Consider the following 144,179-nt stretch of genomic DNA (forward strand, 5'->3'; position numbering starts at 1 on the left):
GTGGTTGTATATTAGCATCAGGTTCAGGTAGGGTCTTGTGTTTTGATCACTGATTAATTACACAATTTTCCTTTCTTGTCTTCTTTGTGCCTGTGGCTTATAAATTTGAATTCTCTATGATGAACACTTAAACATTTCAATATTGTAAATTATTAAATGCTTGCCACCCTTTGTTCAAAATCTTTTTCTATTTGATTTCATTTGTAAATTTGGATTGAAAAACTATTTAGAAAACCTCGTTCTACAATTGAAATAAATTAGAATTTGATTCGGGAAGGGTTTGATATAAAAAGAAAATTTTAAATTAGAAATTCGATTGGTTAAGTATATTTCTCCTATCAGGTTAGGATTGCAAACATTTATTAAAATGTGTGTGTGTGTGTGTGTGTGTGTGTGTGTGTGAAGTATGAGGGGCTGGATTGTTTATTTATTTAAAAAGAATCTTTCTATAAAAAATAATATATAATTATTATCACTGTTGGAGGGTAGTCGTTATAAAAGTTTTAAAATTAAAAAATTATAATATATGTGTGTGGGGAGGGGGTTTTACCCACCCCCCTTGCCTTGCCTTTTGTGTAGGTGGCTGCTATGACTGCCGTCACAGAATGACTGAAACAACAGTCGTGCATTAGCGGCCTATGATTATATATATCACATGGTTATTTTTTTATAAAAAAATTCATTTTTTATTATATTTTTATAAAGTTTTAAATATATAAAATTTAGTTTATAAAAATTATTTACTAATATATTAATTAATTAATGTATATTTAATGTGTATTAAATAATATTTAATATATATTAAATATTAAAGAGTTTTTAAATTATAAAATGTTAATAAATAAGTATTAGATATTATTTTATAGTTGTTGAGTATTAATTTAGATTATATTTTAATAAACAATTATTTAATGATTTTAATTGACTTAAATTTTAGTAGCATTTAATTAAGTCTCAATTGAGTTATTATTATTCTAATGTTTTCGGATTGTAAAAATTGTGAGGTATGTAATTCATTAGTTAACTTAATTGAATATGATTTAATTAAGATTATTTTATAAGGCAAGTTGCTTAATTAAGTCTTAAATTTATTAAATTATTATAATACTAATTTTAATAAAATCATAGATTATTTTATTGAAAATCAATGATTATTATTTTAATGAATTAAAAATAGATTACCCTTAGTTTAAAAAATTGACTCTAACTAATAGGAGAAATTTTGTTTATTCTTTGAATATTAAAATGGGTTAATTGTTTGTGGGGGGGGCGGGGGGGGGGTTTGTGGGGTAAACTCAAAAATTGTTCATCTACCTAGAACATGCATCAAAACAAACATTGAAATGCAAATTGAAACTTAAACTTTATTGTTCTACTCAACTTTGTGTTTTCAAATCTAACCCAACCATGTGATTCAAATGAACTAAAACATGTACTTGCATTATGTGTACTATGTATTGTCTATGCTTTTGGGTTTTGGGGTTGGCCTACCATTAACTAGTTTAGGTTATTACCAAAGGCTCAAGATTTTTGTGAATGTGATGTTTTGTTGGTTTATTCTCAATCTTTTTAAATCCAACCATGGTGATGTGTTGATATGCTCTATGATGGATGTATTTACTATTTGTTATTGCTTTCCAATCTTCTTGTGTGAAGCTAAGGTGTATGTTTATGAGATAGCTAACTTAACCATATTTGAGTCATCGATGAACTATATTTGATTTACTTTCTAGTCACTTTGAGAAACTGAGGTATTTTGAATGATTAATTCTTGATGATGTCATGTTGTGACATGTTTGACTTGACCATTTTGGAGTCTTCAATCAATATTATTTTGGGATGCTTTCTGGTTGCTCGTTGAGAACCAATGGATATTGTGATTTACTTTGGGATACTATCTAGTTTCTCATTGAGAACTAATGGATATTATGACTTATCATTTGATGCTTTTTAGTTGCTCATTGAGAACTATTGTGATTATTATGATGATCTTTTGGTACTTTCCAGTTGCTCATGGAGAACTGGTGTGATTATTGTGGATTATCTTTGGATGCTTTTTAGTCACTTGTATAGGGCTGAGGTGATTTTTATATGATTATTGATTGTGCTTCTATTGAGCCTAGGGTAGGTAATCTATATGCAGTGTTGAGAAGTGGCTTGCAATGAGGGATGGGGCCCTAAGTGGCTACCAAGGGAACTCATTGTAAGTTGTTTTAATAAGTGAAAATATTACACTAAATGAGAGTAAGATGAACCTAATAAGATAATTGTATGTTCTCACCAATGCCTCAAGTGCTAGTACAGACTAGGATGGGAGTAATTTAGAGAACAATTGGTTATGACCTTGCATTTCGTAGTATGCCTCGTCAGTATGAGAGGATACTAGTGGCCGCATAGGGATCACTAAGGACCCTAGAGTCCTAAGCTAACTACTAGGGTAACTCCTACATGATTCATGTGATGACACTTTCCTACTTACATAGTAGGTTTCCTACATGTCTTGTGTGCCTCTAGGTCTAGATGTCAATATATGTGTTAGAACCTTTGAGATAGAATACTTTTAGAAATTCTTGGACTTAGAGAGTATTTGTGTTATGTGATTTGATATCTTGTTTGAGACTTGAGACTATCTCCTCAGCATGGTGGGAGTGGGCCATTTAGGTTCCATGCAATCGGGTGGTAGTGCTTGTTCACTCTTACCATTGAGATCTGTCTATAGTCACCATGGCTAGAGTTTCTTGGGATGCTATTTATCATGTTTAGGTGATGTTATTTACTGATGCATTTATTTGTATTGATGATTAGCATGTTAGATTTCTTTATGCATATGTTGTAGCATGTTTTAGTAGTGACATACCTATTACTATAGTACCAATGATCTTATCAGTGACTTGAGATGTTATGCATGAGGGATGGCTAGGGAACACGATGGTCTTATGATGCTATTGATAGTTGGAGGAACCATGCATTTAGTTAGTTGTGTTTTATGATGCATAGTTGTATTTCATTTTGGATGTTTATATCATTTATGATCGATGGATGTATCATGTATGGTGGTCGGTTTCATTTATTTTATTGTACTTGTGTCATGGATCCGAGGAGGATGTTGTATTTATATTTCTTCATATGTATATTGTGTTAGCCTTTCATACCCTATAACATGTACAATGGATGATTGAGCATTCTGAATTAATTTGCCAAGAGGCATTCAGAACAAATGTATATTATGGACTTTGGACTTTTGATTATTCTTTCATGTGGATGTGGTAGTGTTAGACTTAGTATTAGATTAGTTTTAAATGTGATTCAACGTCATGGGGTCCTTAAGGAATGTAACCTATCATGTATGCTTTTAGTTGATTGTATGTTATTGCTTCTGCTACTATGTGTTTGATGTGCATGTTATACTTTCTTACTTTAAAAAAAAATGCTTGGAAAACTTATTAAAACTTTAGGTTAATTATTTTGCATTCCTTGGTAGGGCTTTACAAGATTTATTAGCATAAAAGGGAAACTCATAATTAGATTTATAACTTCCAACCTTTTCCTTTTCAACATATGAATAGTTAAAACTTATTGCAGCATTATCGGCATGACAAGAATCTGAAACAGTACTAAATTTACCTTCAATAACATCCACCACATCTAACAAGTTGTCATGTGCATAGACATTTGAGGTACTATCATATACACCTCCAAAGCTTGACAAAGATGATTCTTCTTCTATATCTCTTTCCACATCAAACTTTGGGGAAGTGACTTCATTAAATGAAAAAACATCATAAGGGAAAATATGAGCATCCTTAGAAACACTTATATACCTTTCAAAATCATGAGCTGACAAAGCTGAAATTTCATTAGGGTTCAAAAAGACTTCCTCAAAAATCTTCTCCTCTTGGCTATAATTTTTATCTGAATGACATGAAGAACTTAAAACAATAGAAACATTTGTAGTAAAATCTGAAAAATTAGAAGCCTCACTACACTCATTTTCATCATAATAAGAATTCCTCTACTACTATTATACATTTCTTCACTCTCATATACACTATCACATGATTCTTTTTTAGTTATGTATCCATCTTCCTCATGCTGACTGTAATGATCTGATTTAGTAAAATTTGAATCCTTCTCTTCACACTTAGAAGACAAATTATCATTATCTATGGATTCACTACATTCACTTCTATTATCAAAGGATCTAGTACAGAATTGATTACTACTTAAATCACTCTCAAATTTCTTGAAAAGACCTTCAACATGCAAAATATTCTGTAATCTCAAATGTGTTGGCCAATTAACTGAATCAAGCATAAAGACATCTAGGAAAGCAATGGGTAACAAATATTCCTTAGGTCTTAAATAAAAATGTAACTTTGTGAGTGCTGATTTGAACTTTATATAAACTTGATCATCTCTTAGACCTTGAATAATTCCTACCATATTTCTTATGAATCTAACAATCTAATTGTGGAGTTATTTTTTTATCTCTACAATATCTTCAAGCACACTTTCATTACTTGGTAAACTAACTTTAAATCCAAGATCTAATTCCATTTAGAAACAAAATTTCTACCTCTTTCTCCTAGTGTTGATAATTCACTAAATAGAGGCACTAATTTCAAACACTTGACTTTCATGGAAAGAGAGCAAATGAAAATCAAAATACCATAAGTGTTGATGATGAACTTCGATCTATTAATTTGGCATGGGTGTAAATCTCAACTTCTTCAAACCATTTATCAAAACCATGTAGAGTAGCCATGTCCTTGTAGAGGACAAATAAATCATTGTTGTGATTCACTTTTTAGCATTCAATTTCTTACAACTATGGATGCATACAACACTTAAAAATCTCAATCAAGAACTTATAAATTGTTTTCAAAGAATTATTATCAAAATCTTCAGATGTACCCATACAAGTTGAAAGTCCTTCAAAATTTATAGTATGAAATCAACTAGGAAAACTAGTACATAGATTTGGAGTCAACATTCACACTTGCGAGAAAATATTTGAAAAATAATTTGTCACTTGACAAATCTAAACCAAACTTTTTGTTTCTAGGAAAAACATAAAAAAATATCAAACCACTTGTTGGTTTCCAAAACCATAGATTGGAATCTTACAAGCCTTGCCTACTCAATGCTGGGATATCCAACTAGTTAAGGCTAACTTGACAGGATTGATTGATGCAATCCAAATCCCTTGCACTTCTGGCTCTACAAAACCAAGGTGGGTTTACCTAATCTTGGACAAAACACTTAAATACAAGATGCTTATAGAAGATTGATTGGAATGTAAATGTATTGAAAGCTTCCAAAATGGCAAGAATTATCAAAAACTTCAAAATTGAAATTTATGAATTAAAAATAAAAGCAAATGATTGTATGAATGTGATAATATTTTTAAAAAAGATGAATGCAATAAATGAATATATTAATTCCTCAATGGAAAGAAATGAAACAGTTGCCAGCATATGGATTATGAATCAAGAGTAAAAGACTAGTGCTTAATTAAATGGGCAATCAGAGTCAATATTATAAGTTGACATGTACAACTTTATAAAGTTTAATGTATTTAAACTATAAATAATTTTAACAATTTAAACGTGATGGATCAATTATATAAATGCAATTTAAACTAGTCTAGAATGCACTTCAATTCCTGTGATATGGAGACAAACTAGACATAAATATGGAAATAATTAAATATTTCACAATATCTATGTATATCAAATTTAAAATGCAATAATGACCCAATCCACTTATCTAAATTTTAAAATGTTTATAGAAAATAAACAATTTTTTTATAAATGATAGAACTTAATAATAATTTAAAACTCCAATGCAAATAAAAATAGTTACACTTACTGGGAATAAAAATTACACATAGAGACACTCCTTACAAATGATCCATCTATTGCAAATGTATCCAAATCACACAAAATCCACCCAATAATTCAAATCCAAGGGTTTTGTTCAAGAATTCATTCCTTCACCAATGGAAGAATAAAATATGTCATAGAGCATGTATATGTAATTTTTTATAATATGAATTGTGTATTATCTATCTATTGTAAGATTTTACATCTTATATTTATAATGGATAGAGAGGTATGTCCTCAACCATAGCATCCCTTCAAAAAAAAACTAATCCCAACTTAATAACTGTAACTGCACTAGTTACTATTACTTAGATTTTGTATTTGTTTTAAAGCAATAACTCCTAGGATTATTAGGAGACTTAAATTATTATAGAACAAATGCCAAACCCCTTATATATTTCTTTTGACATTCTGGAGGGAGTCTTTATCAATTTGATTCATCTGCAAATGGTAATTTTCCATTATCTCTGCACTCTAGTGGTACAAAAGGAAATCTGAGTTCATGCTAAGTCGTGATATGACTTCTTCAAAGATTATAAGGATTTAGACTTGCAAATACAATTGTAGTTAAAGTGAAATTGTTGCTACTAATTTTGATGGAAAGGACATCATTTGCACATAGCCTCCAATCATTTTTAATGTGAAATGATGGATAGTTCCCTCAAATTCTCAGAAACTTCATCAAAAAATTTGCAAATAACAGGAGCATGATTCCCAAGAATAACATGATGTTGTGTGATGGTGTTTTTTTTTTTTATAACCACACATATTCCTTACTAAAACCAACCACAGGCCCTCATATCTTCCTTTGGATTCAACACTTCTTGGTGCTATGAAGTCACCATCAAGCCTCATATAAATAATTTTTAGTGTGAACCTTCATACCTATAAAAAATACAAAAATAAACTGTATTAAATTATACAAAAATGATTAGCAATATATATATCCTTGACATATGAAGCCCTGCGAGATGATAAGTGATAAAGTTCTCAATATTGTGAATGCTTTTTAGAATGGTACTTCTCACGAGCTTAACACATTTCAGGATTCTCCAAAAATAGGGTCCTTTTTTCTCTCCAAACCTATGATAGAACATCATTGGACAAAGATAGAAACATGGTAATCCTGTGACTGAATCATTTGATAAATAATTTCATATACTTGACAAAATTCCACAAGTTGAGATGCTTATTCTAATCACAAACTTCTAGGAAGATATCATGGGGAAGAAATCTGATGACTTCAATTCTATGTCAAATTTGTATAATTCATTCATATTTCAATACCCTTCATTACTGCATCAATCTTAAACATATCATCAAATAATGCTTTATGCTACAAACAAATGTGAACGTGTATCTTTTACAATTGAATTCATTTTCCAAAATTTAGAACAATATACAAATCCTCATTAATCAAGTAATGCCCAACCTATCTAAACTCTTTATATGTTCTATTTTTGATGTTGAATATGCTAGTTCATCTGTATGACCTATTCCAAGGTTTGTGCAGTTTCCACCCAGACTCTTGAGGTAAATCTACAAATACTAAAATGTTCTTATTCTTTGTATGTCACTATATAGTTTAGATTATACCCTCAACACTATATATCTTACATATAATTGTGCGCACTATCCAATTTGATTGAGTGAAAGATCGGGTAAAATGTTGTAAATGGAAACTATAATGTGCAAAAATTTCAAGACTCCATCACCACTTTCAAACATTTACAAACTTTAAAAAGAGAAAAAACCCTTTCATTTATTCTTGACTCTAAAATTTACAAACAACACTTTGAAATAATATCCAGCTAAATTGATTGATGATGAATTCACTAGTAACAATGCAATTTACATTCAACTTTCAAAGGTAGTTTTGTAAATGAATAAAGTATTACTGGGAGACATGAATCTTTAGCAAGGAAATGGAAAACACTTTAAAACCTTACTTCTATAGAAAATTATTCACATGTCTTTCTTCTGATCATATTGAATCTCTTTTCAAATTCTTAAGGTTTATCTGCTAGAGAGATTAAATACTTTCCCAATAGAGATTTCATTTTGTTGGCATTTTAAAACTACAAGTTTCAAAAACCCAATGATTAGAACAAAATACATCTAGGGGAAGCTAATTACCATGTTCAACATACCCATATAGACATTGGGGCCAACTATAAGACTATACTCCTTTTACTTCAGGCTTTGCAAAACCTAGGCAAGTGAACCTCAGATACTTTCATATGGTGCCAATTCCTAAAACATATATTTGAATTTGGATAAAGCAGATTGAAACCCCAATTCTTGTAGTGCTCATTGAAACAACATAGACATGAAATAGCTAATGATATCACATATGAATTTGATAAGTTAAGTGAGGGTAAATCCTTTCAGCTCTTTCAACATAAAAAGGAAAACACTTTGATTAATGTGTTGATTATCAACAAAACCAAGGTATGAACAAAAAACATATAGATCCTGTAGCTGATCAGTGCCTTATCTATTGGTAAATTCTACAAATCACTAATATGCATCCTTGGATATCATTGATACATATCATATATTAAGACTCTAGATCTATCCTATCACTTTGTGAATCAAACATCTACATCAAAACTGAACCTCATACTCAACCTATCCTTCTATGAAATCTACAACCCTATCAAATATATCAAGTATTTATTTGGCTCTTTGTTCCAATAGCAAAATATATTAAGATATACAAATTTAAGGAGTTGCAATTGGGTTCAAGCTCTTTCTTCAAAAACCACAAAAAATTATAGACAACACAAATAGGAAACAAGAATTAGATGGAAGATAAACTTGAATTGTTGCATTTTATTTATTTCCTTGAAAAAAATTCATGACAATGCATGAAATTAACTATGAAACAACTAAATAGACTAGAACTATCTATAAAACTTCATTAATGTTGTTCAAATGCAAATATAAATGTTGGGCATGAATAGTGGGATCAAAGGTAAAGCTCTTCTCAATAGTCTAGAAATAGCCAACCATCAACAACCTAGTGGAATCATAGAAATGGAAAAACTTTCCAATAAACTGGAACCAACCAAATGGTATCACAATAACAAAACTAGAACCCTTACTCCACATCTTGTAAATCCTTTTATAGAGAAGGATTGCAACAAGCTTTAGAAGGGAGGACACATGTCAAAATATTGCTAGAAAAATGAGTGGCTAGATATTTCTATAATGTTGCATTTAAAACATTCTTTACATTTGAACAAAAATAGGAAAGTAGTTGCAAAATTGATAGATGAGAATTACTGCAAGAGTCTTTAATTTAATTTTGTTTGTCTTCTACTACCCTTAATCATGTAAATCTTCAACTACTTCCCATCGACAGAGCCTTAATTTCTCTAACTATTTCCAAAACATTTATTTTTTACTTGGGTGGCCATTCAATGAATCTAATTTCATCTAAATCTGATCTTGTTTCTCCTAAAAATTGGATCACAATCATTGTTATATAGATTGAGCATTAATTTTCATCCTTCTTAGCTTTGTTTCCTCCTACTCGAGCTCTACAATCTTAGCCTTAAACCCAACATTTTCTACCACCTCAATCAAATCTCCAGCTAACTACCCAACAAGAGCCACGTGTCACAATCTGATAGGCTAAATTCATCACCTTGTTACCCTCTTTCCTTGTTGATCATGTTTACCTACAAGGCAATAGACTATTTCATTCAAGCCATTATTCCAACCTCGTAGCTACTCATTATTCCTTTTTACTAATTACAATGAAGTATTAATGACTGTACAATAACCATGATTTCTCCTTCACTATAGTTTATACTTTTTCTTTATCCCTAGCTACAACCATGCAAAATAGGTTACCTTAAGCTATTTCACAACTTTGCTACCACTTTTCTTTATTGACTACTTGGGCTTGCGAAACTGTGATCTCTCCACTCTATGTTATATCACTACTTCACATCTATCCACCATTTTAATTTACTAATTACTATAACTGAGTGATTACCATTAGTTTTACCACTTTGCATCATCATAGTGGTTTAGAAATTAACACTTCTTATACTTGTGATGTTGCACTGAGCCTTTTTGATTAACTATTACTTCACTTCACAACAACATAGCTCACAAATATTTTAACTATCTTTAAAACCTTTTGATGTTGCACTAGCCTTTTAACCCTGATATTTTCTTTATTTCATAGTCTCGCAACCCTAAAATTTAACCACATCTTTAACCCCATGAAGATGTGATCAAAGCATTTCACAACTTTGTATCTTTGATCTTAGGTTAACCTTAACTCCATGTGACACTACGAATGCTTAAGCCTTAACTTTCATGATCATTTTATGCATCTTTGCAACTTAATATTTTAGTGTAGCTCAAACACTCATGATGGTGCGACGATCATTTCCTTTAACTATCAAACACTCCTCATAGTTTTGCAACTTGAAATATTAACTCTTAGCTTAACCCTTCAACCTTATGACAAGTGTTTGAAGCTAACTATTTCATTTCATCCAAACTTCACAACTTGAATTTTTAACTCAATACTTAACCCTACGAAGCTATGATGACAAGCTTTCATTGCTTCACCACCTTAACCCCAGGTTATCTTTAACCACTTTCAATGATGTGAAAACTGCTTAACTTAACTACTACTGATGACTAGAAAAAGACCGCAACATACAATGTAATGGGCCCACTGGGACATGTGTCCAATTCTCACATTCTCTCTTTGGCTATTCTTCATGCATCTTTGAAAAAACAAAGCGAGAGATGTTGATCTTCTAAGATTTGACAACAATTGAAAAATAAATATATTTCCTTGTGTGTTATATTTACAGCAAATTGAAACTTGCCACCTAGAGCCTTGTACAGTTAACATCCCTTTGGAATCTTATAGCATGGGCCAATCCTACCACTTCCATGTGTTGTTACCTCACTTTCTCTCTTTGGCTAATCTTCATGCAACTACATAAAGTGAGAAAGTGACAACCATTGATCTACATCTAATCAATGGTGATCCATAAACTAAAAGTCTTTTGTCTTAATCAACACCTTTGACCAAGAAGAACTCTCCATCCTGACAACTCATTCTGACATATTTCTTTTGGATCCTATAGTTGAGTTTGGTCCCACCATCTCCACATGTCAAGTGCTTGCATTCTCACTTTGGCTATCTTTCGTGCAACTTTATAAAGTGAAAGTACGATGAACATCAATATGCATTTGATCAATGGCTTAGAAAATGCACCATTTTATATTTCTTAGAAACAAAAGAGGGGCTCGTAGGGATATGTGTCATCATTCTAGAGAATTTCTCCAAAACTCTTTTGTCCTTTCACACTTAGGCCTGAAACACAATTATGGCCATTTGATCCTTGTCAATAGGTCCTCACCACATGTCACACTTTTGTGCCTTCGAGGCCTTGAGATCTAATTGTAATGTAATGCCTGTGATTCCTATCAAACTAACTTTCCTACATCTTCACAACTACAAACTCTAACATGTCTTTTAGCCAAACGATGTTGCAATAACCCTTTTGTTAACTATGCCCTTCCATTCAAACCATCACAATTTAAAATCCTTTAACTCATAACTAATCCATGATCATGCAATTGATAGTGAGTCACTCCTTCACAATATAAACTTGAATGCTAGCACTAGCCTCTACGCTACCATGATGACCATTGTGAAAACCACTTCGCTACTTCGTAGCCTCTTCAACATCTAAATCTCAAACTGGAGTGACAAGGCAATTGGAAAGATTTGCAACCATCACAACTTGAAACACTCATATAGATATTGACATACAATGTAAAAAATGGTTAAAAGACTTAGGGATATTAAAATAAAAGAATGTATAACAAAATTTTTTAAGTATCTCTTTTTATGCTTGCATGTCATTTTATGAATAATTCATCAGAACATGGGATACTACCCTTTTTAGGGTTTTCATGTGGAATGAAAAATCTTCAGAAACCCTAAGTAGAAAAAACACATTTTCTTCCTAATTTTCACAAGGTATTTCAAAATGTTTGGCTGGGTAAAAAATCAAGCTAACACACCTATTGCTAGATTTTCACTGAGATGGTCACTTTTTGAAGATATTTTATTCTTTTTAGGATTTTTTCGAGACCATATATCAATGTTTTTTGGATTTTTTTAGAATGATTTAGAGATTACTAGTTCTCAAGAAAGATTACATCATTTGTCCCAATGTCTAGCAAGATTTAGAATATGGAGTACAAAATAATTGGATAAGATGGATAAGAAAGAAAGAATGAAGCAAGTGAAAGTGATCCTTAAGGACTGACTCCTCAAGAGTACCCAAGCTAGGGACAGAGTAAAATATCCATATGAAGCACATTTGGGATAAGCCAAGAAAGCCATGAATGAAGATAGCATGTATGATAAGAGTGTAAAGAAAATAAGAGAGATAATATATGGGATAAAAAATGGAGGAAAATAAGCAATATAGCATGAAATCGTGTAATGCAAAAGAGTAGACATGTCAAGAGGCATATGAGAACCATATTTTTATTTGAGCGATCAATATTAAGGGGTCAACTATATAGGCTAGTGATGTGAAAGAGAAATAACAATGAAGCTAGATATGAAGGCAATGAATGAATGAGAAAGCACAATAGGGGAGCTGATGAATAATACAGCCAATACACAAGGATAGCTCACCATGGTCAAGATCAAAGATGATAGATGGAATGGATGGATGATGGAAGAATTACCCATGATTCCTATTTACCAAGTTTTCATCATGTTACTTATCCAAGGTAACACAAGAAGTGGTTTTAATCATAGGAAAAAATTATTTCTCTTAACTTTTTTCTACCAAGGTGCCTATTTACTAGGTTTCCAACAAGGAACTTTTTTTCTTTTTGGATTTTGAGAAATAGGTCAAACCTTTTCAAGTTAGATATTGCTCATATAGGAAAGATAAGTCATGATAAGTGAAAACCATAGATAAGTATGCTCAAAGATGCTGACAGGGTGAAGCAAGAGAGATTATAGTAGGAAGAGTATATGGAGGATAAGAGTGCATGCCTTGAAAGGATTGTAGGAGTATAAATAGTAGGTAAGTGTATCTTTTAAAGGATTGCATAAGGGTAGGTGAAAATTTGGGAAAAATCAACATTGACATGCACCTTTAAGAGTGATGGAATGACAAAGGAATCATGGATGAAATAGCTTTAGGTTTTCATATATGAAGTGGTAGAGTAATCCTGGAGGAAGATGGAGTGGGAGGCTTCGAAATAGTTTTAGGAAGATGTTTGGAAGAAGATGAAGTGGAAGTCATTGGAAGCTTGAATGTTAACTTTGATTTGTTTTCAATGTTGAAGTCTTTCAAAAGAGACTTGGGAATCCATATAGCTTTTGATTTTTAATTTCCTTTGAATTCGTTAGAATGCATTTCTTCAATGATGGACATATGAACCCTTATTTTCTTAGATTTACTTTTTTGGGTAGTAGACCTTTGTCATATATTGAATGTTTTTTCTTTCTTAGCATTCACATGTTGATTAGATGGGACATAGTGATCTTCATTTTTCAATAGATTATTATATTTATTATGTTGAAGATCCAAATTTATTCTAAAAGTCTTAGGAATTATGGATGGATAAGGCTGGTATGACTGGTTTAGCTGGCTGAGTGGATGGATATTTTTCAAGGATGAATGCATTGAAAATTGGCTAATGAAGATATGTAATTATTGTCATTTATGGAAACACATGATGTACATGCTTACAGGAAACCTTGAAAATAAAGATACATAGCTTTTGGTGCTCAAAAAAATTTCTAAGTATGAATTTGGTTTACAAAACTATATTATTTTGTATGTAACTTGTTACAAAAATCATATTATGACTAGCAAAGTTAGATGGAGATTTAATACATGTTTATGATGATGTGTATAACCTTAGAAGTCAGTATGAACTGTAAAAAAAAGTGATATTCATATTTTACCAGTGAAACAAGATAGCAAAATTAAAGGAAGGAATTATTTTGTTTACAAAATAATTACTTGACCAATTAGGGCTGACATCCTAGATGTTTACTCTAAGTTGAAAAAGTTTATTGTGGTCTTAGCTGACCTAGCAAAAAAATTTAAAAGTCATAGTATTTATGCAAATAACATCTTGCAAATTCAAAATGTGTAATGTACAAGTTGTGATATGTGAACTTTTTGTGAAAGTGATATATACGAAGCTTTAAGAAGCTATTTTTGTGATCTAAGGTCAAGCTAAAGATTAGATATTAGTCAAGGAAGAAGTTATGGTGTCTATATTCCAAAAGTCTAATTACTTGTTTGGGTAGTGAGCTCTTCTTATAATTGGAAGTGCATGTTTGGGAAGTGGGCTCATCTTGCACCTAGTGTACTACAACTCCTAATAGGGTTGGAATCTCCTAACAAGGATTCAAAGTCTCCTAACAATGAATCTCAATACTAAATTTTCTCATTGACTCTTAATAGGGTCCATCCTCTAACAAAGAACTTATATATCAGTCTATTATCTACTGGTTGTCATCCCCACTGGGTTTTCCCTTGGCTAGGGTTTCCCTAGTTAACAAACTATGGTGTTATGAGTTATCTTTGTGCATGGTTACTATTATTGTTTAGCATTACTTTATTACTTTGTTATGTATGGTTTAAAGTAATTAATAATATCTTGGTGGCAAATAAATTGTATATATTACTGATTCACCTCCCTCTTAGTAATTCCTATTTCTAACAATTGCTATTAGAGCACAATTACTTAGAAGAGGCTTAACAACTTGAGTAAGATCCTTATGGATATGGAATAGTAGATGAAGAACCTTGAAGAGGCACTTGAACAAATTGATCTCCTTACTAAAGAAAGAGATAAGCTGAAGGATAGATATGAGGACTCCAAAGTATACACTGGAAAATTGAAGGATAAGATTGAACATCTCAAATCCAAGCCTTAATCTACTGAATCTAAAACTATTGATGATGATTATTCAAAGCTAAAGATAGAGTACAAGATCTTGAAGCATCAATTGAAGATTACAAATCTAAAGTTGACTCTGAAGAGTGATCCTAGAAAACTTGAAACTAATTTGAAAACTGAGAATACAGATCTTAGAGAAAGTCTAGCAAAGAAGTCATTAGAATTTGAAACATTGAAAGAAGATCATGAAGAACTTCATAAGTACAACACTATTGTGAAAGGCAAGTTAACATAGTGCAAGCAACAACTTGAGAAACTTTATTCTAGTAGAGAAAAGCTTCATGATTCAATGTCAATATAGAGATGTACTTATGATAAGATTGGTCTTGGTTATGTATTTAACATGTCTACAAAGAAACCTGAGATTAGATGAGATCTGAAAGAAATAGATAAATCTGATGATAAGATTGAATCCAGTGAATCTTCTGATAAACCTAAAGAAGTTGGACAAGACAAGTTGAGATATTAGATGAACCAAAGAAAGTGGAATCTCCTAAAGAAACTAGGTATGAATTTAGAGGTAAGTGTTTTCACATAATGAAATAGGTCATATGAAAAGAGATTGTAAAGGTAAGCCATTTAATTATGTTGCATATTTTTATTGCCATAATTATCATGGTATGGGTCATAGAGAAAATGATTGTAGGAAACCTAAATATGATAATAATAGAAGGAATAGTAGAATTTCTAGAAATACTAATCCTACAAATAGAAGAAGATCTACTGAAAGGACATCAAGAGAAGGAAGACCTTATAAAGAAAGAAGACATATCATGTGTTATAAGTGTAACAACTTTGGAAACATAACTCAAAATTGTCATACATTTGATGATCAGAAAAATCCTAGAAGTATAACTCCAGTATGTTAGTTATATAACAACTTTAGACATAAAACAAAGTATTGTAGAATGGACAAAAACTTCAGAGATAAAAGGAAACAATGGAAGAAAATTCAAAAATAGAAGGAATAATGGAAGAAATGTCAAAAATGGTAAAAGGAACCATGAGAGGAACTCTGAAACAAAAAAAGTCATGAGGAACAAAGAAATGTAGTCAATGAAATTTGAGAAGAACTCAATCTGGTATTTGTAAAAGGATTAGACATCTCAAAAGAAAAGTTAGAAGATGATGAGACAGGAAGATCAAAGTCAGTAATAGAGTTTGATTCAATTAAGTTGAATTAAGCTTGTTCACAACACCATAATTCAACTTAATTGAATCAAACTCAGAGATTGAATGATGAGTAGTGAAGTTGGGAAAAGGTGTATTGAGATAAGTTTAGATGGTATCTAAGCTCACTTAAAATTTGGAGCTTATCTAAACTAGTTATGAAGGAATTAAGACATACTATTATTACAAAGAAAGTTAATTATGTAGTGTTGTGGTTCCACATTGCACTCCCCATTTCTAGAAAAAATGAGGACCCCCTACTTTATTTTTTAGTTAGTCAAAACCCTAGTCCTAGGTTTCAGTCCCTTTTTAGGGTTTATCTAGTGTTTTAGTTCACATCTAGGTCCCAACTGGAAAACCCAACTGACAAAAATATGATTTTTTGAGGAAATAGGCCTATTTTGTAGAAAAAGAGAGGTGCACCAATGCACCTCAATTAGTACACTAGTGCACCAAGTTGTATTGAGGAGAGATATTCACCCTTAGGTGATGCCCAGTGGCACACCTAGGCACATACATAGCACCCAAAGGTGCTTCAGCCTATAAAACCCCCCCCCACCCCTCTTCTCCTCCACACTTCTCATTACCTTCACTCTCGCTCCCTCAAACTATAGGTCTACACCAGATTGGGTGCACTTCCTCACATCTCCCCACGTATGCAAAGCACAAGTAAACACAAAAGTTAATAACACAAAAAAAGGATGCACATCAGTGTACCTACCTGGGTCTGTTGATGTGCACCCTTTTTTCTTCTGAAAACATATTAAAGCCCTAAAACCTTTATAAGAAAAAAAAAACACCTAATTAAGGTGCACATCAATGCACCTAACCAGGTGCCCTAATGCACACCTTAAAACTTTAAACACTAACCACCTAAGTAAATAACATGGGTTGCACATCAGTGCACCCCATGAGGTGCACTAAGGTGCAAGACATAATAAAATATGCAAACAAAAAATGGCACCTCAGTCACACCTATCAGGTATGACTATTGCACTCATTTTTTTGCAATTTAGGGTTAAATAGGGTTCTAAGGTGTTTTCAAGCAATCCAATTTTAGGGACTTCATTGTGTCATTATTAGGGTGTCATTAATTCATTTTTCCATCAATTTCAAACTAATGGACATAATTTTTTTTCAGATATTATGGCATCTTACTCATCTTCCCTTGGCAAGAAAATGGCACTGAAATGAGTAGTATTTAAGTTCCAAGCCATTCCAACAAAATCACACTTTCAAGATGACAACTCAAAATTTTGAGATACAAATTTGGGACATACAAATTTGGGAAAATTTTTGAAGATATGCAATAAACCCACTAAGAGGTCCCAAATGATCTCTACACTTATCTGATCAGTGCATGTCAATGCAGCATCACACCTAGTATAGGTGCAATCTTTAGAACATATTATGACACTTGCAAAATATTTTATCCCTGAGGAGAGGGTTGTAAAAATCATAATAGGAGAGATCATTCTAGATCTCCAACCCAAGAACATTGACAAAGCATTCCATCTCCCAAGGGCAAACCAATTCATCAGGCTAACCTATGAGCAAGCAGAGAGGTGGTACCAGGAACACATTGAAGAGGCTTCTGAGATCATTCAATCATCATAACTCATAGAGAAGACTCCTATGGAAAATAAAACTAGAAAAGTGGACATGACTAGAGGATACATGAAGGATGACATTAGGTACTCAATCATACTTGAGTAGAGTAATGGATTAGCCAGCACTCAGACACCTAAACATTTTCATGGTGCACTTTATTGAGATGGTAAAGAAAGCTGGGATGCCACTAGATTTGGCTTCTACTCTCAGCCAAAATGTGTGTGAGCAATTGGTGGTGGAAAAAAATAATAGAAAATTCTACATGACATCATACTTGCTGTACTTTTTAGTTGCAAGGGCTACAGATTATCCAAGGCTATACAAGAGGGGTACCATGCAAGATGTGAATGCATGGCCATATATTGTGTACCCTCAGTTGGTAAAGAAGAGGCTTTTAGAGAAAAGAAAAGAGTACAAAATTGTAAATGATGCCTTCATATTTGCCATAATCCAATTTATAGAAGGAGATTATAGAAAGAGAATGGTAGATGATGTAGTTGCACAAATAGAATTGGTTGGGGCTTATTACATCTAGTTCCATACATTTACATAGTTGAGGGTAGCTGGTACAACTATTAACTCTAAGAAGTTCCCTAGATATCCCATTGATAGACTCGTCCCCCTAGAGATCTTCCAAGCACTCTTGTCTGCATATGACAACGTTTAAAAGCAACATAAGATATGTTTGACATGGCCTATGACTATAGGACCTTTTCAGGTGGATCAGAGACAAGACATTTCATCATTTGAGTTTGAATGGGATCAATATCCCTTAGAAGAGTATAATTCTCCTTGGCCATATTTTGATAATATTGGGAGGGTGCAATACTTAGCAGGCAAAGCATTCCAACATGAAGAAGCTATTGAAGATCATTGGACGAATGCAACAAATGACTATGATGTCAATATCAGGGACCATTGTAGGATGACTTTTTATTTGCTAGAAAATGCCTTGAAGATAAATATTCCATTAAAGATACTACAATAATACTTAGAGGAGTTACTTGATCCTTTGTTCAATAGGGGCAAGATCTATGAATGACCTATTATGAATGTCAAGGTTGACAAAGAAGAAAACTTAGATATTAACCATAGGGTGAGGCACATCATCAAAATGATGTAGGATTGGATCAAGAAACTATTCAAAATTGATCCAATTCCTAAAACAATAATCTTCCATGCACAAGCCTGTCCAACCAAAGGTGGTGGGAAAAAGGTCACCATCCCTACATTTATAGCTCAATCACCCGTAAGAGTAGAGATGGTGCACCAACTTGATAGGCTAGTTGATTATTATAGAGCTCAAAAGGGTAAAGGTAAGGGTAAGAGGAAGAGGAATTCTCCTCAAAAAGCCAAACTTAAAGAGGGAGAAATATTGGCACCTCCACAGTAAGGAGAGGAAAACATACAAGGTTTGGAGAATGTAGAGGCCTCATAAGCCCTAGAGGATCCCCTAGTGATGCCAACTACATCAAGCCAAGAAGAAATAGAAATTGAGGTACAAGAGGTGTCCCTACCTCAACAAATAGAGCAAGCCTCCCCCTCCATGCCTAAAAGAAGGAAGATTAAGATTTTGGTGAAGAGGAGAGAAAAGGTGATCAAGAAAGTAATCCCTTTCCCATTAATCCCTAAACCTATTCAAAAAGTGGCACTAGAAGGAGGTCCCATTAACATTTGGATTAGAAAAAAATTTCCAAAACTTCAAAATTCTACACTTTTTACAAGTTCTAATTTTTTTTTGACTCTAAGATTTGGACATGCGCTAGTGTGCTAGGTGCACTACTGTGCCTAAGGTGTGGCTCATTTTGTGAGAAAGTGTACTTTTGCAGAGGTGCATTTTTTTCCAAAATTGATGCAAACTGGAAGAACCTGATCCAAAATCCCCATTTTAATGAGCACTAAGATCTTCACCAAGTGCACATGATTTCCTCGAGCTTAGCCATTTTTGTAAACCTCACAGTGACAAAGGAATTCCTCAAATTCTACAACTTCCATTTAACCTTTCACCATCTTCTTCAGCTCCACCTCCACAACAACCATCTAGTGGACCACCAAATATTCCAATAGTTCCACCTCCATAACAACAACCCCTAGGTCCACCAAATCCTCTAATGGCCTTTTTTGCAAATGTTGTAGACTTACCAATCAACTTGGAAGGTGTACTTAATGATCTTCTAAAAAATATTGAGAAGTTTTTCCCAAGGTTCATCTATGGAGAGACACAAACTACTAAAGATCATGTCAAGGAATTCAAGAAAATTGCTAACGAGAATGTGGTTCTTCACTTATTCTCTTACTTTTTGGGGGAAGGTTTTTTTAATTATTATGTTAATCTACCACCTAGATGTATTGGAGATTGGGATACCTTCAAAAAATTGTTCTTGAAACAATTCAAAACTTTCATCAATCCAATTGTGATACATCAACAATTCATATCAATCAAAAAGGATCCAATTGAGATAGTTTTGTACTTCAACCATTGCTTTCATATGGCATATAACAAGTTGGAAATGTCATACACTATACTAGTTGAAGTTGTGATTTAGATTTATCTGAATGCTATGGAACATCTCACTACTATTTTATTGAGAAGAATTCTAGTAGTGGATATTGACACATTGGATAAAGTCATCATAGAAGTGATTACCTTCACAAAATAAGCTGATCCTAATGGAGGACGATTGATGCTTCTAGCTCAAGCTATTACCACAATGGCAACATATCTTGTCAGAGCACCTATGATTCCTAGCCAGTTCATACCTATGAATCTAGTTCCATTACAGCAAGCACTCACTTCACAAAATCCATATTTATCATATCTAGGGTATGAACCTCCTAAAACTACTTTCTTCGAACAAAATGCAATAGTTTCAACTAAGGCAGATAATAGTTTTGCCTTTGAGTTTGATCAAATAAAAAAGACCATGTCACAAATGAATAATGAGTTGACTCACTTAAGATTGTTACAAGGATAGAATAACAACTTTCAAAGAAACAACACTGGTCCTTACAACAACAATAATTACAATAGGAATTTTAGTAGAAACAATAATGCAAGGAATAATGTTGGGGGAAAAACTTCAATCCTCCTAATCATAACAATGGTTTCCAAAGACAAAACCAATAGTGGAACACTCATCTGAATAATGGAAGCATTGATAAGTAGGAGATAATTTCCATAGTAAGTCAAATGGTGATATTGCTATCAAGATTTAATTGTGTGATTTGAGTCAAACTCATTAACCCATGTTTCATGAGTAGTGATTCAACATGAATCCATCTCTCATGAGAATAAATGGAACACTTAGCACTCATTGGATCTAGGTGATGCTCATAGTGGTGAAGCACCTGGACTTCCTGGGAGGTCACCCATCCTAGTACTACTCCAACCTGAGCACGCTTAACTACAGAGTTTCCTCCATAGTTAAACCCAAATCTTGCAATCCCATTTGCAAAACCTTCACCAAGTGTTGTGTCTTATGAACCATTCATTAGAAAGCCCCTTAAGCTCATCAGTTGATAAGTAAGAGATAATTTCCACAGTAAGTCAAATTGTGATATTGCTATCAGGATTTAACTGTGTGATTTTGAGTCAAACTCATTGACCCATGATTCATGAGTATTGATTCAACATGAATCCATATCTCATGAGAATAAATGTAACACTTAGCACTCAATAGATCTAGGTGATGCTCACAGGGGTGAAGCACTAGGACTTCCCGGGAGGTCACCCATCTCAATACTACTCCATCCTGAGCACACTTAACTACAGAATTTCTTTCATAGTTAAACCCAAAGCTTGCAACCCCATTTCCAAAACCTTCACCAAGTGTTGTGTCTTATGAACCATTCATTAGAAAGCCCCTTAAGCTCATCAGTTGATAAGTAGGAGATAATTTCCACATTAAGTCAAATTGTGATATTGCTATCAGGATTTAACTGTGTGATTTTGAGTCAAACTCATTGAACCATGTTTCATGAGTAGTGATTCAACATGAATACATCTCTCATGAGAATAAATGGAACACTTAGCACTCATTGGATCTAGGTGATGCTCATAGGGGTGAAGCACTGGGACTTCTTGGGAGGTCACCCATCCCAGTACTACTCCAGCCTGAGCGCGCTTAACCACAGAGTTTCATCCATAGTTAAACCCAAAGCTTGCAACCCCATTTGCAAAACCTTCACCAAGTGTTGTGCCTTATGAACCATTCATTAGAAATCCCCTTAAGGGCCCATTTGGTTGCAGGCATAGGAATTGAGTATTAGAATTGAAAATAAGAATGGGTATAGGAATGGAGAATGGGAATGGAAATTTTGTATTACTATCCTGTTTGGTTGGCCTGGAATTTGTTTGAGGATATGTTAATCCCTTGTTTGGTTATACAAAATCAGAATTGGAATGGGATTAAGTTTATATTTTTTTTCCCTGTAATTTTATTTGTTTTAGTTTTAATATTGTTTTCATTATTTTTTCAAAGAATGTATATTTATTTTTGTTTCATTCATTGAGAATTCAAATTATTTCAACTCACCAATATATATATATATATATATATATATATATATATATATATATATATATATATATATATATATATATATATATATATATATATATATATATATATATATATATAATCACAAATAAAATAGTATCCAAAGAATGTGTATTTATTTTTGTTTTATTCATTGAGCATTTAGATTATTTCAACTATTTTTTAAATAAATAGATAACATCATCCATATATATAAAATCACAAATAAAATAGTATCCACAATCATAATTAAGTTGAAAAAAACAAAAATGACATATCATTAATTTGTCTACCATCAGGTATACATAGTCATAATACACTTTACATCTCCAATTACATATCCAATATCTGTCTTTTAACCATATTTACAAATTTGGTCCCCAATCACCAATAACCAATACTGTGATTATAGCATTTAGAACACAAATAATACATCGTTGAAACATGAGTTCAACTTTTTCCATGGAAGCAATCTCCTTGACAGTAGTATCTTGAATGTTGCACAACTTGCAACCATTCCTTTCATCTTCTATATAGTTAGATGCAGTTGACGTAGATGGGTCATCCTTGACCCACTGAAAGAAATTGCAACCATTATCCCCTTGCATTTCAAATATACATAAGTGCTCACCACAAAAACTTTATACACAAAAATTACATATTAAAAAAATAATAACAACCTTTCGACTGTTTGGACAAGAAAAAAATTTACACCCAGGATTACGCTATGTGCGTGAGGTCCTCATTACTACAGTGCCAGTGCCACAATCACACAATGGAAAAGTATTCGAAGCCATGGGCCCTATATAAATAATTTAACAAATATAATGAGAGAAAATAAATAACAAACAAATTATAGAAAAAAAATTCCTACAGATCAATGTAAACATAACTCTAAAAAGTATGTTAAAAGCATGCAACAAGTAGATGTGATTTCACAATAAATTGCAAGCAATGTATATCGCAACAAAGACAATCTGAATTGTTGGGTACACCATATTATTTCATTCATAATCATAGTGAACAATTATACAATGAAATAACAATTAATAGCTAAATATAGCAATGTGTACAACAACATCATGATTTATTTTATACATACAACAATGCATATAGCAACATCATGATTTATTATGTACACACAGTAGTGCATACAATGACACATTACAATTAGCAGAATATAACTATTGCAAGTAATCCACAAAACATAATTCATTATAACTATAAATATTGTTCATATATTCTTGCTCAAGTAGAAAATAACCTCTATCTTGTAGCATGATTTGCACCAAACAGTAGTCCATACAGCAGTTCATACAATAGTACATAATTATAACTATAAATATTGTTCATATATTCTTGCTCAAATAGAAAAAAAATGTTTATTTAGCATATTTTGCGCCAAACAGTAGTCCATATAGCAATGCATACAATAGTACATACAACATTTATTCATTGGAAGTATAAATGATTATGTTGAAAAAATTGAAGGTAAATAAAATACATTCTTCATCCATTTCAAGAAAAATTGGAACCAAAAGAGTTGAAAATACTTTATATCCATCCGAGTGTGACAAAGATTGTATGTTCTGACATAGTCAAAAATAATAATAATAAGTTCATAAAGATTGTAATTTATCAAAAAACTCCTCCAAACTTATATCTAATGTATTCTTCCCTCTCCTCTATAGTCATCTCTAGGAATACCCAAGATTTTGTAGGTTCTAAAGAAAAGAAGTCATACACAACAATCAAAGTCCCCCTACTAACTCCAGGCATGGCCTTGAGGGTAGCAAATGCACTTGATATATCATGCTTGACTTCCCTCTTATCAACATTGACATTATGAGACTTACTCATGCCCCGATCAATATTCTGGATACTTTCACATATGATCTCCAAAGAGGAAGCCATGCTTGGCTTCTTCCTCTTTGACTTTCTTGCTGATGGTGGAGATGGATTTTGTCTAACAAATGTGGAATTGTTTGAATGATGGACTTCTTCCTCAAATTGAGGAGTATCATCCATTTGCATATCAAAAACCCCATCTTCGTCAAGATCAACAGCCTCTTCAAAGATATGTCCATATTGAACCTCTGGACCTATTGCTACTCCATTTCCATCAGCTATGTCGTTGCCAAAAATGGTTGCTAAGTCATTGAAATGGGTGAAGGGCTGCCTCTTGTAGACTCTTGCATTTTTGAAATCTTTTCTCTACATGATGGAAAAATTTAGGAATTAGATGACTTTCATTTCAATTGATAATTAGAATACTTTACTTAAATAAAAATATTGTGAGAAGATTACCTTCAGTAACTCTTCCCATACACTATCATTTGCATCCACACATTGAATACTCTCATTCCATGTGAAACCACTCATGTTTCGTAACTCTCTCATTATTCTATAACCTTGTTTCCATGTTTTGTACTTATTCTTAAAGTTATCCTTTCCAAGATTCATTTTCATTTCTTCATTGAACTTTCTTTGTATTGCAGTCCATGCTTCCTTTTTGAAGGCCCCTTCACCTTTTCTTCCTAACTGCATTTTCTCAAGGAGCAAATCTATCAATTTACGTTCCATCTCTTTTGACCACACCACTTTGGCATTTTTAGCTGAAGTAGCAACTGTACTCACATGTACCTCCTCATTCATGCTTGTTAAGAGATTGGTAAATGACATTTTCAGCTATCGATGGGTAGCTACAAAACTTGAAAAAAATTGTCAGCATGTCATGAAGATATCATAGTTGCATGAACAGCAATAACATTTATAGGAGCAGCAAAAACATATGGAATATGTTGATTTTTCTGAGTTACAAGGCATATCCATTTAACAAACAACAGTCACATCCATAGAAGCAAGACAATAAACAATAGATGGTTTTAATAAACATCAGTTCCATTACGAAAAAAGCTAGATTCTATGCTTGGACAATAGTATTTATTCATTAAAGAGTAGTTCACAAAGAGATAATGCATAAAAGTTGATGCTCTACACTACAAATCTCTACAAAAGCAAAAAAGCACAAATTTTCATCAGAAGATTGAAGGAGACTGTCTCTCTTATAAATATGGAAGGCTAATTCTGAAAATAATTCTCTTACAAGGATTAGCCCTACATAAATCCATTTTTGGAAAATATTCAAGCAAAAAGCTATGCTTTTTTTAATCTAAAAACACAAATAAAAGCCCTCTTGGAGCATTTTAGCAACTTATAACTCCTCTCAACTGTGAGAGGTGTTATAATCTCCTTATTTCTATCTATTTGCATGTTTTGGAGTTTGAAACTTGCTAACCGGTTATAAGACATGTAACCTATAATGTTAATACAAATTTAAATTGACTTGTTATAAGATATGTAACCTATAATGTTAATGCAGATTTCGTGATTAGGACCCTTTCTCTACCAGTTGATGCTCCCATTTCTCTATGATAGACACTTCTTAAAACTATTTTTTTGATCTTACAAAGATATGAACAAAAGGAAACAAACTCAACATAGATAACTATAAATCTATAACAAAGCTCTAAAACATAGCTATTGACTAAATGGAAAGACAAGAATTTAGCTTGTGATCAGGCCTGATATGAAAACTTTTGTATAGGTTGACCCAATTAAATTCTATTTGTCTGGACCTATTCCAATGTCTAGCTCCTGTATGTTTCTATTTTATCCATGCTAAAAGTGTATATCAGAAACAACATTGATTATAAAGTTGTAAGCATATAAATCAAGATTTGAAACAACATAAAACAATCAAGGAAAATAAGATTGAATGGCTAGTCAAATGTAAAGTACAACTTTAAAAATGCCCTCTTGGAACATTTCAATATATCCTTTCTTGACACATCTCCTGAAGGATGCATATAGCAGATAGTTTGGAATAGTGAAGTGTAAAATGATCCTTGAAAATACAAAGTACAATTCCTATTCACTAAAAAGTGCAAATAAATGTTCATATTTTGTGGTACAACTAAGTTTGAGAGTTGTAATCATCCCACATCCTTTGGGCTATTTCATCTTTGAATCTTCCCCAATCATCTCTATCTCATTGATTCATCCCATAAGTCTCAAGAATTGGCACATTTATCCCAACACGATCATCATCCTCTTCAACTTCCACTTCAAGTGGAAGACCATCCTCCATCATAATGAAGTTGTGTAGTATGCCACATGCCAAAACAATCTTTGTTTGGGTAGATATACTATAGGATGTTGCATGTTTCAGGATAGGAAAACATTGCTTGAAAATACCAAATGTCCGCTCTATCACATTCCTAAGAGAGGAGTGTTGGTGGTTGAATAACTCTTGAAGATTGCTGATCGGGTTTGCTCTGCAAAACTCTTTCAGGTGGTAAAGTGTACACCGATAAGGAGCGAGAAATCTTAGTACATTTGGGTACCCGGCATCAACTAAATAGAATTTTCCTACACAAATAGAATTAAAGTTATACTCAAAGTAGAGCATTAAAGTTTTGATTTAGTTTAATCAAAATATAATCATATTAAATATAAATTAATATACTAGGGGGAACCACAAGTGGATCTGCTCTAGATAGAGCTGAAGCAAGCACCCAACTATTTGCAATAGACCCTTCCCAACCAGCAAGAATGTATTGAAACTTGTGGTCAAATGAACATACACCCAAAAAATTTTGTGACAAATTACCCTTTCTATCACGATATTTTGCTTGCATGTCCACATCAATGGTAACTGGCATATGAGTTCCATCAATTGCACCAATACAATCCTATACAAATCAATATTACTATCAAATACAAATTATTATATGTAGTCTCTAGTAATGAAATACATGCCAATAGCATAGTTACCTTGAAATATGGATCAAAATGGTCCTTCCCAAAAATTTCTGTAGGAGTGGTTGCAACAGGGGGTAAAATATAATCATCATGAAGATCTATTATAGCCTTTAAGACCTTGTGGAAGTGTCAACTCGCTGTCTCTCCTGAGTGACCAAAGTTATGGCCAATCTTTCGATTCCTTATATTATGGACAAGGGTGTGGAGGAACATCACTAGATGTTCTTCCAGTGATATGTTTGTCATACCTTGAATGCTCCCTTTTTGTCTTAGAATTTTGGCCAAGTGAAAGAAGGCTACTCTACTCATACATATTTGGTCATGGCAATCTGTGTTAGTAGAATGGATAATGCACTTATAAAAAGGACATGGAGCTCTTCTTCGCTTATTCCTATCTCTTCTAGCCTCTCGGGAAGATGCCACTATTAGCACTGCAAGAATAGCAAGCAAAATAGCGAGTGTGCGCATAACCTTGATCTTCCTAACTATGGCTCCTTGGACTTCTATATCATCAATAAGATCCATTGAATGACCTATAATGGAAACACATCGATCTATTAGGTCACATGAATCATATTATTGTTAAGAGCTATATAAACAATATATAAACACCAATACTTAAAACTACTAAAATGTTGTCTAAAGGTACATAGACACATAGATGCATAGATCCATAGATATATATAACAAGTACAAAGAACATAACAAGTATCCTAGATTGCAATTCTATGAGGAGAATGTTGCCCATTTTCATAAAGAGTTGGGAATACAGTGAATGCCCCACTTCATATGCTTGCCTATGCTCCCAACAAGAAGTGGTATGTACCTAGATCTAGTTGAATGTTTCCTTGAATAAGATGACTGAGCTTTATTGAAAAAGGAAATGGGCTTAGTGTAATTAAGATTATTTAAGAGGTATTCTAGTCAATGATTCCTTCAAATAAGAAAAAGACAATTTGACTTATATATCATAGCAGAGCAGTGATTAATTATGAAGAATTACATCCTTTGCAAAGGCAAAGGAGATACTTTAAAGGTGTGTTTGATCCTCATTTGAGGTTATAAGAGGAAGGATAAATCACTTTGAAGGGGTATCTGGACTAGATTCAAAATAGAGACAAGAAAAAGAGGAGTATTCAAACATATTATAAAATGATATTCTCAAACCTAGCATTACATATATAAAAGATTGATGTTCTTGATGTAAACAATGAGCAATAGTAGCCCCACAAACTGTGCATAGGAAATACAAATAACCAACTAAGGCATAGCTAGTAGAAATGACAGAATCTAAAATAGAAGAATCGCAGTCAGCAAGATATAAGTCTAGTGAAAAGCATCAAGCAACACCAGAAGGCAAAAATAAAAATAGGAGACAGTGATTATCAAAGAAGAGAACAACAAGAAAAGTTAAGGACAATAATATAGCATTAGAAGCAATAATTAGGAAGTAAACATACAACACCATTACATTAATAATTAATATGATTCTATCCCTTAAACAAGGTGAATTAGGAGGGACCCAACTTTGCATAATAAAATGCTATAATGAAGAATAGAATTATGAAAGGAAGGGTTAATATGAAGTGATATGTCCTAACTAAAATGGTGACATGAACTAGCTTTGTTAATCCTCAATACTGCATCTTATTCCTTGTATGACATAAGAAGTTCTATTTACATCTTTTATTCTATTTTTGAACTTTATTTTGATTGATTTTTTCAATGATAGATGAAAAAAAATTTGGTTGTGACTTTTTCTTAGTATTGATAAACAAGGGCCAACAACAGGGCTTTCATGGTTAGAAACATTTTGACAAGCCAAATAATTAAGACCAAGTAAGAATTGAGACTTGGCTTAAGTTTGGTGAAAGGGGTTTTAGAAAATAAAAAATAAAAAAATATGATTAGGTCGTTTCTGCATAAAATTCCATTTATTATTATTTAAGGGTGTTTTTCAAGCTCAATTGTCTTTTCCTTTAATATTATTTTTTCGATAGATGAACATTACACTTACTCAAAAACTTCAATAAAATTATTAGTAATTTTGTTAGTTCTTATAAAGATCTATCAGTCATTTTTCACAATTCAAAAGTTCAGGGTCTCGATTCCATTGAGGTATGTATCAATGCATCTACCTCATGGGTGGTGTCATCTATTGATCTGCTCGCAACGAAGCTATCCAGTTGTTTAAATCATTTTAAAGATAAAATCTTATGTGTTTCTTGGAAATGATAAAACACGGATTGGAATTGTAGTAAGGATTAGATAATAATGAATGATTGCTGCAAGGATTGGAGAGGATGAAGCATTGAATGATTCCAAACAACCACATGCAAATGGTCTTAATAAGGTACAATTCATTCACCAACAGGTTTTAAATTTGCAGTCTCCTATGTATGAGTATAGCTTTTATTGGGTTTAATCTATTATTGTGAAGCTTTAAAAGCCCATGATATCCAATGCAAATACTCAATTTTGACTATAGTTCTAGAAAATTTAGATCTTGTTATCTTTAAGGGATACTAGATAGAAGGCAACAGGCATGAACAAGGCCTTCGAAAAAAGGCTTGGAATTGGATATTCAAGCCTAAAGTCTAGACATAGAAAGAAAAGAAAGTGTATTTTTGCCTACTAATGATTTTTTATTTATATATTGAAAAAAATAGGACTGTAAATGTAGGGCTTAGGTTTATATGAGAGGAAAATTCAAATGTTATCTAATGAACTGTGACGAAAAAAGTTCAAAGGTATTAATTAGAATAGCTCAAGTGAAAGTAAGGCATCACTAGCATTCTAAACTATCCAATCTATATAGTCTTAATAGAAGAAAAAGAGTTCATTTCTTAACAGGTTTTATCTTTCAATAAACATTAGTGCTCTCATAGCTTCTAGTGTTATTATTTGGATCTAGCTGAATATTGGGTGGGGAGTAGGGTTTGGAATTGTTGCTATGGCCATGGGAACAACAATCTATACTTTCTTAATAGGCACCCCTTTATATTGACATCAAAAACTAGGAGGAAGTCCCTTGATTTGAATAGCTCAGGTGATAGTTGCATCATTTAGAAAATGGAAGGAGAAGGAGTCTTTGCATATGAAGTTCAAGACAAAGAATTGGTCATTCAAGGGAGTAGGAAACTTGCTCATACAAATACATTCCTATAAGATTGCTAATTTTTCTCAATATCCTTTTGCTACAAGATGTATATTGGAATATAAATTAACTGACACTAAATTTCTACAGGGTCTTTGACAAAGCTGCAATAGAAACACCAAGTGATAAAAATTACTCTAGTCTCATCAATCCATGGCATCTCTGCACTGTGACCCAAGTTGAGTAGTTCAAGATAACTATTCACGTTTTGCCAATTTGGGCAACTGGGATCATATTTCATGCTATCTACAGACAGATTTCTTTTGTTAGGGTAGGTCATGGATGTTCAAATGAGACCTCATGTTGAAATTCCATCTGTAGCATTAGGCCTTTTTGATACATGTAGTGTCATATTTTGGGTTCCAATTTATGACCGTATAATAGTACCATTTGCATGTAAGTATATAGGCCATACAAGGGGCTTTACTCAACTACAATGTATGGGCATTGGCTTAGTCATCTCCATTTTTTCAATGGTGGTTGCTGCCATTGTTGAAATCAGGATGCATGAATTGGCAACAGAGCACAAGTTTTTAAAAGATGAAAAATAGAGGGTTGACATAAGCATCTTTTGGAAAATTCCTTGGTACTTCTTAATAGGTGCTACTAATTTTTTTACCTTAATTGGAAAAATTGATTTCTTCTATGACCAAGCACCTGATGCTATGCAGAGCTTATGCACTTCACTTTCACTTACAATTGTGGCCTTGGGGAATTACTTGAGTAGTCTGTTGGTAACTATTGTAGTTAGCGTTACAACTAGGCATGGAAAGAATGGATGGATGGATTCTTAACAATAACTTAAATAATGGTCTTGTAGATTACTTATTTTGGCTTCTGGCCATCCTTAGCTTTATCAACTTGCTGGCCTTTATTGTTATTGCAGAATGGTATACATACAAGAGGCTTACTAGAGAAGTCCACATAATCAAGTAATATGCAGATACAGGAAAAACTTATATCCATTTTACTCTAATGGGAAGAAAACTTAACTAACTTCACGAAGTCTTACCTTGGAACTAGAAAGCCTATTCCAAGTGCTCAAGTAAACATAATCTTAAAATTGTATTAGAAAGCAACTATCTAACTCTGCCTCTAATAAGGTAATGGGGAGAAAACTAACTCACCACTCTTCCATATCATTAATGTTTTGGTTCAACTTCTATAGATTGATATGAAATGCTTTAGTTTTTCGCTATTTGTTTCCTAATAAGATCAAGAAGTTTGCACTTGAATACCAAACATGGACATAAAAGTATGAATGATCACTCTGCAGTAAGTTTTTCCTCATTTGATAGAAATTCCAAATCCCAGATCCATAAAAAAAAACCTAAATATCCCTACATCATCCCTTTCTTAAAATTTACCTTTTAAAAATAGATTTCAGACTCTTCAAAATTGTATCCATTACTTGGTTCACATTTCATGAAATGATCTGAATTCATTTTGTTGTTTATTGTGAATTTATTACTTCCTAATTTGCTAAGTTTGTTCTCAAATACCCAAAAAGACACAAAATTCACTGAAAATTGACTGACTAATGATGGATTGTGGAAATTGTATGGCTAAAAATTGCTCCCGATTTAAAATTTTAGTTAAAAAGATATTAGTCCCCACCTAACTAATTTTGAGCTTCATTTATGATTTGTAAATTTGGTCAAAAAGATAACGGGGATGGTAAGTAAATCTTCCATAGCTTTCTTCAACACTCTATTTTTAGTTTGCAGTATATGAAGCTATCTCCTCATAAGAGTAGCAAATGCCCATGATATGAGCAAGCTCATTTGATTCCTCCCTTATTATAGGCAACATCAAACTTTCCAAGGTAGGTTGCAAATTGACAAACGGGCTTCCCTTTCTTGCACTTCTCATGTGTTCAACATTCTCAATACTAACCTTCTCCGAAAAGAGGCAAGGCAATTTAAGTGTTGAAAAGTCAGACCGATTGCCTACGTCCCATCCATTAAGCAAATCAAGAGGTAACTTGGCCCCCCATCTAACTTGAACAACAACATGCTTTCTCATGAGAAACCTACTATGTGCAGTCAGAGACAAACCCTCTAACAATTTTTTGCCGTCCACAGATTTTAGAGTTTCTCCAATCTAATACTTGTGGGATGATTCAGAGTGGTCTACAAAGGAGTTCTGATCAATGGCAAATAGATGGCAGTGAAAAAGCTAGATGTTTCATCCCAGAAAGGGGGAAGGGTATTTCTAAATAGTGATTACAAATAGGGATTAAAAATTATACCCCTTTCAAACAAAGGAGCAAATTTGAATAGGAAATAGTAGACTTTGCTTCAGGGCTCACAGGTTCATAGGATTGTTGGCATGCCTCTATGTTGGGATGTTTGAGATTGTAGAAGGCCAATCCTCCACTCTTCCACTAAGTTGATTCTCACACTAGTCTTTATTTGTAGAGAAAAGAAGTCTAATAAACTTGCACTAGAAACAACACATATACAATCTGAAATAATTATAGGATAAATGGAAAGCAAAGACATTATATCATACCCTTTTTACAAACCTAGCACCATAAAATGCAAGATTGCAATCCATAAAACACAGACCATACAAGAATCGCAGACAAAAAAAAACTAAAAACAATACTGATGAAAATGTTTTACACACCTTTGACAGAGTTGGTTGTAGAGTAGGAGGAAGAACCTCTAAAGATGAAGACAAATGCACATAAAAGCCAGCTAAACACCTTTGAAGATGAACAAGTGAAAATGTAGAGGAAAACCCACATAAACACCAAAATAATGAGAGTTTTTGGTCAATGAAAAAAAATAACAAGCAGGAGTTTCCAACCATGGACTAGACCCGACAGATTATCAATTTTGGATAAGTTGAATTTGGAATAGAATGGAAAAAAGCCAATTACAAGTATTTTTTAGAGTGGACAAAAGCTCATTTTGGGGCTAAAATAGGAATACATAACCCTATTCTCTATTCCTATTCCACAAACCAAACAAAGAAAAAAAATTATATTCTAATTATTAATTCCTATTCTAGTTGTATTCTAGCAACCAAATAGGCCCTAAGCTCATCATTTGATGAGTAGGAGATAATTTCCACAGTAAGTCAAATTGTGATATTGCTATCAAGATTTAATTGTGTGATTTTGAGTCAAACTCATTGACCCATGTTTCATGAGTAGTGATTCAACATGAATCCATCTCTCATGAGAATAAATGGAACACTCAGCACTCATTGGATCTAGGTGATGCTCACAGGGGTGAAGCACCGGGACTTCCCGGGAGGTCACCCATCCTAGTACTACTCCAGCTGAAGCGTGCTTAATTACAGAGTTTTCTCCATAGTTAAACCCAAAGCTTGTAACCCCATTTTCAAAACCTTCACCAAGTGTTGTGCCTTATGAACCATTCATTAGAAAGCCCCTTAAGCTCATTAGTTGATAAGTAGGAGATAAATCCTGATAGCAATATCACAATTTGACTTACTATGGAAATTATCTCCTACTTATCAACTGATGAGCTTAAGGGACTTTCTAATGAATGGTTCATAAGGCACAACACTTGGTGAAGGTTTTGCAAATGGGGTTGCAAGCTTTGGGTTTAACTATGGAGGAAACTCTCTAGTTAAGCACACTCATGCTAGAGTAGTATTGGGATGGGTGACCTCCCGAGAAGTCTCGGTGCTTCACCCCTGTGAGCATCACCTATATCCAATGAGTGCTAATTTTTCCATTTATTCTCATGAGATATGGATTCATGTTGAATCACTACTCATGAAACATGGGTCAATGAGTTTGACTCAAAATCACATAGTTAAATCCTGATAGCAATATCACAAGTTGACTTACTATGGAAATTATCCCCTACTTATCAACTGATGAGCTTAAGGAGCTTTCTAATGAATGGTTCATAAGGCACAACACTTGGTGAAGTTTTTTCAAATGGGGTTGCAAGCTTTGGGTTTAACTATGGAGGAAACTTTACAGTTAAGCACGCTTAGGCTGGAGTAGTACTGGGATGGGTGACCTCCTGGAAAGTCCCAGTGCTCACCCCTGTGAGCATCACCTAGATCCAATAAGTGCTAAGTGTTCCATTTATTCTCATGAGAGATGGATTCATGTTGAATCACTACTCATGAAACATGGGTCAAAGAGTTTGACTCAAAATCACATAGTTAGATCCTGATAGCAATATCACAATTTGACTTACTGTGGAAATTATCTCCTACTTATCAACTGATGAGCTTAATGGGATTTCTAATGAATGGTTCATAAGGCACAACACTTGGTGAAGGTTTTGCAAATGGGTTTGCAAGCTTTGGGTTTAACTATGGAGGAAACTCTATAGTTAAGCGTGCTCAGGCTGGAGTAGTACTAGGATGGGTGACCTCCTAGGAAGTCCCGGGGCTTCACCCTGTGAGCATCACCTAGATCCAATGAGTGCTAACTGTTCCATTTATTCTCATGAGATATGGATTCATGTCGAATCACTACTCATGAAACATGAGTCAATGAGTTTGACTCAAAATCACACAGTTAAATCCTGATAGCAATATCACAATTTGACTTACTGTGGAAATTATCTCCTACTTATCAACTGATGAGCTTAAGGGGCTTTCTAAAGAATTTTTCATAAGGCACAACACTTGGTGAAGGTTTTGCAAATGGGGTTGCAAGCTTTGGGTTTAACTATGGAGGAAACTTTGTAGTTAAGTGTGCTTAGGCTGGAGTAGTACTGGGACAGGTGACCTCCCGAGAAGTCCCAGTGCTTCAGTCATGTGAGCATCACCTAGATCCAATGAGTGCTAAGTGTTCCATTTATTCTCATGAGATATGGATTCATGTTGAATCACTACTCATGAAACATGGGTCAAAGAGTTTGACTCAAAATCACACAATTAAATCCTGATAGCAATATCACAATTTGACTTAATGTGGAAATTATCTCCTACTTATCAACTGATGAGCTTAAGGGGATTTCTAATGAATGGTTCATAAGGCACAACACTTGGTGAAGGATTTTCAAATGGGGTTGCAAGCTTTGGGTTTAACTATGGAGGAAACTCTGTAGTTAAGTGCACTCAGGCTGGAGTAGTACTGGGATGGGTGACCTCCTAGTAAGTCTTGGTGCTTCACCCTCACCTCATCAAGGACTACTAGCTTAATGACTAGGTTGAGAGTGGCAGGTAACTCCTCAAGTTCATCGGGATAAAAACTTTTTATTATGCCATAATATTGAGATGGGTAACTAGACCCTCCGGTGCCCGACGGGATGGGTCGGGCCCCTACCACTTGGCTAGGCCTAAAATTATATGGGGGTAGAGCCTATAAAAACAATAAAAACACTATTCATTATATTGATATCAATCAGTATGATGATGGTCAAAACACATCTAACAATGATGGTCTATACTACAATGGAAATCAAGACATGACTCAAAATTCACAAGAGAATGACAATGTCCCTTCTGTATAGTTTAATGTTATGCTACTAGAATCCTACAATTTTGCACAAAACAAACATGTAGAATAGCTAGCCAATGAAGAATTCTCATTTCCATGTAGCTAAGAACCAATTATCCAACCTAAAGAGATGTTTTCTTTTCACAATGATAATTGAAACACATACAATTTGCGGAGTTGAAAAGAACCTATGACAGACAGAATTCCTCTAGCACTACAACCAACTCCTCCTTATTTGAGAGTGAGTAATAATATGGCACCAATTAGACCCCCATATGGAGGACTATAGAATCAAAATCAAGCATATGTGCCAATAATCTTGAAAAATCTAGCTTGGTCTACTAAGAAATATAATGTGGTGGAAGATTTGAAATGAATTAAGGCCAACATGTCCATGTTTGACATGTTGCAAAACTATCCTCAACAACGAGAAGTACTAATGAAAAATTTGGACCATACAAAGATACCACATAATATGAATATTTTTCCTCAAAATATAGTATCTCAAGAAATCAATGCTTCAAAAGCAATGCCAACTATGTTCAAAGACAAGGTTGAGGTGCCTCTGTTTCTACTTAGCATTAGGATATATGGGAAGAATCTTCATAATTGCCTAATTGATTTAGGGGCCTCATGTAATGTAATACCACTATCAATTGCACAAAGGCTAGGAGTCATTTCCCATCCTTGCAATCGAATAGTAATACAATTGGTGTAAGAATTTTCCTTAGGGAAAAATTACCCAAGACCAAGAAGCACAATAACTAGCACAAAATAGACCAACAGAGTATGATTAGAATAACAATATGATATTTAATTGATTGTATAGTACACTAGAGTTGTGTATATATAAAGGACTCTAAGATGCATCTAGAATGTCTAGGAGTTAGCAATATGATAAGCCTCATAACTAATCACATGTCCACCAAGAGTGGGTTATCCTCCATTAAGCACAGGAGTTAGTGTGATGATGAGAGGATAAACCTACAAAGGTGTGTCATGTAAAATTATTTTGTAGACACCATGTGCTTAATTGTGTGAACAACTATTTTTTCAACATGACAACTTAGTTGATTATGCAAACTCTAGTGTTGTAGACACCATGTGCTAAATTAGAGTTTCTTACTCCTGTGTTGTCAACATGACAACTCATATGAGTATGCAAAATCCTAGGTGTCTAACCTAATAATTTATAGAATAATGTTTTATCCTAAGAAAACTTAAGTAAAGTGTAAATAATAATTATTTACAATAACAACCCCCCTTAAGTGTAACTTAGGGGAATGCACTTAAGCTCACAAAAGCTATGATGAAATGCATAATGGGTCCCAGAAACTAGGCCATGTTAGGTACCCAAGTACAACTTCAATGCTAAAATGTAATGAAATCTCTTTGCAAAAGGAGAAAGAGGGAAAACCACATGGGAAAAACCCTCCTCCAAAAAGAGAGATATGTACAATATAAAAGAGAAGGATCATGTGACCCCTTGGTGAAAAATCCCTCACCCCCAAGAGATCTCGCAAATGAATATACTTGACCTTTGTAAAGGGCTTGGTGAAGATGTTGGCTACCTACAACTTAGTAGGACAATATTGCAATGTGATGATCTACTCATGAATCATCTCTCTAATGTAGTGCATATGAACCTCAATATGTTTGGTGTGTTGATGTTGCACTGGATGTTTCGAGATTTCAATAACACTCTAGTTATCACAATGGATGACTATGGATCTAGGTAGATCAAAACCAAACTCCTTCAAAATCTATTGCAACCAAATAGCTTTTTTTGTCACATTAATAGCTCCTTGATACTCAACCTCAATCAATGAGAGAGCAGTGGTGTTCTATTTTTTACTTGACCAACAATTGGGGCGGAATCCAAGATGAAACATATATTTTGAAGTAGACTTGTGAGAATCAATATCTCCTGCATAATCTGAGTCTATATAACCCACTAATTGAATTCTTGTACCAACTGCATAGTGTATCCCATGTGTATGTGTACCCTAGATATAGTGAAAGATTCTTTTGGCTGCCTTCCAATGAAGTTCATGTGGCTCTTGCATGAAGCGAGAAACCATGCCAACTACAAATGAGATGTTCATGTGTGTATGTGTCAAGTAGATAAGGCTTCCAACCAATCGTCTATACAAAGTTGCATCAATAAGTGGAGTGGAACAATTGGTTTCTTACTTAACACCTGAAAGAAAGGGAGTAAGTGCAGTCTTGCAATCACTCATGTGAAACTAAGCAAGTAGATCAAGTGCATACTTGGGCTGTGATAAGGTGATTCTTGATGAAGATTGATGTATCTCGATACCAAAGAAATAATTTAGTAGACCCAAGTCTATCATCAAAAACCTATCCTAAAAAGTAGCCTTGACACTTTTAATAATAGATGTTGTACTCCCTATAATGATCAAGTCATCAACATAAAGCACAAGAAGAAAATGTGAATCATTCCTCTAAAGAATGTAGACATTCAAATCAGAATGACATCTAGTGAACCCTACTAAGAGAAGAAAATAATCCATCTTGGCATACCAAGCTCTTGGAGCTTGTTTAAGTCCATAAATAGATTTCTCCAATTTACAAACTATGGTAGAATCCTGGATGAATCCCTATGGTTGCTCCATATATATCTCCTCATGAAGATCCCCATTCAAAAATGTGTTTTTCACATCCATCTGATGAACAACCCATCTTTGATTTGCTGGTATAGCTAGTGTCAAATGAATGGAATTCATCTTTGCAACTAGTGCAAAGGTCTCAGTGTAATCAATGTTAGGTACCTGAGAAAAACCTTTTGCAATGAGTCGAGCTTTATATTTATCAACACTTCCATCTACTAAAAATTTGGTCTAATAGATCCTCTTACACCAAACCAATTTTCTTCCCTTAGGAAGAGAGACTAAGTACCATATATCATTTATCATAAGAGAATTATATTCTTCCTACATTGCTCTATCCCATTCTAGAATACCTGATGCTTCTTTAAATGATTATGGATATGAAGTAGCTGCAATATAAGCATGTGGGAGTGAGTTATGTTGTGATCTTGTCCTCCTTATATCTGAAGTATTCCTTGCCAATGGTCCTACTGCATCCAATTTCTACTTAGCCCATCTAGGTATATTAGAAGAAGATGTAGTAAGAGTATCCTCAATCTCAACTAGTTGATGCCTCTGTGTTTGTCACAGACAAACATCTTCCAAGTCACTATTATCACTATCACTCTCTTCAATGAAGGAGGAAGAAGGAGGAGTTGAAGAAGTAAAGATTGGAAAAATTTCTTCAAAATGTACACTCCTCTCATAAAATATGTCATGCATCTCTAGATCCATTAACTTATAAGCTTTATGTGAGTTTGTATATCCAACAAAGATGCAAGGTTTTCTTTGAGCTTCTAATGCCTTGCATTTTTGTGGAGGAATTCTTGCCTATGCTAGATAACCAAAGACTCTAAAGTGCTTAACCATAGGTTTCTTGCTATTCCATGCTTCAAAAGGAGTTATACCATCCAAATATTTGTGAGGACTCCTATTTTGTATATAGTTAGCACAATTCATTGCTTCAACCCAAAAGATTTGATCAAGAGACTTGTTTAGTAGCATGCAAGTGGTCATTTCTTTGAGAGTATTGTTCTTCCTTTTAGCAACACCATTCTACTATGGTGTATATGGTAGTGAATGCTAAAGGTCAATTCCCTCTTGTGTGCAAAATTCTATTAGTCTTGTGTTCACATACTACCCCCCATTATCTGTTCAAACAACTTTGATGACTTTTCCTGACTACTTTTCCACTTGAACCTTGAAGCTATGAAATTTTTCAAGCACTTCACTCTTATGAGCTATGAAGAAAACCCAAGTAAAGTGAGAGTAGTCATCTATGAAGGTGAGTACATAGTGAGACTTGACAAATGATGGCACTGGAAATGGTCCTGCCACATCACTATGAGCTAATTCAAGAACACATTGTGCTCTCCAAGACTTCCCCTTTTCATACAATTTTTTAGGACGTTTCCTAAATGAGCAACCTGAACAAACACCTTCTAAAAATTGGACTTGAGGTAGACCATTAGCCCTTTTCTTGTTGCTAAGCTATTGAAGATATATGTAGTTGAAATGTCTAAATCTCTCATGCCACATTTTTCTTTCTAAATTTGAATGTAATAACAAGCCTTGTGCATTTGATTTTGGCACAAAGAAGGAGAAAGTGTAAAGCCTTGAATCATGATTGGCTTCACCTATTACGATCATTGAGTCATCCTTAATGCTTTTAACTACCACTAAATCTGAAAAAAATTAACTTTATTTCCACCTACATAGTGAGTCATTTGGTAGATTGAAAGAAGGTTGGAGGTAAGATTAGGAACATATAGAACATCCTTGAACACTCCATTGTTCATCTCAACTTCACCTTTACCTTCAACTTCCACCTTAGTATCATCACCTACAAAGATGTGTGGTACCTCTAAATGTGTCATGGAAGAAAAATCTCACTTTGACGCACCCATACGATGTGTGGCACTTGAATCAATGATCCATTCTACCAGACTAATAGTGTTTGTGAGTAAAGCATGCCCTTTGCCCTTAGAATTTGAAGATGAAGATCCTTTCTCCTTATAAGCATTAGGTAATGGAACATTGTGTTTCTTCATGATGCAAGAAATGAAAGATATTAGTAGGAAAAGAGGAACACAACACCAAGAGACACCCCCCCATATTCACTCAATCAAGAAACCCCCTCAAATGAAAGATTTTGGCACTTTATAATTAGTGCAATTACAATAGACACTTGCCAAATTTGGCCTTACTAGTCTTTTGATTTACTATTTATGAACTCCTTTTGGAGTTAAAATCTAGAACTTTATAATGTATCTGATATATACAACAATTCTACAGTTATATCAAAGCATTACAATGTAGAAAATGACCTAATTCTGAAAGTGGAATTTTTGTCCACACAAGCCTATAATCGAATTAAATATTTGGAAGGTAGACAAAAAATTATTCACTTTCAAAAAAATAGAACCTAATTTGGAGTCTAGATGAGCTCATACAGAGAAATTGAGTTGTAAAATGTAGGATTAGATAGGTATAGTCACCAAAATCAATTTCTAACAAATCCATACACCAAAACTAAAAAATAATAGCACCACTAAAAAGTTTAGGGAATTCCACCCAAAGTCAAAAAAATTAAACCTAATTTGGAGCCCAGATGACTAAGATATGGCCTCCCAAAGTTGGACTATGAAATCAAAACTGAATCTAGAGAGGGGTCTGATCAAAAAACTGCAAGGTTAAATTTGACGTCCAAATAACCATCATAGTAGTGTAATTTTACCTATAGATGATAGCTAAATGGTCATCAATTTTAATTGCATGACTAGCTAGCATCAACAAAAAAGCCCTAGCTAACATGGCAAATAATGTCACTACTGGTGTTAGTAGTTGACTACGCAAGTACAAAACTATACAATAGGCTTATGTGGCATCTGCACTAGCAGTGTCCAATGATGACATGGACTACAGATTCAGGTCTGAGCTAGTATAACATGTGTCTATTTGGGCACCACGTGGTGGAAGCTAGGGTATCATCAAGGCGGCCTGCATTAGATCCATATGGTAGAAGCTAAGCTATTTTGTCACTGTTACATGTCTCACAAATGTTGTGTGGCATGATGTGTGATGCCATTAGCATGGTCAAGTTGGGAGACTTTAAAAGTCACTCTTTGAGATTAGCTAGTAGGGGGGTTCTCTAGAAATGGTTTAATCCCACATGCAGTGTGGGATAGAATATGGAGCGGGTTAAAAGGAATAAGTCGCGAAGGATAAAATAATGAGTTGTAGCCCACTGGTGTGGTAATCCTTAGAAATTTAAAGCCATCCACTATGAGTTAGATCCACTAGATTTTGTTGTGATATGTGACCACCCAAAAATAGTGAAGGAATATTCCACCAGTTACAATGAGCATTCCATGCAGAGGCCGAGATTTTACCACCCGATTCTTGAAAAAAAATTCTCTGCAAGCCTGATGGCCTAAAAATAATTTGAACAAAATGCTTTGAAAAATACAGAGAAAATAAAATTAATAGATCTGAAACTAAATTAAGAAAATTTGAAAATGATCATACTGTACTTGAAAATTAGGCCTTCAAGTGCTGATTTGCAAAAAAAAATGCCCTTAAATTTGACTACGGCCCAATATAGGCGTATTTATAGTCAATTTTTACTGAATTGACACTTCAGACACAATGGTGAGGTCTATTTTAGATCTAGATGCTCCCAATATTTGTGGATACTCTGGATTTGAGTCAAGGTGTCTTTAGAGAGGTGAAGTAAGAATGGTCTCCAATGGCTATGAAATGACACCTCTATGTCTTTGATACCATGTAAGAATTTTCTTTAGGGAAAAGTCACCCAAGACCAAGAAGCACAATAATTAGCACAAAATAGACCAATAGAGTATGATTAGAATAACAATATGATATTTAATTGATTATATAGTACACTAGAGGTGCCTATATATAAAGGACTCTAAGATGCATCTAGAATGTCTAGGAGTTAGCAATATGATATGCCTCATAATTAAGCACATGGCCACCAAGAGTGGGTTATCCTCCATTAAGGATAGGAGTTAGTGCAATGATGAGAGGATAAGCCTACAAAGGTGTGTCACATAAAATTATGTTGTAGACAGCATGTGCTTAATTAAGAGTGTAGACAATTGTGTTGTCAACATGACAACTCAGTTGATTATGCAAACTCCAATATTGTAGACACCATGCGCTAAATTATAATTGCTTACTCATGTATTGTCAACATGACAATTCATATGAGTATGCAATCTCCTAGGTGTCTAATCTAATAAATAATAAAATAATGCATTTATCCTAAGTAAACTTAAGTAAAGTGTAAATAATAATTATTTACACCAATAGATAAAATAGAGGTGAAAGTCATTAGTGTGTTGAAAGATGTTCGAATATAGTTGACAGTTGACCCTAGAATTCAAGACATCATTAATATACATGTGGTTGATATACCTGAGACATATGGAATGCTACTAAGCAGAGAATGGATGAAATGCCTTAGAGGATGGTTTTCTATAGATTTTACTCAATTATGGTTACCATGGAAAGCGTTGAACAATCAAATCAAGATAGATGCAGACCCAAAGTTAAAAACAATGATTAAAGAATATAATGCTCCAAATGAAGTGGAATTCTTATAATTAGATTTGAACTCTTACAAAGTGATGGATTTTGATTCAACTTCAACCAAAATATTAGATGATCAAAATGAAAATTCCAAGATTTCAATCCCAAAGTAAGAGGTCATAACACATTTCATAGACAACATGGTGGCTAATTTACAATTTTTAGGAGAAGAAGTTGACCCCAGTATTCTACTCCTCCCAAGATTTTTCTGATTGCACAAAGTTAGCCATTCATAATTTGAATGTGCATCATGCCAAGAAGTAGTTGCCAAGGTATTAACACAAATGATGGAAGTCAAGAGTGATAACATTCCAAGAGATGAACCCATGGAAAATCAAAGTTCTCTAAACATATCTAAATCTATTGAAAAGGTTGAAGAGGAAATTGAAGATTTAAATGCATCATATAGTGATACCTCTTTAGATGGTGGAGGTTTTTCTTCTCCTCCACTAAGAATGGTCAAAATTCAAAGAAGAAGATAGTACATAAAAGGTCAAGGATGGACGTCAGTATTCACTTATCCAAAACCCAAAGTGGATTAAATTAAGGAATTGATAGGGGAAATTTAGGATAAACAAGAAAAAAATACTCTTGGGATCAAAGAATAACATTGGAATATGACTAAGTCCACCTTGCGAAAGACTACAATGGGTACCTAAGAGACAATCCTTCTAGGCTCAAGTGAAACAGAAGCTAATGATGAACAAGCATAAGGTTAGAAAACCCAAAGAATATCTGATATGGACACTTCACTTCAACAGTTCCAAATGCAAATTAGGAGTTAGCATAGGTATTGAGTTGGTCAAACCAAAAGGTATTTCTTTCTATGTTGCATATCGATTAAAATTGAGATGTACTAATAATGTTGTAGAGTATGAAGTATTGATCCAAGGACTTCTCTGAGAAAGGGATTACAACTCTCATAGTTGAAGGAGATTCTTAGTTAGTAATAAGACAAGTGAAATCATTATACTCCTGCAATAATAAAAGATTACTTGCTTACAAGAAAAAGAGTATGGGATTTAATGGATGATTTTGAACCTTTGAACATAAATTCCATTCCAAGAAGGAAAAACATGGTAGTAGATGCTCTCACTATTTCAATTGGTGTATTACAATAGTCAAGAGAACAAACCTAAAAATATTTTTAGTTAAATTGGTTGTTGCTCCATCTATTCTGGACAACATCACAAACTTCCAAGTATTTCAGGATGATCAACATATACTAGAATTTATCATGTGTAATGGCCACTTTAAAGGGCAATAAATTGATGACACTCTAGATGACAAACTTGAGGTTGATGCACTCAAAGATGGAGATGGGATCTTGAACTTAAAAACCAACACTATTCCTAATGGAATGGTTGAGTTGGAATGCATTTTTTATCATGATGAATCAGCAATTAATAGAAGAATGGTTAAAGAAAAGGGAATTGAGGAATGTGACTCATACAACTTAGGTATTGATGATGATCCTAGAATGGTAAGGATTGGGAAAGAATACAATACATAAGAAAGGGAAGACATACTTAAATTACTTTTAGAGTATAAGGATCTCATTGCTTGGAGCAATGAAGAGCTGAAAACATATGATCCTGAGATTATTATGCATGACATTTCGTTGAAACCAGATGCAAAGCCTTTCTATCAAAGGAAAAGACTTATTAATCCTATCATTAAACAACTAATAATGAAGGAGGTTAAGTAGTTACTCAATGCCAAGATCATATTCCCCATTTCCCATTCTACATGGGTGACTAATTTGGTTCCTATGCAGAAAAAGACCAAAGAGATTCATCTTTGCATGGATTTTTGTAACTTGAACCTTGCAAGTCAAAAGGACAACTACCCTTTGCCTTCACTGGATGAGGTCCTACAAATCATAAATGGTTCATAAATGATGTCTTTCTTTGATGGATATTCAAGATATAATTAGGTAATGGTTGATGAAGAAGATAGGCTAAAGACAACCTTCACAACTAAATGGGGAACTTTCACCTATAGAAGATTGCCTTTTGGGCTGATTAATGCAAGGGCTACATTTCAATGAGCCATGGATGAGGCATTTAAAGGATTGATAAACAAGTGTATATTCATCTACATGGATGACTTAACTATCTTTTCAAAGGAACAAAGCACTCATATTTTTTATTTAAGATAGGTATTCAACAGATGTCATAAATATGACATATCCCTTAATCCCAAGAAATGTTAGTTTGGGGTTACTAAAGGAAAGATCTTGGGTAATATTATCTCTAAAGAAATAATCTCCATTGATCCTAATAGAATTGAAGCTATTCTAAAGTTTTCACCACCTCATAGTTGAAAAGAACGTAAGTCTTTCTTTGGTGAGATAAATTTTGTGCAAAAATTCATAAGAAAATTTGAGGAGATAGTTCATCCCTTTAATGATTTACTCAAAAATGGGGCTAAAATAGAATGGGTTCTAGATATCAAGAAATCATTTGAGGATATCAAAGTGGCCATTTCCATGGCCCTAATATTGGTGAGTCCTGACTTATGAGCTAGCTTTCAAAATACACTTCGTTGCTTCAGAATGTTCATGTGCAAGCATCCTTACATAGAAAAAGGAAAAGGAAGATGAAAGACCTATTTCTATTATGAGTTACCCTCTAAAAAATGTTGAGTTGAATTATTCCAACCTTAATAAATAGTCTTTTTCTTTAATTAAGGCAATAAAGAAGTTCTGTCATTATATACTAAGAAGCAAGGTATATGTGATTGTGCCTAATCTTGTAGTTAAGACATTATTGATGCAAAATGAACTTGGTGAAAGAAGAGGAAAATGGATGGAAATACTATAAGAATTTGATCTAGAGATCCAACCAATGAGATTAGTTAGAGGTCAAGGATTATCAAAAATGATAGTGGATAACTAGATTGAGGATGAAAAGAAATTCAAGTTTAATGGTGAAACAGATGTGGAAGATTAGAAGAAGATTGTAGTATCTCAAGTTGATATTGATCAGGGTGTAGTAAAGGATGTCTACTACCAAGATATTGTTTATTATCTTTTACAAAATCAATATCCCAGTTGGATAAATAGTTCACAGTGTAGGGAACTTAAAATGAAAGGTGAATCCTACATGCTGCATGATAGAAAATTATACAAAAGGAACTATGAAGGGATCTACCTGAAATGCTTGGGATGTGAGGAAGTAAAAGAAGTTCTAGAACAATTCCATGATAAGTATGGTACAAGGCATGGTTCAGTAGAAGCACCTGCTCATATGATTTTAAGATCACTTTATTTTTGGCCCACAATATTCAAAGATACTTTTGAGCATGTGTGTATTTGTCATTTTTTTAGACTAGTGCTCATAGGGAAAGACATCCTACGATGCAATTACAACCAGTATTTGAGACACGCCCCTTCACAAAGTGGGGGCTAGATTTTATTGGTCCAGTTAATTCACCATTATCAACTAGACACACTTTTATTCTCATAGTTACTAATTATTATATGTGATGGATAGAAGTAGAGACATTGAGAAACTACACTGCTAAGTTGGTAATGGACTTCTTAGAGAAACATATAGTTACTAGATTCAGGATGCCATTCTCCCTAGTGTGTGATAATGGATTAGCTTTCACATCAATATTCTTAACTCAATAGGCATTAGAGAATCAGGTCATCATCAACTTCTCTTCAAATTATTACCCACAAGGAAATGGAGTAGTTGAATTTGGAAACAAAAACTTGATCATAGTAATAAGACATTTTTTGAAGGAGAATCCTAAATATTGGCATACACAACTCAAATATGTGTTATGGATAGATCAAGTCAGAGTCAAGAATTCTTTGGGGACATCTCCATATCTTCTTGTTTAGAAACAAGATCCAATATTCCTACTTAATCTTAGGATTCATATTTTAAAATTCATGAGTGGGTATGCAAAAGATGCTGATAGAGTACAAATGAGATTGATGAATCTCATAGAGATGGATGAAAAATGGACAACTACTTTGGAGCATATGACTAAACATCAAGCTATCATCAACAAGTGGTTTGACAAGAGGGCCACAATAAAATATTTTAGAATACTTGACCTTATTCTTCTCAAGGATAAGGCAAAAGAGAAGTTGGGCAGCCATACAAAGTTTCAATGCTTATGGATTGGTCCTTATCAAGTTGTTGAAATTCTAGGAGAAAATAATTTTAGGTTGAGTTATTTGCAAGGAGAATTGGTTCCATTGGTAGTCAATGAGAAATTTTTAAAACATTACCTTGAAGCCTAAAAAAAAAGATAGATAGATTTCATTTTTGCAAGTTTGTTTATTTTCTGCAAGTGTTTTTCCTTTTAGTTGTGTATTTGTATTTCAGTCACATGTTTACTTTCAGTTGTGTATTTTTTTTCAACGTTGTATTATTTTAGGGGGTAGGTGCACTCAATATTTTTATCTTGACATATCTTACTAACTACTATTTTGGTTCCAATTTCAAAAAGAGGTATTTCTTTGTCAAAACATTTTGATGATTTTGTGTCTTATACCAATTGAAGAATGAATGTTACTGGCAATAATAGGGGACTTTTAGTTATGATTTCAGAATTGTAGATCAACAAGTTCTTGACACTTTGCAAATTTAAAGATCAATTATCTCAATTATTTTCAAACCAATGTTGAAGACAACAAGGGATGATCCAAGTCCCATTGGTTCAAATGGAAGGGTCTTCTTGAAGGAATTTCTAAGATTGTTGTTTGGCATGAGAGTTTCTAAAAGGTTCTTAAAAGAGGAATGCAAGAGATGTTCACAAAAGATTGAATCCAAGAAATGACACCAATGTCTTGGCCACATAGTCTAAGTATGGTTGAGATATAGAAAGAAAAAAAAAAAAAAAAAAAAAGAATGGTGTTAAGAATGAAGGATTATAAAAGGTCTAAAAGAGTGGGTAATCCAATAAAAGGATATGCATTCTAAATAAGTTGTCCAATACCAAAACATTACTTCATTAAAGAATCAAATGGTGACATTATGAGCTACATCGAGAAAATATTTGAATGATTTGCTAAGGAATTCAAATGGAAAGTGACAACCTACCAAGAACCCTTAGAATTGATTCTCTCATCTAGTCAGACAAAGGATCAACAGATAGCTTTTTCTAAAGATTCCTAATGAATGGATCAGATGGGATGGAAGATTGTTTTCAAGTTGTCAAAAATTTCTAATAGATTGCATCTTGAGATTTTGAAGGAAATGGATACACTGAACACACACTAAACTTGGAACTTGAGATTCTGAGGTTTTGACTGCAAAGAGACTCAAAATATACTTGGAATATTTGAGATTCAATTGGTGTTTGACACATGTCGAAAGAATGTTTTCTGATGAAGAAATGCCTTTGTCATTTATTCCTTTTTTTGGGGCTATTTTTTGTGGTTCCACAATGCACACCCCATTTTTCAGACAAAATGGGGACCCCCTACTTTATTTTTTAGTTAGTCAGAACCCTAGTTCTGGGTTTGAGTCATTTTTTAGGGTTTATCTAGTGTTTTAGTTTGCATCTAGGTCCTAACTGGAAAACCCAACTAACAAAAATCTAATTTTTTGAGGAAATAGAACTATTTTACAGAAAAAGAGAGGTGCACAAGCACACCTCAACTAGTGCACCGAGTTGCATTGAGGAGAGGTATTCACCTATGCACCTGTGCAACACACAAAGGTGCTTTGGCCTATAAAGCCCCCCCACCCTTCTCCTCCACACTTCTCATTATCTTCACTCTTGCTCCCTTGAACCATATCTCTACACTAGATCAAGTGTGCTTCCTCACATCTCCCCACCTACACAAAGCACAAGCAAACACAAAAGTTAATAAAACCAAAAAAGGGTGTGTAGCACCTACCCAAGTGTGTTGATGCACACCCTTTTTTGCTTCTCAAAACATATTAAACCCCTAAAACCTTTAAAATAAAACAAAAAAATGCCTAATTAAGGTGTGCATCAATGCACCTAACCAAGTATGCTAATGCACACCTTAAAATTTTAAACACTAAACACCTAAGTCAATAAGATGGGTTGTGCATCAGCACACCCCATGAGGTGTGTTGATGTGCAACACATAATAATATGTGTAAACAAAAAATGGCACATTAGGCACACCTATCAGGTGTGCCTGCTACACTCATTTTTTTCAATTTAGGGTTAAATAGGGTTTTGAAGTGTTTTCAAGCGATCTAATTTTAGGGTTTTGATCATCTCATTAATGGGGTGTCATTAATTCATTTTTCCCTCAATTTTAGACTAATGGACATACCTTTTTGCAGATATTATGGCATCTTTCTCATCTTCCCTTGGCAAGAAAATGGCATCAAAACTAGCTGTATTTAAGTTCCAACGTGTTCCAACAATATCATGCTTTCAAGATGACAACTCAAAAATTTGAGATACAAATTTGGGACATAGAGATTTGGGAAAATTATTGAAGATATGCAACAAACCCACTAAGAGGTCCCAATTGATCTTTGTACTTATCCAATCAGGGCTTGTCAATGCAACATCACACTTGGTATCAATGCAATCTTCAAAACTTATTATGACACTTGCAAAACAGTTTGTCCTTGAGGAGAGGGTTGTAAAAAGCATAAGGGGTGAGATCATTCTAGATCTCTAACCCAAGAACATTGAGAAAGTGTTTAATCTCCTGAGGGTAGATCAATTCATCAGGCTAACATATGAGCAAGCAGAGAGGTTGTACTGGGAACACATTGAAGAGGCTTTTGAGATCATTCAATCATCATACCTCATAGAGAAGACTCCTCTAGGAAAGAAAACCAAAAAAGTGGACATGACTAGAGGATACATGAAGGAGGACATTGGTTACTCAATCATACTCTTGAGTAGAGTAATGCTTTTTCTAGTAGCCAGACACCTAAACATTTTCACAATGCATTTTATTGAGATGATAAAGAAATTTGAGATGCCACTGGACTTGGCTTCTACTCTTAGCTAGAATTTGTGTGAGTAGTTCGTGGTAGCAAAGAAAAACAAATTTTTTTACATGACATCATACTTGGTGTATTTGTTAGCTATAAGGGCCATAGATTATCCAAGGCTATACAAGAGGGGTAGCATGCAAGATGCAAATGCATGACCATATATCATGTACCCTCAGCTGGTAAAGAAGAGGTTTTTAGAGCAAAGCAAAGAGTATAGAATTGTAAATGATACCTTTATATTTTCCATAATTCAATTTATAGAAGGAGATTATGCAAAGAGAATGTCAAATGATGTAGTTGCACAAATATCACTGGTTAAGGCTTATTACATCCAATTCTATATATTTACATATTTGAGGGTAGCAAGTACAACTATTAACCCTAAGAAGATCCCTAGATATTCCAGTGATAGGCTCATCCTCTTGGAGATCCCTTGGCAACACTTGTCTACATATGATAGACTTTGAAAGAAACATAAGATATGTTGGACATGGCCTATGACTATAGGACCTTTTTTAGGTGGATTGAAGACAAAAAATTCCATATTTTGAGTGTGAATGTGATCAATATCCCTTGGAAGAGTATAATTCTCCTTGGCCATATTTTGATAATATTGGGAGAGTGCAATACTTAGTGGGAAAAGCATTCCAACATGAAGAAGCTATTGAAGATCATTGGATGAATGCAACAAATGACTATGATGTTTGTATCAGGGATTATTGTAGGATGACTTCGTATTTGGTATAAAAGGCCTTGAAGATAAAGATTTCATTAAAGATACTACAACAAGACGCGGAGGAGTTACTTGATCCTTTGTTCAATAGGGACAAGATTGATGAATGACTTATCATGAATGTCGAGGTTGACAGAGAAGAAAACTCAAATATTAACCATACGGTGAGGCGCCTAATAAAAATGACATAGGATTGGATCAAGAAACCATTCAAACTTTACCCAATTCAAAAAATAGTAATCTTCCATTTGCAAGCCCATCTAGCCAAAGGTAGAGGTAAAAAGGTCATCATCCCTACATTTACGACTTAGTCACCAATAAGGCTAGAGATAGTGCACCAACTCGATAGGCTGGTTGGTTATTATAAAGCTCAAAAGGATAAAGGTAAGGGAAAGAGGAAGAGGAATCCTCCTCAAAAATCCAAACTTAAAGAGGGAGAAATATTGGTGCCTCCACAGCAAGGAGAGGAAAACATACAAGGGCTGGAGAATGTAGAGGCCTCATAAGCCCCGAAGGATCCCCTAGTGCCACCAGCTGCATCAAACCAAGAAGAAATAGAAACTAAGGTACAAAAGGTGTCCCCACCTTGAAAAATGGATTAGGCCTCCCCCATCCATGCCTAAAAGAAGGAAGATTAAGATTTTGGTGAAGAGGAGATAAAAGGTGATCAAGCTAGCAATCCCTTTCCCATCAATCCCCAAACCTATTCCAGAAGTGATGCAAAAAGGAGGGAACTAATGTTTTTAAGATGTTAAATTTTGACTTTATGCTCATGGGTACTAAGTTGGTTGGGGAAAAAATCAAAGACACACTAACCAATCAAACTCAATAGGGGGATTGGAGTCAGATGCCCCCTGAACCATAAGGACCTGAGGTAGTTTTTGAATCCCAGCTACAAGTCAAATTTTGTGTAGACAAGGGATCAGTTACCCCTCTTCCTCTAGGTATAGAAGATGAATAGGTTCAAATGGAGCATCAAGAAGAGCCACAACAAGTTTCCACCAAGGAAGTGCCAAAAGAAGGGAAGGAAAGTGAACAACCACAATAGACTTCTCAAGACACAAAGATGGGGACTTTGGACTCCACAAAAATAGAGACTCCTAATGTGGATCCCTCACAGAAGGAGAAGACTCAAGAAAGGAGTGATAAGGGGAAAGACATTGCAAAAAAAATCCTTCATCCTCTAAAGGAAAATCCCTGATGCAACATATTCCAAGCTGGCTTTGAAAAGAAGTGATAAGAAAAAAGAAGCAACAATTCACTGCTGAAGAGGAGGATAGAATGGAATTGATAGAAATTTTGAGGAAGCCTGATTCACCACCAAAGGATGCAAGAGCATTAGCCTTCATCATGAGTGATTAGAGCTAGGAATTTTTTTCTCATGTAGCTATCCCTCCTCTAAAATCAAATGTTGAAGAACTAACTCCTAGGGATTATCAGAGCTAGGAGGTTATGCTTGGGAAGCTAACCTTGGAAACTACAAAGCTAATGGTAACAACAAGGATGAAGGAGGTGTTCAGAAGCTTAGAACAAGATGGGGTAGAATTGATAACACTTTGGTGGTAGAATAAAACCTTATGGGATATTTGAGTGAAGTTGTTGGCCCTTTGGATCCCACTAGCCCCAAAGAGACTTTAAATGCAGCAATTCAGAGAAGGCATAGGGGAACAGTGCAATTGGACCCATTTTTGAATGCCTATTAGCAATGGTAGGAAAGTTTTGAAGAGAAAGGTGTATTAATTATCCAAGGGAATTTTAAGTTATTACATGTTATGTAGGAGAATGTAGATAAGTTGGTAGCAATTTTGAACCAATATTTTGGCTTAATGGATGAGGTACATACCTAGGGAAAGGATCTATAGGCATTATAGGCAATTAAAGGCCAGAGGTATCAAATTTTAATGGATGTATATATAGCTAAGGAGCTAGATAAGATAGATGATTGGATTGAGAATATAGCATATAGTAATAAAGTAATGGAATCATTACATGCAGAGATTCACAGGCTCAAGGACCAAGCCCAAGAGAAAATTTTGGAAGCTGAGAAAAACTATAGTGATGCATGTTTGGACATTTTGAAGATGATTCATAGGAGAAATTAATACCTATAGAGGTAGTAGTTCAAAGATTTTGGAAAATTTTTGATGAGGTTTCTAATGAGGAGGATATCCGATAGGAATTTAGAACAAAGGAAGTTTTGTTAGAACTTGATACAACACTCAAGGATTTTGTTGAAACCCGTATAGAGGTGGATAACTGTAGGTAGAAAGTGAAGGATAAATATAATGTTTTAGATTTACTAGATATGGTTCAGATCACTGAGACAATAGAGAAATTCAAGGGAAAATATCCAGACATAGCTCTGGGATAAAGGGGAACAAAACTCAGGTGCCAAAATTTCAATTTTGACACTTGGTAAAATTTTTCATTTTTTGGTCTCTGAGGTGCATTGCTGTGTTAGTGCATTGGTGTACTTTTTGTAATGGTGTCTTGGAAGATTTTGAAGAAGTTAGAGTTGCACTGACAATTAACTACCAGTTCCAAAATTAGAGCTTTCCATACATCAAAAATGCATTTTGACAGCAAATTAACTCCAATAGATGCCTAGTAAAGATGGAGTTTCTATTTTTAGCACTTCTAGACACTCCTACATTAACTAAAGGCTCTCTTCTTCTTATTTTCTCATGATTTTTTTGTTTTATGACACATAAAGGCTCATGAATCTAATTAATGATATAAAATGGATAGAGTCCTACTTAGCACTAGTTAGATAGGTAGTTTGTACATAAATAGATTTGTTTTATTAGTTTAAAGCATATGATTACATAAAGATATCTCTCACTCCCAGGACAAACTGAGGAGATGATTTCTTATAAATACAGGATTGTAATATGTAACCAGGGCCATTGTTATTTTGCAATAATATATGCTTTTGGTGCTCACATTTGGAGTGTAGTGATTCTTGCCTAAGTGTGTTATATTTTATGAATATATTTTCATGGAATGTGATTGAGCCAAAAGTTATATTGTGTTGTTCTTGGTTGTCTGATCTTCTAATTTTGGTATTAGCTATGTTTTTACAAATTCTACTGACATATCTAGTTTGAGAAGAGATCATCGATTTTGTTCTTGCATAACTTTTTGTCTCGCATGAGCATACTTTTTGTGTCCTTGTGATTTGATGAAAAGTGAAACATCTTACAATTGTTAAATTCCCATCGATAATTGTATTAGTGGAATTAAGGAATCATTGCTCTTATTTTCATTGGTTACCCATGGATTTATTCAAAGGCTTAACTCATAGACGTGTTGTTTCCATAGATTATGTCTGTTAGAATTTTATTTTCATGTATTTTCTTAAACCTCTTGTCACTGTATATTTTTTATTTTCTTTACTAACCTCTTGGTTAAATTAGGAATTCATATAGTTGCATTGTTTGATTGCATTCATCATAAAAATAGAAAAATACAAAAGTATAGTTCTTTTTGTGTGTTTTATTCCTTTGAAGTAGAAAAAATATTTTACATCTTATCTAAAATTATCAAAACCTACAAAGGCTTCCTCATGAACATTCACATTTATCTTCAATTGAGCAGATTCTATTAGATGGCAAGATCACTTGAAACCTTGGAGTTGATCTCCAAGATTGACTTTTCAAGAGAGGAGTTTGAAAGGATTCTTGTTGTTAAGCATCATGCAGAAAAATAGCTCAACATGTAGCAAAAGATGAAAACTATATTTTTACATAAAATTTTGTGGAGCAAAGATTCTTGGAGCATTGTCATGATGGAAGGAAGCTATGTTAAACCTTGGGTAGCATCTAAAGATTAGATAGAAGATCTTGAGTAGATATTTGATTTTAGAATGTAATTGATAGCTTTTTCATGTTTGCAAAGTATGCAATTAATGAAAGTTCAAATTGGAGGAATAAAATGGAGTAAAAACTTGATTACCACTTCATTGTGATTACATCAAAATCATAGAGCACTCAAAAATGACTTAACAAGGTGATTTCAAAGAAAACCCTTTTTTAGAAAGAAGTATTTTATCATTTATCCACATAATTTATTTGATAAAGTTAATATTTGATAGAATCATGGATATGTCAGAAGTTCATAATGTTGAGATTGAGGAGAGACCCGAACTTGAAGGTTGTTTCTATGAAACCCATAGAAGGAAACCCTAATTCAACATTATCTGTTACTCTGAACAATGTAGTTTATTTGGAAGATGTAAGAAGTTATCTAATAGCAAGTTTGAATCTATTGGGAGCAAGTATATGAACAAGGATATGGAACTAGTCTTTAACCATGATATGACTATGAAACCTAGATTTGAACATTTAAAGGAACTTATATCTTTTTAGATATCATTTCTACTAAGCATTGAACACCATAGAGTGGACATAGATCATACTAAGTAGAATTCATGATGGAAAACTATGGATGGAAGATAGTGTAGTTGATATTTCAGCCAACCTTATTCATGACATAACTGGTCTTAAAAAACAAGGCAGTGTACCTATAGGCAAGAAACTTGTTAAGAAGAAAGTTGAGAGCTATAAAAAAGTAGTTTATAATGGAAAGGTCATGGTGATTAACACCATTAAACAAGATGATGTAAGATTCCTAAGTAGAATCATTGAATACTCTATATGTGCAAGTTCAAAGATTGATGAATTCTCACTTGGATTCATCTATGTAGCCTATAAGATATGTGTTGAGAAGGAACAAGTTAACCTTAGTGAAATTCTAAGAATACAACTTCTTGAAAACTTGGAGAAAATCAAGATGACCAAGAATGGTGTGTTTAGATTTTAGTCACTGATCAATCATATATTCTTTCATGTACTTAAGAGATTTTGATATTTTTTAGTCATAAAGATTATGAGCTATGAGAGATGTATAATGGAGAAAATCACAGATGTATGTAGAAGACATCTAGCAAATAAAATCTTGGATAGTGGGAATTTGATAATGAAAATATTTTAGATGAGATGAGACAAAGATTTAGAATTATACCTACAATTGTAGAAAGATTTAAAGAAGATATATGTGTTATGTTTGATACAAATTTTACTTATATTCAAGTAGTAGAACCTTGAGAAACATTACTTGATCCCTAAAGTTATGAATTGAGTGATGAAATAGAAATTGGATACATTAATTTATTGTTAAAATCTGAGAAGGACCAAGCTGAGTATAGATTTGGAATTTATGAAAAAATTAACCAATCAACTCATCAGGCATCCTTAGAGAAGACATCTCACAAAAAGATAGAGACAATAATGAGGAAAGCTTTAATAGAGGTTGATATGACTAAAAGTGAGTCATAGATAGTCAAACAAACTATGAAACAAGGTATAATGAATGTGCAACCTTTATCTGTATCTATTGTAGAGACATCTTTAGAACAAAGCATTCTATATGCAGCAGTGTCAGATGTACAACCAAGTGAGCTGAAGAGGAAATGAAAAAGATTAGTGGAAGTTGTGACCACCAAGAAAGGGTCAAGCAACAAGCCACTAGACTAGGAAAGAGACAAAAGACATTATTGACAATTGTTGAATCTAGTGAAGAACAAGAACAAGAACAAGAAGCTAAATAGGTGGAGAAGGTAACTACTTCTAAAAAATCAACAAGAAAATCTCTACAACCTTGGAAGCCAAAGATAGAGAAGATTAATTTAGTTATTGCTAATGAAGGAAACTTTGTTCAGATGAAAATAATTTATGATTTGTATAATAATTTTGAGAAAGATCATATTGATATCTCTACTGTGAGATACATAATAGCTAACAATTTGAAACTTGAGGATATTGAAGGCATAGTAAATTAGAAAGTCTATGATAGACTTATTGAGAAGAAGGCACCAACTCGAGAAGAGGACAAAGAAATTTGGAAGTCTATGATAAGGACAATATGCAAGACTAATGACGAAGTAGAGGTCAAGAGATTGTTGAACAATCTGACACCCTACTTGAGAAATAAGGTGGGACCATTTTTTTTTATGGTGGGTGAGAAGGATAATATAAGAAGTGAAACTGTGGCAGCTATAAGTCACATGTTGACAGAATCTAAGGTAACATCTTCACTAGCACCCAAAACCTCAGAAGTATCTAAAAGTGGTGACATAATGCAAATTGATCAAACTAATGTTACCATTAACATTGATGATACTAATCCTTTTGAGAGTTTGGAACAGCCTAAATCTCATGCCGAGGATATTGAAGATCAATTGAAACAAATTGAAGAGGACAAAAGGCTATTAGAGGAGGAAAAGAAGAAAATAGAAGAGGCCAAGTAGAAATTTCTTCAAGAAGAGACAAAAAGAAGAGTTGAGTAAGATAAGAAGAAGAGAATAGAGGAGGAAGAAAAGAGAGAAAGAGAAAGAAAAGAAAAAGAAGAGAAAGAGAAAGAAGAGAGAAGAGACAAAGAGGTAGCTAAAAAGAAGCAAAGGGAAGATGAAACTAAACCATCTAGTTCATCTACTCCACTTTCACTTGCCAACCTGACAATTGATGATGATGATCAAACTGACTTGATCTCATCTTTGTCAAAACTTATTGGCAAAAATAGAACAGTGAAGAGCCTACAAAGAACCTTGATGGAGGTTATTGAAAAATAGATAGTTGTAAGATCCCTCCTCATATGTACTTGTTAAATATGAATTCCTCTATTGAATTTGTTGTGGGAGATTAGAATGGATATGAAGTAATGTTTTGTGTTGTGAATGTCCTAATGAAATTTAGAATAATTTATACATCCATTTTATAATACTCAATGATTCAAGAACTACTACATTATCTCGATTGTTTAAAATATTAAAATTTCACTAACAATGATACAAGGTATTTTCACCTAATGATAAGGGTGTTGATTTTGGTACCTCAATGTTTAAGTTGTATGCTTTCATATAGTTCAGTATTTCTTAACTGGTGATGTTTATGATGTTAGGTATATGCATGCCTAACAATGATTATTTAGTATTTTAATCTAAATTAATGAATAAGTTATGTTATATTGATTATGCGATTTTTGATGATTAAATGTGAGTAGAAATGAATTAAACCATTAATTATATGAAAGATTCATGTTTTGATTTATGTAACTATCCAAATAGGTTTTGAATATATGCATGTGATTTTCTTGAGCTGTTGATCTGTGCAATGAGTGTGCAGGATATTTTAGCTGGGAAATCTAATGGAGAAATGTAACTGAACCCTATGTATAGTTTGTGAAAACTAAGGTTGAATCTAATGAAAGATGCAGACCCCATTTTTTGTATTTTATTTGTATCATGAAATGAATGAATGTATCATTTTGTAATCATTAAGTGTTAATTTTTTGTAACAGTGATCTTTCAGTGTCACCTAACACTCATGAATTGTATATGCATTCCAGCATGATAGTTAGGGTTAACTGAGTAACCTATAGATATAAGTTGGACTAGGTTAGTGACCTTTTTGCTAATCAATTAGTAATCAAGATTAATTACCCTAATTAGGATTAGTGAGTAATCTGCATTTTTGGAGGTTGTTATAGAAAGTCTTAAAATTTTCAAGCTTTTTTTTAGGTCCCTTATTAGTTCTAGGAGCTAAAAATCATGAAAAATAAGTACCTAAGGGGCATGGGTATGGTTTGGGGGCATTTTTCACCCCCCTAGCCCCTTTTGTTGAATTTTATGGTCACTCAAATATCTTATTTTTGCTTTATTGCGAAAATTAAATGTTTTCATCATGAGTTGGATAACTTTAACTCCACCTTGAGGTTAGCCTTATGACTAGTTGAGTTAGAAGACTCTAAAACATTTAGGCAACTAGGGGAGTTATTATATTTTGAAGGTGGTTGAGTTTAGGATCTTATTTAGAGGCAAACTTGAGAGGGTTTGAGTATTCACCCAACCTCTAGTTTTAGAGTGCAATTTAGGATTGTAGGAGAAGGAAGGGAATGCTCATCTCATATTGTTCAATTGTCGTAACTTAATTTTAAAGGTAGGAATCCCTCAGCTCATGTTGTTCATATTTTGTTTCATGCTTAAGTTATTTTGTTTGCATATGTATGTTCGTGTGTGTATTGAGTATGTTTGAGAGAGATTAAAATAGATTTTCTTAAATGTTTTTCCTTTGTATTTTTCTTTGAATTTCGAAGGGATTGTATGTGTTGTATTGGCATTACTCACCCTCAGATAGGGTAGAAGTGGTCATGTACAAGAGGAGGTCTTTAGTTGGACTCTAACAGTGTAGAGTCTCTTCTTAGGATGAGAAGAGGGAGAAAGGGTAGGGTTATGAGACCCTAATCATTAGCACAAACCATGTTTTGAGTTTTGGAATGTAAGAATTGAAGAATGGAAGTTCTTGAGTTTTTAGCCCTGAAAGGGCACTTGTAAAGGTGTTGTGTTTGACATCTCATCTTGGAAAAATCCACCTTCTCCCTAGTCTAGTTCAATGTCAAACGTGTTGCAAAAATTGGGATGAAAGTGAATGTTTGATTTTTTCTTCATGTTATGATTGGTTGTCTCCCAGTCAGTTTTCATTCTCTCCATGATCACCGTGATGTATTGGAAACTTCATAATGGATCCCTTGTTAAGGGCCAAGAAAGAAATTCAAAATTGTTAATGGATTTCAAATATGTTGGGAGTTTTCCCTCAAGATAATAATCTTGTGTAAAAATATTATATTTAAACTTGTTATTAAAATGGCAATGATGTCGAGTTTTCTTCCTAGTTCTTTCTCGGTGGAGCCTTTGAATCAAGTAGTTCAATAAAAAAAAGAGTAGTATTTCTTCATATGAGTTCTTGTAATTCAATTATATGCATGTGTGTATTGAAAAATAGATAAAATGGTGATATAAAATTATACAAATTTTCAGTTCAAATATGTTAAGGAAAAATTTATGTTATGTTTGGAACTTTGATTCATTTTCATTATTATTAGGAGACAAAATAATCTTTCATTGTTGCTAAAAAAAATTATTCAACCCCTTTGTTTAACTAAATATTTAGTAAATTCAATTAGAAAAGAAAAATATAAACCTCCTTATTATAAAAATAATTTACTTAGAAAATCCACGCTTAGAAAAAAATAGGCTTGAGAAAAGAAAAAAATATACCTCCAAGAGCAAAAATGCTCACTAGATTTTGTATGGGAAAAAAATGAATCATTCCTTTTTTTTAATAGAGAATCTTAAGATTCTTCAAATATCCTTTTTGAATTTATTTAGATATTATTTACTTTAAATAAATAAAAGAAAATAACAACAAAAAATTATTATAAAAATAAATATCCTAAATTCTCAACTACTAAAGTCTCAACTACAAAACTTTATGACATAAATCCTTACCACTTGCCTATATTATTTCCCCCTGTGCTGGACACCTTTTTACCTTCTAACATACGCATGAATGTAGGCATGGGAAGTGGATTTCATAAAGTTGTTTAAGTAAAATAAAAAGGGGTCAAATCATGTATTAATTGTGCCTTGGAAGTGTTGGCATTATGTTGTATTTGTCATTAGTGACAACACTTATTCAATTCTATATGTTTACAGAGCTCATCACTTAGTAAAACTTATACCGACCATTCAGAGGTTACCTAGTAAGTTCATCACTTAAATAGTTCACACTGAGCATTCTTGAAGCTACCGAGTAAGTGTGCAGTTTAGTAGTGTATACCAAGCTTACAGTGTTCTCCAAACAAATAGTGGTCACCGAGCTTCATAGTGTCTATCAAGTCATTAGTTTGTGTGATGAGAAGCCAGTTTCTACTGAGTGATGAATGTGCATTGTTTACTGGTAAACAAAGGATTCAGTATCTACCAAGTAACACTATATCTACTGAGTCTCTAATGGTTACTGAGTTCTAAGCTATGTTGTGTGATTAGTATGGACCAAGCTTCTACTTCTACCAAGTGCATGATGATGCCAAGTAATGTAGTGGATGCTGAGTATCAAAAGTTCACCAAGTCAGCTTGAAGAATCCAAGTTTTCTACTATTTGGCCGACTTAGTAATATTTTTTTTTACTTGTGTTTTAGCTGACCTTGTAATTGTAATTATTGGAATGGTATATATGTAATGTATTGTATCATTTTCAATATAAGGATTTATATCAATGAAATGGGCATGTAATGTTTGAAAAGAGTGAATGTGAATCAACAGCAAAATAGAGTATTCAACAAGCTCTACAAGGAGTAGTAAAGATATATCAGTCACAAGAGGTGATCTGTACTTCAAGGATCTAATAAAAAATCAAGTTGTAAGTTATATCTATTGTATCATTCTAATAGGTGAATCAATTTTCCAAATCCTTTAACAGGGTAGACTTAACAGTCTTTGTATAAATCTCTTAACTGAGTGCATACTTCATTGTATGTTTGTAAAACCTCTAACAAGGTGGACCTAGTAGTCCAAATTGCTCTTAATAGGGAAGATCATTAGAAGTGGTAAATGTAATCCCTAATAGGCCAACTTTATCCTATAGTAGTAAAGTTTTTTGGGTATCATCCCCACCCTAGTTTTACTTTCTATTTGGAAGGTTTCTAGGTCACCAAAATACTGTGTTCATGTGTTATGAATGTTTATCTTTTTTATGCATGCAGTAAAATAGATAAATGTATGGTGAATGATTTATATTGTTAAGTGCTGAATTGATGTAAAGTTTTTGAGGTTACTAATTCACCCCTCCCCTCTCAGTAACCTAGCTAGTCTTGATTATTTCCAACAATTAATATCAGAGCTTTGTGGTTCTTAGGATAAAGTTTGACAGCTTGAGCAAAGATCAAGGACAATGGAGATATTCAAACTTGATAAAGCTATTGAGAATGAAAGGCTATATCTAGAGATGGCCATAGCTCAACTCAAGGAAGCAAATGAGCATCTTTACCAATCACTGAAAAGAAGGAAGAAACTTGCAAGACAAATGAATGACCATCAGTATGTTGAAGAAAAGGTTGAAGACTTTTTCCCATCAAGTAGTTCAAATGAAGCTAATGAGGCAATCAAAGAACTCTTAGAAAAGAATTGCTCTCTACAAGAAGAGGTAATAAAATTGAAAAGAGAACAAGAAATTCAATCAATAAGAATGTGTGAAATTTTGGAACAAAGGAATAAGGAAAGTGAAAAATTTGAGGCAAGGAACAATGCAAATCAAAATCAATCTCTTCAGCAAGAATTCTTATCAATCAGCTCTCTAATGCAAATGAGGAAATCATGAATTTGAGATCTAAAAAAGAAAGTTTAAAGAATGATTTAATCTCTAAAAGACAAATCAATGAAAGATTGAAAGCTGATCTAATCTCTAAAAAGCAACTCAATGAAAGGATGATGAAATCTCAAGTAGACATGGATCAATTGAATTAGCAAAGTGAGAAAAAAGTCTATAGGCAAAAAGGTAAAGCAGGACTTGGATACAAAGAAGAAGGTGAATCTTCTAAACAAGGTGCCCAAAGGAATCAAAGACCTACTTGAAATCACTGTGGTAAGTTAGGTCATACATCAAACAAATTTTGGAGCAATAGAAAGGCAAAATTCAATGGAAAATTCTACAATTGTAGTAAACATGGTCATAAAGCTAATGAATGCAAAGAGAAATCAAAGTTTGAAGGCAAATGTCATAAATGCAAGAAACAAGGTCACAAGGCATCTGAATGTAGATCCAAATCATTCAATCCAACTAAACAAATTTTCAAAGCAATATTTGGTTGGGATTACAATACTTGGTGTAGATGTCACTATTGTGGAGAATATGGACACATTGGCATATACTGTACAAGGCATCACTTGAGAAAGAGGGATTCAATAGTAAGATGTTATACATGCACTAAAATTGGTCACATAGCTAAAAACTACATGAACATAGGTAAAGTTGAAGATGAGAAGAAAGATAAAGCTAATAACATCAGAAGGCAGATGAGATAGCAATGGATTCCTAAATGTACCAAGAAGAATAGTTCAAATGATGGCAATGTCACTCAAGAAGTGGGTGACTCCACCATTTCCAATTAGATTCATAAAGGAGGAACTAGAACTACATCTTCAAGTTATATCTCAAGTAGTTCCAAATGCAAGCAAGTAGAAGATCCAAATTAGTATTTTAGATACAAAGGGATCACATGAGATCAGGCCTTACTGAGCAAGGTTATTCATAGACACAATGGAGATAGGTCGAGAGTAATGAAAGTTTGTTTGATCATCGAGTCACAAGTTTCTACCAAGCTAGTGAGTGGATGATAGTCTGTCACACACTACGTCATTATGGTACCTAGCATTAATGGTGAATTTTCATCAAAAAGGGCAAAATTTGACTTCATTTTTCACCATGACTTCAAAATTCATAAAGCTAAGAGATTTCTAGGTGCACAAAAGTGATTTTGAGTGAATTTGCAATGAAGAGTTTGTTCAAAAAATTTCTATCATTTATCGAGTAGTGATGGCATCTAAGAGTAGTAGCAGCAACAAGGTGAAAAGAGGTTCAAAAATGTTGGTTAAGGGTGTGGAGTGGAAAGCATTGAATTTCAAGCTAGTTCCAACAATTGCGAAGGCACTCAACCCGAATGGTGCAGAATCTCAAGTTCCACCAAAGGTACTTCTAATTAATGACATTCACATTCATTTTAAGTGTTCTATTCAAGAAATTGGAACCTTAGAGATGGATAGTGGCTTAGAAGAGATGTGTGTTGATGGTTCACTTAAACCTAAGCATAACTATCTAGAAAATAAAGGGTTGACCCATATCACACACCTGCCAAGAAGCTTTTAGATTAAGTGGATTAGATACATTCTCAATCATTTGCACAATGGACAATTTTGGTTAGAGCAGCCAGTACTAATCACCAAGAAAATGATTCACAATATTATGAGTCTTCCCATGCTAAGAAAAGCCAAAACCACAAAAACCCTAGGTCAAGATGAACTCCAAAAGAAAACCCTAATTGAGTGGGATGGTAAAGGTCTAAAAATTAGCACTATTTCTAATGTGGAATTAAGGTTTGGCATTCATGTAATTGCTCATAAAATTTATAGCTCTAGTTGTTTGAACAATGTGCCATGTGAGGCAGTGGATTTAGCATTTAAGGTTGTGAAGAAAAACATGGAATTTGACTTGTTAGTGTTATTGTTGAAACAATTGAACAAGAATATGGATAGTATTAGGACATCAAAGAACAACCCTTGCAAATTTGGTTCTTTGTTGAAATTTTTTTCTTTTATGTGCAAAAGTTGTTCCCATCTAAAGGTTCTATTGTATGGAGAAAAGATGTTCCTATCTTGTATCAAATAAATGAGTTCATTGCAGAAATGGGTATAAATTTTGATAGCATTATGGAAAATTATTTTGAAGACTTCAAGGAAATGATGAACAATAGGTTCAGGATTCCTCCCAAACTTGTTGAGGATTACAAAGATGATGTGTGTTTCATGGTTGACTATGATATAGAGTACATTTAGGCAGTCAGGCCCCAAGTTGCATGGGTAAAACCTCTCCCATATGAGGTAAACATTGATAAAACTAGGGATATTATTGAAGCATTGGTGAATGAACCTACAGATCCTAAGCAACCAATTTTTGGTACATATGATGAGGCAAAAGCTAGAATTGAGCTTGAAATTAAGCTACCTTAGGTAATCAGCAAAGGAAAGAGGAAGATAGCCAAGATGAAAACTGCAACTAGCCCTCTTATGTTTACAGAAGGTAAAGGAGAGGATGAAGAAGATGAAGAATAAGAGGAAGGAGAAGAACAAGAATCTGAGAAGGAGGCAGAGCCAGCAAAGAAGAAAGGTAGGGTAATCATTACCAAACCTCCAAAGGCCTCCACAGCTATTTTCACTAGAAGAGAAAAAAGAAAAGGAAAAGGTGAAGTTGTGCTCAGCAAGCCCCCACTTACCTTCCAAGAAAGGTTAAAATAGATGGAAGAAGGAGCAAGCATCACAAACTTCAAGCCCCTCAAGTTTGAGATTAGGATTGATGTTGAGAAGATGCAAATTGAGGAGTTGCTACTCACCAAAATGGGAAAATGGAAGTGTTCTCTAGATCAAATAGCTCCTCAAATTTCAAAAGAATTATTGGCAAGATTGCAACCAAGGTGGGAATTAGTTGTACAAACAAAAAAAGATATATATGAACAATCTTTGAGGAAGTTACTACCCAATCTCACTAATGCAGAAGTCAAGGCAACAATGAAAAATAATGAAGGTAAAATGATGATTAGATTCCATACATGTTTGATTTTAATCAAAGATATTGAGCATGTTGTTAGAGATGCAACAAACATGTGGAAGAACATCTATCATCTACATAAGCCTAGAGATGATCTAGTCAAAATCAAGGATGATGATGGTGACAGTGATGATGAAGAAGAAGATAACACTCCATGTGTTACTTTTGATATTCAAGACTATCAGGCATTAAAGGTTGATGATGAAGAGAAAGAGGAAGAAGCTAAAGAGGAAGACAAGGAAGAAGACGAAGAAGATGATCCAATGAAAATAGCAGCAGAAGTCATTGCTTCCCTTCCTCACTCTCCATCTAAAACTACTACATCATCAAGGTTGGAGATAGTTTTAGCAAGTATGATTGCAACTACCTCAGATATATCATCTGTACAATCATTAGTTGCTACCTCACAGCTCCAGGTATTTGCAATGGAAGTGTCTACCACTTCATCTAATGAGCTACAACCTTCTTCATTAGGTCCTAAGTAATCTACTTCAACAGTATGCACAGCTTCTTGTTCTTCAATTTGTCAATTTCTACAGCACCATGTATAGTAAGTTTGTCAGTATGTTCTACAATTTTGTCATCTACAGCTTTAATTGCATAAATTTTTGTGCTAGTCAGTTCTTTAGTTGTAAGTATTCCAATTTGTATACCACCTATTGGTACTTCATTTTTGGATAGTACATTAGTTTTGGATATAGTTGGCACTTCTTTCAATTTTCCTTCAACTAGACACATTCAAGTTTTTACTGCAAGTCCAACAATTTCTATAATTGTTTCCATTTCTAAGTCCAAGGAAGTAAGCTCAAAAGTAAAACCAAATACTCCTCTAAAACTTCTACTTAGTGGTAAAGAAATTGATGAAAACATTTATTTGGACAAGGAAATTGTCATTCCGAAGTTAGATCTGGACACTGCCACAATTGATGAAATGAGACTGGTCAATTAGCTTTTGGAGCAAAAGGCAAGGCAAAAGTAGCTTAGAGGTGAAAGAGATAAAGAATTTACTATAATTGAAAATGCTAAAAATATAATAACTGAGGCTATAGGTGTTGATGTTGACTCATCTCAACACATTTTGTTGCAATTGGAAGAAGCTATAAATAAGTTCAATGAAGGTACCTCTATCCAAGAAAAGCTCATTGAGAAGGTAGAGAAGAAGTTTGATAATAAGGTGCTTGAGCACATTGTCATTAACTAGGTAGAGTTATCTAAAATTTTGAGCAATCTTGAACAATGAGTTATCTACAATTTTGAGCAATCTTGAACAATCTTTAACCAATGTAACATCACTTTCTAGCAAGCTTTGTGATGTTACCAAGTTTAGTAAGGAAATAAAAAAAAAATTGAGCAACATTGATGTTGATATGAAGGCAAGTGCTCAAGAGCTACAGCTTGACCCTAGTTCAAGCTTAGCACATCACATGAAGGTGAGATTTTTGTCAGATTTGCAGGCAGAATTTCTATGAGAGGAAGCTAGGATCAAGTCTACACTAGTTTATATACAAAATATGATCCTTCTAATTATGGGCTCAATGTAGAAACACATTGCATACTCAAAAACATTGGTACAGGATAACAATTTTTCTATAGCAGATCATATGATTGAACTTTCTACAGAAGTTCAATTGGCACTCTCCACCTGTAAAATTTTGCAAGGCAATTGGGATAAGACATTGGCTCTTATTCTTAGGTACACTCTAAATTTCTCTCACATTTTGGTGTCTCTATTTGAATATTTTGCATATCTCTTTGGCATTATTGTCAAAAAGGGGGAGTAAGAAATGATAAGAGACTTGTGGAGATAATAAGGGAGAAAATAGATTGATGTATGTACAGATAAAGGAAATGTATATATTATGCCATATGTATGGGGGAGATATGTAAGATATGTATATACAAAAACTTTACAAAGATCAATTTTGAAAAATCAAAAATCAGAATGTCAGTATACATAAGGCTCATAAGTGTTTTTGTCACTAATGCCAAAGGGGGAGATTGTTGGCATTATGTTGTATTTGTCATTAGTGACAACACTTATTCAATTATGTATGTTTACCAAGCTCATCACTCATTCTACAATTTATACTAAGCATTTAGTGGTTACCTAGTAAGTTCATCACTTAAACAGTTCACACCAAGCATTCTTGAAGCTACCGACTGAGTGTGCAGTTCAGTAGTGTATACCTAGCTTACAGTGTTCTCCAAATAGATAGTGGTCATTGAGCTTCAAAATGTCTACCAAGTCATCAGTTTGTGTGCTGAGAAGCCAATTTCTACCAAGTGATGAATGTGTACTATTTATCGAGTGATAGCAAGGTAAACAAAGGATTTAGTATCTATTGAGTAACACTATATCTACCGAGTCTCCAATGGTTACCAAGTTCTAAGCTACATTGTGTGATTAGTATGGACTAAGCTTCTACTTCTGCCAAGTGCATGATGATGTCAAGTAATGTAGTGGATGTCAAGTATCCGAAGTTCACCAAATCAGCTTGAAGAACCCAATTTTCTACTGTTTGGCCAACTCAGTAATATTTTGTTTACTTGTGTTTTAGCCGACCTTGTAATTATAATTATTGGAATAGTATATATGTAATGTATTGCATTATTTGCAATATAAGGATGTATGCCAATGAAATAGACATGTAATGTTTGAGAAGAGTGAATATGAATCAACAACAAAATAGAGTATTTAGCAAGGTCTACAAGGAGTAGTAAAGATATATCAATCACAAGAGGTGATCTATACTTCAAGGATCTAATCAGCAATCAAGTTGTAAGTCAGATCTACTATTTCATTCTAACAAGTGAATCCATTTTCCAAATCCTTTAATAGGGTAGACTTAATAGTCTTTGTATAAATCTCTTAATAGAGTGCATAATTCAATGTTGTTTGTAAAACCTCTAAGGTGGATCTAGTAGTCCAAATTGCTCTTAACAGGGTAGATCATCAGAAGTGGTCCATGTAAGCCCTAACAGGTCAACTTTATAGTGTAGTAGTGAAGTTTCATGGGTATCATCCCCACCCTAGTTTTACTTTCTATTTGGAAGGTTTCTGGTTCACCAAAATACTGTGTTCATGTGTTATCAATGTTTATCTTTTTCATGAATGTAGTAAAATAGATAAATGTATGGTGAATGATTTATATTGTTGAGTGTTGAATTGATGTAAAGTTTTTGAGGTTACTGATTCACCCCTCCCCTCTCAGTAACCTAGCTAGCCTTGATATTTCCAATAGGAAGATCTTTTTAAAACTTAACTTTCACCTTCCTCCTTATTGACTAACCCCTTCTCCATCTTGGATGGACATATACTTTTTGGAGGAGCAAATTTAGTTTTCAAAAAAATAATTTAAACTCTCCACTTTTTACCTTTTTGAAGCACCCATTTTGGGGGCCTTGTTGTGCACATGGAAGGAGTAAAGGACTTGTTGGGTTAGCGTACCAGCACATTGGGAAACACCTTGGAGTTAGGTGTGTAGGGTTTTGGGAATGTAGTAAATGTTATAGGTGTGGGTTAAGAATTAAGTTAGTTGTTAGGTTAGTGTAATTTTAGATTTTTGTTAGTTTTTTTTTAGTTATATTTTAATATTGTAGTTTAGTGTTAATTTTGAATTATAATGTTTAATAATTTTTAATTAGTAATGGTTAATTTAGAATTTAGTTTTTAGTATTAAATTAGAATGGGTTAGTGGGGTGTTAAAGTAACTTTTTATTATTATTGCTTAGTTTTTGGGTAGTAATTTAAATTAAGTTTTAAAATTTATGTTTATGTAATTTAATGTATATGTTTTAAATATTAGAATGTATTTAAAGTGTTAGTTAAAGTCATTTGTTATAATTCACTTTTAGTTGTAGGATATTGTAGTTAGTAATGATTAATTTCAAATTCAGTTTTAAATTAAATATAGTTAGTAATGATTAATTTGGAATTTAGTTTTAAAGTAAGTGTAGTTAGTATTAGCTTTTAAATATTAATATAATTGGTATTTAGATTTTTGTATAGTGCTATTTTAAAAGTTAATTTAGTATAATTTGGTTGTAGTTTAAGTATGTCTTTTGTAATGTTTTGTTTTAAATTAGATTTTAGTATTTTTTTTTAATTAGATAATGTTTATTACATTAAAGTTAATAATAGTCTAGATATTTTAAAAAGTTAGTTGCATATTAAATGTTAGAAGGATTAGATAGTATTTAGAGTTATGCTATAGTTAAAATTTTAGATTTAAAAAAAAAATTAAAATTTGTTTATTTAATTATATTAAAGCTTAGAGTTAGATGCTAAATTTGTTATGCTGTTTAAGTTATTAAGATAAGGTTAGTAGTTAGTGAGAGGATTGTAATTTATTTTTAATTATTACTAATTTAGTATGAGTTGAAAATTACTATGTAATAATAGTTAGATTTATCTTTATTTATATTGTTATTTGAATAATTTTAAATATATTGTTTTAAAATTAATGTAAAATGAAACAAATGTTGAAATTGATTTGTTAACGAAATTTTAATTTAACAATCTATTCTTACTCATTGATTATAAAGTTAAGTGGAAAGTCAAGTTATTGATAGGAGAACCTATTATGTCTTGCTAGGTACCTATGCTTTAACTTCTGAAAAACAACATATCAAACTTAGTGGTGTGATTAACCTTTAAAAAAAAAAAATTACGTGTGTTTTTGCCCTTGTATTTTGAGCATGACATTTTGGTATTAGAGCCTAGTTTCATGACACTTGGGCAATAATGGGTCCATGTTAAGTGTGGATGTTTAAATATTACCAAGTAGGGAATTCTCCTTGCAAAATTTAAAGAAGCTAATGTATTATTCCTAAACAATGATACTGGTGACTATACCTAAGCAAAACCTAGAATTGGTATTAATGATTGTAAATGGTTAAACATGAATATATAACCCAATCTTGAGGACTTGAAAACAACTTATTAGATACAAGAATATTATATTTATAGTAAGGTAGATTATGATCTCTTAAAGATTTCAAAATTATATTAAACACTATGACCTTGGGAAAAACTAAGTTAAGGACCCTAAAAATATATCTGAATCTTGTGAGTGGAAACAAGTAAATAATCTAGTGATTAGAGACAAAGTGTTTCACATCATCATGAGTAGAAGTTAGATTTTGTCTAACCCGATAACTCATGGAAGCATTGTAGTTTATATCAAGTATGGAGGTGATCTAGTAAACTAGTATTATTTAAACTTTACAAACATAAGTAAAGGAAACCTAGGATCTTCATAAATCTAATTTTGTACCTTCGGGTTGAAATATCGAATAGATAAAATGAATGGTGAGTAAATAGGAAGGTGATGGGGACACAACCCAAGCACAGAATGGACACAATAGGAAAAGGGAAATTGTATTAATTGTGAAAATAAACTAGTACATTCGGTATAGAGAAAATAGACTTCAAAACATGCCCTAAGGGTTTACAATAGCATAAATCTGGAGATAATTTCTCCTTTTAGTACCTCCTCTCAAACTCCACTCGAACTACCTTTTACAATGCCAAAAATGTCCTTAAATAGACCCTAGAGGGTTAAGGACTAGGAATGCATTCTAGAAAGTGCTATTTGGCATCCATCGACCAAATAGAAGGCTCTAGAAGCTGCATTAGAAGTTGATGCAAATCTAGAAGAATCCAAAAACGGTAACCGAACTTCTGAGAGGCATAACTTTTGAACCGTAGCTCCAATTGACGAACCATTTACATTTTCAAAAAGCTCTCGAAGTGCTCTATAGCCCTATGGACCAGCTCTGCTCATCCCCCATTTTTTGACCCTTTTCAAGGTCGTTTAATGCCCCTAACCTAACTTTGAAGCATTTTTAGGAGGTCTCCAAAACACGAAAAACTACGATAACTTTCAAACTGTGGGGCCTTTTAACCTGATTCTTTTTCTGGAATGCTCTAAATTATAATTACATTCATCTGGCCAATTTACACCTCATAGTTCACCAAAATGATGGCTCAATTACATACTCCTATTTTTTTGGCATTTACACGTATCCCAAGGTGTTCAAATACTCTATCCTAGAACACTGATAGTAGAACTATGAGAGTTGGAACCTTTATTTGACCCAAATGGGTATCCAAAAATGAAAACACATGAAACAGAAACTAAGTCTAAGTACATTTTTTTTTGGGTGACACAGGATTGCCCTTATACCTCTGGATGCTCTTGCATCGGAAGGTAACACTTGAAGAGTGTACCATGTTACCAAGTTATTTGGGATACCTCTAACCTATTACAAATTTAAAATTTATTGTTCCAATAACCATCAAAAAAAAAAAAAAAAGGAAAGGAAATGAGAGCTAAATTAGAATTTGCAAGTAACCTTTGGAAACCTTGTATTATAGGATTACTAATGCAAGAAGTTATTCAACAAGTGAAATAGTTAGGAACACACAAAGAAAGGGAGTATCTCAGTCTACTATGAGGAATAGAACTCTAATTGGGGAATAAATCTATATATGTGGTGGTAAGAATAAAATTAAATGGTAAGAAGTATGTATCATATAGTATCAAACCAGTAAGATAGAAAATGCAAATTTCTAAGTTAGGGTTATGTGAGTCAATTTATGTTAGCAGGCTTATTAAAACATGAGTAATACTAAAAAAAATTTAACTATCAAGTGAAAACTCATAGACTCTGGTATTGAAATTCTTGAATCGACTATAACCCTAGGATATAGAGAAAGTAAAGTTGTGATGAGGTCATCGACCTAATATGAACTAAAAGGTTTAGTTATCAGAGTTAAGTAATAAGAGGAGAATAAGCCACAAGGCATGATAAGAACAATGATGATGACTTATACCAACAACAAGGAGATAGTTGTAAGAGGGAGTAAGTAAACATTGACTTCAAATAAGTAAACATTGACAACATCTTGATAATGGTCTTAAACCTACCTAGTTGCAAACCTGCAACTCAAGGATGAATTCATAAGTCATTTATGACTAGGAGACATGAAATATGGAAATATTGATAAAGAATAGTAGCATTAATTGTATTCTTGGATGATAATTAGAATTTGTGTAAATGATGGAATAACATAAACAGTGGTGTATATATATAAACACACACACACACACACAAGATCATACCAAATTTGGTGAGAATGATAACACAACTTCAGTTGGTATATTGTGGTGAATTTGACCTAAGAAAGATTATGGGTAGTATCCCTAATATACAATTATAGTTAATTGAGGATAAGGGATTTGATATTGTAACTACAATTGTAATGCCCTGCCTAGAGATCCTTGGAACAAGGATTCAATTCAAGCCAGGATTAAAAAAAAAATTACAAGTACGAATGCACATGTCAACATTATACAGGGATCATATAGATTGCAATGGAAGACTTAACCACCATCCCAGTAACCAATGAATCTCCAAATGCCACAGCTAACCAAAACAACCAATGACGAAGAATGCATAATTGAATTTGAATCAAACGCATTTTGAATTCAAAATGTGACACCAAAGAACTAAAGAACACCTAAGAGGGTATCCCAAACAACTCCAAAAAAATTTGGATCAAACTGAAAAGTACCTGCTACCTGCCTGCATAGGTCTTTGCAAAAATCTAGGTGATACTTTAATACAACACTAGAAAGTATCGTGCGACATTCCTAAAGAAGGAGGGTGACACTTTTAGGAATCGGGTGATACTTCTCTCGAAGGCATGTGATATTTTAAGGGTATTGTATAATAGTTCTTACAAGGAGGTGTGATACTAGAAAGTATCACATGATATTTCTTCAAGAGGTATGCGATAGAATCAGGGGACACACGATACAGTTTCAATGGACATGTGATACAATATTGTATTGCACCATGCTAATAAATGGTTGCCCAAGAAACTCAAGAAAACCACTCTAAGGGTTAAATGGAGAATGAAATGGGAAAACAAACCTCCACACTAGGGAGTACGAGATCCACAAAGATCGAGGAGCAAACACGCGAGTGCATAAACAACAAGAAGCCATGAAACAGGAAAGAGGAACATCTATCCATCTAAACCAAAGCAGTAAAGAACGTACTGAAAGCAACATCACAGTGAATAGAAGTAACATTGTAATGTACAAAAATAGCATTGCAATAACTGAACAACCAAACTAAGTACACGGTTCCTCCCAACTATCAATAGCATCATAAGACCATCATGGATCCTAGCTATCCCCCTGTGCGTAACATCCCAAGCCACCAACTAGATTGTTGGTACTATCATAATAGGGATGTCACTACTAAAACATGCTACAATATAAACATAAAGAAATCTAACATGCTAGTAGTAAAGCATAAGATAATCCTACCTGTAGATAACATCACCTATCACATGCTAATCATCAATATAAGGAAATCTAACATGCTAAACCAATAAGCAATATATAATCCAACACAACAATTCACAACATTTAGTCATATGCTAAACATCATAATATGAGAATGCATCAACTAAACTAACATCATCTAAACATGATATCCAAGAATTCCAATGAAAGCATAAATCACAAGAAAGCATACTCTGAAACTTGAAGTATCAAGTGAAAACATCCAACAATGGTTGCACTAGGATAAAAGATTTTCTTTTTACACTGGTCCCTAGCAATGGTGAAGGTTGCTAAGCCTCCACACCACATGGCACCCATAGGTCCACACCCATCATGCTGATGGAGATAATGATCCAACCAAAAACACACATAAAGCACAACATCCATGGCTAACATACACACCAGACAATATGATGGCTGTAACCAAGAACTTAAGACAATGCAAGGAGTATAGGTCCTAGTTAGACACTCAATAGGCTACTAAGTAGGGGCTGACATCATGAAGAGTTGATTGGAATCAACAAGCCCAAGCTTAGATCTGTGCAAATTCAACTCCCTCAACAAAAGGCTCATACACTGTGTAGATTCAACTCCCTCAATGGAAGGCTCATACACTGAAGCATTGTTTTATTATCTTTAGTTTTATTAACACACACATTTTGTTTAGCTATCACTTACTTAAAACTTCCTCTGCCAACCCTATGGCATCATGACACCAAGCTGTGAGATAGAAGCCCCCTCCATATGCTACCCTACCCTACCCATGCTCATCCTATGACAATTGCCTGTGGGCATGCATACTCCCATACTAACCCCAATGATCATAACTTTTAGAAGTACCATGGAAGATCGGGCCTCACAAGTCACCCAACAAATGTACGTGCATGTACTCGTGTGTGGCGTACCACTATCATGAAGATCATAAAACAAAGATTGGATGAGAACACAATGTAAAAGATAACACCCAACTAAAAAAAATATGGGAGGATGGATTCTACATGAATCCTAAAGCCAATAAAACCATACATCATGAAATCACTCAACCAGCCTCAATTTAGGAGTAAAGATTCTACATGAATCCCAATGATGCAACAAGATCAAACATCATGAACTCACTCAACTGGCCTCAATCCAGGAGTATGGATTCTACACAAATCCTAGTGTCCATGAAACAAAAGAAAAGGTCAAAGAGAAACCATAATGATAGGTATAAAAATCACTCAACCGAACACAACGTCAAGAGTACTAACGTGACATGTATCCCAATGCAAACATAAAAGTGCAACAAGGGTCTGAATGATATCCAAATAGATAATCCAAGTCCATGACCCAACCCATACCAAGAAAACCTAAGAAAACAGGGAGACACACAAAACGAAGTAAAAACCCCAAAAATTTGGAAAATTTCAAAATTAAAACCCATTTGGCCTTAAGGTACAAAAACTCCAAAAATCCAAAAATAAACAAGTTCAGAAATCGTATGCAAAAATGGTCAGCATAATGGTGCAAAACCCCAAACCCTCATCTCAAAAAATAGGGAAATGTTCGTACCCACCCAACTGGGTAGAACTAGCATACAAAAATAGAGGGGAACACTAGTTCTCAGCCTCCAAACAAATGGCTACCAAAAACAAAAGTAGAAATGAAGCCAAAACAATAAAATAGGAAAGCCCTACATCACAGCCAAAAGGGCAAAATGGGAATCTGAACCATAAAATAAATAGCCCACAGAAGTAGCTAAAAATCATAGCAATCCAAAGTTTTGCCTAGCTAGATCCAACAAGCTCAACCTCGCGATGATCCCATGCTCGTAGCTCCCACAATGAACAAAACAGTAAATCCTCATGAGAGGATTTTGGATTTTACTCTCCAACTTTCTAATTCAAAAGTGAGAAGTGAGGAATCAAATTTCTTCTTGGATATTTATCTCTTTTCAAGTGAATAATCGATTAGGGAAAATAACTAGCCAACCTAGTTAAACTCCGAATCAACCCAAACGAAAATAGGCTATTCCTACAAATAGGAATTCATATATGGAAAAGCTATTAGAAATTAAATTAAATCAATTAAAAGACCCAAAAATACATAAATTGCCTTAAAAAATTTCGTGACAATGCGAACCTCTAAATGCACAAACATGCTTACTGGTCCAATTACATAATGCAAATGAGTTTGAATTTAATAATCATTTAAAGGTTTAATTAAACAATTAAAATAAGGATACATCGACCAAACTAGGATGACATTGGTAAAATATGAATGGCTGAATCACTAACTCCATGTGCCACTTCCAGGGATATAAATCATGCACACTAAACAACATGATCAAGTGCAATCGCATATAATAACATAGCTGAATCAATAAATGCATTAAATCACCTAATTTAACTATTTATTTAATTATATTAAAATAATCTATTTACATCACTCACATTCACATAAAGCATAACAACAAAAGAATGAAGTAAATAACCATAGTATTAAATCCATCACATAACATAATTAGAGGTATGTCCAAATACCAAATAAACATATATCATCATAAAACACTGTCATCTCAAAATGGCATCATCATGCAATGTGATTAACTGAATAGTATAGTAGTCTAACATCTATGACACTAAAATCAAGGTATAACATCTGACTCTTAGGTCATCTCAAAAGTAAAACATAACATAAGTAACAAATATCTCTCAAATCAAAATATAACAAGATAAATTTCCACAGCACATAACCAAATAATCCAACATGGGCAAACCATTTCTAATCATTTAAGAATTTAATAAAGGTTGATTAAAGAACAACAAAAAGACACTTAAAACACATGAGTGAACACTATTGTAAACATGACTAAGCACTGCTACAAGAGCCTAGTCCAGTGTAGCATGGTAATAGTACACAGTGCAATCTCTACACACATCTCAAGATAATCACGGAACAACCTGATGATACCACATCGATCCTGGTAACCACTGGCACAAACCTCAGTGAACCATAAATCACAACATAATCTCATAAATCAGCCAAAAGCAAGATCAAAGCAACTGATACAGAAACATAAATCCAATCACCTCAATGGTGTAAACTACTCATGGTCACAATCATGATCCCACACAACAATAGATCAACAAGGTTGCATCCATCAGGATGACTTATAGAAGTCAAATGGGAGAGGCACTACATCATCCCCCCCAAAGACTAGGCTTACTCCTAGAAGCTTGCAATCCAAGAATAGAAACCAAATGCACCAAGAGAAAAATCAAAAGTGAGCAATAAGAATGACTAAACAACTCACCACAAGTTAAACCCAATCACTCCAACATTCTTAAACCATCTTGTCAACCCTCAAATAGGTCAACCACAAGAGAAAGGTGTCACACTGACACAAGGTCCTCTAACAAGGAACCTTCTAGGTGCTAGGAAAACCCATCTAGCCATAGAGTCAACAATACCAAGTAAGGAAAAAGCCACTCTACCTCGTCAACAAGTGCCCAACTAAACATGTACCTACCACATGACTGCAAGACAAGGTCAAAACACAACGCACTTCCAAAAAGAGTTAGAATCATGGGGAATAACCATCCCAAAATTCCCAAGAATACTATCATGTCACACATGAGCATCCTTGAATCCACGTAAACTCACCCTTAGAACAAAGTGGATGATAGTTTACCAACAAAATTACACACTCCAAAAGAATACTCACCACCAAGTGCAGGAGCACAATGCCTCTCCAAAGAAAAAAAGCTCAAAAACCACTGGGAACTAGGGTTACATAACCCAACCAGACAAGATATCACCTTTTCACAAGGTTTAAAGACTTTCGTTAGTGGACACAATCATGTAATGTCTATATACCAACTCATAAGATGGTAACCTATGTCCAATGATACCCTGTCCCTCCAGCACCATGCTAGGAATACCACACCCAACCCACTGCTAAACTCAATCTCCTGCCTCAAGTCAATGATCAATGAGAAAACTTGACTGAGACAATCCTTTAGAAGAAACAAGCTTAGGGAGAAAGAAATTACAGAGTATTAAGATTGAGAGGGAGTATCTCTCAACCTCTACAATTAGGGAATCTCACAATTCCACCAACCATCCAAATACTCATCTGAAAACACTAACTGAGCTAGTGGCATAACCATACTAGCCCACTCTTGAGAGAGAGAAAAGAATGTAGAGATGCACCAAATTCAACATCCAAAAAGGAGAACCTAGACTCATCAAAGAACTGAGTCACTCCCACATGACAAGGCAACATCAACCTCAAACAAGGAACACTCACAAACACACTTCACCTCAAAAGGGTGGGTTGATGCAATAGGAAACACACACACCCAAGCATGAACTCCAACAAGTACACAGTGTACACTAGAAAAGGTGCACTTCTCTAAATCATTCTATCCGAAGTTCTCCATAGATTGGAAAGCTCGAATGTCGACTTAGAGCTCCCTAGTCATGGAGTGCAAGGGGCATACAAATGAGTATATAGGAGCTCTCAGCTGAGCCTTAGAAATACAGCCCTTGCTAGTAAACCACAAAATGGGAGATTCTTTAGACAAGAGCAAGAGTGCTAGTGTCAAAGAACTCTTTAGATCATGCAATGCAAAAATGAAACTAAATTAGGATGAGATGCACAATGCAAGCTATGCTAACAATGAGATGGGAATGTTACAAATCCAACTATTAATCTATGTGATCTAATTATTTGCAAAGGAAACTACACTATCATGCAATATGATCTTAAGACTAATATGAAGGAAATGAGAGAATGAGACAAGGAAAAGAAGTTCTCCACAAAGGTCCAAAGAAACCTGTTAGAAAACCTGCAGCATAACAATATTCAAAATGAGGATGGATGCTTTGAGGGGAAAGCTCTCTCCCTTTTAAAGATGTACGGACGGTGGAGATCAAGATGAAGATGGTGGATGATCAATAGTTGAATTCAAAAATAGGAGTGATCCATGTGCACACACAAGTCAACCAATAGAATATAAGTTGACTTGTCACATAAGACAAAAAGTCTCACAAGCCTTTTCTTTTAATTGTAAAATAGAAAAAGGACTTTGTGTGTGCACTTTAAGTGGGTTAGAATAAAGGGGTCTTTTATTTAATTAAAAGGGGACATGTTCTTTTAATCAAATAATGAACTTAGGATAGCATAGTCAAACTATAGGTTATAATCAAATAAATTGATTATTAGCAAATTTGGTCTAGGTAAATGATTAAATTAATTTAGCCAAAATGCTGAGAAGGGGGCTAATAGTCTAGATGACCATTTTTAGGTGATTACACATAGTAGATTATAAAGACTAGATAACTCTTCCGTTATGAATAACATGAAGATTTAAACTTATCCAATGGCCATAAATATGATATGATTGAATTGGCCTCTACTCAAAAAAGGTACTTGAAACATCAATCAGCAACTCCAAAAGTTAAAAGAGTTACTTCTTGTTCCCCAGGTGAAACTTTGCATGAGCATAGTCTCATGCAAAGTTTCTCAGCAAACTAGGCATGAAAATGCAATGAACTAGGTGAGAAAGTGCATGACCACCAGTTTCTTGCACGAAAATACAAATAACCACAAAACTGTCTTCACTCCAGAGGCCATAACTTTCACATCCAAACTCAAATTGAATTCATTCAAAAAAGAAAAAAAAAAAGTCTTAAAGATATCGAAGAGGCTTATGACATGATGGAGCTAAGAGAGTTGTAAGATCTAAGATTTTAAGTCACCACTCAAGACAAAATGACAATCTTGGTTACCAAGACAAGCAACAGACGAAACATCCAAAACCACTCAAGAACACACATGCCCAGAACAACATAAGACATGGAATGAAAGGTAATCCACACACTAAAACCATCATTAATTCTCTTTCATAATTTCATTACTTAAATATAACATGAGCACTAATTCACAGTGAAATTGAAAGGTTTTCAAAGCAAGGGTTCAAGAGTCACCATAAAACAAGGACATAGCTTTCAATTTCTTTTCAACAATTAACATTACATTTACTCATCTTTTAAACCATCCAATTATAGTGACAACTTTAAATCTACCAAATACACACTAGCATGTTCTCCATGATATTATCCCTTGAACACACTACCAGAGGTTCAAGATGAACATGATGGAGTCACAACACACAATTGGGTAGTAGTTAAAACACATTCAGAATAGTCATCAAGAACCAAAACAAGAATACTAAATGGGGAAATTTTAAATTCCAATAGTAAATCACAAAAGAGCTCATTTCAACAATAATTCAAATGTGATAATTTTCACAAAGAGAGCAATAGAGAAAATTTGATGACTACTCCAAGAGAGGAAAATACTGAAAACCAATGCTAGCCCAACAACATGAGGAAAATACCTCCAGTCAAATAAAATAAGGAATCAATTAAATCAGATTACATGTGATGACTAAGAACAATCACACAAGAGGGATAGATCACCACACAATGCTAAGGAATACATCATCCTAGCAATGTTAGAGAACACACTCACACACATCAAGCAGTAAACCATTAGTAATCTCATGCATATGCAAACAACAATAATTTTCTTAATTATTTTTCCATGCACTACAATATTTAAATATCCATCAATTTAATGCAAATTTCCATGAGCTTAAGAAGAAATTAGATTGGGGACTTAAGTCATTAACCCAAAAGATCTAATACAACACTTACTTGCAATGATCACAATAAACACTCATTTCTCAATGAAAGGAACCATTTCATTACTATAATGATATAACATGGAATCACAAATAAGATTCATTTATTTACTTACAATTAGGAGAAACAAAAGAGGCATTTAAAGCCAACACATGGACACCAATTAGTGGTTCCATCCAAAAAGGTCACACACGCAACCAACCAAACAAAGGCACATCGATTCCACTAACAAAACTAGGAAGACTTGCTTCCTTCTCCACACATTAATCTAGTTGCATCTACTAGACAAGCAAGTCCATCACAACTAGATACCAAAGCAACAAAGATCATGACTTCTTAGCAAGACACTTGCACTCAACCAATGTAGCAACAACCATATAGGAAACATATACATAGAGATCCCAATGTTTGAACATGGGCTCTAATACCAAATGTAATGCCCTACTCAGAGATCCTTCAAACAAGGATTCAATTCAAGCCAAGATAGAAAAAAGATTTACAAGTATGAATGCACATGTCAACATCATACAGGGATCATACAGATCGTAATGGAAGACTTAACCACCATCCCGGCAACCAACAAATCTCCAAATGCCACAGTTGACCAAAATGACCAATGATGAAGAATGCATAATTGAATTCGAATCAAACACATTCCAAACTCAAAATGTGACACCGAAGGACTGAAGAACACCTAAGAGGGTATCCCAAACAACTCCAAAAAAGTTTGAATCAAACCAAAAAGTGCCTGCTACCTACCTGCTTAGGTCTTTGCAAAAATCTAGGTTATACTTTAATACAACACTAGAAAGTATCATGCAACATTTATAAAGAAGGAGGGTGACACTTTTAGGAACTGGGTGATACTTCTCTCGAAGGCATGCAATACTTTAAGGGTATTGTATGATAGTTCTTACAAGGAGGTATGATATTGGAAATTATCGCACGATATTTTTTCAAGAGGTGTGTGATAGAAGTAGGGGACACACGATACAATTTCAATGGGCATGTGATACAATATTGTATTGCACTGTGCTAATAAATGCTCACCCAAGAAACTTAAGAAAACCACTCTAAGGGTTAAATAAGGAATGAAATGGGAAAAAAAACCTCCACACTAGGGAGTACTAGATCCACAAAGATTGAGAAGAAAACACTCGAGTGCATAAACAACAAGATGCTATGAAATAGGAAGGAGGAACATCTATCCATCTAAACTAAAGCAGTAAAGAACGTACTGAAAGCAACATCACAGTGAACAGAAGTAACATCGTAATGTATAGAAATAACATCGCAATAATCGGACAACCAAACTAAGTATGTGGTTCCTCCCAACCATCAATAGCATCATAAGACCATGATGGATCCTAGCCAACCCCCGCATGTAACATCCCAAGCCACCAACCAGATCGTTGGTACTATCATAATAGGGATGTCACTACTAAAACATGCTACAATATAAGCATAAGGAAATCTAACATGCTAAATCAATAAGCAACAGATAATCCAATACAACAATTTACATCATCTTGTCATATGCTAAACATCATAATTTGAGAATGCATCAAATATACTAACATCATCTAAACATAATATCCAAGCATTCCAATGAAAGCATAAATCACAAGAAAGCATACTCTGGAACCCGAAGTATCAAGTAAAAACATCTAGCAATGGTCACACTAGGATAAAAGACTATCTCTCTACACCAGTCCCTAGCAGTGGTGAAGGTAGCTACACCTCCCAATCACATGGCACCCATAGGTCCACACCCATCATGCTGATGGAGATAATAATCCAACCACAAACACACATAAAGCACAACATCCATGGCTAACACTCATGCAAGACAGTATGATGACTGTAACCAAGAACTTAAGACAATGCAAGGAGTACAGGTCCTGGTTGACTACTCAATAGGCTACTAAGTAGGGGCTGACATCATGGAGAGTCTCTTGGCATCAACAAGCCCAAGCTCAAATCTGTGCAGATTCAACTCCATCAATGGAAGGCTCATACACTATGTAGATTCAACTCCCTCAACAGAAAGTTCATACACTGAAGCATTGTTTAATTTTATTATCTTTAGTTTTATTAACACTCACACATTTTATTTAGTTATCACTTACTTAAAACTTCCTTTGCCAACCCTATGGCATCATGACACTAGGCTACTAGATAGAAGCCCCCTCCATATGCTACCCTACCCTACCCATGCTCATCCTAAGACAAGTGCCCATGGGCATGCATACTCCCATCCCAACCCCAATGATCATAACTTCTGAAAGTACCATGAAAGATCAAGCCTTGCAAGTCACTCAACAAATGTGTGTGCACGTACTCATGTGTGGCACACCACTATCAAGAAGATCATAAAACAAGGACTGGATGAGAACACAATGCAAAAGATAACAACCAACTAAAAGCAACACAGGAGGATGGATTCTACATGAATCCTAAAGCCAATAAAACCATACATCATGAAATCACTCAACTAGCCTTAATCTGGGAGTATGGATTTTACATGACTCCCAATGATGCAACAAGACCAAACACCATGAACTCACTCATTCGGCCTCAATCTGAGAGTATGGATTCTACATGAATCCTAGTGTCCACAAAACAAAAGCAAGGTCAAAGAGAAACCATAACAATAGATATAAAAATCACTCAATCAAACATAGCATCGGGAGTACGAATCTGACATGCATCCCAATGCAAACACAAAAGTGCAACAAGGTTCTGACTGATATCCAAATGAATAATCCAAGTCCATGACCCAACCTGTACCAAGAAAATAGGGTGGCACACAAAATGAGGTAAAAATCCCAAAACTTTGGCAAACTTCAAAATTAAAACCCATTTGGCCTTTGGGTAGAAAAATCCCAAAAATTCAAAAATAAACAAGTTTAGACACCGTATGCAAAAATGGCTAGCATAATGGTGCAAAACCCCAAACCCTCATCCCAAAAAATAGGGAAATGTTTGTACCTGACCAACCGAGTAGAACTAGCATATAGAAATGGAGGGGAACACTAGTTCTCAGCCTCCAAACAAATGGCTACCAAAAATAGAAGTAGAAATATAGCCAAAATAATAAAATAGGAAAGCCCTACCTCATATCCAAAAGGGCAAAACAAGAATCTGAACCATAAAATAAATAGCCTGCAGAAGTAGCTAAAAATCATAGCAATCCAAGGTTTCTCCAAGTTGGATCCAACAAGCTCAACATCGCGACAATCCCATGCTCGTAGCTCCCATAACGAACAAAATAGTAAATCCTGATGAAGAGGATTTTGGGTTTTACTCTCCAACTTTCTAATTCAAAAGTGAGAAGTGAGGAATTAAATTCCTTTTTGGATATTTATTCACTTTTCAAGTGAATAATCGATTAGGACAAATAACTAGCCAACCTTGAATCAACCCAAACAAAAATAAGCTATTCCTACAAATAGGAATTCATCTATGGAAAAGTTTCCAAAAATTAAATTAAATCAATTAAAATTTTTGAAAACCCAAAAACACATAAATTGCCTTAACAACTTTCGCAACAATGTGAACCTCTAAATGCACAGACATGCTCACTGGTCTAATTACATAATTTAAATGAGTTTGGATTTAATAATCATCTAAAGGTTTAATTAAACAATTAAAATAAGAATACATAGACCAAATAGGGATGACATTGCTAAAATATGAATGGCTAAATCACTAACTCCATGTGCCACTGCCAGGGATATATATCATGCACACTAAACAACACGATCGAGTGCAATTGCATATAATAACATAGCCGAATCAATAAATGCAGTAAAGCACCTAATTTAACTATTTATTTAATTATATTAAAATAATCTATTTACATCACTCGCATTCGCATAAAGCATAACAACAAAGGAATGAAGTAAATAACCATAGCATTAAATCCATCACATAACATAATCAAAGGTATGTCCAAATATCAGATAAACAAATATCATCATAAAACACATTTTCATCTCAAAATGACATCATCATGCAATATGATTAACTGAATAGTATAGTAGTCTAACATCTATGATACTAAAATCAAACTATAACATCCAACTCTCAGGTCATCTCAAAAGTAAAACATAACATAAGTAACAAATATCTCTCAAATCAAAATATAACAAGATAAATGTCCACAGCACATAACTAAATAATCCAACATGGACAAATCATTTCTAATCATTTAAGCATTTAATAAAGGTTGATTAAAGAACAATAAAAAGACACTTAAAACACATGAGTGAACACCATTATAAACATAACTAAGCACTGCTATAGGAGCCTAGTCCAGTGTAGCATGGTAATAGTACATAGTGCAATCTCTACACACATCTCAAGGTAATCACAAAACAACCTCATGATACCACATCGATCTTGGTAACCACTAGCACAAACCTCAGTGAACCATATGGTCACAACATAATCTCATAAATCAGCCAAAAGAAAAATCAAAGCAACTAATACAAAAACATAAATCCAATCACCTCAACAGTGTAAACCGCTCATGGTCACAATCATGATCCCACACAACAATAGATCAAAAAGGTTGCATCCATCAGGATGACTTATAGAAGTCAAATGGGAGAGGCACTACAGCAACCTAGGGTACAAATCTACTGACACTAAAGTTTTCCACATGTTTGGATCCTTCCAAAAGAAACCAATGTAACAATAAGGAGATGGAAGGGGACACATTCTAGTATACTCACATTTGCACTTTTGAGTGAGTTCAGATCAGCCAAAACCCCTTAGTACAATAAACCCTAATCATAGGGTGATATTGATAAAGTGAGCTATGTAGTTAGTACATGAGATCAATCAAATTTTGAGTGACATGGTCATGAGACCACCATCTAATTCCAATTCTAGATCCCTACAATGTATTTGAAAGACCTAAGATTCCTCATTTTCTTCAGTGACCCTGGTATGACTTCATTATGTCATAGATTTAAATTTTGTAAGTAATTGGATTTATGTCCATATTTGTCTGATTTCAAATTTTGGTACTCTTAATGTTTTCTATTTTTGCCAATAGTGTGATGTGGGGCAATTTAGCCAACTGTATTATTGATGATTCTATTTTGCCTCTTGGTTATGTCTTTATTTCTTGATTAAAATTTTACTATTGTGGCCACTCTTTATTTCATGATTTCTAAATTTTTTGTTGGATGTTTCATCCTTGATGTCGAATTTAAATTGTGAGGCACTTTCTTTTAAAATTTTGTTGGCAAAAGTGACATATGATGGGCCTACCAAAAAGGGATTCCTAAGGATTAAGTGGATGTTTAATATTAGGGTTTGGGGTTATTAGTGAGAGTATTTGTGCCCCACCCTTTCCCAAGACTTCGAGAATAGGACTAGTGATATCTGTGGACTTTTATGAGCAATAAAATTGCACCCAAGCATACAACTAGATAAGGTTATGAGTTAACCTAATAAATTTTTAGATGCAAAAAGGTGCAAGTGTAGCAATGGACTGTTTAGTATCCTATCAAGAAATTAGTATACCATGGAAACTCTAAAGGAAAAGTGATTAACCCTACATAGAGAGCCAAGTTGTATTATAAGAAACCTCATTTGAGGGAGTCTACTATAGCTGTTACCTGATGAGTGGATATGTGGAATTTAAAATATTTTGTCATATTGTTATTATTAGAGATTCTATAAGTATTTTATACTAGATTAGAATGTTGTTTTTATGTGACCAATATTTCTTAAGATGTATTTGACCCTAGAAAATGTAACCATGTCAAAGTTTTGGATTGAACTTCACTTTTAGAATTGGTAATTTGGCAGATAGGTTATCATTCCTGTGTGAGTTATTAATTATTCTTTTTATAAGAATAAATCTTGGAATAAGTCTAGATAAGGTCTAGCATAGAATGAACATTTTTGTTGTGCGACTTCCAAGAGGAAGTTAAAGGCTAGTGGGGGAGGATGTAAGATCCCTCCTCATATGTAATTGTTCAATATGAATTCCTCTGTTGAATTTGTTGTAGGAGATTAGAATGGATATGAAGTAATGTTTTGTGTTGTGAATGTCCTAATGAAATTTAGAGTAGTTGATACATCCATGTTTAAATACTCAATGATTCAAGAACTACTACATCATCTTGACTGTTTAAAACATTAAAATTTCACTAACGATGATATGAGGCATTTTCACCTGATGATAAGGGTGTTGATTTTGGTACCTCGATGTTTAAGTTTTATGCTTTCAAATAGTTTAGTATTTCTTAACTGGCGATGTTTATGGTGTTAGGTATATGCATGTCAAATGATGATTATTCTAATATTTTAATCTAAATTAATGAATAAGATATCTTATATTGATTATGTGATTTCTGATGATTAAATGTGAGTAGAAATGAATTAAATAGCTAATTATATGAAAGATTCATGTTTTGACTTTTGTAACTATCGAGATAGGTTTTGAATATATGCATGTGATTTTCTTGAGCTACTAATGTGTGCAATGAGTGTGTAGGATATTTTAGTCGAGAAATCTAACAAGGAAACAAAACTAAACCCTATGTATAGTTTGTGAAAACTAGGGTTGAATCTAATGAAATATGTAGACATCGTTGTTTTTATGTTATTTGTATTGTGAAATGAATGAATGTATCATTTTGTAATCATTAAGTGTTAATATTTTGTAACAGTAATTTTTTAGTGTTGCTTGACACTCATGAATTGTATATGCATTTCAGCATGATAGTTAGGGTTAACTGAGTAACCTATAGATCTAAGTTGGACCAGGTTAGTGACCTTTTTGCTAATTAGTTAATAATTGAGATTAATTACTCTAATCAAGATTAGTGAGTAATCTACATTTTTGGAAGTTGCTAGAAAGTCCTAAAATTTTCAAGCTTTTTGTTAGGTCCCTTATTAGTCCTAGGAGCCAAAAATTATGAAAAATAAGTACCTAAGGGGTATGGGTATGGGTTGGGGGCATTTTTCACCCCCCTAGCCCCTTTTGTTGACTTTTATGGTCACTCAAATATCATATTTTTGCTTTATTGCGAAAATTGAATGTTTTCATCATGAGTTGGATAACTTTAACTCCACCTTGAGGTTAGCCTTATGTCTAGTTGAGTTAGAAGACTCTAGAACATTTAAGCAAGTTGGGGAGTTATTCCATTTTGAAGGTGGTTGAGTTTAGGATCTTATTTAGAGGCAAATTTGAGAGGGTTTGAGTGTTCACCCAACCTTTAGTCTTAGAGTACAATTCAGGATTGTAGGAGAAGGAGAACAAAGGGAATGCTCATCTCAAATTGTTCAATTGCCATAACCCAATTTTGAAGGTAGGAATCCCTCAGCTCATTTTGTTCATGTTTTGTTTCATGCTTAAGTTATTTTGTTTGCATATGTGTGTTTGTGTGTGTGTTGAGCATGTTTAGGAGGGATTGAAATAAGTTTTCTTAAATGTTTTTCCTTTGTATTTTGCTTTGAATTTTGAAGGGATTATATGGGTTGTATTGGCATTACTCACCCTCAGATAGGGCTAAAGTGGCCATGTAAGGGAGGAGATCTTTAGTTGAACTCCGACAGTGTAGAGTCTCTTCTCAAGATGAGAAGAGGGGACCTCATCGGGCATTATGGCCCCCTACTCATTAGCACAAACTACGTTTTGAATTTTGGAATGTAAGAATGGAAGAACGAAAGTTCTTGAGTTTTTAGCCCCGAAAGGCACTTGTAAAGGTGTTGTGTCTAACATCTCTTTTCGAAAAAATCCACCTTTTCCCTAGTCTAGTTCAATGTCGAACCTGTTGTGCAAACTGGGATGGTAGTGATTTTGTCTTCATGTTATGATTGGTTGTCTCCCTGGTAGTTTTTGTTCTCTCCATGATCACTGTGATGTAATGCAGACTTCGTAATGGATCCCTTATTAAGGGCCAAGAAAGAAATTCAAAATTGTTAATGAATTTTAAATATGTTGGTAGTTTTCCCTCGGGATAATAATCCTATGTAAAAGTGTTATATTTAAACTTCTTGTTAAAATGGCAATGATGTTGGGTTTTCTTCCTGGTTCTTTCCTGACAGAGCCTTTGAATCAGGTAGTTCAATAAAAAAAAATGAGTAGTATTCCTTCATATGAGTTCTTCTTTTAATTCAGTAATATGCATGTGTATTGAAAAATAGATAAAATGGTGATATACAATTATGTAAATTTTAAGTTCAAATATGTTAACGAAAAATTTATGTTATGTTTGGAACTTCGATTCATTTTCATGATTATTAGGAGACAAAATAGTCTTACATTGTTGCTAAAACAAATTATTCAACCCCTTTGTTTAACTAAATATTTAGTAAATTCAATTAGAAAAGAAAAATATAAACCTCCTTGTTATAAAATTAATTTGCATAGAAAATCCACACTTAGGGGAAAAAGAGGCTTGAGCAAAAAATATATATACCTCCAAGAGCAAAAATGCTCACTAGATTTTGTATGGGAAAAAAATTAATCATTCCTTTTTTTTTAACAGATAATCTTAAGATTCTTCAAATATCCTTTTTGAATTTATTTAGATATTATTTACTTTAAATAAAAAAAGAAAACAACAAAAAAAAAATATTATAAAAAAAAATATCCTAAAGTCTCAATTACAAAACTTTATGACATAAATCCCTACCACTTGCTTATATTATTTCCTCCTACACTGGACACCTTTTTACCATCTGACATATGCATGAATGTAGGCATGGGAAGTAGATTTCATAAAGTTGTTTAAGTAAAATAAAAAGGGGTTAGATCATGTATTAATTGTGCCTTGGAAGATCTTTTTAAAACTTAATTTTCACCTTCCTCCTTACTGGCCAACCCCTTCTCCATCTTGGATGGATGTATACTTTTTGGAGGAGCAGATTTAGTTTCAAAAATAATAATTTAAACTTGCCACCTTTTACCTTTCTGAAGCACCCATTTTGGGGGCTTTGTCAGGCACGTGGAAGGAGGAAAGGACTTGCTGGGTTAGTGTACTAGCACATTGGGAAACACCTTGGAGTTAGGTGTGTAGGGTTTTGGGAATGTAGTAAATGTTATAGGTGTGGGTTAAGAATTAAGTTAGTTGTTAGGTTAGTGTAATTTTAGATTTTTGTTAGCTTTTTTTTAGTTATATTTTAATATTGTAGTTTAGTGTTAATTTTAAATTATAATGTTTAATAGTTTTTAATTAGTAATGGTTAATTTAGAATTTAGTTTTAAGTATTAAATTAGAATAGGTTAGTGGGGTGTTAAAGTAACTGTTTTTTATTATCACTTAGTTTTTGGTTAGTAATTTGAATTAATTTTTAAAATTTATGTTTATGTAATTTAATGTATATGTTTTAAATATTAGAATGTATTTAAAGTGTTAGTTAAAGTCATTAGTTATAATTCACTTTTAGTTGTAGGATATTGTAGTTAGTAATGATTAATTTATAATTTAATTTTAAATTAAATATAGTTAGTAATGATTAATTTGGAATTTAGTTTTAAAGTAAGTACAATTAGTATTAGTTTTTAAATATTAATATAATTGGTATTTAGATTTTTGTATAGTGTTAGTTTAAAAGTTAATTTAGTATAATTTGGTTGTAGTTTAAGTATGTCTTTTGTAATGTTTTTTTTAAAATTAGATTTTAGTAATTTTTTTAATTAGATAATGTTTATTACATTAAAGTTAATAATGGTCTAGATATTTTAAAAAGTTAGTTGTATATTATATGTTAGAAGGATAAGATAGTATTTAGAGTTATGTTATAGTTAAAATTCTAGATTAAAAAAAATGTTTAAATTTGTTTATTTTATTATATTAAAGCTTAGAGTTAGATTCTAAATTTTTTATGTTGTTTAAGTTATTAAGATAAGGTTAGTAGTTAGTGAGAGGATTACAATTTATTTTTGTTGGTGTAAATAAGTATTTACTATTTACACTTACTTAAGTTTACTTAGGTTAATGCATATTTATTATTATTTATTTATTAGCCACCTAAGAGTATGCGTACTCTTGTGAGTTGTCATGTTGACAACATAGGAGTTTCCACCTCTTTTATGCATATGGTGTCTACAACACAGGAGTTAGCACACTAACTAAACACATGGTGTCTACAACCTTGTCATTCTTATCCACTCATGTAGAATGATGGATAAGGCAATTGCTTAGTTGTCGTGATGCTTATCTCCTAGTTCTTTCTAGATACATTCTAGGTGCTTCTTAAGAGGCCTTTATATATAGGCACTCCTAGTGTGTACATTCAACACATCACATATTGAATAGATTGAACATACTGAACAAAGCAATGTATTAGGACATACTCTAAGTAATTGATCATATCCAGTTTTGGTTTATAGATGTGCTTGTGTTGAGTTCTAAGATCTTGGATGAATCTTTCCCTAAGGAAAATTCTTACATGGTATCAGAGCTATACCAAATTCTTACATGGTATCAAAGCTCTTGGAGATTTTCTCATCACATAGCTATTTGAGACCGTTGTTGCTTTAGCACTTCAGCCTAAATCTAGAGTACTATAGAAATTGGAAGTTTCTAGAGCTAGATCCGACCTCGCCATTGTGTCTGGAATATTGATTCAGTGAAAATCAGCTATAAAGTTGCCTACCCTAAGCCAAAGTCGATCATGAGGCAAAAAAATTTTGCAAATCAACACCCAAAGGACTGATTTGCAGCATTGGTATGATCATTTTAGATCTGTACATTTAATTTTTAGATCTACATTTTTTTTATTTGCATCTTTGCTATTTTTTCAAATCTACATTATTTTTTAGAAATTTTTTGGCCATAGGGCCATAGGAGAGATTTTTTGTAGGTGAAGATTGAAGCTTGTTGGTGCAAATCAGATATTTGCATCACATTTAGAAGGTCCAAAAACCCCCCAAATTGGATTTTGTTTCATCCAAATCAGACATTTGAGGCAAAATCTAGAGCCATTTGATTTTTGGAGGTGTGGCGGCGATTCAAAAAAAATAATAGCAACAACAATTTTCAAACAACAATATCTCCCTCATATGAACTTCTTTCTGCAAGAATTTTTTTTTGTTTTGGGGTAGAATTTTGTGATCTATGCATTGTTGCAAGTGTTTTGAGATCTTTGTTTTTGAATTTTTTTGCAACTTGCAAATCCCAATTTTTGCCATTTAAAATGCTTAGTACGGGCTCATCTAGACTCCAAATCAGGTTCCATTTTTCTTGAATGTGCATTTTTTTGTCTACTTTCCAAATTTGTAATTAGATTATAGGGTCTATGGATAGAAATACTTCTTTTAGAAATAGGCCCTAAATTGGCAAGTGGTTATCAAGTGCTTAAATCATACATTAGGGGGGTTTCTTTGATTTATTATTTTTTGATTCTTTGGGGGTTCATTAATTGATCTCATGAAAGAGTTTTGTTTCACATGTTGGCATGGAGTTAGATCCAGATTGACAAAAAGAAACTATCACAAATCAAGTGATACACTCCTTGATCATCTAAGAAGTTGAGAGCATAGGGAAGTATTTCCTTATTTATGTTCCAACAAATTGATCTCTAACACTGAAGAATAGCCACTTGTTCACAGACTTTTAGTCATCATTTGTTCTAGTCTCTCTTCTTTTGATTTTTATAATGTGGTTGCCAAGTTATGGTATCCATATGATCTTTGGATCTATCTTTGGGAGTTGTATGGAGATCCAAATATTCCTCCATTCCTAGAAGATCTTTTACCTCCAGTTGTAGCTCACTCCTCTTCAGATGAGATCACACCTCTAGCTCTTGTTGCTCAATTTGATCTTGTTCCAGTCATAGATGCTTCAAATTCAGTGCAATAGGACCCTTTATGTCTTCCTACTCTACCTTCATGCGACAACTTCCTTTCTGTCATTACAATCTTGTTCGTGGAGTCTCACATTGAAGATGTGGGAGACACTATTTATGATATTCATCTTCTCTTTGAGGGAAATACTTCATCCTTTGCTATAGTGATAGATTCATGTACTTCAGCACAATAGGGTCCACTCTGTCTTCTAGGTGATGACTTCTTGTCTAATATTTTAGCTTTATCCTTGGAGTCACACATAGTAGATTTGGAAGACTTCTTTGATGTTTTACCACTTCTCTTTGCTGAGGATGATCCTTCTATAGTTGTGAGGGTCCACTCTGACCCTCATGTCCATTCTCTACATGATCAATCTTTCTGGGCTGATGTGATTGTGGATACTTATGTATAGCATCTGCAAGTGGCCTCTTTTTCATTTGAGAAGATTGTTGGTTTTTTGAAATAGGTTCTACATCACTCCTTGTTCGATCTGCACTTCTTCTCAATAGTTTTGGAGGAAACCATTATCAACATTGACACAGGGGCACTTGAATAGGTTTTAGATACCTTACATCATTGAGATTCCTTCTCCATACAGGGCACACATCTCCTTTGTACCCTTACACTTGTTTCTTCCAAAGGGGAGGAACATCATTCAATAGTCATGGATTAGCTTCTTCATTGGAGCATTTCTCACTGGTTGGCACACTATTTTTAGAGGGGGGACTAACTCATCTCCTTATTCTCTTTTTTGGGGAGGATTTTTTCTTCTTAGGGGGTTTTGTCCTTCTCTATTTTTCTCTTGTATATACTAAATGTATGTCATACTAAATGTATGTCATAATGGGGGGGGTGTTTCTTGATTACTCCATCCATCCATGCATCCCTTTTCATCTATCTTTTTGGGGAGGGTTTTTCCTATGAGGTTTTCCCTCTTTCTCCACTTTATGAGAGACTGCATATCATTATGTACATGGGTACCTAACATGGCCTAGTAGCCAAGACCCATCATGCATTTCATCCTAGTTTTTGTAAGCTTAAGGGCATTCCCCTAAGTTGCACTTAAGGGGGGGTGTTGGTGTAAATAAGTATTTACTATTTACACTTACTTAAGTTTACTTAGGTTAATGCATATTTTTTATTATTTATTTATTAGCCACCTAAGAGTATGTTTACTTTTGTGAGTTGTCATGTTGACAACATAGGAGTCTGCACCTCTTTTATGCATATGGTGTCTACAACACAGGAGTTAGCACACTAATTAAGCACATGGTGTCTACAACCTTTTCATTCTTATCCACTAATTGAGAATGATGGATAAGGCATGTGCTTAGTTGTCATGATGCTTATCTCCTACTTTTGTCTAAAGACATTCTTGGTGCTTCTTGAGAGGCCTTTATATATAGGCACTCCTAGTGTGTACATTCATCACATCACATACTGAATATACTAAACATACTGAATAGAGCAATGTATTAGGACATACTCTGAGTAATTGATCATATCTATTTTTGGTCTGAAATTGTGCTTATGTTGAGTTCTATGATCTTGGGTGAATCTTTCCCTAAGGAAAATTCTTACATGGTATCAAAGCTATACCAAATTCTTACAATTTTTAATTATTACTCATTTACTATGAGTTGAAAATTACTATGTAATAATAGTTAGATATATCTTTATTTATATTGTTATTTGAATAATTTTAAATATATTATTTTAAAATTAATGTAAAATGAAACAAATATCAAAATTGATTTGTTAACAAAATTTTAATTTAACACTCTATTCCTACTCATTGATTATAAAGTTAAGTGGAAAGTCAAGTTATTGATCGGAGAACCTATTATGTAAGGTATGAAATCATATTTTAAGGGGGGGAATATATAAGAAGGACAAGTTGTAATAGATGATTAATGTAATGTTACTTTACTATTTTTGACAAGTTTTTGATACTTAGCCAATTTTCCCTATTTTGTTGCCATCAGTGCCAAAGGGGGAGATTGTTGACAACTGGCTAATGAAGATATGAAATTATTGTCATTTATGGAAACACATGATATACATGCTTATAGGAAACCTTAGAAATAAAGATACTTAGCTTTTGATACTCAAAAAATTATTTATGTGAATTTGGTTTATAGCAGCGTATTATTTTGTATGTAACTTGTTACTGACATCATATTATGACTAGAAAAGTTAGGTGGAGATTGTATAAATTTTTATGATAACATGTATAACCTCATAAATCAATATGGACTGTACAAAAAAGTGATATTTGTGTTTTACCAATGAAATAGGAAAGCAGAATTAAAGGAAGGAATTATTTTGTTTACAAAATAATTATTTGACTAATTAGGGTCAACATCCTAGATGTTTATTCTAAGTTGGAAAATTCTATTGTTGTATTAGCTAACCTAGTAGAAATTTGTGTAAAGGCATGGTATTTATGAAAAGGACATCTTGTGAATTCAAAATGTGTAATGTGCAAGTTGTGCAAGTATTGTGATATGCAAACTTTTTGTGAAAGCAATATATGCAAAGTTTTGAGAAGCTATTTTTGTGATCTGAGATCAAGCTAAAGATTAGAGATCAATCAAGGAAGAAGTTACCATATCTATATTCTAGAAGTCTAATTACTTTTTTGGCCAATGAGTTCTTCTTGTAATTGGAAATGCATGTTTGGGCAATGGGCTCATCTTGCATTTACTATACTGCAACTCCTAATAGGGTTGGTACAACTCTTAATAGGGTTGGAATCTCCTAACAAGGATTCAAAGTCTCCTAATAGGGACTCTCTATACTAAATTTTCTCATTGACTCCTAACAAGGTCCATACTCTAACAAGGAACTTATATATCAGTATATTATCTAGTGGGTATCATCCCCACTAGGGTTTTCCCTTGGCCAGGGTTTCCCTAGTTAACAAAATATGGTGTTATGAGTTATCATTATGCATGGTTACTATTACTATTTAGCATTACTTTATTACTTTTTTATATATGTTTCAAAGTGATTAATAATATATAGTTGGTGACTAAAGTTTGTAGATTACTTATTCACCCCCCTCCACCCTCTCTTAGTAATTCTTATTTCTAATAGAATTGTTGGCACCTAAATTTTCACCCTATCAAACTACAAGAGAAATTTGATAATTTAGGCCAACATTGGGACAGCCAAAGGCTATGGGTAACCTATCAATGGCTGAACCTCTAGATTCTAGGCCGGCTCCTTTATGGGAAATCACCTGATTGATTCTTGTAACACTACTTTCTTGCTGAGAAAAGGGTTAAGGAAGATTGCAAAATGGAAAAAGTAAACTACTTCCTAAAAGGTGATGCACCAAATATGTTTAAAGAAAGGTTTCAATGAATAACAACCATTCCACCATTAATATACAGGAAAAATACTAATAAGCACTCAAACTTTATATTGGCCTGCAATAGTGTTTCACATTAAGGTTTTGATTCTCACTCATTAAGAAAAATAAAAAAATTCAACTTAATAAGATGAAAATTAAACAAACACAAAAGGTGACCTACAGACAAAATACACTCCAGTGACAGGGTAAAAATTAAGACATATTTTAGCAAGGAACCCTTGGATTCATAGACTAACCTATCAAATCAAAAGAACTACACAGTACCACAGAAAAATATTGAGGCTCGAAAATCTTTTCCAAAATGAACCTGTAAAATGTTTGTCATATATTTAACTTTTCTTCAAAAATAGTTACAGAAAAAACAATAACAATACTCAGGATAAAATATCACTCAATACTATTTTGCATAACTTAGAACTAACTTCTAATGAGCTCTAAAACTCATTAAGTACCAAACCCAACCCCTTGGGTTGTATGCAGAATGATAGCCTCCAAAATAGGGCTTAGAAACATCCAAAATGAAGTCCAATAAAGTCTAAGACTTCATTAACTCATAACTGCACCCCATCACTCATCAAAACCACCCAAAAAATGCTCTAACAAGTCATAAAGAGCTATAAACTAATAGTGAAAAGTCAAATTTGACCTCCACACTTCCTTCTAAAAAGGTTCCTCATGTTTCCAACTTTAACCTTTTCAATCAAGACCATAAATATGGAATTGATTCAATTCTTCTCTTTTTGTATTTAAAATAGAAAAATATATATTTAATGACTTATAAAATTGTCATTCAAATACATCTTCTTTACAATGTGACATATATATGCAAAAAGAAAAAAACAAATTAATTACCCATAAGGTATTGAATAAAACCTTTTCCTTCTCTTAAATTAAACACAAAGTTTCAAAAACATAAAAATCCTATCAAATACCCTATGGACTTCAAAAGATCTTTCAAAATGACAAAGGGTATAATATGTTAAAGAAAACCTATGTTATTGTTTTCTCATTCTAGGATTTTCAAAGTAGAAGGAGGAGTGAGGGTTTCATCAGTCATTTTTGGTGGAAATTTGATGGTTCTTGCACTAGCGTCGTGTTTAGAGTGGACCTTCTTCACATCATTTGATCTTGATCCATTGTTGGCCTTTGTTCTATCTTCCATTATAGATGTAACTAAAAGTAAGAACTTAATTTCAGTTTTTGTTTTACTGTTGCTGTTCTCATGCTGTCTTTTTGCTGGAGATTCATTTTTGCTAAAACAAGACACTATTATAGATGTAAACGTGTGACAGGAACAACATTTTTGTAAGAAAAAACCAGATGGATTCTGTATGAGCAAATTCTTACTGGCTGCCTGCAAGATATTAAAGTCACTATTATGAACACTTCTAAAACCTTATCTGGGTTTTCATGTAGTTATATCAGCACTTAATTTTTTTCTCTACTAATTCTTCAAACCCGTATGTAGCTGCATGTTGAATACATTTTTTTTTTTAGTATGTAGCTGCTCGTCCTTAGGCATGTTCCTAGTCTTTGTTTCTTGGTATCAGGTCTAAATCTACCTGGTATGTTCTTTGCCAAAAAGAACACCAATAAGATGGTGACTCTGCTAGGGAGTCATGAAGAAATTCATTGATAAAAGGACAAAGATCTCTAGTGTAATATTTTTTAGTCTAGAAATTTGCATACTTAGTTTTGTATGCAAGGTTTCATGTTTTCCAGTCAAGAATCTATTCTTTCACTTTATTAAGGGTGTGATGTTCCAAGGTTGTGTGTGAGTTTTCAAATACCTGTTATAAATTTTGGACCAGCTTGTTGTCTTATGCAAGCTAGGAAAATCTTTTCTCATTTAATGAGTGGTGACTCTAAAGTATATCTCTACACCAGTGTAACTTTTTGAAGTGAAGGGTATTGTGAAAATTGCAACAGTTTGAATGCAGCTTTGAAAAATTTATCTCAGGGCCTTGGCAATGGTTGAAAGAAAAGGGTGATGTTGTGCAAGGGTTACTAAATCAAGCATGATTTTAATCTGTTGTTCTTTACAGCATTGAAGAAGTTAGCAAGCATCGCGGTTAAGGTATTTTCCTCTTTCTTGAATTTCTTTTTCAAGAAAGTAAGTTATATAAAAGTTTTCTCCATCAAGTGATTTTAAGCACTATGTAGGAGAAGTGTTTTATGTATCTCAATATATTCTGTGAAGGATTGTTCCAGAAAGTGTATTTACATCTTGGAATATGTTTGGAGATTTGAGTTGGTAGATAAATTTTTCAAATCTACTGCAAGTTTTAAATCTAGAAAGATATTTGGTGAAGTTGTTAGTTTGCAAGAGATGGCAAATTTCTGTTCACCTAGTATGCAGTCCATTGACCAAAATTGTAGATCATTTTCTACCAAGAGATACATGCCATTATGTTTGGATGGTATCTATGGTTTCCCTAATGTCATCCATGATGATATTAGAAAGAATTTGTCTAAATTCAGTGGAAACCATAATGTTTTAGCTAGTCATCATGTTCAAGTTTTTAGTGACTTGATGGGTGACTATGAGATTTGATGGGGACACAACCCAAGAACAGAATGGACACAATAGAAAAGGGAAATTGTATTAACTGAAAAATAAGCTAGTACCTTCAGTATAGAGAAAATAAACTTCAAAACATGCCCTAAGGGCTTATAATAGCATAAATGTGGAGATAATTTCTCCTTTCAGTACCTCCTCTCAAACTCCACTCCGAACTGCCTTTTACAATGCCAGAAATCTCCTTAAATAGACCCCGAAGGGTTAAGGACTAGGAGTACATTCTATAAAGTGCTAGTAGGCATCCACCAACCAAATAGAAGGTTCCAGAAGCTGCGTTAGAAGTCGGCGCAAATCTAGAAGAATCCAAAAACGGTAACTGAACTTTCGGGAGGCATAACTTTTGAACCGTACCTCCGATTGACGAACCGTTTACATTTCTGGAAAGCTCTCAAAGAGCTCTATAGCCCTGTGGACAAAATTTTCTCATCCCCCATTTTCAACCCTTTTTGAGGTAATTTAATGCCCCTAACCTGACTTTGAAGCATTCTTAAGAGGTCTCCAAAACTTGAAAAACTGCAATAACTTTCAAACCGTGGGGCCTTTTGACCTAATTCTTTTTTTGGAATGCTCTAAATCACAATTACATTCATCTGGCCAATTCACACCTTCTAGTTTACCAAAATGATGGCTCAATTACATGCTCCTATTTTTTTGGGATTTTCTAGCACACTGATAGTGGAACTATGAGAGTTGGAACCTTTATTTGACCCAAATGGGTATCCAAAAATGAAAACACATCAAACAAAAACTAAGTCTAAGTACATTTTTTTGGGTGACACAGGATTGCCCTTATACCTCTGGATGCTCATGCATCAAGATTCCCCATGAAGATGTACACATGAAATTATTTGTTCAGACCCTAGAGGGTGATGCTAGAGATTGGTTTTCATTTTTACCAGCATGTTCTTTTTCATCTTGGAGTGAGTTGCATGCAACTTTCATGGAGCAATTTGGAGAGAGGGTGAGCTTATCTGATTCATTTGATAAATTTTTAAGGATTCATATTGAGGAAGATGAGCTTGTTCCTCAGTTTAATATCAAATTTGTAAGAACCCTAAATGAGATCCCTAAGAAATGTAGACCGGAGGATAAATTGTGCCTAATAGTTTATCTTGGTGCATTTGATAAGAAAATGAGTTACCAGTTGAGGAATAAGGAACCTCAGAAATTATATCAGGCCTTTATGACTGCCATGGACATTGAGAATAATTTGAAGTATGGAATTACTAGGAGTCATTTCTCTAGGATTTCCTGCTTGCATAATGATGATAAAAATCAAGAGCAATATTATGTTGAGTGTTCCAATATAGTTCAGAATGTCAACACCCCTGCTGTAGGTTTTAATCAGATTGAGAATTTAAACTAGAATGTGTGTATGAGAAAGGCTAGTCTAGTTGCAAATAGAAACACATGTTCATGATGCTATAGTAGTGAATAATATTTCAGACTCTGATAGGTTTCAGTGACATGTTGATTTTACAGATCAGACATTGGTTACAATAGAAAGTTCTTCTCACGACAGTTATGTGTATGATGATATTACTAATGTTTCCAATTTTGAAGTTGCTGAAGATCTCAGTCTAGTGCAAGTGAGAAGGCTGAAAGTTATCTCTCGGATCATGAGTTTGGTGTTGTTGATCTGACATGCCATGGAGAGTTAACACAAAGTGAAGAGCATGAATCACAATCATCTCAGCCACAATCAGAAGAACATAATGCACATGTTGATAATGTTTCAGCAATCAATGGTAAGATGTATTCTTTTAATCAGCCAGATAGGCAAGAATTGAATTCTCTTATTGAGAGGTTGCATTATGTTAATAATAAATTAGAAAGATATGAATCTCAATGTGGGTATGAAGAAGCTATAAGTCATCTTCCAAATGATGACAATGAAGTTTTTTATCCGATGTACAATGAAGAAGCATCATATGAAGGAGATGATGAGAGTGGTTGATCGAATCATAGTGAGGAAAAAGACACTGTATGTTTGCCTTCATATGAATCTAATTTTGATTGGGAGGAAGAAAGCAATGATGGCAGTGAACATTCATCTGAAGTTGAAGGTATGAATTCTTCCTCTGATTCTAAAAAGGAAGGTGCAACTCAATTTTTTCATCATACAAATTAGTTAGCCAATGAAGATTTTAATAGTGACCTGTCCCCAAGGTATGAAGATAAAAGAATGTTGAGTCCAGTTCAGGTTAATAATTCTGAAGACTTTAGTAAAAGGTTTTCAAATGCTTCTACATCAAACAATAAAAATCCAACATGTAGTGAGGTGTTTTGGAATGAATCACAGTTAGTTCGTAATGGTTATCCTAAACAAGTTGATAAAGAGGATGTAAATATAGACACTATATGTTTAGTAGAAGAAATAGAAAAGGAGTCTTCATATAGTTTAGACTTTTCTTCATACGCTGAAAGTTTCCATGAGGATAGGGTGGGTAATGAATTTCAAGTCTATAATAATGTTTTATATGATGATTCTTGTGAGGATGAGCATCCCATGTTTTGTCCTAACATTCAGAAAGGATCACTACATGGATTTATTAACCCATTGTTTGAAGATGACATGGAGGTTTCAGGTTTAGCAGGGTTAAATGCAAATGATGATACACTGTCGTACTGTTGTGGTAAATTAGATTATTGTTCTTCTATTTCTAATATTGAATCTTCTAATGATTTTGTATTTAGTAAGTGTGAAGATGAAGTGTGTGATGGAGTCATCTTTGAAGAGAAACCGACAATTCATGGTAAGTTCTACGATCATTCAAATGAGGTAAAAACCAATCAGCACTTCGATTATGAAGATATATTAGGTGGTTGTGAAGTGATGTTAGATTTTGATGATGATGTCATGTGTGAATATAAATCTGACTACTCTTTTGACATTCAGTCGAGGATACTTGAAGAAATGCAAAGTCAAGGTGAGTTAAAAATGCATGATATATATAACTTTTTCTGTGAAGTTGAGAATGAGCTCTTTGCATTTCTGACAGACAGCATGCATGAATCAAGCAGTAGGGATGAGTTTTAGGTTGATGTTGGTATTCAAGAGCATGTTGATGTTCTCTTTCATAGTGAGCAAGAGGTTAAATTTGTGCCTAGTTTTTATATGCACTATGAAAGTGAAGGTGTTAATCTCATTTTACCAAGTGATTCGTTGCATGATGCTGATCTAATTGGTGAAATGGGTAGAAGTAATTTTATTTTACCTCCTGAAAGGGATGAGAATCAGGTATATGACAAAGGTAAATAATTTTATTTAAGTTCAGTGGCCTAGGGCCATCGTGTGTATATAATCTTGGTAGTGGTAGTTGTTTCCCTGCTTTGAATAAACTTCTTTAGGAGATTTTTTGGAGTTCAGGAGTGTGGTCTTCTTATCTCAGAGATTTGGAATCTTTCCATGCCTGCAAGGGGCATGCATCCCCAGACAGAACCACTGTTGGCACTCAAAATTGACCATGCAATTTTGAGTACCACTGAAAAATTGAGCCCTACAAATGCTTTTAATGCCTATGTACCCAGCTATCCATCTGAGATCCCTAAGGTGTTTAATGCTTCTAGCACCTTTCATTTAGCATGCCTAAGAATTTCATGAAGTTAAATTGAGTTTTTGAGTCATTTGGCGGAGTCCTGTTTCAAGCATCTGTCAAATTTGCAATTCTACCCTAGTGTCAAATAGCAACAAGAGGCTGTGTTTGTCAGTGAATATCTCGCACCCAAAAATGTGTCATGACTTGCCATTTTGAGATTATATGGTGTCCATACCCAATAACCTATGTTTTAGATTTCAAGTCATTTTGAGTTCATTTGACTAGGTTTTGAATCCCTCAAAGTTGGTAGTTTAAATTTGTCATGCTTTTGCACTTTACGCCTAATTCTGGAAAGCCCTATTTGACATGTTATAACTTTTGACCAGTTGACCAAAATTTTAAAATTCCTTTTGTGCTATATTGTAAACATCAGAGACCTCCTATGTTTCAATTTTTAAGTCTTGACAAATCCGTTTGATCAATTTTTGAACATGATTCCAAATGCAATTTGTAACTTTTTACTGGTGTCAGCACTTGCAAATTTTTCAGTACCCCTGTTCGAGATGTTATAACTAGAAATCCATGATTTCCAAGATCAAATGGTTTGTTTCCCTATGTTATATACTAAAAATACTCCAAGTGTGCCAGTTTTCAAACTTTGACGAATCCATATGCACACTTTTCCAGGTCCATTCTATTTGTGAAAATCGCTTTTCAGTCATTGTTTCTAGTTTGCAAAATCCAAGTAGCCCACTGTTTTCACCAGATCAATATGAGTCCCTTCAGATGGTGCAGAGGCAAAGCACGCCATTCAAAGGATGATCATGATCATGCTTCTAATATTATAGTGGAGGATGAATTTGAGCAGAAGTTGGAGGAATCTGGAGACAAAAGCAAAGGATTTTGGAATTGGAAGCCTATAAGAGCTCTCTCACACATTGGATTGCATCATTTTAATTGTGTATTCTCTATTTATGTGAATTCCATTGAAGGCTTTTCAAACTCCATGAATGGGATTAGGCTTACTGTTCTTCTAAGAAAGAAGGAAACTAAAGATGGGGCTGTTGAGACTATGCCTTGCTGTGTCTACGAAGGCTTTGTTGAATTTGAAGAAATTTTTCATATTAGGTGCCATGTATATGAAGGGAAACACCATTCTCAGGGGTTCAAGTTTCAATCAAGTCTATTTACTATATTAGTAATAACTTGGAGGACATAGCACAAAAGCCACACAAGCATTAAAAAATCAAGAGAGCTCATGCAGACTGAAGAAAGCCGACCAAAAGTAATAAGAGGCCTATGTTAGAGGAACAGACCACCATAAAGGAAGCACTCAGAACAAGTGAAAGTATGGAGATGGTGGTTAGAAACCTGCACCACACATTAAAAAAAAGGAGTCATTGCAAGAGCTTTTGAAGCTCATGTTTCCTTTGGAAGAAGATCAAGTCAGCAGCATCTAAAGCCCCAGCTCAATTCAGGGGGCAGTCAATAGCAGGAGCGTGTGAAAAAGAAAAAGCTTTGCAGCCCATGCAATTGAGAAAGGAACATGCCAAGCTTCATAATGAAACTCCACACCATGAAAAGGCCCATTCCCTGCATTGAACAAGAGAGATTGCAATGATGAGAAGTAGTCAACAAGATCAAAGGCAAAGAAATGACATAAAAGAACAGTGAAAAGAAAAGTATCTCACACCCATATCAAGCTAAAGCCATAGTTTTAAGATGAAAGATGCTAACCATAAACCCACTCATGCAATGTAAAGAAGATAGAGTAGATGCTAATGAACTAAGACCCACGCATGCAAAAAACCAAGGCAGATCACACTAGTAAGAAGCTAGCACCATCTACAAGAAGCCACAGTCTGCATTTGTAATTAATGCTAAACCAAGAGAAGGAAATGCTAACCAAAATGTAGCATTGAAAGAGAACCAGCATTGAAAACAAAGGAAGATCATGCCTTGTTAACATAGAGCCCACACTGAATCATAGGAAAGACATGCAAATAAAGGCAGGGGCAGCACCAAAAGTCAGCCTGTGGATATGGAGAAAATGTAGTTAAAAGCAAACAGAGGAAGCCGAGGTCAAAATATAGAAAACCCAGACTATAGGGAAGCATTGATTCCCAATATCCCATATTGGTTATGCGGGAAGTTTTCTAAATCTTTAAATGCAATAGCCCACACAAAGTAAGTTGTCTATAAGACATGGACTTTCTTGTGAAAGCCAACGCATGTGGAGGTGGGTCCATCCCATCCTTAGTCGAAGGTGATGAAGGCATTATTTTAAATGAAAAAACAACTGTGATGACATGGCGCACAAAACGAAGATTGAAAGAGATTTCGACATGTGGCCTCATCCGACGGTGTATGCATCCCCACAAAATGGAGTTGCAAGGTCGATAAGTAATATGGGGAAGCATATTTTTTCCATGTGGCAGCACGGGCCTGAGTCAGTGATGTGGCGCCAAAATGAGCAGATCAAGACGGAGGCACAGGATTTTGCCACGTGGTGAGATCTGATGGTCTGCACACGCTCGCAATTTCAAGATGTAAGGTTGATAAAAAAATGCGAGGCAAATTTTTGACACATGGCACTAGGTCCTAGGAGTGATGAGGTGGACAGTGAGGCATTAGCTGGCCAATCATAGGCCGCCACATGGTGACAAGTTGGTCAAAATTTGTTGACTCAGATTGAAGAAGAGGGCTAATTTAAAAAGTTTGAAAAAATAAATCTTTTAATGGTTTCTCTCAAAAATGTACATCAGTTCATATTAAATCAAAAAGGGGATTCATTCTAATGTTCAAACATTAGGATTTTTAAATTTTTGAATTTTAAAATTCAAAGTGCAGACCTGACTTTTATAGCAGAGGGGCATTTTTCGAAATAAGATTCTAGGGGTTTTTTTTGTAGGCAAAACATAGACTCCAATATATGATGCAGGAGCATCTGGATGTATAAGGGCAATCCTATGTCACCCAAAAAATAATGTACTTAGACTTAGTTTCTGTTTCATGTCTTTACATTTTTGGATACCCATTTGGGTCAAATAAAAGTTCCAACTCTCACAGTTCCACTATCAGTGCGTTTGAAAATCTCAAAAAAATAGGAGCATGTATTTAAGCCATCATTTTGGTAAAATAGAAGGTGTGAATTGTCTAGATGAATGTAATCATGATTTAGAGCATTCCAAAAAAAGAATCAAGTCAATAGGCCCCACGGTTTGAAAGTTATTGCATTTTTTTGAGTTTTGGAGACCTCCTAAGAATGCTTCAAAGTCAGGTTTGGGGCATTAAATGACCTCAAAAAGGGTTGAAAAATGGAGGACAATAAAATCTTGTCCATAGGGCTATAGAGCGCTTCGAGAGCTTTCCAAAAATGTAAACGGTTCGTCAATCGGAGCTACGGTTCAAAAGTTATGCCTCCTGAAAGTTCGGTTACCGTTTCTGGATTCTTCTAGATTTGCACTGACTTCTAACGCAGCTTCTGGAACCTTCTATTTTGTCGGTGGATGCCTACTAGCACTTTCTAGAATTTACTCCTAGTCCTTAACCCTTTGAGGTCTATTTAAGGAGATTTTTGGCATTGTAAAAGGCAGTTCGGAGTGGAGTTTGAGAGGAGGTACTGAAAGGAGAAATTATCTCCAGATTTATGCTATTGTAAGCCCTTAGGGTATGTTTTGAAGTTTATTTTCTCTGTATTGTTTGTAATAGCTTATTTTCTTAGTTAATATAATTTTTCCCTTTCTTTTGTGTCCATTTTGTTCTTGGGTTGTGTCCCCATCAAGTGGTATCAGAGCTAGTTTTCCTGAGTATGTAGACAGAGCGCCGACTGTGAGGCAGTTTGCACTAGGACTGTGTGGTTATGGGTTTGAGTTAAGAAGATGCCTCCATGAAGAGAGCATGGCGAAAGGGCTAGAGGTATTAATCCTGAGGAGGTTAGAGTCCTCCAAGGGTAGGTACAAGCATTGCAAGAGGAGCTCCGTAGAGGAGCAAATGTTGCCGCAGGTGATGACAGTGAGGATGACAATGAAGAAGAAGAAATGGGACCAGAAGGGGAACTTGACCGGGAAGTTCTGAATCCTGTAGAGGAAAGGCTTTTTAGGGCCATTACTAAGTTTGGGAAAAGATCTACAATTGAAGTGGGTGTATTTTCAGGAAATCTGAAACCAGATGAGTTGATCGATTGGATCAATGAACTGAAAGAATACTTTGAGTATGAGGATATCAGGGACCCAGATAGGGTTAAGTTTGCAAAGGCCAAACTGAAAGGCCATGTGAAAATTTGGTGGCAAGAGGTTCAATTGGAAAGAAACAGAAGAGGAAAGTAGAAGATCACAAGATGAGATCGCATGGTGGACAAATTGAAGAAGCAGTTCATTCCTGTGGACTACAAGCTTGATCTGTTTAAGAAGATACATGGGTTAAAGCAAGCAGGAAGATCAGTCCAAGAATATACAAAAAAAATTTACTGACTCTTGATTAGAGTAGGACATGCAGAAGCAAATAAGGAGAAGGTTGCTCGTTATATCAGTGGGTTGCGACCTAGCATCCAGGAGGAATTAAGTCTAGTAAGAATGACCAGCATTGAAGAGGCATACCAGTTTGCCCTACGAGTTGAAGAGAAGCTGAATAAAAGGTTTGAAGGAAGACAAAGAGGGTGTGGTCAAGGAGGAAGGGGAAGCGGTAGATCATCTGGAGGCCGCAATGAAACCCAAAAGAAAAATGAAGATGTGGGTACTAGCAGGAACCAAAGGAATGAGGGTTTCAACCGCTCCCATGATCAAGACTTCAAAAATCAAAGAGGAAGAGGTAGAGGACGTGGACAAGGAAGAGGAGGCTTCCATGGTACCTATTTCCATTACAATGAAGAAGGTCATCGTGCCTTTGAATGCCCTCAACAACAAGGAAGGACAGATAGGAGAGCTGAGGGCCAAGCTAGGGTTGCTCATGTGGATGAGGATGCACAATCATCACATTCAGAGGATGCAAAAAGAGGAGAGACCTTGGTAAATGAAAGAGTCCTGCTAAGTGGTGAGATTGAACCAGGACAACAGAGGAGTTTGTTCCATACCAGATGCAAGTGTGAGGATAAATGTTGTGACGTGATCATTGATGGTGGTAGCATTGATAACTTGGTATCAGAAGAGATGGTCTATAAGCTGAAGCTCAAGAGGGAGAAACATCCATAGCCCTATCGGATTGCTTGGGTAAAAGATGATCATAAGGTCCTGGTAAGTGAACAATGTTTAGTAAAATTCAAAATTGGGAGTTACCATGATGAAGTTCTTTGTGATGTTATTTCGATGGATGTTTGCCATCTATTGTTGGGTAGACCATGGCAGTTTGATAGACATGCAGTGCATGATGGACATGCAAACACATACTCTCTCACAAAGGATGGAGTTCACCACAAATTGAAGCCCATGAAAAAGGAAGGTGAAAAGGTATGTAGCAGTGCTAGGATTTGTCTTGTTGATGGAAGGAAGTTTTTAGATGGCATGAAACATCAGCATATGTGCTATGCTTTGATTCCTATGAAAGATAAAGAAGGTAGTAGTGAAATACCATTTGAAGTTTCAGATTTACTAGGGGAGTTTGGAGATATTATCTCTGATAATGTTCCAGATGGATTGCCACCAGTAAGGCAAATCAGTCATCAGATAGATCTGATTCCAGGAGCTAGTTTGCCTAACAAGGCTGCCCACAGGATGACTCCTACTAAAACAAAGGAGGTAAATACATAGGTTCAGCAGTTGTTGAGGAAGGGCTTGATTCGAGAGAGCCTGAGTCCATGTGTAGTACCTGCAGTACTCGCACCAAAGAAGGATGGAGAGTGGAGGATGTGTATAGATTCTCAAGCTATAAATAGGATCACCATTAAGTACCAGTTTCCTTTGCCAAGGATGGATGATATTATGGACTACTTGAGTGGAGCTTAGTACTTCACAAAGATAGATCTGAAGACTGGTTATCACCATATACGGATTCGAGAAGGAGATGAGTGGAAAACATCCTTCAAGACCAAGGAGGGTCTTTATGATTGGTTAGTCATGCCCTTTGGATTGACGAATGCCCCAAGCACCTTCATGCGGCTCATGAATGAGGTACTTAAGAAGTTTTTGGGAAAATTTGTTATTGTCTATTTGGATGATATTTTAATTTTTAGCAAGACTTTGGAAGAACATTTATTGTATATTCATAGTGTCCTTGAAAGGCTAAGGGAAGAGAAACTGTTAATTAATCTGAAGAAGTGTAACTTTGCAAAAAGGGAGTTAGTCTATTTGGGGTTTGTTATATCACCTGAAGGTCTCAAAATGGATCCAGAGAAGGTAAAAGCCATCTTGGAATGGCCTACTACAAGGTTTGCTACTGAGGTAAGATCATTTCATGGTCTAGTTAGTTTTTACAGGAAGTTTATTAAGAATTTCAGTGGCATATGTGCACCCCTAACTGATACAATAAGAGGGGATAGAAAAGAGTTCAAATGGACTACAACAGCTGTGAGAAGTTTTGAATTGCTGAAGAAGAAGGTGACAGAACAGCCTGTGTTGGCACTTCTAGATTTTAGAAAGGTTTTCCAGGTGGATTATGATGCTAGTGGCAGCGCTATTGGGGCTCTATTAAGCCAAGAACGTAAGCCTATTGCATATTTTAGTGAAAAAATGAATGATGCAAAGAAGAAGTATTATGTTTATGATCAAGAGTTCTATGCAATAGTTTAGGCCTTAAAGAAATGGAGGCATTATTTATTGCCAAAGGAATTTGTTTTGTATACTGATCATCAGGCATTACAGTACCTAAATAGCCAAGGTAAATTGAATCAAAGGCATATGAAGTGGGTAGAATTCTTGCAGAGTTATACATTTGTGTTGAAGCATAGAAGTGGAAAATCTAATAGGGTTGCAGATGCACTAAGTAGGAGACAGTTGTTGCTTACACCAATGCAGGTTGAAGTAGTTGGGTTTGATGAACTCAAGAATTTGTACCCCGAGGATCCTGATTTTGTTGAAGCATGGAAAGCTTGTAAAGAACCTGTTGTTGTAGATAGAACCAAGTGGTTAGACTATTTGATTCAGGATGGCATGTTGTTCAAAGGTAGTCAATTGTGCATTCCAAGGAGTTCAATGAGGGAAAATCTGATTAAGGAGAAACATAGTGGAGGGATGGCAGGACATTTTGGTCAGGATAAGACCATTGCCATTCTTAGAGAACATTATTTTTGGCCTCAAATTACACAGGATGTGAAGAATTTTGTACAGAGTTGCCAAGTTTGTCAAGTTGCCAAGGGGTTTAGTCAAAATACTGGCCTATATCAGCCATTGCCTGTTCCATCAAGGCCATGGGAGGACATAAGTATGGATTTTGTTCTTGGATTGCCAAGGACACAAAGGGGTAATGACTCAGTATTCGTGGTGGTTGATAGGTTCTCCAAAATGGCACATTTCATTCCATGCCACAAAACTCATGATGTTGTCCATATTGCATACTTGTTTTTCAAAGAGGTGGTAAGACTACATGGTCTTCCAAGGAGTATAGTTTCTGACAGAGATACTAAATTTGTGGGGTATTTCTGGAGGACATTGTGGAAGAAGTTGAGAACATACTTGAAATTCAGTTCCACGTATCACCCACAAACTGACGGCCAAACAGAAGTGGTAAACAGAAGTTTGGGCAATTTGTTGAGATGTTTAGTTGGGGATAAGCCCAAGGGATGGGATTTGATTCTACCACAAGCAAAGTTTGCTTACAATAACTCTGTAAATAGGAGTACTGGAAAATCACCATTCCAAATTGTATATGGGAAAGCCCAAGGACTGCACCAGAATTGAGGAAGATAGAGCAAGGAGAGAGGACAAGTGCTGAAGCAAAAGAATTTGCTGAACATATCAAGAGTCTACATGAGGAAGTTCAAGTACACATTACCAAAATGAATCAATAATATAAAGCTAGGGCTGATCAAAGGAGAAGACATAAGGAATTCCAAGTAGCGGATCTAGTCATGGTGCACTTACGAAAAGAAAGATTTCCAGCCGGTACTTACAACAAGCTGAAAATGAAGAAATTTGGCCCCTACAAAATTTTGAAGAAACATGACTCAGGAAATGCATATGAGGTGGAGCTACCAGATGGTATTCACATTTCTCCCATTTTCAACATTGCAGATTTAACAAAGTATCATGATGATGGTGTAGATGAGGAGCTGGTGTTAGAGCCATGTCTAATTCTTGCTTCTAAGAAGGAGGAGATAGAAGACATTCTAGATCATTGTGTGGGTAGGAGTACCAGAAATAGGTAGTATGAAGAGTATTTGGTCAAATGGAAAGGATAGCCGATCGAGGACTCAACTTGGATTTCAGTAGCTGAGGTTTCCCATTTAGGATTTCCTCTACCATCCATAAAGTGATAGGGTCACTTTTCAATCTACCCTGGGTGTCATCTGATGCACGAGTATCTAGAGGTATAAGGGCAATCCTATGTCACCCAAAAAAAATTACTTAGACTTAGTTTCTATTTCATGTCTTTACATTTTTGGATACCCATTTGGGTCAAATAAACGTTCCAACTCTCACAGTTCCACTATCAATGCGTTTGAAAATCCCAAAAAAATAGGAGCATGTATTTGGGCCATCATTTTGGTAAAATAGAAGGTGTGAATTGGCTAGATGAATGTAATCATGATTTAGAGCATTCCAAAAAAAGAATCAGGTCAATAGGCCCCACGGTTTGAAAGTTATTGCAGTTTTTTGAGTTTTGGAGACCTCCTAAGAATGCTTCAAAGTCAGGTTTGGGGCATTAAGTGACCTCAAAAAGGGTCAAAAAATGGGGGATGAGAAAAGCTTGTCCATAGGGCTATAGAGCGCTTTGAGAGCTTTCCAAAAATGTAAACGGTTTGTCAATCAGAGCTACGATTCAAAAGTTATGCCTCTCGAAAGTTCGGTTACCGTTTCTGGATTCTTCTAAATTTGCACCGACTTCTAATGTAGCTTTTGGAACCTTCTATTTTGTCAGTGGATGCCTACTAGCACTTTCTAGAATGTACTCCTAGTCCTTAACCCTCCGGGGTCTATTTAAGGAGATTTTTGGCATTGTAAAAGGCAGTTCGGAGTGGAGTTTAAGAGGAGGTACTGAAAGGAGAAATTATCTCCAGATTTATGCTATTGTAAGCCCTTAGGGCATGTTCTGAAGTTTATTTTCTCTGTACTATTTGTAATAGCTTATTTTCTTAGTTAATATAATTTTTCCCTTTCTGTTGTGTCCGGTTGTGTCCCCATCAATATACCATTGGAATCAAAAAAAGATGAGCTATCCATTTCTGGAGTTAGATTTTGTACAGGTAGCAATGTGTTCCTGCTACAGGGGGTTTTGTCCCAAGTTTCCAGATTGTAACCGATTTCAGGTATCAGAGTTCAAAATTTATTTCTAGCATGGAAATGACCTGGATATACATAAAATATAATAAAATGCACTTGGGGTCAAATGGAACTAATTTCAAATCAATTAAAGTTTGATTCCTTTAGCATTTCATGAAGATATCAGATATTTTGGTGATTCAAATAATTTCATCATTAAACAAAGATATTTTCCAATTAGTTACAATGTAATGATGAAATAAAAAATTAGATCAGATGGGTAAAAGGATGAAAGATGTTTTTAGTTGCACAAGATGGGATTCCAAATGGACACTTGTCATCTTCAGTTTCAATCTGAGAATTCATCTCTTGGCTATATTATTCTTTCTTTCTTCTAGTTGAAGGGTTCCAATTTTTTATGACTGAGAGACCATTCATGGTTCCAATCTTGAGTTCTCTCAGATCTGTGATACCATTTTTCTCAGTGATTCTTCCTATTATGAATAGCATATTGTACTCCTTTTGAGGCATTTGTATTACATAATCATTCTGTGTATCTTTTGAGTTTTTGTATGCAGATGTTGTATTCTTTTCAATGAAATTAATACAAAGAGCCTCATCTTTTAGTCTCATTATGATTCTCATCTCCTACTATTGTTATTTGCAATGTTCTGTGTTTAAGAACTAAGAGCTTGAAGCCAGTTACATCCCCTTAAGGTTGTATATCAGAATAGATTTGCTATTGGAACAAAGCTCCAAGTAAATGCTTGTTTATACTGGTAGGATTGTAGATTACACCAGAAGGATCTCACCATAAGTACGAAAGTTTTAATGAATATTGATGTCTATTTGCAAGTCAAGTAGATAGACCACATATCTGAATATATGAGTATATTTTAGGTAACCATCTGTATGTGAAGATTCAGTTAGTGCCCAATGGATAAGGGACTGGTCAGCTTGAAGGATGCATATTCTTTGTTGTTGCATACCTGATTATATTGAGAAACCAAATCAAAATGAATATTATTTTCCCATTTTATGTTTTTGAAGAACTATAAGTGTAGGTCATGGCTCATTTGTGGTTACTTTCCTTGGTTATGATTAGCTACTGTGATCAAGAGATTTACTAGAAAATTGAAGAAGAATATTGACCATATCTGCTATAGAGGGTAGTCTTGTAATGAAGTATCAAGATAAATTAGACAAATCCCTCAGGTTTGCCCACCTTGGCTTTGTGGAGCCTAAAGTGAAGTGAGTCCTGATATGACTCTATTAATTGGCCCAAAACTAAGATTTAGCCTTGCTGAATATAGGATTTAGCTCATCCTTAGGCATGTTCCTAGTCTTTGTTTCTTGGTATCAGGTTTAAATCTACTTGGTATGTTCTTTTCCAAAAAGAATACCAACATGTTGGATGTTTTCTCATCAGTCCCATCACAAGATTCAAGCTCAAATATGTTCTCTTTACTACAATAGACTACCTCTTTCCTTTCGAGGCAACAATTAATCTACACTTCTAGATTTAAAAATGTTGATTGAGTTGACTTATAGGGTTCGAACACGGGCTCGTGACACCTATAAACAACTTCATTAGCATTTGAACTTGTTATTGATCATTTTAATGTCTCTACTTTATACACATGGCACAAACATGTTAATAATAAAATTACTTGTATGCATTAATTTTCAGACTCTGATATTGCTGCTCCATGATTAATTGAATTCAATGTTCTTGTTCAAATTAGGATCATGGGTAAATGGTAGAAGTGTATATGTATGTTTTTCCAAACTAGACATTGCTTAGATTCATAAGGATCTAACCTGTACCTTTCTTTCTCTTTTTTGCAGGAGTTGGATGCTTAGGGAACTAGGGAAAACTGAATTTCAGCAAGGCAACCTCAGGAATGCGGGCTCAAACCAGCCATATACCCCTAGGAAATGGCTGGTTCCCTTTCTTATACTCTTTCATGTTCATTTGTATCATTTATTCTATTTTCTACATGTTCCTTATTTGCACAATAATAATGAACAGGTTACTCTCATGGCCTTGTGTGAGAGATTTTGATCACTTTTTCATTTAGTACATGTTCTTTAATTCTTTAATGTATAAACTCGAAATTGAAAATTTTCATTGTTTAATACAAATTAAAAAAATTCTCATTTTATCAATGCAATGTACTTTTTCTGTTTCTAAAAACATTGGCAAATGAATGCAATTGATAAACAGTAGATTCATGTTAAAACAAAATTTTGTAGGTAATGAATTTTTGATAACAAGAATATATTTGTTGATCTTGAGGTACAATAGGAGAGCTAGAAGTGGAAAGTGTAGGACATGAATGAACATAAGGCCCCAATATGGATGGAAGGTTTGAAGACTTTAGCTTAGATGAATAAGGACCAAGGATAGATTTAGAAGATGCAATGGGATAGTGGATAAGGATATCAACATCTTTAGAGTGAGAAACATGACCAAGGCCATCAATAGACTCATAAGTAGCTTTGATAGGAGCACCTCCTTTGATAGGATCAATTGAAGCTTGAGCACAATTTTGAAGTGGATATGGAGAAGTATAACAAGAGGGGATACTTTGATCTTGAAAATTTTCTTTAGATAGTGTAGGCATAGTTAGTTTTTTTTCATCTTCATTAAGCTTAATGGAAGTAGTGGAAGTGTTATCTTCATCATACGTAGGAGGTGGGTAAGACATAGGATATGGAAAGGTGATATTTTGAAGGAGATGAAAAAGTGTTTGATATTGATCTTTCTTGACAATGATATATTTAACCTTTTGAGAGTCCTCTTGACATGGAACCACTTCTAAGGACATGGGGAAATATGTGGTTTTCATGATAGGCTCTTAAAGAGGTATGGGGAATTAGATGAAGTGGGAATACTAAGAATAACATTGCATGAAGGTTGATGATCTTTAGTCTTAGTAGCATGGAAAAGGTTTGCAGCCAAGTAGAGATAAGCTTGAGTTTCTTTTAGAGGTAGTCCTTGAGGATAGACATAGTTAATATGGAAAGCATAGGGTGCTTTGTTTGATGGAGGTATGTTGGAAATATTTGAAATTTTAGGAAGTTCATAAGTGTTAGAAGAAGTGCAAGTGTCAAGGGAGCCACTACTAGACATAGTTTCATCAACATAATCTTGCTCAAGAGAAGTATCCTCATGATATGAGTCATTAGAGGTATCACAAATCCCATCACCAATAAGATCTTGGACTTTATGTTTCATCTTAATAAGGTCTTCAGTTATATGACCTTTGTTTCTATGGTAGTCACAATAGTTATCATCTCTTTACTATGGAGGTTTGGTTTTAGGTTCATAAGGTGTAGCGTTATTTGGTAATGTGATGAACTCATTATCAAGAAGTTTTTGTAAGATAGTAGCATAAGAATCTTCCAAGAGAGTAAAGGTTCTCTCAAGAGTGTGCCTAGGATCTTCTAGTTGTTCATCAAGTGAATAGCATGTATACATGTCTTCATCATATTGGTCAAAGATAAGCTTGTCATGAAAGTTTGGCATATGATCTAAGGAGGTTTTACTTTTTATCTCTATAAAGAGGTCTTTATATTGAGTAGATGAAGATAAACAATGTCTTGGAGTAGAGAATTTAGACCTAGAAGAAGATGACCCATGTGTATATTGAGATCTTTAGGGAAGCTCATGTGATAATTCCATTCTTTCCTCTAACCTTTTCTCAAATTTAGACTTCATTTCTATCATTTTCTTAGTGAGATTAAGTTAAGCAATATCATCTATCTCTCTAGTCCTCTGTATTGAGTATATAACTCTTGAAACTCCTTAGCAACATAGAAGAACTCATGATTATCTAGACTTGGTTGAGGTTTGGTAGCACAAGGTTTGAATGTCATAGTCATACATAGAAAATCAAACATCAAGGAGACTAGAGGAAGCTAATAAGGTTACATAAGATAGCTTGATGTCCAAACTAGAGAGGTAGAGTGTTCACTTGTCAAAGAGAGGTAGAAATGAATGAGTGACTTGTCAAGAAAAGTGTCCACATAACTTACAACACTAGTTAATCAAGTCAAGAGCTAGGCAAGATGCCCAAATAACAAAGTGGATAAAGCAAGAGAGATGACAAGTGAACAAGTTTCCCAATCAAAGAGTGTAGTCAAGAGATCAAGGTAACCATTTCATAAAAATATAAGGTCCTAATAGGTTGACATAGACCAAGAAGGTGGAAAAGACCAAGAGAAGCTAGAAAAAAGAGCTACTTTAAGAAATTTCAAGCACTAGAGACATAGCTAGGCAAAGTCAAATGATGAAACTCCCTTTACCAAGAAACACAAAAAAATGTTTGTACTTGATGTTTTTAATTGGAAAAACATGTTTGACAATAATTGATAGCATAGAAAGTTTGATGTTCAAAAGAAATTTTTTTCCAAGCAAGATAGTGACACATGAAGTAGTCTTCAAAAAATCAAGCAAGGGACAAAGAAACCTTGCATGATATGAGCATATGTAAGGTATAAAAAGGAAAGCCTAGAACTACCATCATGTGTATGTTCAAAATATTTACATGAGTCTAAAATATTAGAGAACACATCAAGCAATATCTACCAAAAATATGGTGAGTCAAATCTTGGGGTTATCTGAGTAGTCCACTAGGAGCGATCCTTGCACCAAGATATTGAGCAAAAAAATAGGGTGGCCTCTAATTGCAAGGTGTCTAGTAAGGGCTTCTATTCATAGTACTCCTCTTGCTTCTAATATGGGACACCTTATCATATGATAAGTAATGATCCTTGTGACCACAAGAGTACCTTAAGCAATCTCACCTAGTGATTTCCTCATGGCCACAATCCCACAAGTACTTCCACTAGATGAAGAAAAGTACTATGTATACCAATATTTTGTGTCCTTGACATCCTTGAGCTTATAGTGGGTTAGAAGATCTAAGTTTTATTTTCTCCACTTGGGTTGTTCTTCTTGATCTATTAAGAGTAGACTCGCTAAAGGATTATAGACTAAAAAAAGATGATTAACACAAAGAACCAAGGTTACAAGTATTTATACCAATGCAATCCAAGCTCCTAATGCTTCCTCAAGACATTCCAAGCAAATTCATTTACCCGTTACTCCACCTTTCAATATCAAATGGGTCAAGATTTATTATTCACCTAAAGGTGAAAAGCATATTCTCATACCAAGTGAAAAGCTTTAGTAAAGAAAGTAATTATGTGTCTATATGAAAATGAAATCTAGGTTAAACTAGGGAAGAAGAATAGACAGATGAAAGCATGAAAAAAAAAAGCTTGGGCAGCCATACAAACAAATTTTAGTATCCCTTTTAGCAAGCAAGGTCTTTGACATGTGTTCTTTTCTTTTGGTTTGGAAAGAAAGTGTAAAACCCCTACAAAAAATAAGGTTAGGGCATCAAAAATAAGTAATACCTACTGTTGGTCTGATTTTTACAAAATAAAATTTTCCTAGTTCTAGGTATTAAAATCAGAATAATTTATATGTCTTGCTTGCTAGGGTTTTGGTTTTCTATTTTTAGCAATTTTTAAAAACTTATGAGAAACCCTATTAAACCCTAAGATTTATGCCTTGGTCTTGTGCTTTTTAAAATTTAATCGGGTGTGAAGCTATTTTCAATCTCAAATATTCCTTCGGCACCCATTTAAATTACCACTTTTCCAGTGCTTGTTATTGAAGTTATTTGCATTGTCCAATCTTCATAAAATCTAGAGAGGTCATTATGTTACATAGAGGAAATGTGAGGTTTTTAACCCATGTGACATAGTGACTACCGTGCATTAGAATGGCAATGTCATAAAGTTGAGAGTCAACACCAAAAATCTTGATTGTTTCAAAGTTTTGGTGAAGTAATTGATGTCAGAGTTGTCAGTGTTAGAGAAGGGACCACTTGGCACAAGTTGAAATTGGTGTCATCAAAATTTTGTTTTTCCCAGTGAATCACTATATCACGACCAAAAAAAAATGCGCCCTATCGATAGTGACATAGCGCTTTATTAGAGAATAGAAAAGATGGTAGATTTTTGAAAAAAGACAGTGATCATAAAGTTCTCAGGTGATAATATGTTTGTGCACTTTTATTACCTTGTCAAAAGCATTGATTATGGTAATCATGATTGAAAAATGGAATCTTCTTGGCACCAGATTTTTGATAGAAATATACAGGAGGTCGCTATGTCATGATCAGGAAAATAAGGACTCTCAACAGTAGCGACATAGCACCTTGATGGGAAATGGGTTTGTGGTAGAAATTTAAAAGGTGGGTCACAACAATCCTTTCATCAGTAGCAAGCCACATCATCACTCTGCCATGTTAGCATCCTTTGAGCACATGTGTTTTTTATGCATCAGAGTTTGCAAGAAATACAAGAGGTCGCTATGTTGCAATCAAAAAGTCCTTGCTTTCTTTTGGTAGTGACATAGTGCCTAACCTAAAAATATGAAAGACGGTGGAGCCCAATTTTGTGATGTCACAAAAGGAATTAAAATATTGACTTATTTGCTAGCTTGTTAGGATATTTCCAAGTTAGACAATGACATGGACCCACACTCAGATGGAAAGAGCAGATAAAAATGATGATCGTTGGATTAGAGATGAACCAATGATCATCACCAAGTTGCTATGGAGAATTACACACTATTTACTCAATGTGACATGGTGACTAAGGTAAGGGATGTGGGGACCAATCATAGTTAATAGAAAATTAATGTGGATTCCTTGTTGTCAAATCAAGCTTAGATCAATGGTCATCACTTTGTCGCTATGGGGAGTTGTTCATTTCTTAAGGGTAGTGACATAGCGACCAAAGGGATCAAAGGTGAAACCCACCATAGTTGTATTAAAACATTGATCAAAGGCACATCATTAGATTGAAATAAGATCAATGGTTGCTGCTATGTTGTATAGATAAAGAGCTCACTTTTTATGCATAGCGATGTAGCGACTTGGTGACACATGTCCTCTACAATTAGTGGGTCCAATTTATATCACTAGCAGTGAAGGAAAAGCACATGTGGAGGAATTTCATTGGATTGACTTCCAACATGGTGAGTACAAAACAAGTCATTCATGTTTTCATGCCTGAATCATCAAATTTTTTAGGATCAACACTGCAAGTTTGAAGCTAGAAGGTGGTACCACTCTATTTCCCTTATAGTTCATTAATGAGGAGTGAAAGCTTTCTCATGCAAGCAAAAAATAGAGTATATTGCAGAAAGATTTTCCATTTCCATCTTACACAAACAAATTTTTAGGCCTCCAAAGAAGAAGTTATTAAGGATTTGTGTTGGGCTTGATCAAAACATGAAATAATTTCCCTTTGTTCACAAAGCATCACTGAATCACAGAGAATAATAAGAAAAAAATCAAGTAAGTTCATGTGCTCCATACTCTTTGAAGTAATCTAGTTTTCTGTAAATTGTATTCAGTATGCCTCTAAGGAAGGTTTTCTCCAGGTAGGAAGAGTAGTTGTCTAGGAACATCCATGATGACCTTCTTGAATTGCTACCCAAATCCACAAATGAAACCATAAAAGTGAAAAAGTTAATCTCATTAAACCCTAGACTTAAAATTACAGATGGGTTATACGATAATGACAATTGGGTTAGGGATGCCAAAACTTCTGAAACTAGGTTTCCTTTGTTTAAAAAATAGTTTTTGAAAAGGAATTTATTTTCCCCTCATGTAAATATCTAGAACTTTGATTTTGGAAAGCTGGTGGTTCCTAGTGTCTTTATGGACTATGACCTCCTAGAGGCTGTTGCAAAAAAATATGATTTGGAAAATAGAGTAGTGAGAAGAATTGATGGTAAGATTTTGATCATAATCAGCCTTAAGGAAATTTGAAAGGTATTTGGCCTAGAGCCACTAACAAAATATCATGTACCTATTGACCTACAAGAGTTAGAAAAAGAATATTTATCAAAGAAGGATGCAATTAGGTAGGGTGCACTAAAGGCACATATAGGCACAATTGGAACTTTTCCAACAATCACAACATCCTCTAGGGAACCTTTCAAAAAAGGGTATTTCAATACTCAGGCTATGGAGGCATATAGGACTCTGTGTAGAGTTTTTGGTGAAGATGACTAGGATGTTATGCCCATAAGTTTTATGTATATGATCACTCATATTTCTTCTTTTGGTGTTGATGTTATTTTTTATTTAGCCTCCTATTAAGCAAAAGAAATACACACAGGCCTGGTGGGGATTGCAAAAGGCAAGGCAGAGAAAACTTTTGGTCATTATTCTTTGCTAATGCATATGTTTTTGTTCAAAGGAGTAACATATTTTGGTAAGGAAATGAAGTTGAATAGAGAATATGATGGAGAAGCACTGCCAATCTAGTTATGGAGTGCAAATATGACATGGGATCTGAAAAAAGGTAGTTTTGTTAGATTTGATAGGTGCTTTGCTTCAAAATTGAGGCACCTTTTATTCAATGACAATCCCCACGTGCCTAAGGCACTGGTAAATCTTATCAGGCCCATGGATAATCCTACTAATTTGAAAGTATCACATAATTGGGGAGACATTATCCCATACTCTGTTTCAACTATTTTTAGGATTTATGGTTTCAAAGGAACTCCTCATGTATTACCCTACCAGGTGTTATTAAAGGTAGGGGTATCTGAGTTTTTGTGGCAGCTAGGAGGATTGGAGGAAAATTATTTGGTGAAAAGGGGAAGAGGATCAATTTTCCCAACTTGCACTGTAGCTCACCAATTTATAATTAATAAAGGTGGTTGGTTGTCCCTTTATAAAATAATAGACCAATATAAGATGGTTGTGTCTCATTCCTATTTTTGTGACACTAAGGGATTCTATGACTTGGCTTTTGGGCATAGAGCTAAGCTTGGTAAAATAAAACATGAGACATATTACCCTAAGGACATAATAAGAAATTATTACTCCTTGTAGGAGTAAGAAACCAAGAAAGAAAAATGGAGGGTATTCTCAAGGGTTTTGGAGTTTATCCATTGTTTTGATGAAGATTATTGTCCTCTGGATAATGCCAGCACAGAGGTAGATAGAATCAATAAACTCATGATTACTTTTCTTGAAATAATGGAAACTATGAATGAGAAAAAATATTTTTTTATTAATTCTTATCTAGATAAGGCCAAAGAGGTTATGAACAGATTGGCATTCACTCCTAATATAGGGGCAGGATAATTGATTGTCTAGAAAAGGTCAGGTTATAATGTGATAAAAAATAAGAAGGCCACTGTGGATAAGGGTAAACAAAAAATAAGATTCACTAGTGTTTTCTTGGAAGAGAGACCTGATGAGCCCTCCCCTAAGAGGTGAAAATTAATAAAAGATCAAGGTCCTCACAATGCGAAATATTCACCTACACAATCCCCTTTACAGATTGAAGAGGAACAACCTACTAGAGAGAAAATTGAATAGCAAGGGTCCCAAGGAGGATTTTTTACTACCCAGGTAGAATTAGATGAGGGAAACCCCTAGGAGCCTCCTATGCCAAGCCTAGATTTGATAGTGGTAGATTATAAAGGAAGAGAATTAGACCCTATGATGGAGCAAGCTAGTCATCAATTTTTGTAAGATGATAGTTTTGTTAAGTCCAGAGCCTTCCACTAGTTTGCATGGAGAAAAAACATAGGAAATTATGAAGAAAGGTGTAGAAAATTAAAGATTGGACATCTAGAAATTGAAGATGTAGCCATTCAAACCCAAATAAAAGATGAAATGATAAAATAATTTCAAAGTATAACCCCTGAAGAGGGGAGGCAAATGATGAAAGCATCAAATATTTCACTGCTACCCAATTGGGATATAGAAGATGCTCTAGTTTTTAATTTTGTTTCAAATAAATTGGACCTATAGTATCAAAACAAGAAATAATTCATAGGTACTACATTCAATGAGGACCAAGCTGCTTTGGTCAATTAGGAAAGGGTCCAGAACAATGTCCTTGCAATCAAATAGTACTGGGATGATTGGTAATATAATTTTCAAAAGGGTAGTAGATACCACCCATGTAGAGGCTACACATATGAATGTTGGAACATCTCATTTAGTTCTGGCTACTACAGAGAAAGAAGAGAAGGCAATGTTTGAACTGCAAAATAAATATGAGAGAGTCTTGGAGGCTTATAATAAAGAAGTTTAGAAAAGAATTGAACTTGAAAATAAGGTAATGGGGAGGTCTCCTAGGCCAAGGATTACATATCCTTGCACACCAGTGGAACCTTATAAATCCACTCCTCTCATAGAAATGCCAGATACTCCAAAAAGGCCACAATACTACATAGCTGAACATTTTGGAGAAGAAAAGAGCAAACTTTGGGCACTACATGTAGAGATGAATGTGCAATATGAAGACAAACTAAGAAAGGCTCTCATGTATCTGATTGATAAAATTGAATGGCCATTTTTTTATGATCAATCAAAAAAAGTTATAAACATGTGGGATTAAATAAAAGCAAGTGATGAGTCCTTGAAACATATTGTTAACAAGTGGAGTAAGAGGAGAAAGGAAATCACATTCTTGTGCTACTCTATCATAAGGTCTTCACATGATCACATTGAAATAACTTATGATCTTTCTCATGATCTTATAGAATTTGATGATAAGAGAGTTGAACTACAAAGAAGAATTGTTAGCTATTTGGATAAATACAAGAGTAAGAAATTTGTTTTATTCCCACTTGCTTTGGATAAGAAAAATAAATTGAAAAATAAAGATGAATGGGCTAAAAAATTAGATGATCTATTTTGTTTAAGAATGAATGAAGTCATAAATGAAAGAGGACATGCATGGTGGGTAGCCAAAACAAAAGAAATAGTGAAGGCCTAGTTATTCTTTAATTCTTTAAAGCAAGATTTTATTAATATTGATAAAGAGGTAGAATATGTGATCAAAAAAGAAAAATGATATTCTGTAGTTTAATTGGCTAGATGACACTCTCTTTGACAAGTCGATGGCTAATATTGCTTCTGATAAGTAGTTGGAAGAGGTTGAAGGTGATGATGATGAGATGAATCCAGATGAAGTATAGATCATTGATACACCTTCAGAAGATCAGAGGAGAGAAGAAGACAAAGAAGGGAAACCATCTCATGTGGAAAGTAAATTGGGCCATTTGGAAGATGTGGTAGAAATGAAACCAAATATAATTGTCACCTTGTTAGTACATGATGATGCAAGTGGAAATGCTAGAGTAGATGTCAATTTGTAGGAATCAGATCTTGACACATCATTGGAAAATTTGATAGATACATATGTTGAGGACTCAGAATATCTAAATGAAAATCATGGGATTTGTAGCATTTGAAAATGTAACAGAACAGGGGCCTACCAAAAGAATAATCTGATGTATAAGTTTTTCTATTACACAATTTTTTGTCTTTTTGTGACAGCTAAATGTAAATATTTTTTTGTCTAAGTTGACACCTATCAGTTCTCTATGTCTGAAGCTTGTTGTATCTTGCTCTATTTAAGTGAGATTCCAAGGCTAGATAAGGGTCTAATTTCACTATTAATTTTGGTCTATACTGAATATGGCTCAGTCCAATTTATTAGTGCAAAACTTAAGACGTATTTTTTCTGCAAATGCTTGGGAATATATTCATGGTACAGGGGTCTAATGTTTTTTCTAGAGTCAGTATGAGTCTTATTACAATTGTATACAATTTTCAAAGAAGATTAATACAGAGTTGAATTTTCCCCTTATCTATTCTTGCTAAATTTTGTCTCCATTGTTATTACTTGATCATTATGATGTTGTGTGAGTAAAGCTTGTCCAATTGAATGCAATTCACTTAGATTGTATGTCAATTCATTATTTCTATTGATTCAATGAATTAAGTAAATGCTCTAGTGAATTAGATGGGGTTGCTAAGGTAATAGGAAGGATGTCTATAAGAATGATTTCCTATAAGAATTGTTGATAGTATTGGTTGTAATGCAATCAATTAGATCTATGAATTGAAGTAGACTCTGAATCCCAATGGATAAAGCACTGATCCAGTTAATCCAATTTGCAGATAGAGAGATCATGAATAAGAACCAATTCTAAATTCAAAATCAATTTTATTTTACCATTTGAAGAGTTTCAAAGAGGGTCAGCACTTGTTTACATATAATTTCTGAGTCTTAGATAGCTACTATTTTTAGAAATATTTGTAAACCTAGGGAGAATTGTGACCAAATATGCTTATAAGGGATGTATATCACCTAAAAATATCAAGGAATGGATAAACTATGTATATGTTAGAGGTAGAAGATGAGAATTAGAATGAAACTAATAGGATTCTCATACAATAGTATTCATTTGAATCATCCCCTAAGTATACCCACCTTGGTTCTGCAAAGCCTACAGAGTAGAAAACTAGTCTCGGTTTTGTTGAAGTTGGATCCAAGTAATATGCATACATAATTGTTAAAGGGAAGTAGCTAGTTCCTAGATTTGTGAGTATTATTATCTTGGTATTGAGCTTTGTTCTTTAGTAGTTGAAAAACACCAACAAAATGGTGACTTTGTTGGGGAGTTGTTCAACACATAGGTGTGAAGTACTACAGTTTCTTTGGTCATGTTGTGTACATGTTTGTCAGATCATTTCAGTACTATTTGTGGTTGTGGTGGACTTGTTTTAGTGAAAAACCTTGAGAATTTAAAAAAGAAAAGGAAACCCAAATGCCACATGTGTGCACTGATGCATACATCCCTTTCAAAAGTCTTATCTATCAAGCCAAAGTTGAAGTCTTATGATTTTTGTGATTGGTTCCTTTGTGTGTCATATATGTTTATATTATCCTGTCTCCTTCCCTAAAAGTCAAGAGTTATTTTATGATTACTTTTCCCTAAGAATAGGGTGGTGACTCAGTTAAGGTTTTGGAGCTAGTTCTTATTTGATAATTAGTAAATATGGCTAACAAAAGGAAAAATACAAGAGCTTACAAAAGAGAAAATCCTAATCTACCAATGTATATGGACTTACCTCAGGATGGTAGGAAGAACTTGAATAAGAAAAAGGTAGACCCAAACCCCACCTAGAAGCCAAGATGTGGCGTATAAATTTATCTCAATACCAACCAGTGGTAGGGAGAGAGTCTTCTTCACTCAATTCTAAATTAGAATCCACAAGACTTTTAGGAGGAATATTTAGTACCCCATTACTAGATGAAAGAATCTATCAGGACAAGAATATGTCACCAGTAGGGAATGTGTCCCCTAGGCTAGATCTGATAGCCAAGATGAATCATAGGCTAGGATTTAAGAGTGCATTTGAAGATCCTTTTAATCCTAGAGTGGTCCCATACATGGAAACTAATCTTATAGATCTAGATGATCCTACTAATTTAGAAACCACTTCTACAAATCTTAAAGAAGTACGATCAAAGATAGGAATTTTGAAGAAATGGATTGCTGAGCAAGAAGCTAAATGTGCTCATCTAGAAAAGGAAAGAGAGCAAGCCACCCTAGATGCCATTGTTGAAAGAGATAATTTTCTTAGAAGGATGGCTGCCTTAAAAGAACAAAACAAGAAGTTAGAAGAAAGAACTTCAATACTTTGTGCTAATGTCTTTGGAGATGTAGATAGTTTGAGAACCAAAGTACAATAACAAGAAAAGCTTCTAAGCCAAAGACAAGAACCTATTATTTCCTAAGTTCAACCCTACAAGCCTATCCAAAATAACTACATAGAACATACTATCAAATAGATAGATAAAGGAAAAGGAAAAGTTGTAGGAATCTAGATAATTAAGCCTCAAGTAGCAGCACATATAAGAAAAGGAACTTGAAAAGGTTGAGAATGAAGCCCAAGATGCCAAAACTAAGAGAAAAATTCAGCTCATAAAATCTAATTCTACATTGACTTCATGACCAAACTTGTCTACCCTGGTTATAATTTTTGTACCTACTTGTGGACCAGTAATTTCAAATTAGGGAATATCTCAATTTTCCCCTACCTCATCATCCACCATTAGTACTCAAGTCCCTATCATCTGGCCTCAAAAATCTCAAAGTGTTGTTCTCAATCAAGCCATTGTTCTCAACCAAGCCAATGTAGCAAGCACCTCAAATATTGCTAGTTTTTAGAAGAAACCCATCTACATGAAAAAATATAGAAAAATGTCATTTGTAGGTATTCTTGGTTCTCCACACCCTATATCTTTTGATTTAAGAGACAAAGTTGTCAAGTTCTCTAGAAATAATGTTGTTACTGGTAAAGAGCACTTGAGAATTTTCATAGATATGTTAAATGAATTTGAAGTTGAACATGAGGATGTGGTGATGGAGTTATTTTTTCATTCACTAACTAAAGATGCAAGGGATTGGTTTAGAAGATTACCTGATGACAGCATTAGTTCATGGAGTGATTTGGAAAAATTATTTGAAGAACAATATGGAGATACTACTAATGTTGGTTTTATGTTGAATTATTTCAATAACATCAAGAGGAACCCTAATGAGTCTAAAATTAATTTCAATATGAGATTCCAAAAAGGAATGTACAAATTGTTCCAAGTTATGAGGTTGAATGAGGATGTTTGTCTTACAACCTATTTTAATGCTTTTGATAGCAAGATGGCTTACCAATTAAGGGATAAAGATACTAAAACTTTAAAAGATTCTTATAAGATTGCAATAAATATTAAAAATAATAGGAAAGCATCTGGAAAGCTTGGTAGGAGAGATGACCCAAAGTTTCTCAATCCCAAGAATAATAATAAGGAGGAAGTTGATAAAACTCCTACAAGTAAGAAACCTGAAGAACCCACAATAGGTCAGGTATTGGACTTGTTGAAAAAGATGAACCCAACTACTTTCAATATAAATAAGCCTAATGTTGGTGAGAAAGCCCCAGTAAACAAAAACAATTTCAATAGACAACCCAAAATGCAGAACTATCATTATACCACTCAATGGAAGGATGGTAAACCAATTCCTAACTAGGCCCAAAATGTAAAAGATAAGGGTACACCAGATCCTTTACAAAGAAGCTCTATTAATATGAATCATGGTGCATTATGTCAATCACCTCACTCTTTAGATTATTGTGCAGTTGCTATATCATTTGGTTCAGGTCAAAATGCACAAAATAAGGAGGAGGAAAAAGAAAAAGGCCACAATGATGTAAGCTATAATATGGTTAGCATGTGTGATGATTATATGGATTTTGATTTGGAAGAAACTAAAAGTGATCTTGTAAATAAGAGAGTTGCATATTAGTTACATCATCAACAAGTATTTTCAAATGATGAATGTTGTGATGAAGATCAAGTATGTGTTACATCTTCTGAAGTCGGCCATGTAAACTTGAGAATGCCCTCTAAAGAGGATATTGATAAGATCACTACAGAGATAATTTCCCAAGTGCATAGCAATTACAATTTGAGAAACTGAACAGTTAATAATGATGTTGGGAAGCCTTCTGGTATATTCATAAAGGATATTACACACAAGATGAAAGATGAAAACAATAAGGCTCATGTAGAGATAGTTAAAGTTAAAGACGTCAAAACCAAGAAGTGCAACCCAAGAAGAAGGTTCAATTCCAAAAAAATGAAATAGAAAAAAGAATTTTGCAAGAAAAGAAATTAGGATTTGATATTGTCAAGCAAATAATAGTGCTTGTTGTTCAAAAGGTTTCTACTCCAGGTATGCTTGTGAATCCCACTATGTCTAAGCCTATTGACATGATATCCATGTTGTCACAAATTACTATTAAAGTACCTTTATCTAAACTATTTAGAATTGAAGAGCATAAAAGTAAAGCCTTGTCATGGTTGGGAGGGATAGGAAATAATGACAATATTGTAGAATAAAATTCCATTCAGAAAACCCCATCGGTAATAGAAGATAGTGGTATTATATCTCAAATTCCCCAAATGTTCTTGGATGATTCATCAATAGCATATATAGAAGATATTGACCCCTTCTTTCTTAGTCTGATAATAAAGGGAAAAACCTAAAAAATTGCATGATAGATTCAGGAGCCTCTAACACCATTATGCCTTTCAAAGTAATGGAAGCCTTAGGGTTGAAAGTAGACACTAAGCAAGATATAGAGGTATGGATGCTAGAGAAGTTCTAGTTATAGGTACTATCAACACTTTACCATTTAAGCTAGCTACATGCCCTATATTAGAATTAACTATGTCATTCCTTGTAGTTGATATTCCTCCACATTATGGAATGTTTCTCTCTAGAAAATGGAGTGTTGCTATTGGAGGTAGCCTACAATGTGACCTAATCTATGCAATTTTTTACATAGGAGATAAGGCTATTAAAGTAGATAGAGAGCCAAGGGTCAGTCATATTTTGGGGAAAGAAATTGACAAGGATTCTACTTGTTTCTTAGACACAGGTGTGAATGCATTCAGAGTTGAGTTAATTATCCAAGAAGTTGAGAAGTTGCCTTCTTTGATTGAGCATGAAGTTGAGTGTTGTATGGATTCACCAGTATTATGGACCATGTATTTTGATGGGGCTAGCTCTAAGAAAGGCTCAAGGGTAGGGGTGATTTTCATTTCTCCTAAAAATAATATTTTTAGATATTCCTTAACCCTAATTTTTTCATGCACCAACAATATAGTTGAACATGAAGCTCTGTTGTTAGGATTGAAAGTTGCTACCCACCATGGAATTAAAAAGTTGCATGCTATAGGTGATACTAAATTGGTTATCTCGTAGATAAGGGAAACATATGCCTCTAAAAATAAAAGATTGAAACAGTATAGAAATGTTGTTTTGGATCAAATAGAACTCTTTGATGCTCTTGGTATTTCATGGAGAGATAGAAATCAGAATAAGATGGCCGGCCTATTAGAAAATGTAGCAATTAAACCAAAGGATGTATCATTTGTAAGAATTTCATAGATTGAGGTCTAGAATAGACCCTCAATACCTAAGAATATTGAACATTGGCAGGTATTTGAAGATGACAAAGACATTGTAAATTTCTTGTTGAATGAAGATAAATACCATGGTCAAGAATTGGATTGTAGTGATTTGGTTGAAACTATAGATGTTAAGGAAACATTTTTTGGTCAAGAGGTCATACAATTAAAGACTAATAAAATACCTAAGGGTCTAGTTGTTTTAGAGAAAAAAATTTGACAACCAAGATAGGGTAAGACCTAGGGCTATAGATTATAAACTCCAAGAGCTAGAAAAAATAAACCTTAGAACTAATGAGGCCTCCAAGAAAGTTTATATTGGTCAGAATTTGTTAGCTAAAATCAAAAAGCCTTTGATTGACCTACTAAGAAAATATAGACATGTTTTTGCATGGTTGTATGATGACCTAAAGGCTTATAGAGAAGATCTATTTCAACATTTCATACCATTAAAGGATAATGTAAAACCTTTCAGACAGAAGTAGAGACCAGTCAATCCCACTCTAGCCCCCAAAATGCAAGAGGAATTGATGAAACTAAGGGATCAAGGGATAATTAAACCTATTAGACATTCCACTTGGGGCTCAAATCTAGTACCTATCAGGAAAAAGAATGGAGGCATTGGACTATGTGTGGATTTCAAAAATCTAAACATTGATTCTCTAAAAGATAATTACAGGTTGCCAAACATGGAGGCTATGTTGTAGCAAGTAACTGGTTCTAAACTTATGTCCATGATGGATGGGTTCTCAGGGTATAACTAGGTCCTTGTGGAAGAAGAAGAGTAGTTTAAGATAGTATTTACAACTCCATGGCGAACTTATGTATATGTGAGAATGTCATTTGGATTGATTAATATTGGTGCCACTTTTCAAGGAGCTATGGATGTAGCTTTTCATGAGTACATCAATAAGTTCATGGTTGTATACCAATAGACCTTATAGCTTATTCCAAAAGGGCTAAAGACCATTGTAGATATTTGGAGAAGATTTTTATCAAAGCTTTGGAATATGGAGTGTCATTAAACACAAAGAAATGTACATTTGGGGTGACAAAAGGTAGGTTACTAGGACACATAGTAAGGGAATACAATCTTTCTTTTAGAAAGTTAACTTTCTGAGGAGGTTTGTTACTAACTTTGCAGAGATTAGCAGACTTATTTCAAAAATTCTTAAGAAAGAAGCTACTATCAATTGGGATGGTGAACCTTCACAAGTATTTTAGGACATTAAGACTACTACTAAAAATGCTCCAATCCTTAAGACACTTGACTACACAAAACTCATGCACATATTTTTTTTGCATCTTTCCATACTGTAGCTATTGTTCTATTACAGAGAAATGAGGAAGGGTATGAACAACCTATTGCCTTTTTTAGTAAATCATTGCAACATGTTAACTAAAGTATGAGATAAATGAGAACCAAGCTTATGCTTTGGTTAAGGTTGTTAAGTCTTTTAGGTGTTATTTGGTAGGAGCTACTATCATTGCATTTGTACCTAGTGCAGCTGTCAAGGATATATTTTCTCAGCCAGAGGTCTCAAGTAGGAGATGCTAGTGGATCAATAGGATCCAAGAGTTTAGCATTGAAATTCATATTGCAAAATTGGTAAGAGGTCAAGGATTAGCTAGGTAAGCTTATGGCTCAAACTAACTTAGATGCTAATCAAATTAATACAATGACAGATGACATGAAATCAAACTTATGTGATATGGATCATTGTGAATGGTACACCAATGTTATTCATTATCTACAACATATGGAAGCCCCTCCCCATTTGAATGAGAATGAAAAAAGAAGTACCAAGCTCCAAGCCATCAAATATATTATTGTCCAAAATGATTTATGGTGGAGGAACTTTGAGGGAGTGTTGTTAAAATGTGTTGATCGGGAAAGATCAAGAGAAATATTAAAGGAAATGCATTTTGGAGTTTGTGGAGGACATTACATGGCCAAGACCATTGCACACAAGGTGATGAGAGTTGGATTTTGGTGGCCATCTCTTTTTAAGGATGCTCAAGTAATGATTAGAAAATTTGATGCCTACCAATGATTTGCAAGTAAGTTAAAATTTTCAAGAAATACTCCTTTGAAACCAGTGGAAGTCCAAGCACCATTCCAACAATGGGGAATGGATTTTATAGGTGAGATCTCTCCCAAGTCTAGTAATGGTTATTCCTAGATATTAGTTGCTACTGATTACTTTACAAAGTGGGTGGAGGCAATCCCTACAAGAAATGAAACTAGTAAGGTTGTTAACAACTTTTTGATAAATAACATTATATCAAGGTTTGGTTGTCCTCAAAGAATTGTAACAGATAATGTAATGTGTTTCAGATCTAAGGAATTTATAAAATTTTGTGATAAGTATGGGCTAACAAGATCATCAAATTCTCCTTATCATCTACAAGGGAATGGACAAGCTAAGTCCATAAATAAGAGTTTGTTGAAAATAATAAAAAGGACATTAGATGATAGTGAAAAAGCTTGAGATTCTAAACTGCAATTAGCAATATGGGCTAACAAGGTGAATGTGAAAAAAGCCATTGGAGTAGCACCTTTTGATATTGTGTATGGAATTCATGCAAGGATGCCTTAGAATAACCTAGTAGGACTTTATAATTACATCTAATTATATGATGAAGATATTACTAATGATATGCAAGAAAGGTTGGATGAGCTTGTAGGACTAGCAGAAATTAGGAGAGAAGCATCTCTCAGGAACCAAAAGTTGCAACTATAGGTCAAGACATTATATGATAGAAGAATAGTGAGTAAGAAGTTTGAATTTGAAGATTTGGTCCTCATGTGGAATGCAAGAATTAAAGAAAAGGGAAAACATGGAAAATTTGACCCTAAATGGTTGGGTCCCTATCTAATTGAAGCTTCATGGGGAGAAGATTCTTATTTGTTGAAAGATTTATCAAGAAATATTTTTGAGCTACCAGTTCATGGATAGTTCTTGAAGAAGTATTTTTGCTGAAATGCTTATTTTATCCATGAACAATAGTTTTAGGTTTTTTGTACATTTGTATATCCTTTGATCTTTGTATAGTTTCTTGTGCATAGTTTTGTCACTTTTTTTGTTGCTTTCTCAAAGTTGTCAGGTTTTAAGGAAAGTCAAGTATGTGATCTACTTCTCCCAGGGATTCTGAGCTCTCATTTGAATCCAATGTTTTCAATGTCCCTAGACAGAGCCACTATTGGTCTGGTTTTTACAAAATAAAATTTTCCTAGTTCTAGGTATAAAAATCAAAATAATTTCTGTCTTACTTGCTAGGGCTTTGGTTTTCTATTTTTTGCAATTTTTACAACCTTATGAGAAACCCTATTAAACCTTAAGCTTTATGCCCTAGTCTTGTGCTTTCTAAATTTTAATTGGGCATGAAGTTGTTTTGAATCATGAATATTCCTTTAGCACCTATTTAAATTACCACTTTTCTAGTGCTTGTTATTGAAGTTGTTTGCATCGTCTGATCTCTATAAGATCTATAGCAGTCATTATGTCACATAGAGGAAATGCAAGGTTTTTAACCCATGCGACATAGCGACTACTGTGAATTGGAATGGTAATGTCATAAAGGTGAGAATCAGTGCTAGAAATCCTGATTGTTTCAAAGTTTTGGTGACATAATTGATGTCAAAGTTGTCAATGTCAAAGAAGGGACCACTTGGAACAAGTTGAAATCAGCGTCATGAGAATTTGGTTTTTCTCGACTAATTGCTATGTCATGACTAAAAAAAGAATGTACCTTGCTAGTAGCGACATAGCACCTTATCGAATAATAGAAAGGATGGCAGATTTTTTTTAAAGATGGTGACCATAAAGTTCTCAGGTGATAATATGGTTGTGCACTTTTATTATTTTGTCAAAAACATTGATTATGGTAATCATGATTGAAAAATGGATATCTTCCTGGCACCAAATTCTCCACAAAAATATATAGGAGGTCGCTATGTTGCAATTAGGAAAATAAGGAATCCTACTGGTAGTGACATAGTGTCTTGATGGGAAATGAGTTTGCAATAGCAATTTAAAAGGTGGGTCTCAACAATCTTTTCATCAGCAACAAGCCACATCATCACGTTTCCATGTTAGCAGCCTTTGAGCATGTGTGTTTTTTGTGTGCCAAAGTTTGCAAGAAACACGGGAGGTCACTATATCACGATCAGAAAGTCCTCACTTTCTGTTGGTAGTGACATAGTGCCTAACCTAAAAATATGAAACACGATAGAGCCCAATTCTATGATGTCACAAAAGGAATTAAAATATTGACTTATTTGCTAGCTTGTCAAGATATTTCCAAGTCAGACAATGACATGGACCCACACTTAAATGCAAAGAGAAGATAAAAAATGACAATTGTTGGATTAAAGATGAATCAATAATCATTACAAAGTCACTATGGAGAATTACACACTATTTACTCAATGTGACATGGTGACTAGTGTAAAGGATGTGGGGACCCACCATAGTTAATAGAAAATTAATGCAAATTCCTCACCATCAAATCAAGCTCAGATCAATGATCATCGCTTCATCACTATGAGGAGTTGCTCATTTTTTAAGGGTAGAGACATAGTGACCAAAGGGAGAAAAGGAGGGACCCACCACAGTTGTATTAAAACATTGATCAAAGGTACATCATTAGATTGAAATGAGATCAATAATTGTCACTATGTCGCATAGACAAAGTGCTCACTTTTATGCATGGTGATGTAGCGACTTGGTGACACATGTCCTCTAGAATTAGTGGGTCCAGTTTCTATCACCAGCATTAAGGAAAAGTACATGTGGAGGAATTTCATTGGATTGACTTCTAGCATGGCCAATAGAAAATGAGTCATTCTTATTTTCACGCCTGGATCATAAATTTTTTTAGGATCAAAGATGCAAGTTTCAAGCTTAAGGTGGTGCCACTTTTTTTCTCTTGTAGTTCATTAATGAGGAGTGAAAGCTTTCTTGTGCAAGTAGAAAATAGAGTTTATTACAGAAAGATTTTCCATTTCCATCTTATGCAAACAAATTTTCAAGCCTCCAAAGAAGAAGTTATTAAAAATTTGTGTTGGGCTTGATCAAAACATGAAACAATTTTCTTTTGTTTGCAAAGAATTGCAAAATCATAGAGAAGAATAAGCAAAAAAATCAAGTAAGTTCCTATGCTCCATACTCTTCAAAGTAATCTATTTTTTTATGAATTGTATTCATTATTTCTCCAAAGAAGGTTTTCTCCAGGTAGAGAGACTATTTGGCTAGGAATATCCATGATGACCTTCTTGAATTACTACTTGAATCCACAAATGAAACCATCAAAGTGAAAAGGTTAATCTCATTAAACCCTAGATCATAATCAGCCCTAAGGAATTTTAAAAGGTATTTGGCCTAGAGCCACTGATAGAATATCATGTACCCATTGACCTACAAGAGTTAGAAAAAGAATATTTATCAAATAAGGATGAAATTAGGTAGGGTGCACTAAGGGCACATATAGGCACAACTGGAACTTTTCCAGCAATCACAGCATCCTCTAGGGAACCTTTCAAAAATGGGTATTTCAATACCTAGGTTGTGGAGGCATACAGGACTCTATGTATAGTTTTTGGTGAAGATAAAAAAGATGTCATGCCCATAAGTTTTATGTATATGATCACTTAGATTTCTTCTTTTGGTGTTGATTTTATTTTTTATTTTACCTCCTATTTAGCAAAAGAAATATACACAGGCCTGGTGGGGATTACAAAAGGCAAGGTAGAGAAAAATTTTGGTCATTATTCTTTGTTGATACATATGTTTTTGTTCAAAGGAGTAACATATTTTGATAAGGAAATGAAGTTGAACAGAGAATGGGATGGAGAAGCACTACTAGTCTAGTTATAGAGTGCAGATATGACATGGGATGTGGAAAAAGCTAGTTTTTTTGGATTTAATATGTGCTTTGCTTCAAACTTGAGGTGTCTTTTATTGAATGAAAATTTCAGAGTGCTTAAGGCACTAGTAAATCTTATCAGGCCCAAAGATAATCCTACTGATTTGAAAGTATCACATAATTGGGGAGACATTATCCCATACTCTATTTCAACTATTTTTGGGATTTATGGTTTCAAAGGAACTCCTCATGTATTACCCTACCAAGTGTCATTAAAGGGAGGGGTAACTAAGTTTTTGTGGCAACTAGGAGGATTGGAGGAAAATTATTTGGTGAAAAGGGGAAGAGGGTCAATTTTCCCAACTTGCACTATAGCTCACCAATTTGTAATTACTAAAGGTGGTTAGCTATTCCTTTATAAAATACTAGACCAATATAAGATGGTTGTGTCTCATTCCTATTTTTGTGACACTGAGGGATTCTATGAATTGGCTTTTAGGCATAGAGCTAAGCTCAATAAATTAAAACATGAGCCATATTACATGAAGGAAATAATAAGAAATGAATTCTCCTTGCAGGAGCAAGAAACCAAGAAAGAAAAATGGAGGGTTTTCTCAAGGGTTTTGAAGTTTATCCATTGTTTTGATGAAGATTATAGTCCTCTGGATAATGCCAGCATAGAGGCAGATAGAATCAATAAACTCATGATTACTTTTCCTAAAATAATGGACACTATGAATGAGAAAAAACATTTTTTTATTAATGCTTATTCAAATAAGGCCAAAGAGGTTATGAAGAGATTGGAATTCACTCCTAATATAGGGGTAGGACAATTGATTGTCCTAAAAAGTTTAGGTTATAATGTGATACAAAATAAGAAGGCCACTGTGGATAAGGGTTAAACAAATAATAGGACCCACTTGTGTTGTCTTGGAAGAGAGACCTCATGAGCCCTCCCCTAAGAGGTGAAAATTAATAAAAGATCAAGATCCTCACATTAAGGAATATTCACCATTACAATCCCCTTTGTGAATTGAAGAGGAACAACTTACTAGAGAAAAAATTGAATAGCTAGGATCCTAAGGAGGAGTTTTTATTACCCAAGAAGAATTAGATGAGGGAAACCCCCAAGAGCCTATTATGCAAAGCCTAGATTTAAAAGTGGTAGATTATAAAGGAAGGGAACTAGACCCTATGATGGAGCAAGCTAGTCATCAATTTTTGTCAGATGATAATTTTGTTAAGTCTAGAGCCTTCCACTAGTTTGCATGGAGAAAAAACATAGGAAAGTATGAAGAAAGGTGCAAAAAATTAAAGACTAAGCATCCAAAAATTGAAGATGTAGCCATTCAAACCCAAATAAAAGATGAAATGATAAAAGACTTTCAAAGAGGGGAGGAAGATGGTGAAAGCATCAAATATTTTATTGCTACCTAATTGGGATATAGAAGATGTTCTAGTTTTTAATTCTGTTTCAAATAAATTGGACCTACAGGATCAAAACAAGAAAGAATTCACAGCTGCTACATTCAGTGAGGACCAAACTATTTTGGTCATTTGTTCAATCAAAAAAGGGTAGCAGATACCACCCATGTAGAGGCTTCACATATGAATGTTCGAACATCTCATTTAGTTTTGGCTACTACAAAGAAAGAAGCAAAGGCAATGTTTGAACTACAGAGTAAATATGAGAGAGTCTTGGAGGCTTATAATAAAGAAGTTTAGAAAAGAATTCAATTTGAAAATAAGGTAATGGGGAGGTCTTCCAAGCCAAGGATTACCTATCCTCACCCACCAATAGAACCTTCTAAATCCACTCCTCTCATAGAAATGTCAAATACTCCACAAAGGCCACAATATTACGTAGTTGAAGATTTTGAAGAAGAAAAGAGCAAACTTTGGGCACTACATGAAGAGATGAATGTGCAATATGAGGAAAAAATGAGAAAGGTTCTCATGTATCTAGTTGATAAAATTGAATGGCCATTGTTTTATGATCAATTAACAAAAGTTATAAACATGTGGGATGAAACAAAAGCAAGTGATGAGGGCTTGAAACCTATTGTTAATAAGTGGAGTAAGAGGAGAAAGGAAATCACATTCTCATACTACTTTTTCATAAGGTCTTCACATGATCACATTGAAATAACTTATGATCTTGCTCATGATCTTATAGAATTTGATGATAAGAGAGTTGAACTACAAAGAAGAATTGTTAGCTATTTGGATAAGTACAACAGTAAGAAATTGTTTTTATTCCCACTTGCTTTGGATAAGAAAAATAAATTAAAAAATAAACATGAATGGGCTAAAAAATTAGATGATCTATTTTTTTAAAGAATGAATGAAGTCATAAACGAAAGAGGACATGCATGGTGGGCAACACAACAGAAGAAATAATGAAGGCCCAATTATTCTTTGATTCTTTAAAGCAATATTTTGTTAGTATTGATAAAGAGGCAAAATATGTGATTAGAAAACAAAGTGATATTTTGCAGTTTAACTAGCCAGATGACACTCTCTTTGACCATCTCCACTTTTCAAAGAAGGGCAACCATCTCATGTGGAAAGTAACTTGGGCCATATGGATAATGTAGTAGAAATGAAACCAAATATAACTGTCACCTAGGTAGTACATGATGATGCACGTGGAAATGCTAGAGTAGATGTGAATTTTTAGGAATTAGAGCCTAACACATCATTGGTAAATTTGAAAGCTACATATGTTGAGGACTTTGAATAACTAAAAGCCAATCATGGGATTTGTAGCATTTGAAAATGTAACAAAAGAGGGGCCTACCAAAAGAATAATTTGATGTATAAGTTTTTTTTGTTACACATTTTTTTCTCTTTTTGTGACAACTAAATGTAAATATCTTTTGTCTAAGTTGACACTTGTTAGTTCTCTATGCCAAAAGCTTGTTGCATCTCACTCTATTTAAGTGAGATTCCAAGGCTAGAGAAGGGTTCTATTTTATTGTTAATTTTGGTCTATACTGAATATAGCTTGGTCTAGTTTATTAGCATAAAACTAATGATTTATTTTTCCTACAAATATTTTGGAATATAATGATGTTATAGGGGTCTAATGTTTTTTCTAGAGTCATTATGAGTCTTATTACAATTGTATACAATTTTCAAAGAAGATTAATATAGAGTTGAATTTCCCCATATCTGTTCTTGCTAAATTTTATCTCCATTGTTATTACCTGGTCATTTTGATGTTGTGTGAGCAAAGTTTGTCCAATTGAATGCAATTCACTTAGATTGTATGTCAATTCATTATTGCTATTGATTCAATGAATTAAGTAAATGCTCTAGTGAATTAGATGGGGTTGCTAAGGTAATAGGAAGGATGTCTATAGCAATGAATTCCAATAAGAATTTTTGATAGTAGTGGTTGTAATGTAATCAATTAGATCTATGAATTGAAGTAGACTCTGAATCCCAATGGATAAAGCACTGATTTGGTTAATCCAGTCTGTAGATAGAGAGATCATGAATAAGCACCAATCCTAAAATCAAAATCAATTTTATTTTACCATTTGGATGTTGGATACAATTGTTCAATTGCGTGTTGTCTTTGACTTTACTCAAATGTCATATTAATCATCAGACAAAGTCTACCGAGCTCAGTTGATCAGCAAGGCAAAAGACAGAGTCTACCGAGCTCAGATGGCCAGCAAGGCAAAAGATAGAGCCTAGCAAACTCAGAAGGTTAGTAAAGAAGGTTTACAATGTCTACCAAGCAAATAGTTGTTATCGAGCTTTCAAGGTTAAACAAAGAAATTCAGTTGTTACCAAGCTCACTTGGTCATCAAAGGGTAATATGATAGAAATAATTCTTACCGAGCTCTCATGGATAGCAAAGGAATTTAGTTCTTACTAAGTTAACTCGACAGGAAAAGGATTTTGCAGATGTTGCAATGTTAACCGAGTCAAGACAATTAACTCAAGAAATTATTTTTGGAAGCAGTATTTACCGAGCAGGGTTGGCCAATGAAGAATTTCATTGATTTATGAAATAACATTTATTTGTTTAAAGTAATATCTGTAGCTTACTGATGTATGATTTATTGGTAAATGTAACTTATGAATGAGCTGACTTGATAGTGTGAATGGTATATATGAGAAGTCAAGTTGCAAATTCTAAGTGCAAGTGATGGAGTCGATGTAATGTTAATAAGAAGGGAGACAAATTATTCTGAAAGTGAATTTGAAGGATGATCAGAGATCATTGAGGAGCAGCAAAGCTATATTTGATCAAGGAGGATCTAATGATGTAAAATAGAGATCTGTAATTAGCAAATTTAGTTGCATCCTATACAGGTCAATTCATTGTTACTTTCTAATCATTGTAGCAGTGATTTCAAATCTCTTAATAGAGTTGGTTTAACAACCATTTTGTAAATCATCTAGCAAGGTGATAGTTGAGTTGAATTGTTCTAAGGACCTCTAGCAAGGCCACTCCTAACAGGGTGATTGAGCCCTCTAATAAGGTCACACCTAACAGTGTGTATTGTAATCTTTAATAAGGTTGGCTCCTAATAGGGCTCACTTCATAAGAGTGAAAATTGGTAGCTAGTTACTTGGTGGTTTTCCCCATATTGGGTTTCCACATTAAATCTAGTGTCTCTCATGTTGATTTTATTTACTTTTGCATGCATGAATACTTGAAGATTAGTAACAAGTTGATCTACTGAGTTATAGCATTTTGTAATGTAATTACCGAGTGACAACAGTAACTATTTATTTAAGACATCTAAGGGATCAGGATTTGTTTTTGTGATAACTAACTCACCCCCCCTCTTAGTTACTTCATCTATAATTCCAAAAATTGGTATTAGAGCTCTTGGTCCTTTTAGAAAAAGATTTCAAGGATCTAACCTAAAGATCAGGATGTCTTACAAGAGGGAAATTCCAAGACTTAACAGGGACAACTTCTCAGCATGGTAGGGATTGATGAGACTTCATCTAGCTTCTATTGGTGATTCAGGACTAAAGTACCTTGATGACAAATATGCAAAGCCTGCTAGTACATTATTTGTTAATGATATTGCTGAAAAGAAGACTCACAACAACATGATGATAGATATAGCATCTACTCTAAGTTATGAAGAATTTGATGACATCAAGGATTGCAAAACTACCTTTGAAATGTGGAACAAGCTGAAAGAAATCTATGGAGGAGATGATAATGTAAGAAGAGACAAAGCAGAAAGTTTGAGAGGACAATTTGATCAAATGAAGATTAGAGAGGATGAAAGCATTGCAAAATATGTTGAAACAGTTTAAGGCATGTGTTAGTGCAATCAAAGCATCTGGAGGAGATATCAAGGAGGAGACAGTTACAAGTAAAGTTCCTAGAACTCTACTTCTTATTTATGCAATCAAAGTCTCTATAATTCAAGAAAGAAGATGTGAAGCAAATCATAAGATAAATTTAGAGGTCATAGTTGGAAAATTGATTGCATTCGAGCTAGACAATTATGATAATTATGTTCCAGCTACCAAGAACATTGAATTAGTATTTGAAGCCAAGCTTTCACTCAAAGAAAAAGGTAAGAAGATAAAGGATCCTCAGTCAAATAGTGATGAAGAATCAAAATAGAGTTCAGAAAATGATCTTGAAGTGGTTAAAGCTTTGCTAGCAAGGAAATATTCAAGAGGAAAAGGGAAATACAAAGGTAAGGTTCCTCTAATCTATTTTTCTTGTGAAGAAATTGGACATATTGCTACTAGGTGCCCAATTAAGAAAAACAAGGATGAGAAGAAAGGTCACAAGTACAATGGAAAGAAAGACTTCAAATCATTCAAGGATAAAGGTAAGAAAACATGTTTCATGGCTAAAGATTTTAATGATTCTAATGATGAAGAAGAAGATGAAATTGTTTACATTGTTGTACAAGATGAGTCTGATAATGATGAAGAAATGGCACTCATTTCTCATATGAGTAGAAATGATACATGGATTATAGATAGTGGTTGTTCTCATCACATGACTAGTGATAAAACTAAGTTTGAACATTTTGAAGACTATGATGGTGGCAGTGTAAGATTTGGCAACAATAAACCTTGTTGTATAAAAGGAAAAGGAAGAATCTCACTGACCAGGGAACTTGTATGCGACAATGCATATTGGGTAGAAGGACTAAAGGACAATCTGTTGAGTGTGGCATAGCTACTCAATAATAGATTTAAAGTAGAATTTATGCATGAAAAAGAAATATTGTTGGATGGAAAAGGTAAGCTAATTGGATCAGGCACTCAAACAAAAGGTAACTTATTTTATCTTGAACTTGGTGAATGTTCATGTTTTATTGCTCAAATTGAAGAAAGTTGGTTATGGCATAGGAGGTTATGTCATGTAAACTTTGACAACTTGATAAAAATTAGTAAATTTAGGAAAGTAAGAAGCATTCCTAACATAAAGAAACCTGAGGTTGGTCTATGCAAGAATTGTCAAATTGGCAAAATGGGAAAGACTAGCTTTAAAAGAAAGAACTATCAGTTTGAAGAAATTCTAGAAAGTGTGCATACTGATTTGTGTAGACCTATTGGCATTGAAAGTTATACTAGTGAAAAAAAAATTATTCTTTTTGTTGATGATTATTCAAGAATGATGACTATCATGTCCCTGAGAGAGAAATTAGAAGCATTTGAAAAGTTCAAATTGTATTTGGCCAAAGTAGAAAAAGAAATAGGCAAAAGACTAAAATGCTTAAGGTCTGACAAAGGTGGTGAATTCATTTCACAAGAGTTTAGTAAATTTTGCATTGAAAAGAGAATCAAAAGATAGGTTTCAGCACCTGGAACTCCTAAACAAAATGGAATAGCAAAAAGAAGGAACAGATCTATTATGGACTATGCAAGAACCTTAATGATTGAGAAAAGCATTGCTATCAAATACTAGAAGGAAGATATTAGCACTGCAATTCATACCTTGAATCGAGTATAGCTAAAAAAGGACTCATTCAAAAACCCCTATGAGTTATGGTATGGCTACAAACCCAATGTAAGTTACCTAAAAGTATTTGAAAGAAAATGTTACATTTTGAAAGAATCTAGAAAACGTAAATTTGATGTAAAAGGTGATGAAGGAATATTTTTGGGATACTCTTGCAAAAGTAAAGCATATAGATGTTTGAATTTATCTACTCACAAAGTCATAGAAAGTGCACATGTGAAAGTTGATGAATTTATAGAAAGAACTAAAGAAGAAAGCAAAAGGGAACATGAAGATTACAAAAGATTTGTTTACCTTGAACCTAACACAATGCCAAATACACCTGTCAATCAGGAATCTTCAACTTCTGAGTCTTCAAAAACTGAGTCACAGGAAGTTCAAACTGAACTAATACCTACTAAGTTACAATAACCCAAGTTGCAAATAGAAGCTACCGAATCAACACCTACTGAGCCCAAGCAACTAGAATCAAAACTAGAAGTTGAAGCATAGAAGGATAATAATGCAAATCACTTAAAAGGCAAGGATCCTATGTTAGGAAGCATCATGCACCAGATCAGATCATTAGAGATAAATCAAAAGTAACAATGACAAGAAGTAAGTTGAAAAGGACTTGTTTACTTGCTGATTTTGAACCTAAAAATTTCAAAGATGCATTAGATAATGAAAGTTGGATTGAAGCTATGAATGAAGAGATAGAACAGATAGAGAAAAAAAAAACATGGACTCTTGTACCTAGACCTAAAGACAAGAATGTGATTGGAACTAAGTGAGTATTCAAAAAATAAGTTAAATGAAGATAGTAAGGTGTCAAGGAACAAAGCTAGACTGGTATGCAAAGGATACTCTGAAGAAGAAGGTGTAGAATATGGAGAAACTTTTGCTCCTATTGCAAGATTGGAAGCTGTCAGAACCTTACTTGCATATGCTGCATACAAAGGATTCAAAGTTTATCAAATGGATGTAAAGTTAGCATTTTTCAATGGCATATTGGATGAAGAGGTTTACATTAAACAACCTGAAGATTTTTTTGATCTAGACAAGAAGGACATGGTCTGCAAATTGCATAAAGCATTGTATGGTCTGAAACAAGCACCTAGAGCATGGTATGAAAGACTGCATAACTATCTTATTCAGATTTTTTTTCAAAGAACTAATGACAATAGTAGTTTGTACATAAAGGAAGGCCTAGATAATAAGATTGTTTTGGCAAAAATATTTGTAGATGATACCTTGTTCACAGGAAATGACAATCTTTGCAAAGAATTTTCAGAACAAATGAACAAAGAATTTGAAATGTCAATGTTTGGAGAAATAAAATTCTTTGTTGGTCTTCAAATTCATCAGAGTAAGAATGGTATCTACATCACTCAATCTAAATAAGGAGATACTGAAAAAGTTTGGTATGGAAGACTGCAAACTAGTTGGAACTCCTATGTGTATTGGATTAAAGCTTACCAAAGATGATGAATCAAAGGATGTGGATCAGACATTGTATAGATCTATGATTGGAAAGTTGCAATATGTAGTGCACACAAGACCAGAAATTGCTCTTGCAGTAGGAATTGTAGCAAGATTCTCAAAAAAACCAAAAGAAAATCACATGATAGCAATCAAAAGGATCATGAGATACTTAAAAGGAACTGAAGATTATGGATTATGGTATAAACTTGGAGGAAATGTGGATTGAAAAGTGTTCACTGATGTAGATTGGGCAAGCAATGTTGATGACAGAAAGAGTACAAGTGGAGGAGCTTTCTTTCTTGGAAAGAGGTTGGTTTCTTGGACAAGTAAGAAGTAGAACTATACATCCTAGTCCACAACAGAGGCTGAATATGTTGCAGCAGTAGTAAACTGCTCAAACATTGTGTGGTTCAAACAATTATTGGAAGGTATGAAGCAAGAAATCAAAGAACCTGTTGTTATGTTTTGTGACAACACAAGTGCAATTAACATATCCAAGAATCCAGTGATGCATTCAAAGACCAAGCATATTGCCATAAAGTATCACTTTGTTAGAGAATTGGTACAAGAAAAGTAAATCAGATTGGAATATGTCCATACAAAGGAACAAATTGCTGACATATTCATAAAGCCTTTACCTAAGGATGCATTCTTGTATCTAAGAGGTAAGTTAGGGGTCATTCCCTTATCTAAAGCTCACTGAAATACAGTTTTAGTGATGCATCAATAGGAATAGAATTGAAGATCTATCAGTTGATGCAGCAAAGTAATAAAGACATTGCATATGAATTAGGACATTAGGTACAATAATATTCATTTGATTTGTGTTCTCTTTAGCATGTGTTGTCAAAGAGGGAGAGTATACTGTCATATCTTTTCTTTTGGAAATTTGCAAAAATAATAAGAGTTTCTGTAAGAGGGAGAGATTATTATGAAAGAGGGAGATTACTGTCAGTAAAGACCATTTTTCAAATTTCATTTTGCTATGACATGTTGTGGTGCCATCAATGCCAAAGAGGGAGATTGTTTGATACAATTGTTCAATTGTGTGTTATCTTTGATGTTACACAAATGTCATATTAATCATCAGACAAAGTCTACCAAGCTTAGTTGGTCAACAAGGAAAAAGACAGAGTCTACCGAGCTCAGATGGCTAGCAAGGAAAAAGATAGAGCTTAGCAAACTCAGAAGGTTAGTAAAGAAGGTTTACAATGTCTACCAAGTAGATAGTTGTTACTGAGCTTTCAAGGTTAAACAAAGAAATTTAGTTGTTACCAAGCTCACTTGGTCATCAAAGGGAAATATGACAGAAATAGTTCTTACTGAGCTCTCATGGACAGAAAAGGAATTTAGTTCTTACTGAGTTAACTCAATAGGAAAAGGATTTTGTAGATGTTGCAATGTTAACCGAGTCAAGACAATTAACTCAAGAAATTATTTTTGGAAGTAGTATTTACCGAGTAGGGTCGGCCAATGAAGAATTTCATTAATTTATGAAATAACATTTGTTTGTTTAAAGTAATATATGTAGCCGACTGATGTATCATTTATTAGTAAATGTAACTTATAAATGAGCCGAGTTGATAGTCTAAATGGTATATATGAGAAGTCAAGTTGCAAATTCTAAGTGCAAGTGATGGAGTCGATGTAATGTGAATAAGAAGGGAGACAAATTATTGTGAAAGTGAATTTGAAGGATGATCAGAGATCATTGAGGAACAGCAAAGCTATATTTAATCAAGGAGGATCTAATGATGCAGAATAGAGATCTGTGATCAGCAAATTTAGTTGCATCATATTCAAGTCAATTCATTTTTACTTTCTAATCATTATAGCAGTGATTTCAAATCTCTTAATAGAGTTGGTTTAATAGCCATTTTGTAAATCCTTTAACAAGGTGACAGTTCAGTTGAATTGTTCTAAAGACCTCTAGCAAGGCCACTCCTAATAGGGTGATTAAATCCTCTAATAGGATCACACCTAATAGTGTGTATTGTAACCTTTAACAAGGTTGGCTCCTAACAGGGCTCACTTCATAAGAGTGAAAATTGGTAGCTAGTTACTTGGTGGTTTTTCCTATATTGGGTTTCCATATTAAATCTAGTGTCTCTCGTGTTGATTTTATTTACTTTTGCATGCATGAATATTTGAATATTAGTAACAAGTTAATCTATCGAGTTACAGCATTTTGTGATGTAATTATCGAGTGACAACAGTAACTAGTTATTTAAGACATCTAAGGGATCAGGATTTGTTTTTGTGGTAACTGATTCACCCCCCCCCCCCCTCCCCCCTCTCAGTTACTTCATCTATAATTCCAACATTGGAGAGTTTCAAAGAGGATTGACACTTGTTTAAATATGATTTTTAAGTCTTAGATAGCTACTATTTTCAGAAATATTTGTAAGCCTAGGGAGAATTGTGACCAAATCTACTTACCCTTAGGTATACCCACCTTGGTTCTATAGAGCCTAGAGATTAGAAAACCAGTCTTGGTTTTGTTAAAGTTGGATCCAAGTAATA

At 34.2% G+C, this 144,179-nt stretch overlaps 1 pseudogene; it reads left to right on the top strand.

Moving 5' to 3' along the window:
- The first annotated feature begins 29,297 nt into the window (after window positions 1-29,297).
- On the top strand, window positions 29,298-99,538 carry LOC149535040 (protein NRT1/ PTR FAMILY 8.2-like; annotated as a pseudogene).
- Window positions 99,539-144,179: the final 44,641 nt, after the last annotated feature.

Source organism: Cupressus sempervirens, chromosome 10 (genome assembly GCF_028749045.1).
Source record: "Cupressus sempervirens isolate cs-2001-9-10 chromosome 10, ASM2874904v1, whole genome shotgun sequence".
NCBI classification, from domain to species: Eukaryota; Viridiplantae; Streptophyta; class Pinopsida; order Cupressales; family Cupressaceae; genus Cupressus; species Cupressus sempervirens.